This window comes from Zalophus californianus, chromosome 6, assembly GCF_009762305.2.
Source record: "Zalophus californianus isolate mZalCal1 chromosome 6, mZalCal1.pri.v2, whole genome shotgun sequence".
In the NCBI taxonomy this organism is placed as follows: Eukaryota; Metazoa; Chordata; class Mammalia; order Carnivora; family Otariidae; genus Zalophus; species Zalophus californianus.
Window position 1 is genome coordinate 126,507,111 of NC_045600.1, and position 144,179 is coordinate 126,651,289.

The window sequence follows — 144,179 nt, forward strand, 5'->3', positions numbered from 1 at the left end:
GAACCATTTCCATGGTTGATCTGAGTTCTTGAATTTATTCAAGTTCTTCTGATCAGAAATACCATAAAGGCTTACCACAGTTCAGGTTTTATTCTAGTCCATAAAATACATAATTTGTGAGCCAGAAATGAGGATGAAGGCAACTCATATATTTGAGCAACTCCAGAGCATCCCACAATGAGTTGAGAACATGGGTGTTTGGTGGGAGAGAAGCATGAGCATAGATTTTAGAGGACCACTAAACAATTCTTAGGTTTTAGAATTTTACTACTGAAGTACATATTTTTTTTTGTTTCAAGTTTTTATTTAAATTCTAGTTAGTTAACATACAGCACAATATTGGTTTCAGGAGTAGAATTGAGTGATTATCACCTACGTACAACACCCGGTGCTCATCACAAGTGGCCTCCTTCATCCCCATCACCCATTTAGCCCATTCCCTGTGTGCCTCCTCTCCAGCAACCCTCAGTTTGTTCTCTGTAGTTGAGAGTCTCTTATGGGTTGTCTTCCTTTTTTTTTCTTCCTTCCCCTATGTTCATCTGTTTTGTTTCCTAAATTCCACATTGAATGAAATCATATGGTATTTGTCTTTCTCTGACTGACTTATTTTGCTTAGCATAATACACTCTAGCTCCATCCACGTCATTGCAAATGACAAAGTTTCATTCTTTTGGATGGCTGAGTAATATTCCGTTGTGTATATATATATATACCACATCTGAAGTGCATAATTATCTGGGACGCTGAGAAATGAACAATATCAGCCTGTTTCGGGCTCCGACAAAGAACAAAAGGTAAGAACAGTCAGGTTCACACTTGAACAGCATCACATCAACTGCCTGCAGTAAAATGGTGCTTTTCAAGTACCATTCTTTACATATGGCAGAGCAAGCCAAGAAGTCACACAGTGGTCTGAGCACATCCCAGAAAATACAGGCATCAGCAAAACAGTTTGTAAGTGGCCGGAGGACACAGCGGAAAGAGAAAGGGAGGAAGAAAACAAAAAGCAAAAAGATAGGACTTTTTAAAGGTTGCAAACACACAGAGAATGTTCACATACTTGTTAAATAATTGAAGACCTTGCTCTTGATCTTCAGTCTCACGGGCATCGCTGGGTTCAGACAGAGTGCCAACCCTTGCTTTGTCTTCTGCAGTGGATGCATCTTGGAAGATCCTGTGGGTTTGTTCTGCATTATAACATAAACAGGCATCATGGTTATGGCAAGAAGCTCACCTACTTCTTGCTGCCTTTCTTGTCGTCCCTAAAGTTATATGTTGCTAGGGATTTGGCTATTCTCAATTGTCTACAAAAGGATGATTTTTCAGTTCCTACTTCACATTTTTCTAACCAAACATCCATTAGTTCATTGAGAAAATGGTTCATTACAAGTCATTCAAAATAAACAATTGCTTGTTTTGGCTAGGAATGGAGTGGCCATTTTTCCAAAAGTGCATGTTGGTATTTTTCTGGTTATGAGGGTTGCAGTAAGTACCCCCCTTCTTTGCAATAGATAAAAATGGGTTTCATGGAAAGAACGAAAGAAGGAAAAAGAGAAAGCAAAATCCCTTTCAAATGTAGTATCTTCCTGAACTACTGGCCAATGACTTCCCCACCTTGGGTTTGGGTTTGGGTTTGGATCTGGTTTCTCTTGGGTTTGGGAACCAGAGTCACAGGGAGTTTCTACTGACTTTTAACACTCACCAGTAAAGCTCATTTTCTTCCTCTCCAGGACTCCACCATGGACCATGATATCTGCCTTAGTTTGGGGCAGCACCTTCTCCACACACCTAGTTCTAAACCTCTGAGACTCATGAGCCTCTTCACCCCACCTCGCAACAGTCACAAGGGGTGATGTTCCCTAGCAAAAGGCTGATGGCACCTTGATTAAAACCTTCTGGGGGACCCTTTGTCATCCAAGTCCATCCCATCAACCTGTTGGCCCACCCCTGCCCTGCACCGCCCCTCACCCTCACGTACACCCCCTCTGTCATGCCCCTTTCCTCCTTGAGCTTCTGGAAGGCAGCCCCCATCCTCCCATCCACATGTGCCCAGTCCTGGGTCCTGAACCTGCGAGGTGCAGACTTGTCATGATCTATGCTGTCACATTGAATCACATTGTGGTGGAAAGGCTCATCCCAAGAGACAGGCTATGGGAAAGGGTGGCTTTGGCATGGCTCTCCCTGATGTCTCCTTGTATGCTCCACATTTAAATTGTCCATCCAGCTAGAGATCTTGCCTCCTCCCAATGGGACAGAGGTGGGAACAAGAGAAATGCAGTGGCCACCTTAAGGGGTGGGAATTGCCGCGGGGATGAAGCTCTTGCCCCGGTGTGGTGGCTTCTCCCCTGTAATCAGGGACGTTGGGCATTCTTTCCATCACTGATGGCACAAGTAACCTGTTGTAACAACCTATGTTGTCCACGAACAGTATTAAAATGTGGATATAAAACCTGAAACACTATCATGCTCCTGGGTCCCGTGAACTGGTACCATGGAGTGAAATGCAATAACCTTTTGCCTCTACCTTTATGCTGGTTAGATCATTTTGACTTCCATGGAGCTCTCTAAAGCACAACTGCTAATCTGGAGCCTTCCAGCTTGGTCACTCCGGGATACATTCATTTAATAGGATGTATTTTTAATGATGGCAGCTGGCTCTTTTTGTACTGTAAGAGCTGCAAGGCTTCCTTGGTGCTTACACAAGCTGAACTCTATCCCCGCACAGTGAGAGGAAGTGGATTTCCTTCTGAAGGTGCATGCCATTATAGCTCATCATAAAGCAGCCCCTTCTGGAGCACCCACAAAGGAGGAGCGCCATGGAGCACAGATGGATCACCCAATGCTGGAGGGAAGCAAGCCTTTACTTAAAAGCCTGGAATTATTACCTAGGGAATCACCTACAAAGGTCAGTCTCAAACTCAAAATGCTGCCCATGGATCTGATGTGCAAGTGGCAAAAGATCTGGAATATTTTAGAATTTTGTTAAAAAAATAATCTAAAACATAATCTCTCTGGCTACATTTTGACGATGTTAGTGCTATATGTATATCTATTTTTTACAATTTTAACTTTTTATTAAGATTTTATTTTTAAGTAATCTCTACACCCAGCTTGGGGTTGGAACTCACAACTCTGAGATCAAGACTTGCATGCTCTACCAAGTGAACCATCCAGGCACCCCTACAATTTTTAATTTTTAAGTAGTTTTAGGCTCATATAAAAGTTGCACAGAAAGTTCCCTTGTACCCTTCACTCAGTTTCCCCCCACAGATAGCATGTTACATAACCCTAGTATGTAAATCAAAACCAGGAAATTGATATTGGTGCAATACTAAACTATAGATTGATTCAGACTGTACTGGGTTTTACATGCACTCACTTTGTGTGTGTGTGTGTGTGTGTGTGTGTGTGTGTGTGTGTGTGTGTGTGTGTGTGTGTGGTTGTTGTATAGTTCCATAACATTTTATCATTGGTATAGATTTGTGCAAACACCAGCACAATCAGGTGATTTTTTTTAAATGAAATATTTCTTTTTTTTAATTTATTCTTTTTTTTTAAGATTTTATTTATTTATTTGAGAGAGAGAATGAGAGAGAGAAAGCACGAGAGGGAAGAGGGTCAGAGGGAGAAGCAGACTCCCCGCTGAGCAGGGAGCCCGATGCGGGACTCGATTCCGGGACTCCAGGATCATGACCTGAGCCGAAGGCAGTCGCCCAACCAACTGAGCCATCCAGGTGCCCTAAATGAAATATTTCTATTCTATTTTTACTTATAAACATTTCAAACACGCAGAAAAGTATAAAAAATGATATAAGAGATATCCATGTTTCTAACTCTGGATTTAACAGGTGATAACGTTTTGACACATACACTTCACAATCTGTTAAAGAATTAAAATATTGAAGATGCAGCTAACGCCACCTGATCCCTTCCCTCTCCCTCTTCCTTCTCAGCCAAGGTTATTTCTTTATCAGCAAAATTAACTGTCAAATCCAGGAAACAAACCTCACTCTGTAATTGTCCCTTACCTAAAAAGTGAGATGATTACTATGATAAATATTCAGGCTATTTTTGACTTACCAGAATTTTAAGTTACATTGTAAAAAATATTCGTCAAAGTTTTTTAAAATGTATTATAGATATTTAATAGAAATAAAGAATTTGGCAATAAAAACAAAGTTTTGCAGTAATCTTGTTTATCATAGTACTCTATGAAGTTGTATGGAATTAATAAGTGCATAGATGAATACTCCTCTGACAAACATGTTACATCACAGGCTGTAAGAATGTATTACATGACAGCCTAAAATTGTGTATAAATAAAAAACCATGTCTAAATATTCATTTTCACCAACTTGACTTTTTCAGTGGATGGGCCGTTTTACTGAAGATTATGGGGGCTGTGGTAGGGGTGAGGTTACAATGAGACTATGACTGACAACAACTACCTTAATAACCAAGGATAATTTTTCCATTAAGACAAATCTTAAAATACATGTAATACACGTCCAGTTGTGACCCTGATGGTTCAGGCTTGAGGAAGTGTTGCAGACCACAACAAACACTGCTTCGTCCTGCCCTACAATTCTTAAAGAGGTGAATGAGTATCCCCACACACGCAGGCCACAGCATCACAGAGAGGGGTCGTTTTCTCTTGCCTCTGCCCTCATGACTCCCACCACTGCCCCAGAACACCTGCTGCCCCCCAAACCCTCCTCTTGTGCCCAGCTCTGCGTGGCTTTTCTCACCCACGCTCACCTTTCCCTCTCCTATTCTTCGTTCCTTTTTCTATGGCCCAACCCAAACCCTCTCTTAGGAGAAAGGGTCCTTTCTCTTTCAACGTTAGGAGGTAGGGAAATTGAGAAAGGCAATTACAGGGTTCTCTTTGGAAGGCTAGGAGAAGAAAAATAGCTAAGAAGATCACTGTGCTAGTTTTAAAAACATAACAGCTTTGGGGCACCTGGGTGGCTCAGGCTTAGTCAGTTAAGTATCTGCCCTTGGCTCAGGTCATGATCCCAGGGTCATGGGATTGAGCCCCGCAATTGGGTTCTTCGCTTATTGTGGAGCCTGCTTCTCCCTCTCCGTCTCCCTCTGCCTGCAGCTCCCCTTGCTTGTGCTCTCTCTCTGTCAAATAAATAAATTTTTAAAAATCTTAAAAAAATAAAATAGCTTTATTAAGCTATAGTGCACATATCATAAAATTCACCTTCCAAAGTAATACAATTTGGTGGTTTTTAGTGTTTTCATAGATGCGCTCAACCACTAATTTCACAACATTTTCACTGCCCCCCTAAAAAAGTACCCTGTACCCCAGAGCAGTCATTGTGCATTCCCTCTAGTTCCAGCCCCTGGCAACCACTCATCTACTCCTGTCTACAGATTTATCTATTCTGGACATTTCAATGGAAGGAATCGTAACAGTATGTGGCCTTTTGTGACTGGCTTCTTTATCTTAACAAAAGATATTCAAGGTTCATCCGAGTTGTATTGTAGCATTGTATCCCTTTTTAGGGCAGAATAATATTCCACTTAGGAATATACCACATTCTGTTTATGCATTTATCAGTTGACCAACATTTGTGTTGTTTCTACTTTGGGGGCTATTTTAAGTAATGCCATTATGAACATTATTTTTTTTTAATTGATAAACTTTTAAAAAAGATTTTATTTATTTATTTGAGAGAGAAAGAGAGCAAGAGAGGGAGCGGGAGAAGCAGACTCCCTGCTGAGCGTGGAGCTTGACGTGGGGCTTGATCACAGGACCAGGAGATCATGACCTGAGCTGAAGTCAGACACTTAACCGAATGAACCACCCAGGAGCTCCGCCGTTATGAACATTCTTACACAGGTTTCTGTGTGGGTATATATTTTCATTTCTCTTGGGTTTATACCTAGGAGTGGAATTGCTGGGTCATATGACAACATTTGGAGGAACTATGATTATTTCCGTGCGTTCACCTATAGAATGAAAGTTCAGTCCAGCTTCCTTAACTTACTACTCTTTCCTGCCTCGTACTTCGAAGTCCTCATTAAAACAAGAAAGGTGCATATTTTTCTATTAGTCAGCTGAAATCATCCCCCAGGTTGTTTGCGGGTTACATCAGGTCTTACTTGGCATCACAAAAATTTACTTCCATATCATGAGATTTGAGAGAGAAGCATCGGAATTTTTAATCAAATGCTATGTTGAAGCTCACTATCACATCGTGAGGGTGGGGTGCCAGAGATTCTGCTTAGACTATCCTTAAGCTCACTACTTTCCAGAGCAAACTATGTTCTTACCTTGGTAATAAAGGAAAAAGCAGGTGAGCAGGTAAGGACAGAATTCCTCCAGGTGAGAGCAGAAAGCACAGAAAGCCTTTGGACCTTTGGAGCAAAGCTTCAGAAAAAAAGACTCCACTCTCTTCCAGGAGCAATCCCAGGAGAGGATCTCGCTGTGCTCCCTCAAGGAGAACACGCCATCATACACCAAATGCAGGAGCACCTGGCTCACGTTGAAATCCCTCAGTATCCTCTCTCTGTAACTCATCAGTATTTCTGAGAGCTGCTTGTTTCTCGCCTCCTTTTCTCTCTGTGCTGTTGACTCGCAGTAATAGAACCACGAGCTGGCCCCTCCCTCCCCCATCCTATATAGAGCGGGTGAAATGTCTCCCACCGGGGCCTGGGTGCTCGGCGGCCCCCGCAGGCAACGTCCGCACTGCATGGACATCTGGAGGCAGACTCACCTACTGTCTGGCATTATTATAGATCTGCGGGGAGAGGGAAGGCCTCGGATTAATCCCGCATGCTGACCCGCGTGGCCCTAAGAGGATTGTACTGCACTGATTAGCCCCTTGCAGCCGTTAACTTTAAAAGATGAAGAAACAGTCTGGCTACCGCCTGTTCCATTGAAATTCTTCCTCTGGGCCCCAGGTGATCATTTCCCCCTTGAACTCCCCCAAATGGTTGTTTTTAATGTTATGAACGTAACACGCTCACCATCTAATTGCATGGTCTCATCACGATGTTGGAAGGGGTTTCAGGAACCCTGCGCTCATCTCTTCCCGCCCCCCCCGCCCCCAGTCTGGGGGTAGACTTCGCCTTGCAGTAAAACTATAGATGGTAGAGCAAAGTAGCCAAAGCCAGTGGTTGTTTAACGGTGTTTCAGTTTTATTCAACTATCTACTGAGTGCTATTTCTTCCTGGCATGGTTCTCTTCCTCCTAAGAAATTCAAACACTTCTATGTGATCACTTGGTTAAATGATTCAATCTTATGAATAACCCCTCTCCTCTGATCTGACCCTGGTGTCCACTTAATGAAGCCAGATTAGAAGAAGGGATTATTGCTGGCTCAGGGGAGGCCTCTGACATCAGTGATGCCTCACTGCAGATTCCACAGATATAATTCAATTGCTCCAAGCGAGCCTTCGTGTTTCCACCTGCCCGGAACCTCCCAGGCCCCGGAGTGACCGACCCTGGAGTGTCCCTGGCTGGGTCTGCAGGTGACCAATTCTTTGCTTGCCCATACTCTCTCTCCATCTGTGCATGGGAGTGAATTATGGCATTGGGGTCCTTCTCCTACCTGTATCATATGTGTCTTCCCTCTAAAAGTCACCCTAAAATCACCCCAGATAAAGAGGAATGATTTAAAGAAGCCCAAAGGTCTCTTACATTTTTCCACTTAGGAAATTGATGAAAAGATCAGTGGTTATTGTGATATTCAGTTTGGTTTATAGAAGCAATTAGATATTTTTCTATAGAAGCTGGGTGGAAGATTTATTTTTCAGAAATCAAAACTCCCTTGGAGTGATGTGATTGTGGTAACCACAGGAGAAGGCTTTTCCTGGCTTTGCTTCTGACCTCTTGTGTGACTTTGGGAAGCCCGCGTGCTTGTGTGACTTTCACATGCAAGCCGACCAACCCTGAGCACCTCTTTTATCAGAGGCTCACATTTCAGGCCACCATCCACCAGCCCTAATCACCCCTGGCCAGGGGCCAGATGACTAGGGACAGCTCCTATGTCCTAGAACCCCCCGAAAGTATGCAAACTAGCCACTCCTCAGCCTGCTTCCCCTGAATCGCCCAGGATTTTCCTGCAGAAATCACAATAAAGGCTGTCTCATATTTTCCTCCCACTCCTTCCACCTCCTGACCTACCCCGGTGCTTCCCCGTGTGGCCCTGCCTGGTGTGACACGCCCCTTCCACTTGGGATCGGTAACAAATGATCTTTTCTTTCTTTCTTGTTAAGATTTTATTTATTTGACAGAGAAAGAGTGAGAGCACAAGCAGGGGGAGCAGCAGGCTGAGGGAGAAGCAGACTCCCCCACTGAGCAAGGACCCCGATGTGGGGCTCGATCCCAGGACACTGGGATCATGACCTGGGCAGAAGGCAGATGCTTAGCCAACTGAGCCACCCACGCGCCCCACAAATTATCTTTTCATCGGTGGTGGTCTCTTGATCTGTTGGCTTCAATATACCTGAATAACAATGAACTCTACATTTTAAGACATCCATTGAAAGTACAAATCTGGGACTGGGCTGGGACAATATCACAAAGTGCTCTGAGCCCCATGAAGAACGGGGAAAGGCGGTGACAGAACCCAGCAACTTCTTCACTACCAACACTTAAGGTAAATGTGCCCCACGTTGAAGCTTGGGAGGGAAAGAGTGCCATCTTGTGGTGTGTTGTGGTCTCTCAGGGCATTTCTTCTTTCTTTTTAAGACTTTTTTTTTAAAAGCAGTTTTAGGTTATAGCAAAGTTGAACAGAAAGTACACAGTTCTCATCCCCCCTGACCCCCCCACCCACCCACCCACACACAGCCTCCCCACTGTCAACATATTCCACCAGTGGTGCATTTGTTACACTTATGAACCTGCATTGATACATTATCATCACCCACAATCCATAGTTTAGGGTTCACCCTGGGTGTTGTATATTTCATGGGTTTGGACAAATGTATAATGACACACATCCATCATTACAGCATCATACAGAATAGTTGCACTGCCATAAAAATCCCCTGTGATCCACCTATTCATCGCTGTTCCCCACCCCCAACGTCTGGCATGCACTGAGCTTTTTACTGGCTCCAACTGTCTTTATTTGGATGCCCACTTTGGCTGGTGCGTGATATAGAATAATGACGTGTAAGACAGCAAACTACCCTGGAGAGGAGGTGCAGATGGAGATTTAAAAAAAAAGTCAAGTAGACAAATAAAATAATTACAATATAGCTGGAAAAGAAGTTGAGGGAAAATGAGGGTAGGGTCTACCTTAAATAAAAAGCAGAGGAGGCACATAAGCTAAAACTGCCAGGATGACCAGAAGGCAGATATTACCGTGGAAAGAAGATGCTCCCAGGACGCGTAAAATTTCAGTGTCAGGAAAAAGTGAGGGCTCCGTGAACCAGTGGATGGGGCTGTAGGATGGGGGTCATGGGATAATATTGCGGAGGCCATCAGGAGCTCAGTCTTGCTTGTCTGCTAGGTCCTGATGAGAAATTTGGGTTTTCCTCTGTTCGCAAAAGGAAGCTCCTGAAGGCTTTACCCAGGGGAGGGATATCATCTGATGGATGGGTTCAGAAGCTGCTAACATTTTACCTTTTGCTTTGTCACTTGCTCTCTTTCTTTCTATAATATTTTTTTGTGAACTATTTGGACATTAAATTACATATATCCCTGTGACCTTTTACCTCTGAATAACATCAGCTTGTTTTTACTAAGATTGGAGATGTTCTCTTACATAGCTTCGGAACAATCATCAACTTCATAAATTCACATTAACATAGTATCACATTAGATATTTTGTCTATACACAATTCCTTTTCCAATTTTGTCTGGTTGATCTAATAATGCCCTCGATAGCTTTTTTAACAATCCCACCCCCGGTCCAACTTGAGGTTTTAAAATTTATTTTTTAAGTTATTTTTTAATTGAGGTGTAATTGACCTACAGTATATGGTTTCAGGTGTACAACATAAAGCTTCAGTATTTGTATGTCTTACAAAATGATCACTACAATAAATTTAGTTAACATCCATCCCCATACATAGTTACATTTTTTTCTTGTGAGAACTTTTAAGATCTACTCTCTTAGCAATTTACAAATATACAATACAGTGTTATTAACTACAGTTGCTATGTTGTACATTACATCCCCATGACTGATTTATTTTATAAATGAAAGCTTGTACCTTTTGACCCCGTTCGCCCCAAGACTGTTCTTAAAACAACCATATTTGCCCAGTTACTTGAGATACCACCTTGATCATCTACTATTTTTTTTTTTTTTGTATGAAGTTTGGTCTACTTTTGGACTTTCTTTTCTATTCTTTAGATATATCTGTCGATTCACGCACCAGTTCCATATTCTTCATGTTAGAGCCTTTGTAGTATGTTTTAATATCTGGCAGGGCTAGATATAGCTCCTTATAGCTCTTTCTCTTCATTGTTTTCCTAGTTATTCTTTTGTGTTTATTTTTTCATGTGAATGTTAGAATTGGCTTTTCTAGTTTCCTGAAAATGGTCACTGGAATTTTTATTGGGGTCACATTAGATTTATAAATAAACTGAGGGTGGGCTGACATATAAGGATATCGAGAAAGCCTAACCAAGAACAAGGATGTTTTCCCATTGGCTCAAGTCTCCTGTGACTTTCAGAAGTGTTTTAGGCTTTTCTTCATGTAAGTTTTAAGTACAGGCATAACTTATTTATTGCAATTTGCTTTTTTAAAAAAAGTATTTATTTATTTGACAGAGAGAAAGAGCACAAGTCGGGGGGAGAGGCAGAGGGAGAGGGAGAAGCAGGCTCCCTGTTGAGCAGGGAGCCTGATGTGGGACTCGATCCCAGGACCCTGGGATCATGGAGCCACCCAGGTACCCCTCTAGCTTTTTCATTATCATTATATTTGTTATGCTGACCTGTGATCAGTGATTTTTGATGTTACTATGACGGCAAACTTAACTGATAAATGTTGTGTGTGTTCTGACTGCCCCACCAACAAACTGTCCCCCTGTCTCTGTCCCTCTCCTCCGGCCTCCCTGTGCCATGAGACACAGCGACATTGAAATTAGGCCAATGAATAATTTTAATTAACTCCAAGTATTCAAGTGACAGGAAGTGTTCATTGAAGCAGCAAACTTGATTGTTGTCTTATTTTAAGAAATTGCCACAGCCACCCCAACCTTCAGCTACCACCACCCTGACCAGCCAGCATCCATCAATGTCACGGCAAAGTCCTCCATCAGCAAAAAGGTGATGACTCATTGAGAGGTCTGATGACAGTTAGCATTTTTCAGAAATAAAGTGTTTTTAAATTAAGGTGTGTACCTTATTTTTTATTAAACATAACGTTATTGCATACTAAATAAGCTATAGTATAAACATAAGTATTATATGTGCTGGGAAACCAAAAAATTTGGCTCGCTTTATTGGAATATTCTTTCCATTGGAGCAGCCTGGAACTGTACCTGCAATATCTCCGAGATACGCCTACATTCCTTGCTGCCTTATTTCTAATATTTTCTCTTTATTGCTCTAACCCTAAATGGGATTCTCCTATTCATTGTGCCTTCTGACTGGATATTACTTGTGTGTGTGAATACTATTGATTTTTGCACATTAAGTTTATGCTTCTTTTTTTTTTTTTTTTTTTAAGAGAGAGAAAAAGAGCCTGCCAGCAGGGGGTGGGGGTGGGAGGGGCAGAGAGAGAGGATCTTATGCAGCTTCATGCCCAACACAGGGCTCTATCTCACAACCCTGAGATCATGACATGAGCTGAAATCAAGAGTCTGGCGCTTAACCGACTGAGCCACTCAAGCACCCAGTTTTATACCCTTTTATCTGGATAAATTCTTTTTGATTTTGTGTTGGCTTTACAATTGATTATTTAGAATTTTCAAGGTGTATTATCATGTCATCTTGAACAGAGATAACTTTTCTTTCTCCCTTCTTTTTCTTTCTTTTTTTTTTTTTTAAGATTTTATCTATTTATTTGACAGAGACACAGCGAGAGAGGAAACACAAACAGGGGGAATGGAGAGGGAGAAGCAGGCTTCCCATGGAGGAGGGAGCCTGATGTGGGGCTCGATCCCAGGACCCTGGGATCATGACCTGAGCCGAAGGCAGACGCTTAATGACTGAGCCACTCAGGTGCTCCTCTCCCTTATTTTTCTGTTGTTTTCTCAGCCAGATTCCATCTACTTGTACCTCCATAGCAATATTAAATGATAGTGGAGTGAGTCGGCATCCATGTCTGGTTTGTGACTTTGGGGCAAATACCTCTGGGTCTCCCTCTTAAGTTAGAACTTAAGTAAAACTGTGGTTTTATGATTGAGGTATATATATTCATGTTAAAAAATATACACCCATTTCTGCTTTTTCACAAGCTTTTATTTATTTATTTTTTTAAAAGATTTTATTTATTTATTTGAGAGAGAGAATGAGAGAGAGAGGGTACATGAGAGGGGGGAAGGTCAGAGGGAGAAGCGGACTCCCTGCTGAGCAGGGAGCCCGATGCGGCACTCGATCCTGGGACTCCAGGATCATGACCTGAGCTGAAGGCAGTCGCTTAACCAACTGAGCCACCCAGGCGCCCTTCACAAGCTTTTATTAAGAATGGGTGCTGCATTCTGTCAAAAGCCCTTCCGGCATCTATGGAGTAATTATATGGTTTTTCTTTTTAGGCTAATGTGATGAATTACATTAATATATTTTCCATTATCAAATCATCATTGTATTCCTGGCCTAAACCCCACTTGATCACGACATACTGTTTTCTTTATATAGCGTGGAACCCTGTTCATTTTCATTAACATTGTATTTAAGATTTTTGCATCAGCATTCATAAGTGATGTTGATAAATTTTCTTTTTTAGTGCTCTATCTTTATCAGGTGTAGGTATGTTATACTGGCTTCATAAACAGTGTAAACATTTTTCTTTATTTTCCATGCTCTGTGACAATTTATTAGCACTGAGACTCTATGATCTTTAATGGTTTGATTGAGTTCCCCTGAAAATCATCCGGGCCTGATGCTTTTCATGGGGTAGTTCTTTGATATAACTTTACTTCTTCTATGGAAACTGGTATGTCTAAGGTTTCTATTTCTGCTGGGGTAAACTTTATATGCTTAAGAAATTATCCATTTCCTTCTGTTTTCCAAGTTTATTTGTAGGGATATAGAAAGTAGTGTCTTATAATTTATTAAATTCCTTATTATCAATAGTTATTTTCTCTGTATCTTTTCTCATCTTGCATGTTTATGCTTTTTTTCCTTTTTTCTTTGATTTTGGAAGTCGGTGCTTGTCCACTTTATTTTTCAGGGTTTGGGATCTTGGTTTACTAATCTGAATGAAGGATTTTCTGTTCTCTATCTCATGAATTTCTTCTTTTTTCTTTATTATTTTATGTGCTTCCTGCCTTCCTTTATTTTGTTATTTTTTTAGGTTTTGAAATGAGAATTTATTTATTTTCATTGTTTTTTTTAAAAGATTTATTTATTTATTTTGAAAGCGAGAGAGAGAGAGAGAGAGAGAGAGAGAGACAGAGAGACAGAGACAGAGACAGAGACAGAGAGTAGGGGGAGGGGCAAAGGGAGAGTGAGAGTCTTCTTTTTTTAAAATTTTTTGTTATGTTAATCACCATACATTACATCATTAGTTTTTGATGTAGTGTTCCATGGTTCATTGTTTGTGCATAACACCCAGTGCTCCACGCAGAACGTGCCCTCTTTAATACCCATCACAAGGCTAACCCATCCCCCCACCCCCCTCCCCTCTAGAACCCTCAGTTTGTTTTTCAGAGTCTATCATCTCTCATGGTTTGTCTCCCCCTCCGATTTACTCCCCTTTATTCTTCCCCTCCTGCTATCTTCTTCTTTTTTTTCTTAACATATATTGCATTATTTGTTTCAGAAGTACAGATCTGTGACTCAACAGTCTTGCACAATTCACAGCGCTCACCATAGCACATACCCTCCCCAATGTCTATCACCCAGCCACCCCATCCCTCCCACCCCCCCACCACTCCGGAGAGGGAGAGTCTTAAACAGACTCCATGCTGAGTGTGCAGAGCCAGACTCAGGGCTCAATCTCAGGACCCTGAGATCACAACCTGAACCAAAACCTTGAGTCAGTGGCTTAAGCCACTGTGTCACCCATGTGCTCCTTCATTGTTTTGTTTTTATTGACACAGATATTAGGGTTATGAATTTTTCTTTCACCATTGCTTTAAATGTATCCTGTAGATTCTTATGTGTATTTTCATTATCATTATTTTATTTTATTTTTTTAAAGATTTTATTTATTTATTTGACAGAGAGAGACACAGCAAGAGAGGGAACACAAGCAGGGGGAGTGGGAGAGGAAGAAGCTGGCTTCCCGCTGAGCAGGGAGCCCGATGTGGGGCTCGATCCCAGGACCCTAGGATCATGACCTGAGCTGAAGGCAGATGCTTAACTACTGAGCCACCCAGGCACCCCTCATTATCATTATTTTAAAGAAATTCTGTGATTTCTTTGTTTTTTCTTCTTTTACGAAAGAGTTGTTTAATAGAAGTCATTTCATTTCCATGTGGAAGGGCTTTTTAAAAAGTTGTTTCATTTCTAATTTCCAATTCCATTGCATTGGGATCCAAGAGTGGTGCATGTATATTTCTAGTTTATTGAAGTTACTGAGGTTTTCTTTAGCTGCTGGTATAAGATTAATCTTTGTGAAGAATGTGTGTGTGCTTAAGTAGCTTTTGATATATATGTTAACCTTTTTATTATATTTTGGGAGGGTCTTTTACATTCTTACGTTTGTATGTGTATACTCGACCTGTCTTGAATGAATAGTGTGTAAAATTTTCCTATTATTAGTGTGTTTGATCTCTTTCTCCTTGCAATTCCTGAAGTTTATATTTTATGTAGTGCTGTGTAGTTTGCCTCATATATATTTATAATTGCTATATTGTCATTGCAGAATGTGACTTTTTTTTAAAGATTTTATTTATTTATTTGACGGAGAGAGACACAGTGAGAGAGGAACACAAGCAGGGGGAGTGGGAGAGGGAGAAGCAGGCTTCCCTCTGAACAGCAAGCCCAATGCAGGACCTGATCCCAGGACCCTGGGATCATGACCTGAGCTGAAGGCAGACGCTTAATGACTGAATGTGCTATTTTTCACATTATAAAGTGTCCTTTGTCTCACTGAATGCTTTTTGGCTTGCTTCTTTAGTATAAATATGTTCTAAATATTGCATGGGGCATACTTACACCCCCAATTATTATTTATCTGAAATTCAAATTTAACTGTGCATCATATATTTTATCTACAATGCTAAATACAGACAAGTCCTAGAAATAAGGATCATTGCCAGTACCCAGACTGTGCAAACTAAATATCAGTTCTCACTAAAAGCAACTAGGCATGGCATCTTGGGGCATGACAGATCCTGCGTGTACAGATGAGTCTAGAATATTTTATCATACCAGAAAGAAAGGCAGCAATGAAATGTCTCAGGAGTCAGTTTGAAGAGGCTTCTACTCCACAAGAGTGCAGAGACATCTATAAACCAGGCTCAAGTTTTTTCCTCCTCAGTGAACTGGTGATATAGAATTCCCCATGAGGCCATAGGAGCTCTGGCCCTATGGGTGATTGTGCAACTAACTTGTGCCTTTAGAATCTGTTTGAGCTTGACCTTATGTGTACCTCTTTATTGATCATAGAGTGCTACTATACATGCCTAAATTTAGGGCTTGGTGGGTCAGACAACACCTAGTTCATGATGGACAGCTTAGGTAGCTTGGTAACTTGATGGTCCATGATCAAGAAATCAGTCTCCAGGGGCACCTGGGTGGCTCAGTCGTTAAGCGTCTGTCTTTGGCTCAGGTCATGATCCCAGGGTCCTGGGATCCAGCCCAGGGTTGGGCTCCCTGCTCAGCGGGAAGGGCCTGTTTCTCCCTCTCTCACTCCCTCTGCTTGTGTTCCTTCTCTCTCTTTGTCTCTCTTTGTCAAATAAATAAATAAAATCTTAAAAAAAAAAAAAGGAAAATAAAGAAATCAGTCTCCACTGTGGTCCAGGAGCAAACCAGAGTTGCTTCTCAGAAATAAAAAAATGGCATGTTTTTTTCCCCACTCCTAAAGGACTATGACTGTGATTCCTTTATAAGTTCCATCAAAGGTTACATATATTACTCTTACCTATAATGGACACTTCAAGCACCATCAAATCTGTTGCATCATTGTGGTCCATGGGTAAAAGAGCTTGCATAGCAGCTTGACCTATTTAGAGCCTTCTGCTCTCACTCCTACTCAAAACTGTAGTCTTTTGAGTGACACAGTAATTGGGTCAGAGTAACATACATGCTCAAATGAGGTGTATGTTGTCTCCAAAATCCAAAAAGGACCCCTAGGCATTGTGCCTCTTAGTGAGACAAGTCAAGATTCAGCAACTTCTCTTTCACTCTGGAAATGACATCTCTAGATGCCCTGACCTACTGGGCCCTTAAAAGTTTCACTGAATGGCAGTCTCCTGCAATTTTTAATTTTAGGATTTATTTTCCTCCCAAATCTTTCATGTGCCTTCTCAAGGTGACTGTAGTATAGTTGACCCTTGAACAACACAGGCTTGAAATGCATAGGTCCACTTATATGTGGATCTTTTATTTTTTTATTTTTTAAAATTTATTATTATTTTTTAAACATTTTATTTATTTATTTGACACAGAGAGAGGGAGATAGTGAGAGAGAGAGAGCACAAGCGGGGGAGCGGCAGGCAGGCAGAGGGAGAGGGAGAAGCAGGCTCCCTGCTGAGCAAGGAGCCCGATGCAGGACTTGATCCCAGGACCCTGGGATCACGACCTGAGCCGAAGGCAGCCGCTTAACCGACTGAGCCACCCAGGCGCCCCATATGTGGATTTTTAAAAAAATAAATACAGTAGAGTACTGAAAATGTATTTTCTCTTCCTTATGATTTTCTTAACATTTTCTTTTTTCTAGGTTACTTTATTGTAAGAATATAGCACATAATACATATAATATACAGAATATGTGTTAATTGACTTAACATTATTGGTAAGGCTTCCGGTCAACTCAAGACTTCTATTATTCATAGTTAAGTTTTTGGGGAGTCAAAAGTTATATGCAGATTTTTGACCATACAGGGCATAGGTGTCCCTAACCCCCCGTATTGTTTAAGGGTCAACTGTGTTTGTTATTTCCCGCTCACCAAGTAGAATCAGCGGGGTATTATTCACGATAGGACATTGGCGTGATGTCTTTGAAATGGAGCAGCAATCAAAGTCCTTGTGGACTAGATTATGACGTAAAGCTAGAGAGTCCTAGGGTGAAACGATGAATGTATTGCTTGTCTTGGCAACTGAATGAAAACTGCTTTTGAGGGCCTTTAACTAATAGGCATAAAGTAAAAGCATTAGCCAGATCAATAGCTGCATATAAGGTGCCAGAGATGATGCTGATTTACTCCACCAATGAGAGCATATCTGGAAGAGCAGCTGCTACTAGAGTTGCCATCTAATTAAATCTATGACAATCCACTGTAATTCTTCATCCATTTGCCTTCCCTATAGGCCAAATAGGGGAGATAAATGGAGGTGTGGTGAGAATCACCACGCTGCATCTTTCAAGTCATTGAGGGTGGCAGTAATCTCTGCAATTCCTCCAGGACTATAGTATTGCTTTTGGTTTACTATTTTCCATGGTCGAGAAAGTTCTAGTGCCTTCCACTTGGTCTTTCCTACCAGAATAGGAAAGTGGTTCCCTTTCTGGGGTGAGGGAACCACTGTGGATATTCTGCCAGTTGCTGAATATGTCTGTTCAAATCCTGCTTTCTGAAACTGGGGAAATAACCGCAGTAAACTGAGGAGCTCACTATCAGGTAAATCCTAGCCCGAACCTGGAAACAACCCAAATGTCCAACAACAGATAAATGGATAAACAAATTGTGGTATAGCCATATAATGGAATATTACCAGGGATGGGTGAGGGAATGAACAACAGATACACCCAAAGACATGGATAGATCTCAAAATTATGCTGAATGAAAGGAGCCAAAAAAACAGTACATGGTATATGATTCTGTTTATAGAAAACTCTAGAAAATGCAAACTAATCTGTAGCGACAGACAGCAGATCACTGGTCGCCTGAGGATTGTAGGTGGAGGCTAAAGAGAGACAAATTACAAGGGAGCCTGAGAAAACTTCGGGGGCTGGGGAGGGGGCTATGCCGGGCCATAGCATTTGACAATACATGAGTCATGGCAGAATGGGAGGAGCAAAAACCAGATGGCAGCAGGTTGAGAAGTGACTGGGAACAGTGAGTCAGTATAACTCTGTCCAGAAGCTTACCAGGGAAGGGAATAATACAGTGGTTTCAGTGCCATACGTAATGGAACTTCCTCCTGGGAGCTGTTTGTGATTCCAGTTAGCTTACTCCAACTAGATGCCCCCCTCAGCCCCTGGAATGCGGATCTGCTCCCAGAGTGGCATTCATTCGCCTCTCTACCTTTCTAATAACTGCCAGCCTTTATTTTCAAAGCAATTGCTCTCTAACTTCATCAGTCTAACTAAGCTCTCCCATTTTGGAATTCTGAGGGCATTTATTATCTCTTTCTCATCATAGGACGTGTTCAATTCAATTTCACCAATGTTGAAAGGCACCATAGTGTTAAGCACATAGACGCTGGCATCAGATTATCTGAGTCTGAATCTCAACTCTGTCATGCAGTGGCTGTGTGACCCTGGTCAAGTTGCTTAGCCTCTCTGTGCTTCAGTTTATCCATTAATTTACCAGACATAATAAGAGTACTTTTTGCTATAAGTATTATAGTAGTATTTATAAAGAGCTTAAACCAGCGTTTGCCACATTCTAAACCCTAAGAATGTTAATAAAAATCACTTTGTGTTCCTATTACAGGAAGGTTCATGCTCACAGTTACGTGGTATACAGGGATGTCTGCGGCATTTGCCTTAACCTGGAGTGAGGAGCTAGCAATTGCCCGTCAGCTTTAAATTTTCTTAGAGATCTTCTGTGCCTTGGCCCAGCGGCCTCTGCACTTGGTCAGCTTTGGCATGAAAGCCAAAGATGGTGGACTCTCAATAGTCACTTCTCAGAACCTAGCTGCAAGTTGGAAGGATGGTGACTGCTAGAATTCACGAGAGGAAAGACAGAGCCACGCTGGGAAGGGAGATGTTAATAACCTTCCCAAGATTTTGGACACTTTGCATTTCAACCACCTCATGGTGATATTCATGGCTAGCCCTGAAGGCACGGTCTGCCTATTCAGGCCCCACGCCACTCTCCACGCCCTGACCACCGCGCGTGCGGGTACCCAACCCCAGCAGCGTGCCCAGCCTCAGCCCCACCCCTGCAGTCACCGCCCCCCCGCCTCCCCCTCACCCCGCCGCCCCGAGGCTCCAGAGTATAGTCCCCGCCCTGCAGTGTGCCTCCTCTGCCCTTCTCTGTTGCCCCGCCTCTCCTCCTCGCCCCGCCTCCCCGCGGTTTCTATGGTCCCAGCTTGCGGTGAGCCCCGCCCCTCCTCTCCTCGTCGCCCCCTCTCCCCGTCAGTCCACCTCCCTGCGGCTCCTATAGTCCCCGCCCCGCAGTGAGCCCCGCCCCTCTCTCCTCGTCGCCCCGCCTGTCCACGACGCCCCGCCTATAGCCCGGCCGCCGCCGGTGCCTCCAGCGCAGCGGCTGCTACCTGAGTGGCGTCGGTGGCCTGGGGAGCCGGCCGCCATGGCGGCGGAGGCCCTGGCGGCCGAGGCCGTGGCTTCACGCCTGGAGCGGCAGGAGGAGGACATCCGCTGGCTGTGGGCGGAGGTCCAGCGCCTGAGGGACGAGCAACTGAACGCGCCCGACCGCGGCCAGGCCGAGGGGCCGTGCCTGACGCGGGAGGTGGCGCAGCTCCGGGCGGAGAACCGCGACCTGCGCCACCGCCTCTACCGCCTGCGGCTGTGCCTCGCCGAGGAGCTGAGACAGCAGGCGCCGCTGGAGAGCGCGGCGCGGGCGGCGGCGGCGCAGGAGGAGGCCCGGCGCGCGGCTGCCGGCGCGCAGGTAACGGGGCGGCAGGCTCGCTGCGGGGAACGGGGGCGGGTGCGACTAGAGCCCCGGGCGGGCGGCGCCGCGAGCTGCGTGGTGCACGGGTGGCGGTGGTCCCGCCGGAAGGACGGGTGCGGCCGCGGCGCGCTGCTCTGTGCACCTGCTACGGCCTGGGGAACCAGTGAGGCGCCTGGACATCCCTCGGAGCCCTGTCTTTCCAGCAGTCGCCAGACTGACTTAACGGTGTCATTTCTCAGCTCTCCCAGTAAATTGCCACATATTTTCTTCAGTAGCAGAAATAGCATTTTCCTTTGTTTGAAAAAAAATGCTGGCGTGTTTAAAACTCACTCTTCTTTTCTTATCAGGAAGACCAACAGCTACGTAAGTAAACTCAGCCATTTCGTCTAATGAATGGCTGGTTCTGAGCTGTTTACGACAGGTGGTTTTTGGGGTTTTTTTTGTTGTTGTTCACTCGTTGAAATCTGTATATTTAGCGTTATTATTAGAGTGTTTTAATATTTTGGGCCATTGAAGGACAGGTTATCGTCGTGTAACATAATACATTTTATGAAGTTTAAAAGATTTCACAGACTGTGGGGTGTTCTTGAGTTCTTTACCAAGGGTAACTGTGGTGCACTGGCAACATCTTCCTAAAATAGTGTATTTACAGTGCGGAGGCAGCTACACAACCATTTTCCAGTGACATTATGTTTAAAGTTTAGGGGAAAAAACTTTAGAGAGCAAAATATGTTAAATGTACTTAGCAAGAGTGTGTGAAAATGCACAGACAGGAAGGACGGAACCCCAGAAAGTGAGTTGCCCATCTAGAGTTTTAGGTGGTGGTCAGGGAAGCCCAGCCTCCAACGTGGGACACTTGCTGATTGCTCGCTCCTCTGTTGTGTTCCTCTTTCTTGTCATTGGTATGAGTTATTTATAACTTACCTTTATTTCTCAGCCTCCTTCCAGTCAAACCCAAGAAAAGAACACTAAAGCAAAGGAGGATAGCAGGCCTGAGAGCGAGGTGAGTTGTTGCTATGGAACTAATGTAAAATACTACCTGTAATTTAAATATGTTGATACAGTTAATAGCCCAGATTTTAAATTAAAACATAATTACTAATTAAATTATGACACTAGTAGTATATTCAAAACCTTGCAAGCCTTAGCTACAAGATGTCTTAACTTTGAGCTGAGCTAGCCACACAGCTATCTTTAAGTGCTTCTTTGTCTATTTAAGTTGAGATAGCAGGGCTTTACTTTTGTGTTAAGGAAATTAGCTACCATATCAATCATGAAAACAAACCAGAGTAGGTTTTGAGGATAAACACTTGGCAGGAGCAAAGAAGGAAAACCTGGCTGCGGAGTAATCAGTCTGGTTGAGATCAAACAGGAAAGACAACAGAGAATGAAGTAGGATGGTATATGGGTAGGTGCTGAATTGTGCAACTGTGCATAGACGAGTGTTAAACATATGGTGGAGGGAGATATGGTAGTTAGAAGAGGTGGGCTTTGAGCTGGACCCTAAGACCTAAGAAGGGGGTGGGAAGTGACTGGCAGGAGAGTTGGAAATGACCTGGGGTGTGCAGAGAATGGGGTGAGCCTTACTGCAGGGTGAACACGTAGAAAAAAGTGGGCTGTGTATGTTAACCTTCTTGTATTCTAATGACTTTCAGGTGACAGATCAACCAGATTTTGTGAAGGAAAGATTGAAGCTGTTTGAAATATTGAAGCAAGACCATCAGCTCTTATTTGTCGTTGCTGACGAAAAGGGGAATACAAGCAGTGTGATCACAGTGAGAGTGGCTGGTGGGAAAACCGTGGAAGGGGAAGTCTGGAAAACAACACCTTATCAAGTGGCTGCTGAAATTAGGTAAAACCATAGTTTGGAGAAGATATTCATTATGTAGTATTGTGCCAGAGCTTGGTGACAGTGTGTTCCCTGGGAACTGCAAAAATATTTTTTTTTTCTTACTTGAATAAATTAAGTGTCATTAATTTTTTCCTCTGGCTTAAATAGGGCATTTAAATAAGTAGTTGAATACCAGAATAAAATCTCTTCTTTAAAATGTCCATATTTTAAAGTTCTTTTTTTTTTCTTTAAGATTTTATTTATTTATTTGACAGAGAGAGAGAGTACAAACAGGGGAAGCAGCAAGGAGCAGGAGAAGCAGGCTCTCGCTGAGCAGAGAGCCTGATGTGGGGCTCGATCCCAGGATCCTGAGATTATGACCCGAGCCAAAGGCAGACTCTTAACCAACTGAGTTATCCAGGTGCGCCCCCCCCCCCCATGAAAAATATATAGTAGAGAAAAATGTATAATCCTTGACAGGTCACTTTACATTGACTTTGTTCATCATCAGAGTATTTCCATGAGATTTTACTGATCCTTTGCTGGACTTGACTCCAAGTCAAGTCATCATCCCACCAGTAAATAACCATGGGTGGTTCTTCGAACCACGTTGGACAGATCCCTGAAGGTTTTCAGGCCTGTTTCTTTTAATCTCTGGAATAATATTGCTTTTCCCATTTACCTAATGAGGTTGTAAAAATTAAATAAAATAACTGCATATGAAAAATACTCTGAAAATTAAAGTGCCTCTAGAAATGTACAAAGTGACTTATTATAGATTGAAGGTGTATGTGTTAGAGCTATTATCAACCCTGGAATAAATACTTTGACTTTCCCTAGAAGTTAGATACATTAGTGAAGTTATGTTATTTTGACCAATGTTAATTCCTAGCAGTAAGTGTAATTCCTTGGAAGCTATAGCTCAAGACTGCCATGTAAATAAACTTTTACTATTTAAAAAGCAAGCTTTTTCAACAGTTGAAATCTTCAGATTTCCTTGGAAAACTATGATTAAAATTATATATATATTTTCCCACCCCATCATGTCTTGCACTCTAACAGCCTCTCCTAGCTATTCCCACGTTTTCCAGGAGAGAGATGGTTAGATGTGCTCAGGAGAAAACAGGCTTTGAGGCAAAAATAAGTTTCTGTTTCTTCACGGCGAGTCAGTTTGCATGTTGGCGTAGTAGAGACTGGTTCTGCACGGAAGAATCCTGTTTGAACTTGGGAAGCAAAGTTACTGGATTATAGGACAGCTTCTTCATTGTACCCTTAATAATCTGCATTTCCACAGGGTACCAGCTTACAAATCGTACAATCAAATTTCATGATAGTGGGATTGTAGGAGCGTCTAAAAAGTAAAGTTAGCCCAAACCAAAAGACAAGCAAAGCAGGCATATCAGGCAAACCTGTTAGGAAGAGAGCCGGGATCATAGTACTTCAAGACACCAGAATTCAGAGCTTAAATCATCAAATGGGAGGCTTATTTCAAAAATAGACAAACAGTGTAATCCGCAATGACTATTTGTCACAGAACTTTAGGAGTTAATTGATGTAGCATCAGATCAGAAATACAAAATTAAAGACACTCAGGAGTGGTAGGCTTTAACCTCTCTTTGGTTAGTACTGGGTTTGGACCCATCACATAGGCAAACATTAGGGTTATATGCGTCTGAATAATAACACTGTGAGGGGGACTTAGTGGTTGCTCACCAGTCTCTGTGGTCTACAGACAGAGATCTCTCAGCACCTGTGGTTGTGTTTTTGGCTTCTCAGAACCTTAATTACATGTGGAAATACAGTTCACATATTCTGTAGGTAAAATGAAATCTGTTATGAACTCAGTAATCATTAAATGACAGCAAGGCAAAACAAAGTAAAACTTGAAAATTACAAAAAAAAACTCTTCAAAATAACTCAGGTGAAAGGAAATAAAAACCACAGGATTTTTAAAAAAATTTTTTTATTGTTATGTTAATCACCATATATTACATAATTTGTTTTGGTGTAGTGTTCCATGATTCATTGTTTGTTCATAACACCCAGGGCTCCATGCAGAATGTGCCCTCTTTAATACCCATCACCAGGCTAACCCATCCCCCTACCCTCCTCCCCTCTAGAACCCTCAGTTTGTTTTTCAGAGTCCATCATCTCTCCTGGTTCGTCTCCCCCTCTGACTTACTCCCCTTCATTCTTCCTCTCCTGCTATCTTCTTTTTCTTTTTTCTTAAAATATGTTGCGTTATTTGTTTCAGAAGTACAGATCAAAACCACAGGATTTTTAGGAAGTACTTTAATGAGGAGAATGTATATCAGAAATCTGTGGAATAGGGCCAAAGTAGTGATCAGAAACAGATTTGTAGTGTCAAAGGCTTTTCTAATAAGAAAGAAGAAGAAACAGACTAAGAATTCAACAAAGACAGTTAAAAAAAGAAGGGAGCTCTAAGGCGAATTAGAGAGGGGCACCTGTGTGGCGCAGTTGGTGGGACGACAGGCTCTTGATCTCAGCTCAGGTCTTGATCTCAGGGTTGTGAGTGGGGTTCTGTGTTGGGCTCCTACTTAAAAAAAAAAGTGAATTAGGGAATAGTATTAACTGGAAAACTGTCTGAATAAGGGTTCAGTGAGGTGGCTGGATATAAAATAAATGAGAAATTAATAGTTTTATTAAATTATACTGCCTATTCTCTTGGGTTACTGAGAATTGATTGCATAGATGATGATTCCTGTTCTGGGGGAGTCTAAGCATACCATGTAACGTGGAAATCATTAAGGAAAAGATGGACAAATTCAAACGGCACACAAAATAAAACGCTTAAGAAAAATGGCTATGTGTAAAAATGACACATAAAACGGGAAATGACAGATGTAAAAAAAATGTACCATATAAAACAAATGATTGCTCTCCAAGTGTTTTTCAAATTAATAGGAAAAAGATGAAAACTTCAGGAGAGGAACAGATTATCTTAGAAGTATAAATGAAAATTATTATGTGTTCTCTATTTGTCCAAGGTTTATGCATAGCAGTTAACATTGATACAGTCTTGGGGAAATGGCATTGCTGGAGGGTGGATAAATAGGTCCGGTCTCTTTCAAACTTTTAAAGCCTTAAAAACATGCAAACCCTAACCTTGGACCCAGTAATTCTATACATAGCCATTTATCCTAAGGAAATACCCCCGTAGAGGGGCGCCTGGGTGGCTCAGTTGGTTAAGCATCTGCCTTTGGCTCAGGTCATGATCCCAGGGTCCTGGGTTTGAGCCCCGTGTGGGGCTCCCTGCTCAGTGGGGAGTCTGCTTCTCCCTCTCCCTCTGCAGCTTCCCCCTGCTTGTACGTGCATGCCCTCTATGTCAAATAAATAAATAAATAAATAAATAAATAAATAAATAAATAAATAAAATCTTTAAAAAAAGAAAAGACCCCTGTAGAAAAATGGGGCAAAGGACAGTTCATAGTAGTTCATGAAAGAATTGTTCGCAGAGTGTGGTTCCCAAACCAACAGCATGAGCATTACCTGGGAACTTAGGAGAGAGCAAATTCTTGGGCCCTGCTCCATACCTCTTGAATAATTAGTCTCTGTTTGTAAGCCCCTCCAGGAGTTTCTGATGCAAGTTCAAGTTTGAGAACCACTGAGTTAGGCTAAACTGCTGTCGCAAGAGATCTCCCCCAAAGACCATTGCTTGAATAAGGTAGACCTCACGTTTTCTCATATGGCAGTCCAGAGATGACCAGTCCAGGCTAGTGGACATCCCTGGTCCATGCAGTCATTTATGGACCTGGGCTCCTTCTGTTTTGTTGATCTGCCATCTCCTAGGTCACAGTTCGTCCATGTTGAGGGGTGGAAGCTGAGTTCATGGACTCACGGACTTGCTTGCAGGCAGGGGGAAGACAGCTGAGGAACAATAATGCTTTGAGGGCCAGACCCCACAATGGCACACTCTAATTTCCTCTTCTATCCTATTAGCTCACCTTGAGTCACCTGGCCACCCCTAGCAGTAAGAGAGAATGGAAATGTCGCTTTTGCTGGCCAGCCACATGTCCAGCTAAAGCATTCTCCCCGTGGAAGAGGGAAAGCATGGTTTAGGGGACAACGTCGGCCACAGTGTGTCCCTGTGAAATCCAGAAATCTGTGAGAGCCCTTTTTCATCATCCCGCACACTTGGTCCCTCCCCAGGCGAGACAGCTCTGGGTCCCAATAGCTGAAAGCTTGGGATTTCCAAGTGATGTACAGAACACCCCGTTAGGCTGGCCCCTTACACTGTAGCAACAAATAAGCTGATAGGGCTGCCCACCCCACATGTGTATATATACGGTGGTGGAATACACACGAGGCCAACACGATAGAAGTGTATTTGGAAAAAAGAGGAAGGAGCAGTAGGGCATCCAGTAGTGGACAGAAGCCATCAGATTCTGCTGGCAGCGATCGGGAGGCCCACAGCCTGGCAGCGGGCAGTGCTTGGGTCAGCCTGTCTGGCCACCCTTTGTTTTCTGGTCCACAGTCCCCCGGAGGCCCTGGTTTTGCTCTTGGGGAGGTTCCTAGTTGTCCATCATCTAGACAATTCCATCATCTAAGAATTCTAGAGAGAGACTTCTCACCCCTTTTTGTCCTGGCTTTTGTGCTTGGCTCATTCCTCTGTCCCTCAGTTGAATGGCCTGAGGTCATATGAAACACAGGCTGTGGGAGGGCAGCACCCTTACTCTGATCCCTGCAGTGGGCCTGGCCCCTATTGTCAGTCTTGACGTTGGCCTTCGAGAAGAGCTGTCCGTGCCTGCCCCTCCTGCTGTTGGGGACAAATGACTGTTTCTCCGATCTTGCACAGCCTCACATTTCTGGACTCTTAGTTTGGATTACAGGCCACAGGCAGAGCCTCTCTTGGCAAAGTCCTGTCCCTTCCATCTCTGCCTCCAAACCAGATAATTCTCACCCGGGCTGAGCTGGGTCTGGTGGTATTTTGCAAAAGCTGCAGTATCCATCCAGCGTTTACCAACATTCTGCCTTTTTATGCCTGCTTCCTTATGTGCTACAAGCATTGTAAGCGCATTGGTTTGCTTTAAGGCTTTACCAAATATGATCTCAACTATTTAATCACGTATCAGTATTTGATACTTATCAAATACCAAATGATGCCACGACAAGGGGTGTTGGCCACATCTTGCTGCCCATTTGCTAAGCCAGTGCGACGTGTTTTGGTTTTGTTACTCACCTCCAGGTCCTTACTTTTTTGTATTAGTTAAGATACAGGCTAAGCTGCTGCAACAAAAAATTCAGTAGCATAAATATGATCGGAGTCTCTCTCCGGTAGCCGTCTGGAGGTGCGAGGGGCCACCTTGGCAGGACAGCACTCTTTTCCATAAGTCATCTGGAGACCTGAATTCCTTCCGTTTGGTTGCGGGACCATCTGTATGTATGTCCAGTGTTGCGCTTGTCTGCATGGTTGGGGGGAACAGCGCGCGTTCGCTCTGGTGTGCAGGAAGTGGGGAAGGGATGGGGAAGGGCTCTCCGTTGTCTTAAGGCTGAGATGCAGAAGTGCTACAGGCCACTTCTGCTGGTATCCATTGCTTCCAAACCTAGTCACACGGCCACATCTGGCTGCAAGGAAGGCTGCAAACTCCTGCACAAGAAGGAGAGAATGGATTTGAAGAACCCTTAGCAGTCTTCACAGCCAGTAAAAATGAAAATTAAATTCTACTTCGTTAATAACAGTAGCTAGCATTTATTAAGAAGTTTTTATTGTGAGTATGCCTTATTTAATCCTTAGAATATATGGATGAGGAAGGTCCTATAAATCCCCATTTTAACATATGAGAGAGCCAAGGCTTAGAGTAAATTGTTCAGTGTTCAAACCCAGAGCAGGTGCTCTTAACCACAGCACTGTACCAATGCTCAAGTTACTCACAGAAATGCAAGTTAAAACATCATATTGGAAAGAGGACATGGTTTCATAGTACCTGACATTATGAGGGGAAAGAGAAAAGGTATTCTTGCACCTTTCCTGGTCGGGAAATTTGGCAGTATATTCCAACAGAGGTCATTAAAGCATATTTCCCTTGACCCAGCAGTTTTACTTCTTGAATTTTTCCAGAGAAAATGATTGGGCACTAAGATGTGTGTTCAAGAATGTTCACTGCAATATTACTTGTCCCAAAACAAAACAAAGAAAAAAAAAACCCACAAAGAAATAACCAAAATGCCCAGCCACAGAGGGTTCAGTAAGCAAGTCTTGTTTCTTCTGCAACTAATTACTAGCATGTTTTTCAAGTCTGTCTATTGTCAGGGAAAACGTGCGACTTACAAAGTTTAAAAAGTACGTTACCAGATAACATATACAGAATGGTACTATTATTAGATTTTTATTGTAGTGTATATATTTATCAAAAAATATGGAAGGACATACAACAAAATGTTAACAAGTAATCCCTTGGTGGTGTGATTGAGGTTTTTTTTTCTTCTTCTTTGCTTTTCTGTGCTTTCCAGGTTCTTAATGCGTTATTTTTGTCAATAATTTTCAAACAACAATAAATGTGTGGGGGGGGCAGAGAGAGAGAGAGAGAGAGAAGGAGGGGTGGATGTAGAAAAAGACTAGAAAGACATGTACTAAAATGCTAGGAGTAGTTATTTTCAGGGTGGTAAGATTTAGATGTGATTTTTATTTTATTCTTCGTGTTTTCTCTGTTTTCCAAGTGTGGTGGTGGTGGTTGTTGTTTACAGTGGATGTATACTACTTTTGTATCTAAAATAAATGTTATGAAATAAAAAAAATCTGTTCTATTAGTTTACATTTGTACTTTCTATTCACTTAAAAAAAAAACCCTGGAAACTATTCTAATCTTTTGTTTTAATGAATCATTGTAGTGTGTGATAAGGTTAACTCCCAAGTGACTTTTCTCTTTCTAGTCCAGAGCTGGCTGAAAGCATGGTTGTAGCCAAAGTAAATGGTGAATTATGGGACTTGGACCGTCCATTGGAAGGGGATTCCACTCTAGAGCTGCTTACGTTTGATAATGAGGAAGCTCAAGCTGTAAGTATTTAAAAACCAATCAATGAAACTTTGAGTAATTATATTGTAAACAATATTATGTACAAAGACACATATTAAAGTCAAGAATGATGAGTTTTGTAACCTTCTGAGACTTAACATTTGTTTATTGGTGCTTAGTATTTATGAGTTTCTATGGAATGAATATGTACAAATATATATCAGCTTTTAAAGAAGCCCCTATTTATCATTTTTTAAAATAATTATTTCTTTAAGCTATAATGCTTTATTATAAAATCAATGTATATTCCAAGTGAATTTTAATAGATTCTTAAAAATCAGTCTACTTTATAATATAATATGTGTAGGAGAATTGGAAAACATTATCAAAACTCAGATATCTTTTAAATAGTTATTAATGTAATATTCTGGAAAATAGATACCAGATTTTTATGTAGGTCTCTGATATGCACCGTTACCTTAACTTTGCAGTTTTCCTTTCATGTGGCCCACTGTCCACCTAAAACCTAACCTGTGATTAGTTTAGGCTACATTAATCTTGAAACCTAGGCTAAATTTCTTGATTTATTAACCCAAACTTATAAGAAGCATATTATAATTACTTTTCTGTGTGAAATATGTGAGGTATAACAATTCAGTAGCTAAATAATACAATATTAATAAAATCACATTTAAAAGTGATTCGGAAAGAGCAATTTTTAGAAGAAATACATAGCATATATGTATTATTTAGTTTTTCTCATGAGTTGTTAACAGCTGTCACTTAACTTCATCCCAGATTTCATCCCTAGACTTTAAAATTTTATAAATTCCTTCAGTCAACTGACCAGCATCTAAGGCCCTGGAGTCACGTAAAGACACTATAGGGCTGTAGTGGACAAAGCATGGAGACTCCCGCTTCCAAAAGTTTTAAGAGTTTACATCCAGTGGGAGGAGGTAGTAAACAAGAAAACAAACAACTAGAGGTTTCAGATAGTGTCAGTTTCTGGAGAAAGTCCAGTCGGGGCTGGAACCAAGAGCCACCATGATAGCTGGTGGAGCAATTAGTTTTGATCCTCAACTAAGGGCCCAGATCCTGCCTGAAAGCCTTGCACTTTCCCACACTGGCAGGCTCTTGGTTTATCTGCAGGTGTCGCTCCTGAGACTCTTTTTACATAGTTGGCTGTTGAACTTCTTCAATCTGCCAGGTACTAGGGTGGTAGGGGATGGACGAACTACCAACTTTAATGTTCCATGGAGATGTGGGCATCTTTGGGGTTCTTCTCTCCTTGCATTCAGTGACCTCATGAAAAAGAAAACATTTGTTCTCATGGGAAATCTTTCTAGAGTGCCGAACCAGCAGGCCCCTCTGCTTGCCATGCTCATAACATGGTATCTGACGTCGGATTGTAGGGTTTCCATAAATATGTGTGGTTGTTGATGAAAATGATAATAGGCAAAAACATTTACCAGAAGTTTATTTACCATTTACCAAGTGACCCTGGCCCCTTGAGTCCCCAGTTACCCTAGCACACGTGTATGTTTTAATCCCTATTTTACAGATGAGGCAACCAGAGCTCAGGATGGTGAAGTAACTTTTCCAAGATCTTGATGCTTCTTTTAATGTAATTTTGTAACAAAGATTTTTTTGTTGTTGTTGTTCCTGGAATTTATTTTCCTGTTGCTATAAACATAATAAGATACTGAACATAAACCAACTTATGAATATTTAGCACATATCCATGAAAAAGAAACCCTATAGAAAAATGAATCTTGAAAACCCAGATCTAAAGAAATGAGAAATTAATGCTTTTTTAAAAGCATTTTTTGCTTTATGGAAAATTTCAAGACTCCTTTATATTGTAAAAGATGATTCTATTTATAAGAATAGTTAGAGCATAATGTAACATACAGAAGAAACACCCTCTGCCCTCTAGATAAGTTCATATAGAAAATGACAGGAAGAATATTCACATAAAGCTGATAAATATACACAACAGAAACAAGGGGCATTTTATAAAATGATACAGCTTGCAATTTTAAAACATATCTAATGGTATTTCCTTTTGTGAGCGTATTGTCTACTAAAAGAATATATGTAGGTAGATATTATTCTACTTTAAATCTTTGGGGGAAGTCCCAGGGAAACCAGTGATGTGCAGCTATGATTTCATGCTCAAGAAAACACAAGGTACTTGGTGGTACTTAGAAGTGTGAACCAGAAAAGCAGATTTACATAAGAACCAAAGCTGCTAGTTCTGTGCTTTTAGTGCAGCTCAGGGGTCTCTTCCAGTACATCAGGGCATGAGTCGGGCTTCACTCCCCATTTCAGTGGCCACCTCCCCCCATCCTCTGGATTCTCTCATTTACAATGAACCACGCCCTTCTTTTAAGGTCCTTTATGGTGCCACTGCTTTTCTGGTTTCATTCCCACCATCGATTGTTCTCAGTCTCCTTTGCTGGCTTTTTCTTCTTCATCTGCCCGCAGAGTGAAGAATTCCTCGGTGCTCAGTCATGGCACCGTCTGTCTTTAGATTCCCGTTCCAAGCGTTTCTATTAACTATCCGCTGTCAGTTCATCTGTCTGTGGCTAGACACGTCTCAGTCTTGTGTACGCTGTTGGCCATGCACTATCTCCATCCAGAGATCGTACAGGAATCCTGAGTATGTCCACAGCGGAACTCTTGATTTTAGCCCCATCTGAGTGTACACCTCCATGACATGCCTAATTGCTCAACCTAGAGTCTCAGAGGTTGTGTATGATTACAGCCTGCCCTCCCAGCTCCAGTCTCGAATTAATTCGTAAGCCATTACTTTCCCGAGGTATCTTGAATCTGCCCACTTCTCCGCATTTCCACTGCCACTGTCCAAGAGTCCACGATGGTGTTATTATGGCACAACCCAAGAAACTGCCCACCTGCTGTCCTGTTCCCCTAAAATCCATTCTTGTACTGCTACCAAACGGTGTTTTAAAAGGTAAATTGAAAATTTTTCTGTTTAAAGCCCTTCACTGCATCTCACTGCATTTGGAATAAAACTCAGCTTCCCTCCTCTCCCGGCCCAAGGCCTGCATGGCTGCTCACCTTTTCTTTTCTCTGCAGCCTTTCTCAGGCTACCCTGCTTTCCCCCTTCCATGTTCCTGACTCTCTGTGAAGGTGGAGCCTTCACTGTCACTCTTCATTCCAGTGCCCTGTTCATCTCCTTTTAAATCTTCTTCTGGTCTTGTGATTATGCACTTACTAGTTTGTTTATGCCCGTCTCTCTCACGCTGCGCTGCAAACTGCAGGAGGCTGGTGACTCCTTTTTGTTCACTGTATCCCCAACACCTAACACAGAGTTTGGCTCAACAAATATCTAGGGGTGGACAGAGCACCAAAGAAGAGACTTGGGTTCATGTCGGCAGTTAGTCTGCCCTCCTGGCATCATCCGAAGCAAAGGGACCGACCCTCTGGGGCCGTTTGCAGATCCTATCCCAGCCTAACGCTGCCGGTTGGGATTGCCCATAGCCTGCTCAGCCAGCCAACCTCCCTCTGTTCCGATTGATTTTATTTGTCAAACGGCTTTCTCATTGTAACATTTCCTATTTGATAAGGGAAGGAAAATGCTGCCAGGGGACTCTGGCGTTGTCTTGCTTCTTTGGCACCTATATTTATTTGGTGACTTTGGTTAGTTTTAGTTTATCCGTAAACCACTGATTCCTTGGGAATTCAAAACCAGATTCAAAACCCAACTTTCCGACCTTGTAGACCTGAGGAGCGGCCCTTGGACGGTGGTAAATTAACTCATGTGTGTGCTGGCCGGGGCTCTCAGGCCACATTCCCAGGCCCCACACTCGTCGCCCTCCAGAGCCATCTTGTCAAAAGCTGTTCAACCTGCGGGGACTGCCGTGTAGACGCAAACTACTTTGGCCCTCTGTGTTCAGCTTCGAGGCTGTCCCTGGAGAGAAAGGAAGGAAGCCAGTGTCTGTCACCCTTGGCTTTCCTCCACTCTGGGCTGAGCTGGGCTGCCGCGCGACTCCTCTGCTCAGCCTTCCAAGCGGATGGTTGAGGCTTCGACAGACAACCTCTCTGCGAGTGAAGATGGACATGGAAGGCTGTGGTTTTGGAGCTGTGCTTTAGCTGCGACTCAAGACAGCAGTTTACACTAGAACCCAGCTTATGGCCCTGGTGTAATTGCCAGGAGCGCTCAGAAAGTGTTCTCTTCGACGTGGGCATTGAAGCGTTTCTTTTCAAATTGATGTTGCTCTGTGTCTTAGCATTTGTCCCCTTAAAGGTGATCCACTTGCTTCCTTGTGTGATTGGACTAACAGTTTCCCATGCCGTAATTTCGATAGCCACTGGCCTCTGTGTTCCACACAGGTGTACTGGCACTCCAGTGCTCACATCCTTGGGGAGGCCATGGAGCTTTACTACGGAGGCCACCTGTGCTATGGTCCACCCATTGAAAATGGATTTTATTATGACATGTTCATTGGAGACAGGTAATACTGCTGCATAGTCACTTCTGAAGGCATGCGTTTATAATGATTACATATTAATTTAGTGAATGTGTATATGTTCTATAACTTGAGCATAGATTGGCTATGTTTGAAAATTATTCTTTTATGAGTTTAGATTCCAGAGGAACTTCTCGAACTTTCTTTCTTGTCCTCAGAAGGAAGTGATAATACTATTTATCTCACATGAGACCTGCTAGAGCCTAGTACTGAATTAAGAACAGAATCTCAAATTTAATCCCCAGAGAGTGGCTGGTTCAGTTCTGCTCCATGAATAATGAAGGGTGCTATCCACCTTGGCCAGACATCCCATGCAGATAAGTACCATGCAGAGTAGGGGACAGAGGCTTCACATTCTGTAGATCTGTGCTTGAAATCATTAGCAACAGGCCCAGCCCCAGCCCACCACCTGTATTCCCCATAGCTCTTAAGGACTAGTTGCCAAAGCTGAAACCTGAGGGTCCTTCCAATTCCTGTCCCTCCCTCAATCCAGTTCTTCCAGTCCTATCTCCTAAATAGTTCTCCCATCCTCCCTTCTTCCTCTGTGCTTCTGCCTGAATTAGACCCATAACATCTCTTGCTGGATGACTTTGGTACATTTTGTCCTTACCTGTCACTACTGCACTGCTCAAATGGTCTCCCTAACTGAGCACCCAGTACTCTATAGCTCCTGTGTACAGCCTTGTCCATCTTCATCTCCTGTTCCCACCACCCCAAGATTTGTTCAACAAGATTTTTGACTGAGCTTGGTGCTGGTGATTCAGCAGTGAACAGAGTATGGTCTGTTCCGTGGAGCTAACAGTCTGGTTAGCTTAGACAATAAACAAACGAACAGCCACTTACCAGGTGGTGATGAGTGGTATGGAGGAAAAGAAGCCAGGTGTGGAGAGGTGTGTGCCATGACAGGTGGTCAGGAAAGGGTAAAGTGATGCTGAAGCAGGGACCAGAATGGAGGAAGGGAGCAAATGCTGAGGCTGTTGTGTGTGTGTGTGGGGGTGTTTATGGACCTTTGGGGGTACAACATTCTAGGCCTCTGGGACCTCCCTGGTGTGGGCCTGTGCCTGTGTTGTTTGAGGAAAGGCAAGGAAGCCAGCGTGGGTGGAAGGGAGTGAGGGAAAACCAGAGAGCAGCTGAAAGAGGTCAGCTGATGGCTCACGGAGGAGGCCCATTCCCTGCAAGTACCAGACTGGATGCTGCAGTTCACACCCACAGATCTTTCTCCCAACCCGATTCCACAGTAACTGAGGGCGGGGATTTGTGAGCACTTACTACATCTCTTTTGAACAAAAATGTAGGTGTGTGAAGTATAAGGTTGACTGCATGAAGAACAGGTCTAAAGGAGCTTAGTCTAACCGGGGAAGATTCTAATGGGGCTTTTCAAATTATACACCTCATTGCAGAGAAGAATTGCAGGCAAGTCATTTCCTCTGTTGGGGCCTCAGGATTCTTCTTTGAGAAGTGAGATTGTCTGCCTTGCATGTGGACGTATGACTTTCTGAAGTCCTGGTACAATAAAACACGAAATCCTCAGTGTCAGTGACAAGGGTCCACAGAAAGGACATTGCAGGAAGGCTGAGAAATCTGAGTTGACTCTCACTTGCTCTTCTTTTTAGAGCAGTGTCCAGCACAGAACTGTCAGCCCTGGAGAGCATCTGTAAGACTATCATAAAAGAAAAGCAACCTTTCGAAAGACTGGAAGTCAGCAAGGAAGTGCTCCTCGAAATGTTTAAGGTAATTTCAGGAAACTCTTTAGAATAAGAAAATCTTTTGCCAGGAATATTAAAAATGATTAATTGACATAGCTTTTTTTTTTAAACAAATAGTTGAGTGTTGCTTGCCACATTGTTCCAATCAGTTTGGCAGCCTACTGTGAGGTTGTCACTAGTCACCCAATGTGATATGTCCTTACTATGTCCTGAAAATTTTAATGCAGTTATATGTAGGTGAAGGACCAGGTGATAATTTTCATGTGTGTGTCTATAAATCTGATTAATTTTGAGTATTGTTAATATTTTGACTAATAAATTCAATAATACTTCTACTTTCTCTTTATATTGTTTTGACCAACGTATGTAAATATATTCTTAATTTTTATTTAGCGCGCGCGTGCGCACGTGCGCACATGTGAGCGGGGGTGGGGCAGGGGGAGGGGAGGGGCAGAGGCAGAGAGAGAGAATCTTAAGCAGATTCCACATCCGGCCCAGTGTGGAGCCTGACTCAGGGCTCGATCTCACGACCCGAAGATCATGACTGGAGCTGAAATCAAGAGTTGGATGCTTAACAGACTGAAACACCCAGGCGCCCCCTGATTTTATTTTTTAAATCATATCAAAGAAAGCACGTAATTTGAACATAGAATATTGTTGAATTAAAAAATAGGTTTGGGCTTGGTAAAGTTGCAGGTACTTGTGTGTGTGTGTGTGTGTGTGTGTGTGTATGTCTGTGTATGTGTACATGTATGTGTGTGTGGTAAAATACACAAAATAGAAAAATTTATTAACCATTTTTAAGTGTACAGTTCTGTGGCATTTTGTACATTCATATTGTGCAACCATCACCACCATCCATCTCCAGAGCTTTTTCCTCTTCCCCACCTGGAACCCCAACCAAGTAAACACTAACTCCCCATTCCCACTTCCCCTTTTTCTGCCTGTACAAATTTGACTACTCTAAGAACCATATAAGTGGAATCATACATTTTTTTGTCCTTTTGTGACCTCCTTATTTCACTAGCGTAATGTCCCCAAGGTTTGTCCATGTTGTAGCATATGTCAGAATTTCCTTCCTTTTTAAGGCTGAATAATATTCCGTTGTATGTATAGACCACATTTTGTTTATTCATTCATCTATTGGTGGACACTTGGGTTGTTTCCACCTTTTGACTATTGTGAAAAGTGTCGCTGTGAGCATGGCTGTAGAAATATCTGTTCTAGTCCCTGCTTTCAATTCCTCGGGGTATATACCCATAAGCTGCTGGATCATATGGAAATTCTCTGTTTTGTCAACTGCCAGACTGTTCGCCAACGCAGCTGCACCATTTTACATTCCCACCAGCAGTGCATGAGGGTTCCAATTTCTCCACGTCCTCGCCAACACTTGTAGTTTTCTGTTTTGTTGATAGTAGCCATCCTAACGTGTGTGAGGTGGTATCTCATTGTGCTTTTGACTTGCATTTCCCTAATGACGAGTGATGTTAAGCATATTTTCATGGACTTATTGGCCAGTTGTATGTCTTATTTGGAGAAATGTCTATTCCAGTCTTTTGCCCATTTTGTAATTGGGTTGTTTGTTTTTTGTTGTTGAATTATAAGAGTTCTTCATATATTCTGGATATTAATCCTGTATCAGATATGTGATTTGCAATTATTTTCTTCTATTCTGTGGGTTGCCTTTTTGCAGCCACTCTTAAGAACTAAACTTAATCAAATCTCTTTGAAGAAAAATGATTTGATTTGAACATATAAGTATGAAACAGTTAAATCATACAAATCTATTTTTTTTCTCTCAACAACTATCCCCTTTAAATAGTTATTTAATAAAAAGTACCTGGCACCAAGGCAGTAGTGATGAAAGCAGGAAAGAAAAGAGAAGTGTCTGCTGAGTTTTTAATGTAACGATAGGATCATTTACTATAAACTTTGTTTTTGTTTTATGCAAATTAATAATGCAGCTATGTCCTCAAATTTTATTTATTTCATGTTAATGAAATAAATGAAATAGTTAAAATTGGAATCTTCAGACCTAAATGTGAGACCTGAAACCATAAAAATCCTGGAGAGCACAGGCAGTATCCTCTTTGACAGAGGCTGTGGCAGCTTCTTACTAGCTATGTCTCTGGAGGCAGCAGATATAAAAGCAAAAATAAACTATTGGGACTACCTCAGAATAAAAAGCTTCTGCACAGCAATGGAAATAATCAACAAAATAAAAGGCAACCTACTGAGTGGGAGAAGGGATTTGCAAATAACATATCTGATAAAAGGTTAGTATCCAAAATATAAAAAGAACTTATCAAACAACACTCTCCCGAAAAGAGTAATCCAATTAAAAAACAGGCAGAAGACATGGATAGACATTTTTCCAAAGAAGACATTCAGATGGACAACAGACACATGAAAAGATGCTCGTCATCACTCATCACCAGGGAAATACAAATCAAAACCGCAATGATATATCACCTCACACCTGTTAGAATGGCTAAAATCAACAACCTGAGAAATAACAGGTGTTGGCAAGGATGCGGAGAAAGGGGAACCCTCTTGCACTGTTGGTGGGAATGCAAACTGGTGTAGCCATTCTGGAGAACAGTATGGAGGTGCCTCAAAAAGTTAGAATACCCTATGATCCAGTAATCACACCACTAGGGATTTACCCAAAGAACACAAAAATACTAATTCAAAGGCATACTTGCACCCCAATGTTTGTAGCAGCATTATCTACGGTAGCCAAAGTATGGAAACAACCGAAGTATCCATCAACTGATGAATGGATAAAGAAGAGGTGGTATAATCTACAATGGAGTATTATTCAGCCATAGAAAGAATGAAATGTTTGGGCGCCTGGGTGGCTCAGATGGTTAAGCGTCTGCCTTCGGCTCAGGTCATGATCCCAGGGTCCTGGGATCGAGTCCTGCATTGGGCTCCCTCCTCCTTGGGAGCCTGCTTCTCTCTCTCTCTCTCTCTCTCTCTCTGTCTCTCATGAATAAATAAATAAATTCTTTAAAAAAAAAAAAAGAATGAAATGTTTCCTACCAAGACATGGATTGAGCTAGAGAGTATAATGCTAAACAAAATAAGAGAAAGACAAATACATGATTTCACTCATATGTGAAATTTAAGAAACAAATGAGCAAAGAGAAAATAAAAGAGAGTGAGAGAAAGAGAGAGGCAAGCCAAGAAACAGACTCTTAACTATAAAGAACAAACTGAGGGTTACCAGGGGGGAGGTGGGTGGGGGGAGGGGTGAAATAGGTGATGAGCACCGGGTGAGGTACGGGCGTGTTGAATCACTGTATTGTACACCTGAAACCTAATATTACACTGTATGTTAACTAACTGGAGTTTAAATAAAAAAAGAAATACATTCTGAAAATGAGATGAAAAAAATCATAGTCTTCTAGAACAGTGCTGTTCAATAAAAATATAATGTGATAATGATGTACTGTATGTTGGCTAATTGAATTTAAATAAAAAAATTTCGAAAAATAAAATTTCGAAAAATAAAAATACAATGTGATCCACGAATCTCAGCCCCATATGTAATCTTAAATTTTCTGGTAGCCACGTTTTAAAAGTAAAAGAATGGTGGAATGAATTTTTATAACATTTTATTTAACCCATTATATCAAAAATATCACTTCAACATGTAACCAACATAAAAATAATTAATGAGCTATTTTACATTCTGTCTTTCACAGTATGTCTCTGAAATCCCGTGTGTTTTGCACTTAAGCTCATCTCATTTCAGACTGGTTCCATTGCAAGTGCTCAGTAGCCACTCGGGTTCATGGTTCCTGGTTTAGACACTACAGCGCTACACTGTGAACTCGGGTATTCCCCGAGTCTCAGCACCTAGAACATAGTAGACACCCATTCAGTGTTTGTTGAAAAAAGTAAAAGTTTTTTTCTCCATTTAAACATTTTATATAATAATATGTAAATATATTTTTCTTTGTAGTACAATAAATTTAAATGCCGCATCCTGAATGAGAAAATTAACACTCCAACTACGACGGTTTACAGGTAACGTGTGTGTAAATTTTAAGCCCTGCTCCGTGGTAAACTTGAAGGTATTAGAAGTAGAAGCAGTTGGTCTTTGGGTGGGTGGCGTATTTTATAAATTTGCATAGTTGATATACTACTTTAGTTTGGGACTCCGAAATGTTATCAGCAAAGGGAACTTATTCCCCTCTTCATTTGTATTTATCAGGCTGGTGCTAAAACCTGAATTTTTGTTTTCCGGACGTTAGCTGTGACAGCATCTTTCCCCATGTGGGTGAGACTGTTTGCCCAGTGCCTTACGTTTTAGTGGGGGCTGTTAGGGAAGGGAATTTTATTCTATCCTCCCACATTCTTGTTGATGTGGCAGCGGGAGTTGCTCTATGTCATCTGCCTCCTACAGTGATTTTCTGCCTCTTACTATACTCCCCATTTCCGGGAGTCCAGGAGCATTAACTTTCATGCGTTAGTCAGATATTCATCATGAAACACAATTAAAGACAACCTTGGGGAACCAAAGGCAAGTCAAATGGTAGGAAGAGGCAAGTGAAGTCAGTACCACTGTGACTTAGTTCTGTTCCTTTAACATCTGAGCCCTTTTTTTTTTTTCGTGCGTCTTTTAAGCTGCCTGACGGGTAATTGCTGTTCCCCATGTCTGTGTGTTCTGACTGCGTCTGTGACCTTCACGGTCCCACCTTAGAAGATCTGCTGTCTGTGTATTTGAAATCACAAATACCCTCCGCAAGGGCATTTACTTTCCACAGTCAAGTACTTATGATTCTGGGGTTTAATGGTGCTGTAAGTAAAGTCATCTCCCCTCTAAGCAAAGCTATGCACAGGTTATTTCTTTAAAGATTTTATTTATTTATTTGAGAGAGAGAATGAGAGACAGAGAGCACGAGAGGGAAGAGGGTCAGAGAGAAGCAGACTCCCTGCTGAGCAGGGAGCCCGATGTGGGACTCGATCCTGGGACTCCAGGATCATGACCTGAGCTGAAGGCAGTCGCTTAACCAACTGAGCCACCCAGGCGCCCCTGCACAGGTTATTTCTTATGTTACAATATGAACTCGTTGCCCTTTGACATTGAAGCGGGATAGATACTGTGCTTACCTTATTTTTGCCATTCGCCAATGACCAGACAAGGTTTTATTATTCATTACCTGTAATTCAAGTAATTGTTAGTATATGCATTTTAAAACTTAAAAATACATGAGGAAATAAAAAAGGTATGCTGTTTTAAAATTCTGGCTTCTAATACTTGAGCCTTTGTGGTTATTTTTTTTTTCTTAAGATTTTATTTATTTATTTGACAGAGACACAGGTCAACAATGACGCTTCTTATTCTGTCAGTTTAATTTTTGGAAAATGAATTGCTTTTCGTTCTATAGGGTTGTTCAAAGATCAGTGTATTGAAGTCTTTCATGCTAATTAGGCATTCCTTCCACTCCTTTGAGCGTTGATTTACCACTTCCATCTTGGACAGAGAACAGTAAAGCCTGGTCATTTGAAGAAATGATATTTTCATCTTTTTTTTTTTAAGATTTTATTTATTTATTTGACAGAGAGAGACACAGCGAGAGAGGGAACACAGGCAGGGGGAGTGGGAGAGGGAGAAGCAGGCTTCCGGCAGAGCAGGGAGCCGGATGCGGGTCTTGATCCCAGGACCCCGGGACCATGACCTGACTGAGCCGAAGGCAGACGCTTAACGACGGAGCCACCCAGGCGCCCCAGTATTTTCATCTTTGAAGCTTATTTCACTTTGGTGAATAAACCGGTCCCTTTATGTATTCATTGTAATTTTTAACTTTTTAACCAGTGAACTTCAAAAATACTTAAAATTGGTTGGAAGAGTTAAGGAAACTTACTTTCTTTACTAAATTTTCCTTAAATTAGTTGATGTTAAGGACCTTCCCTCCAACCAGTGTCATTAGTATTTTAACTTTTTAAATGTTTCTGTACTTGATAAAAAGTCTGTGCTTATTAAGGTTTGGGGGTCCATGTTTGTTAGAGGTGCAAGTGAATCCCCAGCAACAGTATCATGTGTTTGTTTTGTTTTGTGTTTTAGAGAGAGAGAGAGTGAGAGCATCCACAGACAGTGGGGAGGGGACAGAGGGAGAGAGAGAATCTTAAGTAGGTTCCATGCCCAGCACACGATGCGGGGCTCGATCCTAGGACCCTGAGATCATGACCTGATTGAAGGCAGACGCTTAATCGACTGAGCCACCCAGGCGCCTCCAGACCTGATTTTTTAGAGCAGGTTTAGGTCCATAGCAAAATTGAGAAGGTACAATGATTTCTTCCGTACCCCCTACCCCACACATGCACAGCCTCCCCCACCTATCTACAGCCCCCGTAGACTGGCACATTAGTTACAACTGATGGATCTACACTGACACATCATAGTCACATAGAGTCCAGAGTTTGCATTATGGTTCACTCTTGTTGGGGTACATTCTATGGGTTTGGTGAAGTTTATTTTTAATGTAAGGTATGAAGTTAGTGCATTTTGTATAAATTGGAGGTCATTTTGGTTTTGAAAGTTAGTGTAGAGCAGGGGAATGGCTTTTTGATTTTATGAAAGTGGAAGGTTTTTAAGAGCCTTGGGATATGACAGTGAAAAGTGATGTCTTTATGTACAGTTATTTTCAGAAGATTCTGTAACTTTTGAATTTGAACAAAGGAGGGAAGACTGGGATCTAAGGCTAGATAGATTGCCTCTTCATCCTAAATTAAAAATTAATTTAAATTATTTTAAGTTGGCCCCAAATCAAAAGTTGACCTAAGATGTACAAATAAGTGAGATCCTTCACTTAAAACATATGAAAACATGGTTTGTAACGAATGGTCCAAAATGCTATAACTGTATCTGGGCATGTCTGAAATATTTCATTATAGGTGCGGTCCGCTAATTGACCTTTGCAAAGGCCCGCATGTAAGACACACTGGAAAAATTAAAACCATAAAAATTTTCAAGGTAAGGATTTTTTTTTTAATACAGCAGACTTAAGATGACCCAGATAATGAGTAATTTCAATCACATCTTTTATCATCCGAACATCACAGTATTGTAAAATACTTCATTATTTGATTTTTACAAAAACTTCTAAAAATACTGTAATTTTTTAGATTTTTTGATAATTAGGACTTTACATGTAGTTTTGTTTATTATCTAAACTCACTACACATGTGACAATGCCTTTCTTTCTCATATGCTATGTTAACATGTTCTGGGTATCATGGTTTTCTCGAATCACCCTAATGTGAACAAGAACACTTGACTGGGATCTTCACGTCCCCGATCCTGCTTCCTCTGCTGCTCCTCCCGTCAGTGGTGCAGTTACTCTTGGCCCTGCTGCCTTCCCCTACCTCACTTTCCTTTCCCACAATCCATACAGCAGACTACATCGTTTTCTGATGAATTCCGGCAGGGCGGGTTTAATTAGAATCAATTTTAAAGTCTTTCCAGTGCTACCGAAAGTCATCTTTAAGTAAAGCTATGTTGATGATGTAGCAGAAAATTGTGCACATATTTAAGAGCGGTTTTATTTATCACCAAATGTTTGGTGTGTTGACCCAAATCTTGTTTGGTGCTTAGAATTCCTCAACATATTGGGAGGGCAATCCCGAGATGGAAACACTGCAGAGGGTCTATGGGATATCCTTCCCTGATAACAAGATGATGAAGACCTGGGAAAAGTTCCAAGAGGAAGCCAAGAACCGAGATCACAGGAAGATTGGAAAGGTACGCCGTGCGTCCTAATCACCAGCAGGATGGGGACGTTCTTTGGCCTATGATCAAATTGTTTGGTATTTCTTCTGCTCATGTCCGGTCTTCTGTTTTGCTGGCACTCGGAGTTTGCTGTTGCGTTCTTGCATGCTAATCCCCAAGTGTCCTCTCACCTCTTTCCTTCCCGTGTCTTTTATTAAGTTTAGAAATCACACCATTCTCTCATTCTTACCATGATATAAAAATAATGTTTTAAAAAATTGTATGTACTTAATAACATACTTTGTGTTTGGGAAACAGAGCAGAAAGAATGAACTAGATGGAAATTGTAACTGAGCCATTCCTAGCATATCACATGCATACAGTAAATATTGATCTATGGCAGTGAGATTTGAGATGCACTTATTGTTTTAATCTAGGAACAAGAACTATTCTTTTTCCATGATCTGAGTCCTGGAAGCTGCTTTTTTCTTCCCAGAGGAGCCTTCATTTATAATACACTTATGGATTTCATACGAGTAAGTTTACTTTTAAAATGTTTTTCTTATTCAGCCCCATTTTACTATTTTCTCTCATAATAAAATGGCCAAGCGTTTTCATTAGCTTTAGTTTATGAATATTAATAATAATTTTTTATTAATTAATTAATAAGAATATTAACTAATATTAATAAGAATTTTGTACCTAAAAGAGAAATACTGGATTGTGCTTCAGAAAAAATTGAGATAAATTCTATATTCCCTAAATAAAATGCATCCTTGGGATTTCCGTAAGTGCAACTATTGTCCATATACATTTCTAGAGCATGAACAGTACAGAGATAAGCATTAGATTAAGTGTGGAACTCTCTGTGAAGGAGAAGAAAGGAGGAAGTGCCCTCTCTGGTACACAATGCTAAATGATGAAGTGTGGTTGCTCAAAATGTGGTCCCTGGTCCCCCTCCATTGACTCCCAGGTGACTTGGCAGCTCCATCCGGAGCGAAGGGTAAAGGCAATTGTGTAAAATACCTTCTTGTAATAAAGGTCATAGATTAGAAAGTCTTCATCGCTTCTCGGCCTTTTGGCTAAGATCAAGTGTAGATTAGAAAGTCTTTAGTTTACGTCATTTGAACTATAGATACTGTCCAGAGATGATCCATGTGGACGATTAGGATTATGTTTCCTTTTTTGTGTTTTTTGTCTTTCCTGTAACTAATAATTACCTAAAATTTTCATATACTCAGTTTTATATCACTGACTTATTTAATTCTTATCACTTACTCATCCTCAAATTTTTCCTCAAAACTGCAAAACTCCTTACAGTGTATTCTTATGATTCAGGTAATGTCTCAGTAATTTTAAAAATGTGGTCCTCTTGTTCTAGAATTAACTTGCTACAAGGATTCTTGCCAACTGATGTCTTAGGACTTGTTTTATTCATCATTCTAGCTACTCCCTTCATGTGTCTGCTATGTTGATTCTCTTTTCTGATACTGTATCTTCCTCTTCCTTATCCCTCTCATCTGGGGAAGCACTTTCTTCAGTAACTTCCTGAGAAAAGGTTAATGGCGTGAGCTGGTTTTTCTCTGTCTACCTCACCAGTCTCATTTCCCTTCCTTCTCTTGTGCTGTGTCCCTGGAGGCTAAGCTCTTTGGACTCTACCACCTGGGCTACCTATTTTCCAGTAGGGATTGACCAGTGTGAAGCCCTGGTAGGCCAGAGGGCCTTGAAGAATCACTGAAGATTATCTGAGACTTCAGCAGGTGGTGATGACCATGACGCTGCTGTTTTGGATGGGCTATGCTGGAAAATCAACACAGCCCCTGGCGCCTTGAACTCTCAAGGTTGGAGATCGAGTTTTGGAGAATAAATAGAAAGCCTCTGTGGTGGCCTAAAAGGAATCTCTTTATCTTTATAGATGCAAGACCCACATGGCTGATGATTAGGCCTGATTTATATGGCCTGATTTGTACGGGCTGCAGAATTATAAAGGTATTTAAATTCACAACCCCAGTGGTCTCTTATGCTAAGGTAAGGGCACCTGTGGGAAAGAGTGGGTTCCTGAATTTTGGAATAAGAATTTTTGGCAGACACAGATGAGGCAGAAGACTTTGAACTCCCAGATGCCTTTGTCTGAAGAAATTGGCCTTTCCATGCAAACAAAACAAAAATAAAAAACATTCAGGAACTTTACCTGTTTTTCCTCTTGATTTTCTGTTATATGATCTTGCCTTTTCCCATATTTAGTAATTTTTTATTATATCTAAATATTGTATATAAAAAGAACTTCAGAGGCTATAGATAACTTCATCTCCCACTAGAGCATTTACCCCCTGCCAAGACTGAAGACTAATTGCTCAGTCCAGTTAAAGATTGAGCTGAGGGACGCCTGGGTGGCTCAGTCAGTTAAGCGTCTACTTTCTGCTCAGGTCATGATCCTGGGATCCTGGGATCGAGTCCCGCATCAGGCTCCCTGCTTAGCGGGGAGCCTGCTTCTCCCTCTGCCTGCCTCTCCCCCTGCTTGTGCTCTCTCTCTCTCTCTTTCTCCCTCTCCCTCTCTCTCTCTCTGACAAATAATTAAATAAAATCTTTAAAAAAAATAAAGATTGAGCTGAGTTAGGGCAGGGTCTCCATTTTGATAAGACATAGTCTCCCTCTTCTTCATCCATATTTCTAGGGCATGACCCTGTGGGGTTTCCAGTTGATAGGCTGGTCTCTTCAGCTCCAAAAGACTGGAGGAGAGTCAGTTCTGCTCTTCGAATGTGTTCTGCAGAGCAAAAGACTATTCCAAATCTCATCCAATTACTGTATTGGCTCAACATCTAATAATATGTCATCTGAATCTGCAGGTCTAGGTGCAGAAGCGGCTCCTCAGGTGCAAAGTACAGATCACCAAGTGCAGTTCTGCTCCTCATAAGATCTGTGAGCTAAAGGGGCAAGTTATCTGTGGGCCATCTCCCCCCACAACATTATAAAATAATGATAGAGAAATAGGATGCAGTGTGTACTGCCATTCAAAAAGGGGTGGGGGAAGGTAGTAGTCACTGATCTGTAGAAATCCTGACAACCTACTTGTTCTTTCTCCCTGGTCAGAAAATGTACTTTGGTTAGGGCTTTTGTCTCTGCATGGGTTGTGGTTCTGCCCTTTGAATCATCCTTCCTTTACCATGAGAAATAGCCCATGTAGCCTTCTGAGTAGCTTTCTCAATATTCTCAATCTGTTTCTTTCAGTAGGAGTTTGGGGTTCCAAGGCCTCATTTCATTTTGTGCTGTCTCTGTCCCTTTTAGTTTAAGCCAGTACAATTCCTTGAAAAGCTTCATGGGGTCTTTTATATACATTTATAATCAACACTTGGGTGAAAATCACACCTTCGTCTCTTTATGAGCCAGATCATTCTCTACCTAAGCCCGTCTGTGAAGCTGATGTGAGCAGTACACTTAAGATTCTTAAAAGCCTTAATGTTTGGGGCGCCTGCATGGCTCAGTTGGTTAAGTGTGTGACTTTTGGTTTTGGCTCAAGTCATGATCTCATAAAGAGACTGCTTCGGATTCTCACTCCCTCTCCCTCCAGCTCATGTGCACACTTTCTCTCTCAAAAAATAAATAAAATCTTAAAAAAAAAACCTTAATGTTTAGCTAGAGGGTCTACCAAGCACACTCTTAAGACTCTCAGAAGCCCTACCAGCTACTTGCGTAGATCATTCTGAGGTCTTCACAAGTGGTATACAGCCATACCCTAAAGAGCTTTACCCTAGGCCATGCTTTATGGGTGGGTGGTAACCTGTGTCTTTTCTTTGTGCTGAAGTCATTCTTACCTTGTGAGTCTGAGGATGCAATAGTTTTATTTATGAAACTAGCAGGTCCTGGCATTTTGATATTTCCTCTCAAAAACTTAATAGTACCCTGTTTAGTTTATATCTCTTTTGTATTTTGTCATAGGCAGCCATAAGAAGTCAGCTGTCCCTTTCTTCTCTCTGCCTAGACATATCCCTAGCTACAGTCCATGAATTCTCTGAGTACCCTTTCTGTTTTTCATCACCTCAGGTGATAGTGTTACCACCGTACTGGCACCACATAACAAGAGTCCCCTTTTCTTCATCCTCCAGTATATTTTCCTCACCGTCCTTCCAAGTCCTCGCAGATAGTCTCTAGCCTTCTAGCTCCCGCCCACCACCTGGCCCCAAAGCAGCACCCACATCCAGTGCAAATTCTGGTTGTCTGTTGCAGCATAACAGAGTGTCCTGAAGCTTAGTTGCTTAAAATGGCTATTTTTTTGGATTATTATCTCTAATGGTCTATGCATTAGGCTTATCCAGGTGGTTCTTACATTGAGTTCCTTATATGACCTCATTCAGATGGAGGCCAATGCCAGAGTTGCTGACTGAAGTTTAAGTTACATTTGTTAAAATGCATAAATCTGAAGCTCAAGAAATTTCCACATGTGTGTACGTCTGTACAACCACCACCCAAATCAAGACATAGAGCAGTTCCATCCTTCTTTAAAATATTTTATTTATTTACTTATTTGAGAGAGAGAGCAGAGTGAGGAACAGGGAGAGGGACAAGCAGACTCCCTGCTGAGTGTGGAGCCCAACACGGGGCTCGATCCCACAACCCTGCGATCATGACCTGAGCCAAAATCAAGAGTTGGATGCTTAACTGACGGAGCCACAGGCATCCCTAGGACAGTTCCATACTTTCATAAGGTCCTCTTGTATCTTCCCAGTCAATACCTGCCTCCCCTCTTCTCACCTGAGATGATCTTGCTGATTTCTATTAAGCATAGATCAATTGTGCCTAGTCTTAAACTTCATGTAAATGGACTCATACAGTATTAGCTATTGTGTTTCTGGCTTCTTTTGTTCAACTTAATGTCTGAGACTCATCCATGTTTTATGTATAATTTTTTTTCTATTGTTCGATGTATTTCATTTTGTGACTGTAGAACAGGGTATTTATTTGTTCTCCTGTAGGTGTACATTTACATTTATGTTGTTTCCACTTTGGAGCTATTATACATGAAGCTGGTACAAACATTTTTGTACATGTCTTTTGGTGGGCACAAGTACTCGCTTCTCTTGGGCATATACCTAGGAATGGAATTGCTAGGTCGTAGGATGGTAATGACTAACTTAAGAAAATACTGCATAGTTTTTATGTGGTTGATCCATATAATGTTCCTTCCAGAAATGTATGAACATTCCAGTTACTCTGCATCCTCTTCAACATTCGGTATTATCAGTTTGCCATTCGGGCAGGTACCATGGTATTATTCTGCATTTCCCTGATGAATAATGATGTGACAACCTTTCCATATGTTTGTTGGTCATTTGGATATCCTCTTTTGTGAAGTTCCTGTTTAAGTATTTTTCCCATTTTAAAAAACTGAGTTGTCTTTTTATGATTGCTTTTTAGGGGCTCTTTCTTTATTCTGGTATGAGTCATTTGCTAAATGTATATATTGTGAGTGCATTTTTTCAAGCTGCAGCTTATTGATTCACTTTCTTAATGATGCCTTTTAACCAATAGTTCTCATGTTTAACAAAGTCGGGTTTATTATTTTTTTCTTTTCTGTTTAGGGTTTTTCATGCCCTCTTTAGGAAATCTTTGCCAATTTCAAAGTCATGAAAATATTCTTCTTTGTCCTATTCTAGAAGCTTGATTGTATTTGTTTTTAGATTCAATGTCATGATCTATCTTGAATTCACTTTTAGGTTTTGTGGAATAGAGGGGTCATGGTTGATTTTTATCCACAGGTTATCCAGTAGCTTCAGTACCATTTATTACTGCAGTAGAATCTTTGTCCCAACCATTATATATTTCTGGATATTTATTCTGTTCTTTTGGTCCCTTTGTTGTCTGTCCTTGCATTAACACCACACTGCTTTGATTATTGTAACTTACTATAACTATGTATTGTCTTAATATCGGTAGTTTAAGTTTTAAAATTTTATTCTTATTCAGGACTATTTTGGCTATTTTAGATTCTTTGTATTTCCATATAAATTTTATATCATGGTTTTCATTTCCTAAAAAATAACTGCTGGGATTTTGATTGGAATTGCATTCATTCTATAGATTAATTTGCAGATAATTGACACCTTAACCACATTGAGTTTCTAATCTATGAACATTGGAAATTTTGTCGGTTCATTTAGTTCTTTCTTTTCCCTTGGCAGTATTTTGTAACTTCTATTTTAGAGGTCTTGCACATCTTTCATCAGGTTTGTCCCAAGACATTTAATTTTTTTGAGTGGAAATGGTGGAGAAACACAGACAAAGGTGCCCAACGCGCCTCGGTGGCTCAGTTGGTTGGGCCTCTGCCTTTGGCTGAGGTCATGATCCTGGGGTCCTGGGATCAAGCCCCTTGTCGGGCTCCCTGCTCAGCGGGGAATCTGCTTCTCCCTCTTTCCCTCCCCCTGCTCGTATGAGTGCATGCTCTCTCTCTCTCTCTCTCAGATAAATAGATAAAATCTTAAAAAAAAAAAAAGTTACCCAACATCATTAGTCATCAAAGAAATGAAAATTAGAGGCACCTGGGTGGCTCAGTCAGCTAAGCATCCAACTCTTGATTTTGGCTCAGGTCATGATCTCAGGGTTGTGAGATCGAGCCCCGCATTGGGTTCTGCACTGGGTGTGGAGCCTGCTTAAGATTCTCCCTCTACCCCCACCGCTGCTTTCTCTCTCTGTCTCTCAAAAAAAAGAAAAATTTGAAAATTAAAGCTGCAGTAAGCTACATGTCCACTAGAATATCCCCCCATAGTAAAACAACAACAACAACCAACCTGAAAATACCAGAGATTGGCAAGAATGTGAAAATTCTAACTCCCATTGGTGGGAATGCAAAATGGTACTGCTACTTTGTAAAACAGTTTGGGCAGTTTCTTACACAGTTCCAGTCCTAGTTTTTTACCCAAGAAAAATAAAAACATGCCCATACAGAGACTTGTATTGGAATGTCCACAGAAACTTTATTTATATTAGCAAAACTGCACAAAGTAAGCTATAAACATAATAACATTTCCCGTCATAGAGCATACTTTAAAATCATTCCCAAACACATGAAATGCTAACATGATTAGCAGTATTATCCAGAGTGGATTAAAAGTCCATTGATTATTATCTCCTGAGCCAAGCTTTAAAATAGTCTCTAGTCAAAACAAACAAGCAAACACAAAAAATTCTTCAATTTTTAGGTCCTTGGTTAATCTGAATATATAGAGGCATCTGACATAGCCACAGAATAGTTACTGCCATTTGTAATGATCTATAATTTTGTTAAAACTTTCTAATTTAGTAAAAATGAGGGATAGGTAAAGCAGCTTACTGAATGGCTGAGACCCAGCTATCCACAACTGGACTGAAAAGATGCTCTGCCGAAGAGTAACAATGGCATCCCTTTAAGTGATATGAAACGAGTGTTGTTCATAATTTTAAAACATTATGTTTTATACTTTTTTTAATTGTAAGAAAAAGTTTTTTTACTTCATTAAAATATGCTGGTCTAGATCTGTGCCAGATACCCTTAAATGATTAACAAATGGTAAGAACCTAAGAAACCAGCAACAGAGATCATCTGATCAATATCTTGAAGGAAGAAAAGTTTAAATAAAATAAGAACTTTGGTTGAAAGACTGTTTTCCTGTCCTGAGTGATTGAGTTAGGAAAGCTGTTGATAGGTAGGGAGGAAGAGAAACCAGCTTATGGCTTTATAGATACCCGCCACTTAATGTGTTATATATTAAAATTCTCAGCTTCATTTCTGTTTAAAACTAAACAAATCAAAACTAAATTTGAGTGCAACATAACATTCATGCTTATTGAGTTATAAAGTGATTCTACCTCTTAAGTAATAGAAAAATACCTGCTGTTTATCTAGAATGTAGAAGGATTTTGGAATTTGTAGTTATAGAAAGTTTATATATACATAATATTATATGTGATATATATTATACATATAGTTTCAGTTACTAATTTTCAAAAGAATTAACAGATTATGTACTATATACTATTATATAGTATAAAATAAAGATACTTAATGTGAAAATGAGACTGAGAGTACATTAATCTTTCTTTCATGATCCAGAACACCTCACCTAAAACTGAGGGCACATTAACCACAAACTAATATGAGGTGTAATCCCAAATTAAGAAATATTCACTCCTAGTGTTACTTTGCATGGAATTGTGATCTGTCTTGCCACATTTTAACATTAAATATGTTTATCTTAAAGGAGGAATATCACCAACATAACTTCACAGAAGTGCTCTCTCCCAACATGTACAACAGCAGACTCTGGGAAACCTCAGGTCACTGGCAGCATTATAGTGAGAACATGTTTACCTTTGATATTGAAAAGGACACGTTCGCCCTTAAGCCCATGAACTGTCCAGGGCACTGGTGAGTATTAAAAGTGAAGCAGATCTTTGCATAAGAGCACATAGCACACTTCATCACAGTCAGCTTTGAATATTACTAGTTTGCTTTTTTGGAGTTAAGGGATTCCTTTAATCTGAGGAGTGGTGGCTACCAGTTATCTTTACCAAGTTATTTCATTCTGGAGAGTACATTTACTCTTTAAGATATGTTTGATCTTGGGCAGGTGTAGAATGTTAACTGGAAACCATTTAGTTTTTGTGCCTCTTTGAGATAGAATTATATATCAATTTTATAAATTATTATATTTGTTTCTGTAATAGTAATACACATCAAATACACATATTTGCAGAACATTTAGTTATTATATACTGTTTGGGTTGATTAAAACAAGACCAGTGAAGTCATAATCAGTGGGTTACTGGATTTCATTGATTCTAAGATAACTTCCCACCCACTCCCATTTCAACATCCCTGAAATCAGAATGCATCATATTATCAGGGGCCTCTTAGCATTATGTCATAACTTAATGGTTATTTCCTTTCTAGTGGTACGTAATATAGTGATACATCTTACAGTGTTGTCTTAGATTCTTTGAATGAATGTAATTATCATAAAGCTGGCATGCAAATTCAACCTTGTAAGACAAGCATATTTCACAATAGGATGTGAACAGACATGAGTATCCACCAAAAAATTTCCCAAGTATTGTGGTTTTGTATCATCAGCATACATAGTTTCAAGTACATTGGCCTTAGAAGGTAACTATAAAACCTTAAAACAAACTGAAGAAATCTTTTTGCCCTTTAAAGACTAAAAGAAATTCAACTTTACAATGACAGCATATAAAAAATATATACTTAATTTTGTGAAAACTGGTGTGTAAACATCTGTTTGCTCTCTTTTTAAACAGAAGGTAGAACTAACCTAGAGTCTTGCATTCTGTGAAATACTGTTAACTTTTTAACTCAGTTTCCTATTAGGTACCATTTGAAGCTATAGCCTATGATTTCAACTATAGTTATAAGTAAGCCTGAATGAAGGTAGGGAATGGAATTTTGATCTTCATACCTTGGAATAAGGAAGTAGGATCACAGTGGCTTAGTGGTGTTGGGGTGAGAGCCAGGAGTGGTTTTTTTTTTTTTTTTTTTCCAGAAGAGAGGTCTTTTACTCAACAGGGAACACTTGTTGAGTGCTTATGGCGTTGGTGCTAGGAATGCAGAGGTGATTAAGACACCGTCCATTTCCTTAGGGAGCTCACGAGCAGAGTGGGACAGAAGCAGATATATCGACAATCAGTTATGAAAAAGTAAGTTCAGTGTCAAATTAGTGGCATGTTCCAGGTGATCTTAGAGCCTGAGGAGAGACTGCCTAGCCTCATCTAGGGAAGTGTCCAGGGGGCCTTCACTTAAGAAGTAGCCTTTGAAATGAATTGTACACAGTAAGTAGAAATTCACTGGGTGAAAAAGAATAAGGAACAGAATTTCTGGAAGAGATAACAGACAGGGTTCTTTCTCAGAGTGCTGCAGTGATATAAATTCAAGGTTCAAAAATTCCTAGAAGTTTTTTTTTTTTTTTTTTTTTTTGAGGGAGAGTGAGCATGGGGAGGGGCAGAGGGAGAGGGAGAGAGAATCTTAAGCCCCGATGTTGGGGCTCAGTCTCACGACCCTGAGATCATGACCTGAGCTGAAATCAAGAGTTGGATGCTTAACCAACTGAGCCACCCAGGTGTCCTTGAGGAATTTTAACTGTAACTTACTAATATTTAGATAATTACTTAATCTTTTCTCTGCTAAGTAAAAGCCGTGTGTTGTTGCATCTTTTCTAGTCTAATGTTTGCTCATCGTCCACGATCATGGAGGGAAATGCCTATCAGATTCGCTGATTTTGGAGTTCTTCATAGGAATGAATTATCAGGAACTTTAAGTGGTTTGACTCGAGTTAGGCGCTTCCAGCAGGATGATGCCCATATCTTCTGCACAGTAGAGCAGGTAAACGGTAATACTGGGTGAAACATGGTTGACATAAATTCAGTGTGTTGCCTTAGACACATCTCTTAGTTTCAGAGTCGCTATAAAATAAGATGTCTGTTCTCATCTCTGAGGTCTCCTTCAGCTCTAACATTTTTGATCCTCTAATTTGGGTAATAGATCAGTAATTTCTTGTCATGAAATGTATTATCTTTTTCCATCAAGTTTCTTCCAGTTTTATTAACTTAAATACATTAAGTGGAATATTTTAAGGGACTTGGTAGAATTTTGGTTTTTCTGTTTGTTTGTTTTTCAATATTGCCTAGAAGTGAGAGCTTACTTTTTCAGGTTTTCATGTCAGTTCAAATAAAAATTGCCATGAAATAGTACGCCATCAAATGATTTGACCTAACTGACACTTAAAGAACACTTCAACCAATAACAGCAGAGAATGCATTCTTTGAAAGTGCACACAGAACATTTACCAAAATAGACCATATTCTGGGACTAAAGGAATTCTCAATAAATTTAAAGGGTTCAACTCATACAAAATACGTTCTCTGGCTACAGTGGAATTAAAAGTCGAAATCAGTAACAGAAAGCTATCTGGAAAATCCCCAAATATTTGGAAAGTAAATAACACGCTTCTAAATAATCCATGGATCAAAGAAGAAATCAAAGGGGAAATTAGAAAATATTATATATCAAATGAAATGAAAGGAAATACATCAAAATTTATGGGACACCATTAAAATGATACTTTGAGGGACATTTATAGCACTAAATGCCTATATCAGAAAAGAAAAATGGTTTCAAATCAGTAACCTCAGCTTTCACTTAATAGACTAGAAAAAAATACTAAATTACATCAGAAGTAAGCAGAAGAAAGAAAACAACAGCAGAAATCAATGAAATAGAAAAGAAAAACAATACAAACTTTCGGTAAAAAGCAAAGTCTGGTTCTCTGAGAAGATCAATAAAGTATAAACTTTCAGTCAGACTGATCAGAGAAAAAGAGAAGATACAAATTAAAAATACTAGAAATGAGAGACATGACATTACTTCAGATTCTATAAATAGTAAAAGAATAATAAGGCAATATTATGAACGATTTTATGCCAGTAAATTTGTCAACTTAGATAAAACGGACAAATTCTTTGAAAGACAAACTACCAAACTTCGCTCAAGAAGAAATAGATAATCTGAGTACCCTTTGTCTATTAAAGAAATTGAATTGGTAGTGAACAGGCTTTGCACAGAGAAAACTCCAAGCCATGATGGAATCCTTGTTGAATTCTACCAAGCACTGAAAGAAAAAATAATACCAATTCTTCATATCCTTGCCAGGCATTAACAAGGACCTCCCACACACTTCATAGTGCCACTGGAGACAATGTGGGCTTAGACTTCCACCATCATCTGGCAGTAACAAGGTGCCTGTTCTAGTCCCTGTTTTGAGTGCTGTCAGAGGAGGTCTAGTGGAGAGACAGGACTTTTACTACCACCCCACAGTAATGAGGTCATGCATTCAATGTGGTCAGTAATGGCCACATGAGGAGCAGTAACAAGATACTCCTACCTCTCCCTGGCAACGTGTTATCAGAGGAAACCTAGTGGGGAGCCATAAATCCCACTGTCACTATCAGTAATGAGGGGTTCCTACTTTTTCATGCGTCCTCAGTAGAAAACCTAGACCATCTATTCCTACTTTGCAGTAACCAGGAAGTACTTCACCCTCCCTGTTGGAGCAGAGTCTGTGGGAGCCAGCTAAAACAGAGGTTTAAATAAAATTAAAGGTCTTAAACTATCCAAATTTTAAATTTTATAAATCAAGAGTTGTTCATGCCAAGAATTAGGAAAATCTCAACTTAATGAGAAAGGACAGTCTACACTAATGTGGAGATGACAAGGATATTGCATTACCTGACTAAGATTTTAAAGAAGCCATCATAAGAATGTCTTACCAAGCAATTACAAATACACTTGAAAACAAATGAAAAAATAGCCTCAAGAAAGAAATAGAAAATCTCAGGAAATAAATAAAAGAGGGGTGCCTGGGTGGCTCTGTTGGTTAAGTGGCCAACTCTTGGTTCTGGCTCAGGTCATGATCTTGGGATCCTGGTATCCAGCCTCCATCTCACATGCTGGGTGTGGAGCCTGCTTGAGGATTCCCTCCCTCTACCCCTTCCCCTGCTCTCTTTCTCTCTCTCAAATAAGTTTTTTTTTTTTAAAGAAATAAAAGTTATAAAGAAGAACCAAATGGAAGTCTTAGAACTGAAAAATATAACAACTGAAATAAAATAGTGGATGGATTCATGAGTAGAATGGAGGGGACAAAGAACAGAATCAGTGAACTTCAAGGCAACAATAGAAATGACCCAGCTTGAACAACAAAGAGAAGAGACTGAAAGAATAATGAACACAACTTCAGAGACCAATGGGACTAAAACAAAATGTGTAATATTTATGTCACCAGAGTTCTGGAAGAAGAGGGGAATAAGGGTGGAGGTGAAAAGTATTCAAAGACATATGGCTGAAAACTTGCCAAATTTGGCAAAAGACCTAAGTCTACAGATTCAAGAAGCTGAGAAAACTCTAAAAAGGATAAGGCCAAAGAAATCTACACCAAGATAAAGCATAACCAAACTTCTGAAAACTAATGACAAAATTTTTGAAAGCAGTGAGAAAGAAATCAACATTATCTTTAAGAAAAGATGTTTTGTTTTGTTTGCATAAGAGATTTCTCATCAAAAACCGTGGATGTCAGAAGGAAGTGAACAACACTTTCCAAATGCTGCAAGAACTGTCAATTCAGAATTCTATATACAGAAAAAATATTCTTCAGGGATGAAGGGTAAATCAAGACATTAAGCCTACCTTAAAACAATGGCTATTGGAAGTTCTTTAAACAGAAAGGAAATGATAAAAGAAAGAGTCTTGGAACATGAAGAAGGAAGAAGGAAAAATTGTAAAAGTAAAACAATTTCCTTTTCCTTTTGAGTTTTCTGAATTATGCTTGATGGTTGAAGCAAAAATTATAACACTGTCTGATATGGTTCTGAGCATATGTAAGAGGAAATGTGTAAGAAAATTATACTATAAATTGAGTAAAGGAGGTAAGGTTTCTCTACTTGAACTGGCAAAATGATGACATCAGTAGGCTATTATGTAATACCTAGGGAAACCACTGGAAAAAAGATACACAGCTATATGCTTAAAAATAGATAAAATGGAATTCTAAAAAATATTAAGCCAAGGGAAGGCAGGAAAAAGAAAACAGAAATGAATAATAAGACAATACAAGAAGGAAACAATAAAAACAACAAAAAAGACAAACTGAAATCCTAACATATGTTAAATGTAGATGGTTAAAATAATCAATTAAAATGGAAATATATCAAAATGTATGGGGCACAGCAAAAGCAGTGCTAAAAAGTAAACAACACTAAATGCATATATTATAAAAGAAGAAAAGTCTCAAGTCAATATCTAGGCTCCCACCTCAAGACCTAGAAAAAAAGAAGGGTAAAATAAACCCAAAATAACAAGGAAGGAAGCAATAAAGACCAGAGCAGAAATCAATGAAATTGAGGACAGAAAAATAATGGAAAAAATTAATGAGACAAAAAACTGGTTCTTTGAAAAGATTAAGAAATTGGCAACTTCCTTCAAGACTAACAAAGAAAAAAGTTGGGAAGACACAAATTACCAGTATCAGGAATCAATAGGGGATATCCCTAAAGACCTTGAAGACACCAAAAGCATAAAAAATGAATATAATGAACAACAGTACATAAATTAGTTTGATAACTTAGTTGAAATGTACTAACTACCTGAAAAGCACAAACTACCACAATCACCTGATAGGAAATACATCATTTGAAAAGCCCTATCACTATTAAGGAAATGAATATGTAATTTAAAAACTCCCCAAAAAGAAAACTCCAGGCTCAGATTTTTTTCACTGAAGAATTCTATTGAACATTTAAAGAATTAGTACCAATTCTGTACACTCTGTTCTGAAATAGAAGAGAACACTTCCTAGTTCATTTTATGAGGCTAGTATTAACTGATACTAAAACCAGACAGAACTACAGACCAGTATCCCACATGGATACAGATGCAAAAGTCCTTAACATGATATTAGCAAGTAGAATTCAACAATATATTAAAATAATTACACATCATTAGCAATTGAGGTTTAGCCTTCAGGGATAAGAGGCTGATTCAGTGTCAGAAAATTTGTCAGTGTAATCCACCATATGACAGGCCCATTCGTGGGAATGTAAAATGGTACAGTCACTTTCAAAAACATTTGGGCAGATTCTTAAAAACTTAAACACACACCTACCATATGACCCAGTCATCTTACTCCTTTTTTTTCCCCCAAGAGAAAAAGAAAGCACACGTCCATACAAAGACTTGAACACAAACGTTCATTGCAGTTTTATTTGAAATAGCCAAAATATAGAAACAACCCTAAAGCCCAATAACAGATAGATGTAAAAAGTAACTGTGATACATCCATTCAATGGAAAACAGTTCAACAATAGGAAGGAATGGTCTATTGACACATATAACACGAGTTTATCTCAAAATAATTATGCTGAGTGAAAAAAGCCAGCCAAAAATAGAGCATGTGCTGCGTGATTCCAGATAAAAATTCTGAAAAAGTCAAACTGATCCATAGTGACAGAATGCAGATCCTTGCCTGTCCCCCTGCCCCTTCCTAAAGGGCTCTAGTTTTGTTAGCCCTTTTCTGTTTGCATTTAAAGGTGCCATCCTTTCCCCCCACCTTCCTTTCCCCCACCGTGAGGGGATCTCGCTGCACTCTCTGGAACCTCACTTATGTTCTAGGCTCAGCTGCCAGTCTCACCTGCATCTCAGCTCTCCTTCCTGAGCTCCAGATCTCAACCTCACAGGGCCTGGTAGACCTTCAGTTTCTGCCTCCCACACCACTGTCTCTGCCTTCCCTGTTCACTTTTTCAGGGGATGCACCAACATCCTCTCCAGTGCCCAGGCCAGGAGTCCAGGTGCCTGTTACTCTTCACTGCTCATGTCCAGTTAATCACAAGCCTTACTGAAAGCTCTTCCTAAATGTATTATCCGTTCCTGAATAATTTTGTTCATTCCTGGATTTCCAGCATCCAGCACAAATTCCCTGCATTCCAGCTACTTCTCTCTGGTTCAAACCACCATCACCTCACTCCTAAATGACTCTACCGGCTTCCCAATGGGCCCGCCTTCTAGTCTTGCCAATCCATTTCCCGTACTTGAACAGATTGGACTGTGTTAGTCTCTTGCTGAAGAACCCTTCGTTGGTTTCCCATTGCTCTCAGGCTAAAAAGTACAGACATTATACTAGCTTTGAAGACCCTTCATTTTCCCTGTCCCCTGCCTGCCACTAGCCTGATCACCTACCACCCTTCTGTGCCCTCTTCCCTGTCATACGCAGCTCGGCCCCATGGCAGCTTCCTGTGGCCCCCCTGCCCTAGCCTGCTCCTCTGTCCTCTGGGTCCATACACTTCAGTATTTCCTCTGCTCCAGAAGCTGTGCCCTAGCTTTCCACGGAGATACACACACACACACACACACACACACACACACACACACACACACACACACACACACACACACACACACACACAAAACATCTTTATCCATTCATTTGTCGATGGACATCTTGGCTCTTTCCATAGTTTGGCTATTGTAGACATTGCTGCTATAAACATCAGGGTGCACATACCCCTTTGGATCCCTACATTTGTATCTTTGGGGTAAATACCCAGTAGTGCAATTGCTGGATCGTAGGGTAGCTCTATTTTCAAGTTTTTGAGGAACCTCCATACTGTTTTCTGGAGTGGCTGCACCAGCTTGCATGCCCACCAACAGTGTAGGTGGGTTCTCCTTTCTCCACATCCCCGCCAACATCTGTCATTTCCTGACTTCTTAATTTTAGCCATTCTGACTGGTGTGAGGTGGTATCTCATTGAGGTTTTGATTTGGATTTCCCTGATGCCGAACGATGTTGAGCACTTTTTCATGTGTCTGTTGGCTGTTCCGATTTCTTTGGAAAAATGTCTGTTCATGTCTTCTGCCCATTTCTTTATTGATCATTTGTTCTTTGGGTGTTGAGTTTCATAAGTTGTTTATAGATTTTGGATACTAGCCCTTTATCTGATATGTCATTTGCAAATATCTTCTCCCATTCTGTCGGTTGTCTTTTGGTTTTGTGGACTGTTTCTTTTGCTGTGCAAAAGCTTTTTATATTGATGAAATCCCAATAGTTCATTTTTGCCCTTGCTTCCCTTGCCTTTGGCGATGTTTCTAGGAAGAAGTTGCTGTGGCTGAGATCGAAGAGGTTGCTGCCTGTGTTCTCCTTTAGGATTTGGATGGACTCCTGTCTCACATTTAGGTCTTTGAACCATTTTGAGTCTACTCTTGTGTGTGGTGTAAGGAAATGGTCCAGTTTCATTCTTGTGCCTGTGGCTGTCCAGTTTTCCCAACACCATTTGTTGAAGAGACTGTCTTTTTTCCATTGGACATTCTTCCCTGCTTTGTCGAAGATTAGTTGACCATAGAGTTGAGGGTCCATTTCTGGGCTCTCGATTCTGTTCCATTGATCTATGTGTCTGTTTTTGTGCCAGTACCATACTGTTTTGATGATGACAGCTTTGTCATAGAGCTGGAAGTCCGGAATTGTGATGCCACCAGCTCTGCTTTTCTTTTTCAACATTCCTCTGGCTATTCGGGGTCTTTTCTGGTTCCATACAAATTTTAGGATTCTTTGTTCCATTTCTTTGAAAAAAGTGGATGGTCTTTTGATGGGGATTGCATTGAATGTGTAGATTGCTCTAGGTAGCATTGACATCTTCACAATATTCGTTCTTCCAATCCGTGAGCATGGAACGTTTTTCCATTTCTTTGTGTCTTCCTCAATTTCTTTCATGAGTATTCTATAGTTTTCTGGGTACAGATTCTTTGCCTCTTTGGTTAGATTTATTCCTAGGTATCTTACGGTTTTGGGTGCAATTGTAAATGGGATCGACTCCTTAATTTCTTTTTCTTCTGTCTTGTTGGTGTATAGGAATGCCACTGATTTCTGTGGATTGATTTTATATCCTGCCACTTTACTGAATTCCTGTATGAGTTCTAGCAGTTTTGGGGTGGAGTTTTTTGGGTTTTCCACATAAAGTATCATATCATCTGCAAAGAGTGAGAGTTTGACTTCTTCTTTGCCGATTCAGATGCCTTTGATTTCTTTTTGTTGTCTGATTGCTGTGGCTAGGACTTCTAATACTATGTTGAATAGCAGTGGTGATAGTGGACATCCCTGCCGCGTTCCTGACCTTAGGGGGAAAACTCTCAGTTTTTCCCCATTGAGAATGATATTCGCTGTGGGTTTTTCATAGATGGCTTTTATGATATTGAGGTATGTATCTTCTATCCCTATACTCTGAAGAGTTTTCATAAAGAAAGGATGCTGTACTTTGTCAAATGCTTTTTCTGCATCTATTGAGAGGATCATATGGTTCTTGTTCTTTCTTTTATTAATGTATTGTATCACATTGATTGATTGATTTGTGGATGTTGAACCAACCTTGCAGTCTAGGGATAATTCCCACTTGGTCGTGGTGAATAATCCTTTTAATGTACTGTTGGATCCTATTGGCTAGTATTTTGGTAAGAATTTTTGCATCCATGTTCATCAAGGATATTAGTCTGTAATTCTCCTTTTTGATAGGTTCTTTGTCTGGTTTTGGGATCAAGGTAATGGTGGCCTCCTAAAACGAGTTTGGAAGTTTTCCTTCCATTTCTATTTTTTGGAACAGTTTCAGGAGAATAGGTATTAATTCTTCATGAAATGTTTGGTAGAATTTCCCTGGGAGGCCATCTGGCCCTGGGCTTTTGTTTGTTGGGAGATTTTTTATTACTGCTTCAATTCTTTAGTGGTTATAGGTCTGTTCAGGTTTTCTATTTCTTCCTGGTTCAGTTTTGGTAGTTGATACATCTCCAGGAATGCATCCCTTTCTTCCAGATTATCTAATTTGCTGGCATAGAGTTGCTCATAATATGTTCATAGAATTGTTTGTATTTCTCTGGTGTTGGTTGTGATCTCTCCTCTTTCGTTCATGATTTTGTTGATTTGGGTCATTTCTCTTTTCTTTTTGATAAGTATGGCCAGGGGTTTATCAATCTTGTTAATTCTTTAAAATTAACAAGATTGTTTCATTGATCTGTTCTACTCTTCTTTCGGTTTCTATTTCATTGATTTTTGCTCTGATCTTTATTATTTCTCTTCTGCTGGGTTTAGGCTTTATTTGCTGTTCTTTCTCCAGCTCCTTTAGGTGTAGGGTCAGGTTGTGTATTTGAGACCTTTCTTGTTTCTTGAGAAAGGCTTGTAGTGCTATATACTTTCCTCTTAGGACTGCCTTGGCTGCATCCCAAAGATTTTGAACAGTTGTTTCCATTTTCATTTGTTTTCCATGAATTTTTTAATTCTTCTTTAATTTCCTGGTTGACCCATTCATTCCTTAGTAGGATGCTCTTTAGCCTCCATGTATTTGAGTTCTTTCCAATTTTCCTCTTGTGATTGAGTTCTAGTTTCAGAGCATTGTGGTCTGAAAATATGCAGGGAATGATCTCAGTCTTTTGGTGCCGGTTGAGACCTGATTTGTGACCTAGGATGTGATCTGTTCTGGAGAATATTCCATGGACACTAGAGAAGAATGTGTATTCTGTTGCTTTGGGATGGAATGTTCTGAATATATCTGTGAAGTTCATTTGGTCCAGTATGTCATTTAAAGTCTTTATTTCCTTGTTGATCTTTTGCTTAGATGATCTGTCCATTTCAGTCAGGGGGGTGTTAAAGTCCCCCACTATTATTGTATTGTTGTCGATGTGTTTCTTTGCTTTTGTTATTAATTGGCTTATATAAGTGGCTGCTCCCATGTTAAGGGCATAGATATTTACAATTGTTAGATCTTCTTGTTGGATAGACCCTTTAAGTAGGATATAATGTCCCTCATCTCTTATTATAGTCTTTAGTTTAAAATCTAATTTGTCTGATACAAGGATTGCCACCCCAGCTTTCTTTTGGTGTCCATGAGCATGGTAAATGGTTTTCCACCCCCACACTTTCAACCTGGGGGTGTCTTTGGGTCTAAAATGAGTCTCTTACAGACAGCGTATCGATGGGTCTTGTTTTTTTATCCAGTCTGATAGCCTGTGTCTTTTGATTGGGGCATTTAGCCCATTACATTCAGGGTAACTATTGAAAGATATGAATTTAGTGCTATTTTGTTGCCTTTGAGGTGACTGTTACTGTATATTGTTTGTGTTCCTTTCTGGTCTGTGTTACTTTTAGGCTCTCTCTTTGCTTAGAGGACCCCTTTCAATATTTTTTGTAGGACTGGTTTCGTGTTTGCAAATTCCTTTAGTTTTTGTTTGTCCTGGAAGCTTTTTATCTCTCCTTCAATTTTCAATGACAGCCTAGCTGGATATAGTATTCTTGGCTGCATATTTTTCTCGTTTAGTGGTCTGAAGATATCATGCCAGTCCTTTCTGGCCTGCCAGGTCTCTGTGGATAGGTCTGTTGTCAGTATAATGTTTCTACCATTGTAGGTTACAGATCTCTTCTCTCGAGCTGCTTTCAGGATTTTCTCTTTGAGACTTTAAATTTTACTATTAGATGTCGAGGTGTTGACCTATTTTTATTGTTTTTGAGGGGGGTTTTCTGTGCCTCCTGGATTTTGATGCCTGTTTCCTTCCCCAAATTAGGGAAATTCTCTGCTATAATTTGCTCCAATATACCTTCTGCCCCTCTCTCTCTTTCTTCTTCTTCCGGGATCCCAATTATTCTAATATTGTTTTATTTTATGATATCACTTACCTCTCGAATTCTGCCCTTGTGATCCAGTAGTTTATCTATCTCTCTTTTTCTCAGCTTCTTTATTTTCCATCATTTGGCCTTCTATATCGCTAATTCTCTCTTCTACCTCATTTATCCTAGCAATTAGAGGCTCCATTTTTGATTCACCTCATTAATAGCCTTTTTGATTTTGACTTGGTTAGATTTTAGTTCTTTTATTTCTCCAGAAAGGGTTTCTCTAATATCTTCCATGCTTTTTTCAAGCCCAGCTTGTATCTTTATTTTTTTTTAAAGATTTTATTTATTTGAGAGAAAGAGAGAATGAGAGAGAGAGAGCACGAGAGGGAAGAGGGTCAGAGGGAGAAGCAGACTCCCTGCTGAGCAAGGAGCCCGATGTGGGACTCGATCCCGGGACTCCAGGACCATGACCTGAGCCGAAGGCAGTCGCTTAACCAACTGAGCCACCCAGGCGCCCCCAGCTTGTATCTTTAAAATCATCATTCTGAACTCTAGTTCCAACATCTTACTAATGTCCGTATTGATTAGGTCTCTGGCAGATGGTACTGCCTCTTGTTCTTTTTTTTTTTTGAGGTGATTTTTTCCGTCTTGTCATTTTGTCCAGAGGAGAATAGATGAATGAGAGAACAAAATGCTAACAGGGTAACAACGACCCCAGAAAAATATACACTAAACAAATCAGAAGAGACCTGAAACTGGGGGAAAAGAAAGGGAAAGGAAGAAAAAACAAAAAGATAAAAAACAAACAAAAAAACAGAATATGATCAAATATGATCAGGCTGGTGCATAGATCAGTGCCACACACTAGATTTCGGGTGTATTTTGGTCTGTTAGAAGAAAGTGCCTCCCAAAATTTTAAAGAAAGAAAAACATATATGTACAACAATAAGGGTAAATATGATGAAGGGATGGAATATGACTGTAAAGATGAAAATTATAAAAGATTTTGTAAAAGGAATTGATAAGAAGTTGGTTGAAAAAAGAAGGAAGAGGCTTTAAAAAAAAGAGAGAATGTGATCAGGGAGGAGACTAGAACAAAGCCATACACTAGAGATTTAGGGTATATTTTGGTCTGTTAGCGGAAACTGTATCCCAAAATTTTAAAAGAGAGAATAACTTACATATATATGTATACCAAAAATAAAGTTAACTACTATGAAGGGATAGAATATGACTCTAAAAATGAAAAATAAAAAAAGATTTTTTAAAAAAGGATTGATTAAATGTTGGTTGAAAAAGGGAAAAAGAAAAATTCAAAAAAAAGAGAAAAAGAAAAAGAAAGTTAAAAAAAATTAACTTTGAAAGACTAAAGAATCATGGGAAAAAAGCCATGAATTCTATGTGCAGCATTCCCCTAGCTTTGGAGTTTCTGCCGTTCTCACTGATTGGTAAACTTGGTCTTGGCTGGCTGTTCTTGCTGATCTTCTGGGGGAGGGACCTGTTGCCATGGTCCCCAAATGTCTTTGCTAGAGGCGGAATTACCCCGCCCTTGCTGGGTCAGGGCTAAGTAATCTGCTCGGGTTTGCTCTCGGGAGCTTTTGTTCCCTGCAAGCTTTCTGTACAGCCTTGGAGGATGAGAGTGAAATGGCAGCCTCCCAATCTCTGCCCCAGAGGAGCCAAGAACTCGGGGCCCTACTCCTCAGTGCGCCCCCAGAGAAAAGCAGTCAGTCACTCTTGTCTCCCCAGTCTCCGGCCGCACTCAGTGCTCACCTAGCCTGTGACGGAGCATTTCTGTCTTTGGCACCCAACCCCGTTTGGAGTCCCCAAACCCAGCAGATCCCTGTGGTGCGCTCCTGTGCCGCTCCTCCCGGGGGAGGAAGGGGAGTCTCCTGGATCTGCCGCTTGTTGGGTCCCTGCTGGAGGAGCAGTGGCCCGACTGTGCCGCGGATCAGTTTACGGTTTATGGCAACCCCGAGCTGAGAGCCCACTCCTCGGCTCCGTGTCTGCAGCCGGCTTCCCCGCTCCGACACCTGGGAGCTCTGCCGCACTCAGGCACCCCCAGTCTTTCTGTGATCCCGAGGGTCCTGAGACCACACTGTCCCCGAGAGGGTTCCACCCCCCGCTTAGCCACTGGAGTGATGTCCCTCAGCGGAGCTGACTTCTAAAAGTTCTGATTTTGTGCTCTGATGCTCTATCACTTGCCAGTAGCGGCTGACGGAGGCCCCCTCCCCCGCTGTCTATCTTCCCAAATATCGCCTCGGATTCACTTCTCCGCATGTCCTACCTTCCAGAAAGTGGTCGCTTTTCTGTTCAGAGAGTTGCTGCTATTCTTTTCTTCGATCTCCTGTTAAGTTTGTAGGTATTCAGAATGGTTTGATCCCTATGTAGCTGAATTCCTGGCACCAGATGAAATTTAGGTCTCCTACTCCTCCGCCATCTTGTTTCTCCAAACCGTACTTTATTTCTTAATTTATTTCGGTGTTAACTCTTTAGAATATTTCATTTGCTCTCATTTCAGATTGAAGAAGAAATAAACGGCTGTTTGCAGTTTTTGCAATCTGTTTACTCAACATTTGGCTTCTCCTTTCAATTAAATTTGTCAACAAGACCTGAAAACTTCCTAGGAGAGGTTGAGCTATGGGATGAAGCTGAAAAGGTATGGGGAGACAAAGTGCATCCCTTCCTTTCTGTGAGTGTGGAAACCACCCGAGTGACTGTAGTTACTTTGCATGAGGAGGATGCCATGCTTTGCAATAGAAAGGTTTAAATTGGAAGTTATGGGATAAATACAGAGATTATAGAATGTGGTTGTCCAGTTTTCTTTGTAACAGTGATAAGAACAATACATTTGTTTCAAATAGTTTCAAGTTTATAGCAGGTTTTTATTTATACTCTTTCAGTGTCAGTCACTAATAACCAATTTCATAAGTTTTTAAAGGAATCCTCTGATTTGCAGGCACTCTTGGTGTGTGTGCAGCTTATTTTAAACTGTTGCCTGTTGAGCCAACTTAGTGTGATTCATAGATGTAGACGCACACACCCGTTGCTTGAATCCTCTCCACAGTCACAGCCTCTGGTGCTATCCCTTATCTAGAGGCACCCAGAGACTCACATGTCACATCTCAGCTTTGGAGAACAAGATTAAGGAGCTCATGATGCTTCTCTGTCTCTCTCTCTTTTTTTTTCCTTCTTACTAAACATGAAAAGAGTCCAGTACATTTCCTGTGTCAGTTTTTATTTGAAATGAGGATGGTGGTATGGCCAGACACCCTTGAATGCCTAAACCCTGACCTGCCTGTTGATCCATCTCTTCATAGAATACTCACAGACGCTGATCACACAGATCATTAAGGAACTAAGAATCAGAGGAACACTGTATTGATAGTGTTAGTTAGTTTTCTGTTCGGTACTGAGGCAGGCAGAGACTTGGTAGAAGCAGTTTAGGCTTGAGATCTAATTAGGGCCTTCTCCTCCCCACTGTCCCATACCCATCCTAAATGCACCTTCTTCCGTATCTGTTTCATAGAGGAAGAAAGTCAAATTAGCCTGCCCCTGCTTAGCCACATGGAGATAGGAAGAGGAAAAGAGGGCACAAAGCTTGACTCTGGAACACCTTTTGCCTATTTTCAAAAAGGTTAGCTCCATGAGTGAATTATAGAATAAGCATTAAGGTCTGAAATGGTGATGATGATGACAATGATTGTGATAACACCTAAGGTTATGGTGGGCTTAAGTGGAATAATTTATGTGAGGAATTTGTCGTAGTGTCAGGCACATGTAAGTGTTCAGTAAATGTTAGGTGTTGGTATTATTAATTGTAGTAGTATTATCACTATTATCACTCCATACATGGAGTGCAGGGGGCCAAAAAGTGGGTGGACCAAGTGTGGGCCTGGCACGGGGAGAATGGGCTGGGCTGTCCCACCATCTTTTTGCTGTCTTTTAGTTCACTGTTCCTTTAGAAGTTGGGAATCCTTCCACTCTGGGGGAATTTATCCCATGGTGTCTACCCCTGATCTGGGAATCAGTGAGATGAATATATATATATTTTTTGTCTTCAGATGTCTCTGAAATGGTTTGAAAGAGACAGTAGTTAAGTCAGCTCCAAGGCCACATTGTTCCTGGGTCATCAATTCACCATTACCTTATTTCTTATCTCAGATTGTGTGTAGTTATGGAACCCAGCAGAACTCACTGGACAGCTATGCAGTGTAACCATCAGATGACAGCTTGTCCAAATAACCAAAATGTCAGGAGCAAAAAAATACCCTAGATTTGAATGATGTGAGTTCTGTTTTCTGTTAAGTTTCATCAAGAAATCTGTGACATAAAGAAAATCTACTTTTTCTTGTGAAAATTAAAATCCAAAAGAAATAGTTTCATGTTCTATATGTTCAATTTTTTAACTTAACCTAAGCTCAGCTATAGGGTTCCCACTCAGATAAATGTGAAGGGAGTCTGGGCTGCTGCTTCAGCAGACCTGATCTGGCCTCTGCCCCTGGAATCTATGTAAATCCACCTGCTCCTTGGAGCTGGAATAACCCCTCTCCAAATCTCTCGTGCATCCCACTTTTCCGGCATTCCATTGAGCCATTGAGATCCCTAAGAACATTCCAAGCCCGCACCCACAAAATTCCAAGCAAATTGATATATTTAGACCCCAGCCTGTACCACAGCATAGACCCACGGTGCTCTTGGGAGCCAGAGACTTGGTTTACCTGGAAAAGAAGGATAGCCAGCCAGAAGGGGAGAAAAGGAGATCTTGATTTCTCCTCTACCAGGGTGCAGGCAGTGTCCACAGATGTGAATTACAGTGGTTCAGTCTCCCCTCAGACATACATTTCCTCCCATACCTTGCATAAACTGAAAGCTTTCTTAGCTTTGGTTGTTCCTATTAGGCCGTCTTGATTACTGTGTCCTCAGAGGCCCAGTGAGTATCAGTGCCCTCTACTTTATGCTTTTCCCCCAAAACTGGCCCTTTTTTGGCTTTTTAATTCCTGGGAGCCCCCCTCAATTCTCCCCATCACTTAGTTCCCTCTTGCAGCAGGTCCTCGTTTTCTCTAGGAATATATTCCAGTATCTATTCTCCTTGCAGAAGCAGAGTAAGGCAGAGGCTAGCCTCCCAACCTATGAAATGAGTCTGTGGTGGTGACCTTCTCTAGTCCTAGGTAGAACACAAGCTGCTCTAGCAGGGTCAGGCCCATGAGGGAGCCTCCTGGGATCTCAGCCAAGACCAGCCAGCACCTGACGCACTCTAACTGAGATCCTAGAAAATCCTGCCAGGACCCCATGAGTCAGCTTTCTTGATGACTCTGCCTTTGGACCCCCAGCCGCCACCACTGCTTTGACTTCCCTGTCAGCAGTTTACTCCCAAATGTCAACCCCCTCATAGGCACCGATATATTGAGGTGATGACAGGACTTTGGATGCTGGTATGGCAGTATTCTGGCCAGGGACTTAGGAATGCACAGGTGCTTCCCAAGGAAGCTATATCCATAGGACATAGCCAGAAGACTTAGACACTTCTTATTAATACTTATACCCAATCACCAGCAGTTCTGAGGGTTTTCACTACAGTCTGAAATCAAAGAATTTATGTGGCTTAGGCTGAAGATCAAAATGGGCCTCCTGCTCCCACCCACTATAAATCATAAAGGACACCCCTCCCTAGCTACATGTACAGAGGTATAGAAAAGCAAGAGACAGTGGCAAGGCCCTTCCCCTTGACCTTACCCACCTAAACACAGAGTGGATGGGGGAACACAGGGTGGATAAAGGATAAAGATCAAAGTTTCATACCTTTTAATGAGTGGAGGCATCACCCACTAAGTTGGGAAGTGTGTAGGCGAAGGGGGCCTGCATTGGCTTCCCTAAACACTTGCCTGGAATTCACTGGGACAGTTTAGTACATTGTCTTTTAATTTTTCCAGTTATAATGTGTATGAGAGCACGTACCATCTTAATCACCTTTATGTAGCCCCTGCTCAGTAATTTATTGGATATAAAACATGCCCAATAAATATATGTTAAGCTAAAATAGAATATAATTAAGATTTGTAATAACTTACTTTTTTGAGCTATGTGGCAAAAAATAAGAGTACAGTGACGTATAAGTTTTAAATGTTCTCTTCTTTAAAAAAAATAGCAACTACAGAACAGCTTGGTGGAATTTGGAAAACCATGGAAGATGAACCCAGGAGATGGAGCATTTTATGGCCCTAAAGTAAGTAGACTATATGCCTCAAAAAGAGTAAAAATTTAAAGGAAAAATAAAAGCTGTCTTTAAGCAAATATCATTTAATTTATAGATTGATATAAAAATCAAGGATGCTATTGGCCGATACCATCAATGTGCTACAATTCAGCTGGACTTCCAACTACCTATTAGATTTAATCTTACATATGTTAGGTGAGTAATTGAATGTGACAAATAAAGTAGTACTAATATGCCAATCATTTGTCATTTGAACATTCGCAGTACAAAAATAAACATCAATACATGGACTAGTAAATGTCTATTACTATATGTGTGACATACTCATATATTTTTTATATATTCAAGTTTTTACTTAAATTCCAGTTAGTTCACATACAATGTAATATCAGTTTCAGGTGTACAATATGGTGATCAACACTGCCATACAACACCCAGTGCTCATCACACATGCACTCCTTAATCCACATCACCTACTTCACCCATCCTCCCACGCCCTCCCTTCTGGTAACCATCGGTTTGTTCTCTATAGTTAAGACTCTGTTTGTTGGTTTGTCTCTCTTTCTTCCCTCCCCCCTTTGCTTGTTAGTTTTGTTTCTTAAATTTCACATAGGGTTGAGTTCCACATATGGATGTCTCTCTCTGATTGACTTATTTCGCTTAGCATAATACTCTCTGGCTCCATCCATGTTATTGCAAATGGCAAGATTTCGTTCTTTTTTATGGATGAGTAATATTACATTGTTTATATTATATATACAACTTCTTTTTAAAAATTATTTATTTATTTATTTGAGAGAGAGAGAGAGAGAACACAAGCAGGGAGAGGGACAGAGGGAGAAGCAGACTCCCCACTGAACAGGGAGCCCGACATGGGGCTTGATTCCAGGACCCTGGGATCATGACCTGAGCCGAAGGCAGACACTTAACCAACTGAGCCACCCAGGCACCCCTGTACTACTTCTTCATCCATTCGTTGATGAGTGGACACTTGGGCTGTTTCCTCAGTTTGGCTATTGTAGATAATGCTGCTGTAAACATCAGGGTGCATGTACCCCTTTGAATTAGTATTTTTGTATTCTTTGGGTAAATACCTAGTAGGTCACTTGCTGAATCATAGTGTAGTTCTATTTTTAACTTTTTGAGGAACCTCCATACTGTTTTCTACAGCCGCGGTACCAGTTTGCATTCCCACCAGCAGGACTAGAGGGTTCCTCTTTCTTCATATCCTCTCCAATACCTGTTGTTTCTTGTTGTTTTAGCCATTCTGACAGGTGTGAGGTAGTTTTGATTTGCATTTGATTTCATTGTAGTTTTGATTAGCATTTCCTTGATGGTGAGTGATGTTGAGCATCTTTTCAGGTGTCTGTTGGCCACCTGGATGCCTTCCTTGGAAAAATGTCTATTCATGTCTTCTACCCATTTTTTAATTGGATTACTTGTTTTATTGTGTGTTGATTTGTATAGTTCTTTATGTATTTTGGAGGCTAACCCTTTTTTAGATATGTCATTTGTAAATATCTTCTCCCATTCAGTAGGTTGCCTTTTAGTTTTGTTTCCTTCACTGTGCAGAAGCTTTTTATTTTGATTTAGTCCAATAGTATATTTTTGCTTTTGTTTCCCTTGCCTCAAAAGACATATCTAGAAAGAAGTTGCTATGGCCATTGTCAAAGAAGTTACTGCCTATGTTCTCTTCCGGGATTTTTATGGTTTCAGGTCTCACATGTAGGTCTTTAATCCATTTTGAATTTATTTTTGTATATAGTGTAAGAAAGTGGTCCAGTTTCATTTTTTTGCGTATAGCTGTCCAGTTTTCCCAACACCATTTGTTGAAGAGACTGTCGTTTCCTCATTGGATGTTATTTCCTGCTTTGTTGAAGATTAATTGACCATATAATTGTAGGTTCATTTCAGGATTTTCAGTTCTTTTCTGTTGATCCTGTGTGTCTGATTTTGTGCCAGTACCATACTGTTTTGATTACTCCAGCTTTGTAATATAACTTGAAGTCCAGAATTGTGGTGCCTCCACCTTTGCTTTTCTTTTTCAAGACTGCTTTGGCTATTTGGGGTCTTTTGTGGTTCCATACAAATTTTAGGATTGTTTGTTCTAGCTATGAAAAATGCTGTTGCTATTTTGATATGGATTGCATTAAATGTGCAGATTGCTTTGGGTAGTATGGACATTTTAACAATATTTGTTCTTCCAATCCATGAGCATGAAATGTCTTTCCATTTCTTTGTGTCATCTGTAATTTCTTTCATCAGTGTTTTATGGTTTTCAGAGTACAGGTCTTTCACCTCTTTGGTTAGGTTCATTCTTGGGTATCTTATTGTTTTTGATTCAGTTGTAAATGGGATTGATTCCTTAATTTCTTTTTCTGCTGTTTCATGATTAGTGTGTAGAAATGCAACAGATTTCTGTACATTGCCTTTATATCCTGTGACGTTGCTGAATTCATGTGTTAGTTCTAGCAGTTTTCTGGTGGAGTCTGTGGGATTTTCTATATAGAGTATCATGTTATCTGCAGATTGTGAAAGTTCTACTTCTTCCTTGCTAATTTGGATGCCTTTTATTTCTTTTTGTTGTGTGATTGCTGTGGCTAGGACTTCCAGTACTATGTTGAATAAAAGTGGTGAGAGTGGACATCCCTGTCTTGTTCCTGATGGTAAAGGAAACACTCTCAGTTTTTCCCCCACTGAGGATGATATTAGCTGTGGGTTTTTCATATATGGCCTTTATGCTGTTTCCTCTAAACCTACTTTGTTGAGGGTTTTTATCATGAATGGGTGTTGTACTTTGTAAAATGCTTTTTCTATATCTATTGAAATGATTATATGGTTCATATCCTTTCATTAATGTGATGTATCATGTTGATTGATTTGCAGATATTGAACCACTCTTGCAACTCAGGAATAAATTCCACTTGATCGTGGTGAATGGTTTTTTAATGTATTGTTGGACTCAATTTGCAAATATTTTGTTGAGGATTTTTGCATTTATGTTCACCAGAGATATTAGCCTGTAGTTCTTTTTTTTGGTGGTGTCTTATCTGGGTTTGTTATCAGAGTTTTGCTGGCCTCATGGAATGAATTTGGAATTTTTCCTTCCTTTTATATTTTTTGGAATAGTTTGAGAAGAATAGGTATTAACTCTTCTTTAAATGTTTGGTAGAATTCTCTGTGAAGCCATCTAGTACTGGACTTGTGTTTGTTGGGAGTTTTTCATTACTCATTCCATTTCTTTGCTGGTTATCAATCTGCTCAAGTTTTCTATTTCTTCGTGTTTCAGTTTTGGTAATTTAGAAATAGAAACATATGTTTCTAGAAATTTATGCATTTCTCCGAGGTTGTCCAACTTGTTGGCATGTAGTTTTTCATAATATTCTCTTATAATTTGTTGTATTTCTGTGGTGTTGGTTGATATTTCTCCTCTCTCATTTGTGATTTTACTTATTTGGGTCCTTTCTCTTTTTGATAAATCTGACTAGAGGTTTATTAATTTTATGAATTTTTTCAAAAAATCAGCTCCTGGTTTCATTGATCTGTTCTATTGTTTTAGTTTCTATATCATTTATTTCTGCTCTAATCTTTATTATTTCCTTCCTTCTGCTGGCTTTAGGTTTCGTCTGTTTTTCTTTTTCCAGCTCCGTTAAGTGTAAGGTTAGATTGTTCATTTGAGATTTTTCTTACTTCTTGAGGTAGTACTGTATTACTATAAACATCCCTCTTAGGACCACTTTGTTGCATCCCAAAGGTTTTGGACCCCTGTGTTTACATTTGTTTCCGTGTATTTTTCAATTTCTTTTTTTATTTCCTGGTTGGCCCATTTATTTTTCAGTAGCCTATTATTCAACTTCCATGTATTTGTGGTCTTTCCAGATTTTTTCTTGTGGCTGAGTTCTAGTTCCACAGCATTGTGATCAGAAAAGGTGCATGGTATGACTTCGATCTTCTTATTTGTTGAGTCCTGTTTTGTGGCCTAATATGTGATCTGTTCTGGAGAATGTTCCATGTGCGCTTGAAAAGAATGTGTATTCTGCTGTTTTAGCATGGAATGTTCTGAATTTATCTCTTAAGTCCATTTGATACAGTGAGTCATTCAAAGCCATTGTTTCCTTCTTCTGCTTAGATGTCCATACATTGATGTAAGTGAAGTGTTAAAATTCCATAATATTATTGTGTTATTATCAATGAGTTCCTTTATGTTTGTTATTAATTATTTTACATATTTGGGTGCTCCTATGTTGGGTGCATAACTATTTACAATTGTTATATCTTCTTGTTGGATTGTCCCCTTTATGACTATATAGTGTCCTTCTTTGCCTCTTGTTACAGTCTTGTTTTAAAGTCTAGTTTGTCTAATGTAAGTATTGATTGTTACCCTGGCTTTCTTTTAACATCTATTTGCATGATAAATGTTTCTTCATTCTCTCACTTTCAATCTGCAGATGTTTTTAGGTTTAAAATGAGTCTCTTGTAGGCAGCATTTGATGGTTCTTCTTCCTTTTTTTTTAATCCATTCTGACACCCTGTGTCTTTTGATTGGAACATTTAGTCCATTTACATTCAAAGTAATTATTGATACGTATTTATTGCCATTTTATTGCTTGCTTTGTGGTTGTTTCTGGAGATTTTCTCTGATCCTTTCTTTTGTCTTTCATGTTTTGCTGATTTTGTTTAGTGATATATTTGGATTTCTTTGTCTTTATTCTTTGCATGTTTGTTAGTGGTTTTTGATATATGGTTACCATTAGGTTGGTATATAACCTCTTCTGCATATAGCGGTCTGTATTAAGTTGATGGTTGTTTAAGTTTGAACCCATTCTTCTCCTCTTCTCCCCATGTTTTAGGTGTATGTTATTATATTTTACATCCTTTTTTGGTGAATTCTTTGACTGATTTTTTACAGAAATATTCATTTTTACCACGTCTGTGTTTCCTACCTTTATACTGTCACTTTTGGTCTCTCTTTTCCACTCAAAGTGCCCCCTTTAATATTTCTTGCAGGGCTGGTTTAATGGTCACGAACTCCTTCAGTTCTTGTTTGTGAAACTTTTTATCTCTCCTTCTATTCTGAGTGATAGTCTTGCTGGATAGAGTATTCTTTGCTGCAGATTTTTCCTATTTAGCACTTTCAAAGTATCATGTCACTATCCTGTGGCTTGCAAAGTTTCTGTTGAAAAATCTTCTGCTAGCCTTATGGGTTTTCTCTGGTGAGTTATTGACTTCTTTTGTCTTGCTCTTTTTTTTTTTTTTTTTAAAGATTTATTTATTTGAGAGAGCGAGAATGAGAGAGAGAGTACATGAGAGGGGAGAGGGTCAGAGGGAGAAGCAGGCTCCTCGCCGAGCAGGGAGCCCGATGCGGGACTCGATCCCGGGACTCCAGGATCATGACCTGAGCCGAAGGCAGTCGCCTAACCAACCGAGCCACCCAGGCGCCCTTGTCTTGCTCTTTTTAAGATTTTTTGTTTATCACTCTACTTTGCAAATTTAACTACAGTATATCTTGATGTGGGCCTGCTTTTGTTGATTTTGATGGGAGTTCTCTGTGCCTCCTGGATCTGGATGCCTGTTTCCTTTCCCAGATTAGGGTAGTTTTCAGCTATGATTTTCTGAAATACAGTTTTTGCCCCCTTTTCTCTCTCTTCTGGGACTCCTATAATATGAATGTTACATTTGATGGAGTCACTGAGAACCCCAAGCCTATTGTTGTTTTGCATAATTCTTTGTCTCTTTTGTTCAGCTTAATTACTTTCTATTACTTTGTCTTATAGGTCATTAATTTGTTCCTCTACCTCTTCCAGCCTGCTGTTCATTGCATCACGTGTTTTCTTTTTTTTTTTAATGTTTTTATTTATTTCTTTATTCATGAGAGTCAGAGAGAGAGAGAGAGAGAGAGAGAGAAAGGCAGAGGCAGAGGGAGAAGCAGGCTCCCTGCCTAGCAGGGAGCCCGATGCGGGACTCGATCCCAGGACCCTGGGATCATGACCTGAGCCGAAGGCAGACGCTTAACCATCTGAGCCACCCAGGCGCCTGCATCAAGTGTTTTCTTAATCTCGTTTATTACATACTTCATCTCTGTGTGATTCTTTTTAAATTCTTATCTCTGTGGTAAGAATCTCACTGATGTCTTCCATTCTTTTCTCAATTCCAGTGAGTATCATTATGATCATTACTTTAAATTCTCATCAGGCATGTTACTTACATCTGTTTCACTTAGATCTCTGGTCGTGGCCTTATTTTGTTCATTCATTTGATATAAGTTCCTCTGTCGTCTCATTTTGTCTACATCTCTGCCTGCTTCTGTGTGTTAGAAAATCTAGTTATGTCTTCTACTCCTGAAAGTAATGGCCTTATGAAGAAGAGGTCTTGTAGTGCCCAGGCCTGGCACTTTAGGGAGTGTCTCCATTGTGTGCTGTGTGCTCTGCTCTTGTGTTCTGGCTATTCTTTCCTTCAAGCTGGCCATCTGCAGAGGCTCTCCTTGCCTGATGTGGGCAGTGTTTGGTCCCTGGGCTGAGTGTGGTGAGTTTTAACTAGGAATGTGCTGGTCTGCTTCTGAAATGAGACATGTCATCACCTCCACTAGAACTGAGGCCCTGTAGAACTCTCTGATAGGGAGATGTGTTGTGGGCAGGGGTTTGTAGTCTTCTGGGGGAGAGGCCCACTGCACTGGGACTGAGGTAAGTGTGACTGAGAAGGGCAGTTCCATTGGAGTGCGGGGGTGGGGAGGTGGGATTTGGTGTGAGCAAGTTAGGCGGCCAGTGTCCACACTGCGCTGCTTCCCAAAGGTGGCTCTGTTTATCCTGAAGGCTGGGGGAGGGAAATGACGCTGGCTAGCGCCTTTGTTCCTGGAAAGGCCTGTCCGTGAATGCTTCCTCTCAGGGACTCACTCCAAGAAGAGCAAATATTCTCCCCACTGTGTGCCCCAGGTACTCTTCAGATTGCTTTTTCCATGCTGTCTGCCCCCCGGGTTGTTTCCCTGCCTTCTCTCTAGGACTAGGGCAGTGCCCTCTAGGCTCTATCCCAGCCAAGCTTGCTGATTCTAAAATTCTAGGCTTAAAGCCCCACTAGTTGCAAGAACTCATGAAATTCAGTCCCTCTATTTTCTAAGCCAATGGCTATGGGGAAACATTCTCCTTGTGTGTTCCCCTGTGTGCTCCTCTCTCTCTTGCCTTTCAACACGACCATGGCTCCCTCCACACCACAGCAGCCAGGATCCTTTTCTCCCCTAAACCATGTCTCTGCACTCCCTACCTTCTTTGATGTGTCTTCTTCTCTCCCTTTAGTTGTGGAGTTTGTTCTTTCAGTCTTCAGTTGAATGTTTTTGATTTCTGGGGTATTTAGGATGATTTGATAGTTAGCTAGCTGTATTCGTGGGATGAGGCAAGCCTAAGGTCCTCTTACTTTACCACTATCTTCCTGTCCCCAGTTCCCAATATACTCATATATTTATGTACCTGCTTATAATCTATTTGGGGATCAACGAGAATTTTCTGACTACATGATCTAGTGGGGGAAGGAAGATAAATAAGTATAAGATTAGAGATATGAACAAAGTACTTTAAAACAATCAAAGCTGCTTACTCCCTGACGTGAGGAGGGATGACTTTATAAAGAGTGAACATTGTGTCTGTATCTTGAGGGTGAGGTATTTGCCAGGGAGAGCAGAGTAAAAGGGCAATATTGTCACTGCACACCAACAGCTTTTTAAAAAAATAATTCTTAATATACAGTAAAGTTTCATATGTGTGTGGCGTGTGTATGTGTATGTACAGTTCTATGAATTTTCACACCCATGTAGAGTTGTGTGCCACCACCAAATTATGATTCCATCATTCCAGCAAACTCCTGTGCTCCTCCCCTGTCGTCATATTCTCCTCCCATCCCTTGCCCTTAGCAATCACGAATATGTTGTCCGTCCCTATAATTTTGCCTTTTACAGAATGCTATATATATGGAATGATATAGTATAAAACGTTTTGAGACTGGCTTTTTTCACTCAGCATAATGTCTTAGAGATTCATCCATGCTTTTGCCTGTATCAGTAATTTGTTCCTTTTACTGTTGACTAGTATGCTGTTATATGGATGCACCACAATTTGTTTTTCCACTCACTCATAAAAAGGCATTTGGTTCATTTCCAGTTTTGGGTGATTATGAGTAGAGCTGCTATAAACACTAATGTATAGGCTTTTGAGTGAATGTAAGTTGTCATTTCTCTGGGGTATAGACCTAGGAATGGGGCATATGGTAAGTGTATGTTTAACTTATAAGAAACTGACACACTATTTTCCAGTGTGGCTGTGCCATTTTGCATTCTCACTAGCAATATATGAGAATTCCAGGTGTTCTATATTCTTGCCAGCCCTTGGTTTTCTCAGGATTTGTTTGTTTCTTTTTTTTTTTAAGCCATTTTAATAGGGGTGTAGTAGTATTTCCTCTTGGTTTAATTTTGTATTTCTCTAGTAGCTAATGATGTTAACATCTTTTCATATATTTATATGCCATTCATATATTCTCTTTGATTAAGTGTCTGTTCAAGTCTTTTGCTCATTTTTAAATTGGGTTGTTTACTTACTGTTGAGTTTTGAGAGTTCTTTATATAATTCAAGCCCTTTGATAGATACGTGATTTGCAAACAGTTTTTCCTTATCTATAGCTGTTGTTTTTTCATTTTTTACAGTGAAAGTCTTAACTCTTCCTTCAATATTGAGTTTTTAATTTCAATGAATTCTAATTTGTAAATTTTTTCTTTTATGGATCATGCTTTTGGCATCATGTCTACAAACACTTTGCCTAAGCACAAGGTTTTCCTTTATGCTTTATTTTAAAAGTATTCTAATATTAAGTTTTACCTTTGGATCTAAGATCCACTTTGAGCTCGTGTTTGTGTAAGATGTGATGTTTAAGTCACAGTTCATTGTTTGCATCTAGATGTCTAATTGTTCTAACACCATTTTTGTAAAAACTGTTCTTTCTCCACTGACTTGCCTTTGGGCCTTTGTCAAAAATCAACCGGACACATTTGTGTGGTCCTATTTTTAGATTTTCAATTCTGTTCCACTGATTCATTGATTATCCCTTTATTAATACCATACTGATTCAATTACTGTAGCTTGATATTGTTTTAAAATTAGATAATGTGAATCTTTTATTCTTTTTCAGAGTTGTTTTGGCTTTTCCAACTCTTGCTTTCAATAGATCTATTAAAAAAAGAAACAACAAAAAACAAAACAAACAAAAAACCCTAGTGAGAATTTTGATTGGAATTGCATTAAATCTGAAGATCAGTTTAGAAGTGACTTTATTGAATCTTTCAATCTATGAACTTCTTTGATTTCTTTCATCAGTTTTTATAGATTTCATCATACAAGTCCTATGCATATCTTATTAGATTTATACCTAAGTATTTCATTTGGGTGGAGCAGTTGTAGATGGTATATTGTATTCTTAATTTTGGCACCTGTGTGTTCATTGGGAAATACAGATGATTTTTGTATGTTGATCTTGTTTGCTGAACTTACATATTCTAGGAGTTTGGGCAGGCTTTTGTTTGTTTGTTTTTGTTTTTTATTTTTTTTGGCAGAATTCCTGGGATTTTTCTATGTAGACAGTCATGCCATCTGCAAATAGAGACAGTTTTACCCTTCCTTTCTCATCTGTATGCTTTTTATTGCCTTCTCTTGCCTCATGGCAGTGGCTAGAACTTTCAGCTCTAGGTTGAATAGAGGGATGAGGGTGGAGATGCTCACCTTCTTCCCAATCTTAGGAGAAAAGCATATAGTTGTTTCACCTTTAAGTACAATTGTTAGGTGTAGGACTTTGTAGGTGCTCTTTATCAAATTAAGGGAGTCTTCCTCTACTTCTAGTTTTCTGAGAGTTTTTATCATAAATGGATTTTTAAAAAAGATTTTATTTATTTATTTGAGAGAAAGAGAGAGAACGCAAGCAGGGTAAGTGTTAGAGGAAGAGGGAGAAGCAGGCTCCCCACTGAGCAGGAAACCTGATATTGGTCTTGATCCGACCCTGGGATCATGACGTGAGCCAAAGGCAGACACTTAACTGACTGGGCCATCCAGGCACCCCCCAGAATTGATTTTGAATTTTGTCAAATTCCTTTTCTGTATCAATTGATACGTGACTTTTCTTTTTTAGCCCATTCATATGGTGGATTACATTGATTTAGAATGTTGAACCAGCTTTGCATTGCTGGAATAAATTCCACTTGCTCATGGTGTATTGTTTTTATATATTACTGGATTGAGCTCCTAATAGTTTGCATGTATGTTCATATGGGATATTGGTCTGTGGTTTTCTTTTCTTGCACTATCTTTCACTGGTGTTGGTATTTGAGTAATGCTGGCCTCACAAAATGAATTAGGAAGTAGTCCACTGTCTTCTATTTTCTGGAAGATATTATGTAGAATTGGTTATTTCTTTTTCAAATGTTTGGTAGAATATACCATTAAAACCATCCACTGCTGGAGGTTTTCTTTGGGAAGGTTTTTAATTATGAGTTCATTTTCATTGAGATAGAAGATGTTTATGTTACCTCTTTCTTTTTGGTTAAATTGAAATAGATTGTGCTTTGCAAGGAATTGATTCATTTCATTTAAATTGTTGAATTTATATGCAGAGAGTGTTCATAATATTACACATATTATGCTTTTAATTTCTGTGAGACCTGTAGTGATATCTTCTCTTTCATTCATAATTTAGTAATATATCCATCTTTGTTCTCTTCTTTGTCAATTTTTCTAGAGGTTCATCAATTTTACTGACCTTTTCAGAGAACTGACTTTTAATTTCATTGATTTTTCTCTATTATGTTTTTAATTTAATTGATGCCTGCTCTTTATTATTTTCTTCCTTTTGCTTGTTTGGGGTTTTCCTATCCTTTTACCTTTACCTTTAATCTTTAAGTTCACTGACTCTTTTCTGTCATCGCCTTTGCTGCCACGTCCATCTAGTGAATTTTGTTCATTCCCATCATTGTATTTTTTTAGTTTTACAGTTTCTTTCCTGAGACTTTTATCTTTCTAGTCCTTTCAAGTGTGTTCACCTTCACTTGGAGTATGCTTATAATAGCTGTTTTGTAGTCTTCAGTAATTCCACCATCTTTGTCATCTCACTGTTGGAATCTGTTGTCTTTTCCCCTTACCTGTTGAGATTTACCTGGTGATTGATATGCCACGTAGCTTTGGATTGCATGCCAGACAGATGCTGGGTTTGTTTAAATCATAAAGAGAGTGTTGATTTTTTTTTTTTTTTTTTTTTTTTTTAGCAGTCGATTTGAAGGGTTAATTAAGTTCAGGCCTTAATTTCCAACATGCCTTCTGGGGGCTGTGGTTCCAACGTGAGTTCAATTTTCAAAGCCCTTGGTAGCGCTCTTCAGATGTGTCCTGTGTGTGTGCCACCTAGTGGCCAAGTCCCATACAGGGTTCAGTTCTCAAGCCTGGTGTATGCTCTTCAGGGTCAGACCTATGCATTTGCAGGTCAGAGGTGAGGCCGGGTGCGTTCATACACTACTTTATGGGATAGCTCTGTTGTACTCCCTGTGTCTGATTTCCCTGGCACTTTTGATTCCCTAGGGTACCTTTTTACAGTCCTATGGCCAGAAAGCTGGGGCTTTAGCTCCCCCTCTTCTCCATGCTCTTTCTGTGACTATATCTGTCCTAGAAACCAAGCATCAGGAGGTGAGAGAGAGAGAGAAAAAAAAAAAAAACTGTGATTTATCCCTGACATGTAGGACCATAGCTCTTCTGGTCAGAGAGAAGGATCCCCTTTCTTAGAGTTTTAAGTGCTAGTTTAGTCCCTGGCCTCTGTGGGAATGCCTGGGGGCTGGACAGAAGAGAACAGAAAAAAAAAAAAGAAACCCTAGGATTTCCTCAACCCCTACTCTTTCTGAAATTTAGGAGTTATTTATTCTGACTCCTGACCAGGAAATGAGGATTTCTCTTGAAGCTGCTTCTGGTGTATACTTCTTGGTTTGGGCCTGCCTTTTAGTCCAGACCATCAGGCCACACAATTCTGAAAGACAGAGTTACAGGAAACTAACTACTGGTTTGATGGTACTTCAAATTCTGGTCTCCTTTAGCAATCCACCTGTCACCATTTACTTTTCAGAGTTCTCGGGTGGCTGTTTCATGCCTTCTCTCCAGGGTGTATGTTTGTATTCAGTGAGAGAACTAGGCTGGAGCAGAGCATGCTTACTCCGTTTTGCCTGGAACCAGCATCCTGATCTGAGTTAGACAAAATGACAACATCCCTTTAAACTCTACTCTTATCAGCATGTCTAAGTTTTGGATATAGTGTTGATTAGATAATGTGCTGAGTTGTCTTTTTTTTTTTTAAAGATTTTATTTGCTTATTCATGAGAGACAGAGAGAGAGATAGAGAGGCAAAGGCAGAGGGAGAAGCAGACTCCCCGCAGAGCAGGGAGCCCGATGCAGACTTGATCCCAGGACCCTGGGATCATGACCTGAACCAAAGGCAGACGCTTAACCAACTGAACCACCCACGTGCCCTGACTTGTCTTTCATTCAACATTAATAAAGACAAAAAAGGAAAAATTATTGGCATGTTTGAAATCCAGTAATTTTAATAGAATATTTTCCTAATAAGATTGTTTTTTTAAAAAAGATTTTATTTATTTTTGCGCGAGAGAGAGAGTGTGCATGAGTGGGAGAGGGAGGGGCAGAGGGAGAAGCAGACTCTCCACCGAAAAGGGAGCCCAGTGTGGGACTCGATCCCAGGACCCTGGGATCATGACCTGAGCCAAAGGCAGACACTTAACTGGCTGAGCCACCCAGACGACGTTCCTAATAAGATTCTTTTTTTTTTAAAGATTTTATTTATTTATATGACAGAGAGAGGGACATAGCAAGAGAAGGAACACAAGCAGGGGGAGTAGGAGGAGGAGAAGCAGGCTTCCGGCCGAGCAGGGAGCCCAATGTGGGGCTCAATCCCAGACCCTGGGACCATGACCTGAGCCGAAGGCAGCCGCTTAACAACCGAGCCATCCAGGCACCCCACTAATAAAATTCTTATAATAAATGAACAACCACCATTTTCCCAGTATGATTTTATGGATTGATCTCAATTTGTGTCCAAGCTTCGAAAAATCTTTTATTTTGTATTCTTCATCTTGTGTTTTGATTACTAGTTATAGAGCTACACTAAGAGTTATAAGTTAAAGAGCTGAAGGAATAGTCGAAGTGTTACATATTGAGAGTTACATCAACACATGAAAATAATAAAAATGCTTAGGAGAATGAGGGAGAAAACACAGACCTTTCAAAAATAAATTTGGACCTTTTAGGAAAGATGGTATCTTAAGTTCATGTCTACAAAACCCATCTTTTCCCAGGAACCTACTAAAATGAACAAAAAGAATGAAGAGTGATGGCACTTTGTTAATGCTGAAATGACCCAACTTGTTCAACAAAATTTGAGCATTAATGGGCATTCAAGGAGGATGTGGAGGAGAAGCAGATCAGCTAAGGCAATCTCCATCCTCTATTCATCCGTCTATCAGTTTGTCCATCCATCATCCGTTCCTCTTTCCATCTGTCCGTCCGTCCGTCCATCCATCCATCCATCCATCCATCCATCCATCCATCCTAGGTGTTGGGTAGAAAACAGAGTAGGAGAGCAAGAGTGGAGGCAGTGGTCTGGAGACCAGGTCAGAGATGATGACAATTAGAATAAGGTGGTAGTAACAGAGATTTTTTTTTTAAAGAGATACTTGGGGTATATTTTGAAGGTAGAACCAGTGTGATTTGTTCATAGCTTAGATATGAAGGGAAAAGGAGAGAAGAGCATCAAGGTCATCGTCATGATCAAATAAGGTTTTTTCTAAGAAAGCAGGGCTAGTTCAGCATGAAAAAGTATATTATTGTCATTCATTACATTCAACAGTGCTGAAATTCAATCAACAAAATTTAACATCCATACTCGTGAGATGAACAGAAAGAAATTTCCTTACTATTATAAAGAATATTTATTAGAAAATAACAAGAACACCTCAACTTTTTTGGAAAGAAGGGGATTATGCCTACTGTTTATACTGTTACTTAGAATTGTTCTGGGAGTACAAATATTTGAAGCAAAAAGATAAAATTGTTATTATTTGTAGATGTTAAGATGTCTTGAAATCTACCAGAATCAAATGGAGAAAAATGGCAACTAATGATAAAGTTAAGTAAGGTCAAAATGCAGAAATCAATTTGCTTTCATATATATTAGCAATAACCTGCTAGGAAATGCAGTGGGGAAAAAACATTTCAGCAACAATACTAAAGTAAAATACCTAGGAGTAAACTTAACAAGAATTATAAATGTATAATATTTATATGGAATATATGCCATAAAATTTTATCAAAAACTATAAAAAAAGCATTGTTTATTTTGTGCATATGTTTTTTTTAATTTAAATTTTGTTATTTAACATACAGTGCAGTATTGGTTTCAGGAGTAGAATTCAGTGATTCATCACTTACATCAACACAGAGTGCTCAACATGACAAGTGCCCTCTTTAATACCTATCGCCCATCTAGCCCATCCCCCACCCTCCTCCCTCCATCAACCCTCAGTTTGTTTTCTCTCATTAAGAGTCACTTATGGCTTGTTTCCCTCTCTCCCTTTTTTTCTTTCCCCATTCCCATATGTTCATCTGTTTCTTTCTTGTATTCAGCCATCAAAAGGAATGAAATCCTGCCATTTGCAATAATGTGGATGGAGCTAGAGTGTATTATGCTAAGTGAAGTAAGTCAGTCAGGGAAAGACAAATATATAATCTCACTCATATGTGGAATTTAAGAAAAAGAATTGTTTAAATGAAAATTCATACCACACTCTTGGAATGGGAAGAATCAATATTGGGAAGATATTAATTCTCTTCAGATTTAACTATAAATCTAATATAATGCCAACAGAATCTACTGGGATTATTTTTGGGGATGCTGGCATTAATTCTAATGTTTATCTGAATGTATAGATGTGTACATATAGGTTTTGTCACTATTTGCCCTTCTTAAGGCTAGACCTGATTTTAGTTCTTTTGATAGAAATGATGGGACAGAAATTTCTGGTACCTGGGGCCCTATGAAAGAATCATCCTGCTTCTCTTTCATTCCCTATACAAAAACAATGTTATGTAACATTCAGGAGTATACCATACTGGTTATTTTGTAGAATGAATTATTTTTTCGTATATCTGAGCAGGACTGGACTCAGCTACCTACCCCCACCCCAGAGCTTTCTGTGGGATCTAGATAGGATTTGGCCTGCAGTCAGGTTGTAATGGCTCTTAGCAGAAATGATTGGCAATGATGATATCCAATTTTAATGTTTGAAGTGAATTTAATGAATGGATTTCTCTGTTTTTATTTGTTTGTTTGCCTTATATGTATGTAGTTTAGTAGTAGCTAGCTAATATAATTTTTAGATACAAATGTCTCATAAGAAATTTGTAAGCATAGCATATAACATTTATTGCAATAATGTGAAATTTATGTTTCTGAGAAAATTATGCACAGATCTTGGGGTGACTCACTTCATTACAATTAACAGTCATAATTTGTTTTTTCCATCTTTTTTTGGAAGGGAAGGAGGGAATCATTAAGTGTAAGGTACATGTCATCAAAGTTTCATGTCTATTTAAGGAATTTGACCAGTGGACTTTAGGAACAAATATCAGGAACATTTTCATGAGGCTTACAATGGGAGCAGTGGGTAGTGTCAGGAATGGGTTGCATTCAGATCAAATAAAATTAGCTGTGAGTTGACATTTGGGTGAAGCTGAGAGAGGGTTATGTGGGAGTTCATTATACTAGTCTCTTTACTTTTCTATATGTTTCATGTTCTCTAATAAAACATTTTAAAAATAAAAGAACAGAAATTAGCAAACAGAGCCGTCTTTGTTTTAAGAAAACAAGAGAGTCCCAAAACCAAAGAAATAAGGTTCATAGGAGAGATATCCAAAAATACTCATTTAAATCTGTAATCAAAGCACTATGAGAAGAACCCAAGGCACTCTGCTCTGCCCCCACCTCTTCAGATTTAGAGATTGCTGAAGATCTTAGAAGCAGAGAGTACCGATGGCCACTTCCCTGACTGCCCTACTGTGGGATGACCTGAACCTGGTCCACACCAGTTGCTGCCAGGTGCCTGGACCATGGTGAACCTGTGTTCCCTTGGACTCATGCTGACTCCCATGGAAGGGGCTCCTGTAAAGTCTCAGGGAAACCAAAGAGTTTAGTACTTCATTCTAAACTCCTTAGGGCTTCTTCTTTAAGGAGTCTTCCCTCACCACTGGTGGTCCCAGCATTACACAGCTACACAGTGTGTGTTGCTCGTTGGTTTTCTAAGAAACTCAGTGGTAGTAAAACCCCCAATGAAAGCAATGATGGGAGGAAGGGGAATATGACTGAGGAGGGGTACATGAGAGGTTTTTAAAGTACTGGTAATATTGTATTTCTTAACACAATTTTAAAAAATTATTCTGGAAAGTAGACATAGGGATGTCTGGGTGGCTCAGTCAGTTAAGTGTCTGCCTTCGGCTCAGGTCATGATCCCAGGGTCCTGGGACTGAGCCCTCCATCGGGCTCCCTGCTCCACAGGAAGTCTGCTTCTCCCTCGCCCACTCCCCCTGCTTGTGTGCCTGCTCTCACTATCTCTCTCTCTCTGTCAAATAAATAAAGAAAATCTTAAAAAAAAAGAAAGTAGATATAAATGTTTTAGAGAGTCTTCACCACAAATTGTACATGTTAAATTTTTAAAATAAAAAATAGTGCTATATATGAATGAAGCAATACCGTCCAGATATAGACTTATGTGAGGATATAGTACATGGGAAATGAGACATTTCAAACCTGTGGGGAAGGGGTAGGTTCAATAAGTGACATTGGGACAATTGGCTGGGCTGTCCATTTGGAGGGAAAATGTGAAATTCTAGATTGCATACTAGATACAAAAATTAGTTATAGCTGGATAAACTATTTTTATAAAAATTCATTAGAGTAGTACTGACATGATACTACCTAGAGAAAACCCTAAAGACCACCAAAACATTACTAGAACTGAAAAATGAATTCAGTAAGGTCACAGGATACGATATCAATGTACAGAAATCTGTTGCCTTTCTGTGCATCAATAATGAAGCAGCAGAAAGAGAAATTAAGAAGACAATTCCGTCTATAGTTACACCAAAAATAATAAAATACCTAGGAATAAACTTAACAAAGAAGGTGAAACACCTGTACTCTGAAAACTATGAAACATTGATGAAAGAAATTGAAGGCAACACAAACAAATGGAAAGACATATCATGCTCATGGAGTGGAAGAACAAATGTTAAAATGTCCATATTACCCAAGGCAATCTGCACACTGAATGCAATCCCTATCAAAATACCAGCAGCATTTTTCACAGAGCTAGAACAAACAATCCTAAAATTTGTATGGAACCACAAAAGACGCTGAATAGCCAAAGCAATCTTGAAAAATAAAAACAAAGCTGAAGGCATCACAAATCCAGATTTTAAGTTATATTACAAAGCTGGAGTAATCAGAACAGTATGGTATTGGCACAAAAATAGACACACAGATCAGTGGAACAGAATAGAAATCCCAGAAATAAACCCACAATTACATGGTCAATTGATCTTTGACAAAGGAGGCAAAGATATGCAATGGGAAAAGGACAGTCTCTTCAACAAATGGTGTTGAGAAAACTGGACGGCTACCTGCCAAAGAATGAAATTGGACCACTTTCTTACACCATACAGAAATATAAACTCCAAATCACTTAAGGACCTAAATGTGAGACATGAAACTCTAAAAATCCTAGGAGAGAACACAGGCAGTAGTTTTTCTGACATTGGTCATAACAACATCTTTCTAGATATGTCTTCCAAGGCAAGGAAAACAAAAGCAAAAATGATCTATTGGGACTACATCAAAATAAAAAGTTTTTTCATAGTGAAGGAAACAATCAACAAAACTAAAAGACAAGCTACTGACTGGGAGAAGATATTTGCAAATGACACATCCAATAAAGGGTTAGTATCCAAAATATATAAAGAACTTATACAACTCAATACAAAAAAACACAAATAATCCAATTAAAAATGGGCAGACATGAACAGACATTTCTCCAAAGAAGCCATCCATATGGCCAACAGACACCTGAAAAGATGCTAAATATCACTCACCATTAGGGAAATGCAAATCAAAATCACAATGAGGTGTCACCTCACACCTGTCAGAATGGCTAAAATCAACAAACGATGGGGATGTGGAGAAAGGGGACACTCCTCCACTGTTGGTAGGAATGCAAACTGGTGCAGCCACTCTGGAAGGCAGTATGGAGGTCCTCAAAAAATTAAAAATAGGACTATCCTTTGATCCAGTAAGTGTGCTACTGGGTATTTACCCAAAGAATACAAAAACACTAATTCGAAAGGTTATATGCACCCCTATGTTTATTGCAGAATTACTTGCAATAGCCAAACTATGGAAGCAGCCCAGTTGTCCATCAATAGATGAATGGATGAAGAAGATGTGGTATATATATTACAATGGAATATTACTCAGCCATAAAAGGGAATGAGAGCTTGCCATTTGCAACAACCTGGATATAGCTGGAGAGTATAATGCTAAGCAAAATAAGCCAGTCAGAGAAAGACAAATACCATATGATTTCACTCATATGTGGAAACAAAACAAATGAACAAAGGAAGAAAAAGAGACAAACCAAAAAACAGACTCTTAATTATTAGAGAACAAACAGATGGTTACCAGAGGGGTGGTGGGTGGGGGGATGGGTGAACAGGTGAAGGGGATTAAGAGTACACTTGTCATGATGAGCACTGAGTAATATATGGAATTATTGAATCACTATATTGTAAGCCTGAAACTAATATAACACTGTATGTTAACTACACTGGAATTTTTAAAAATCCAAAGTAGTAGAAGAAAATATATTGAATATCTCTATTATGTTGGAGAAGGTTCTTTCTCTATATAACATTACTGTTAAAACTCATAAAGAAAAAGACAGCTTTGGGTGCCTGGGTGGCTCAGTTGGTTAAGCATCTGCCTTCAGCTCAGGTCATGATCTTGGGGTACTGGGATCGAGCCCCACATGGGACTCCCTGTTTGGTGGGAAGTCTGTTTCTCCCTCTCTCTGTCGTTTCCCTCCACTCTGCTCATGCTCTCTCTTGCTGTCGTTCTCTCTCTCTCTCTAATAAATAAATAAAAATGAAAAAAAAAAAGACAGCCTTGACTTGTCCAAAATTAAAAATTTATGATAGAAAAGATAGTACCAAAACAGGCAAAGGACAAGTAAATAAATGTGCTTGGAAGAAGTATTTTCAATTTCCCACATTAGAAAAGGAGTTAATTTTCTTAATATGTCTTTATATATTTGTTTACTGTATATATATGTGTGTGTGTGTATACTATATATAGACACTTTCTTACTATATGTTTAAAAATTAATTACCCCCACATTCCCAATAGACAATGGACAAGAGACACAGTAGGCAACTGAAGAAAAATCAGAAATATAAGCAATCATTAAACATGTAAAACGACATTCAGCTTAACTAATTACAGCAGTACAAGTTTTTTTTAAATTTCATTTTCTATCTTTATAACTCACAAAACAATTCATCCCATGATTCATCTTTAGTGTTTATGAGAAAATGAGAATTTAAAAATCTATTTTTTTAAGATTTATTTATTTTAGAGACAGAGAGAGTGCGGGGGTGGGGGCAGCAGAAGGACAGGGAGAGAGAATCTCAAGCAGGCTTCCCGCTGAGCACAGTGCCTGACCTGGGGCTCCATTCCCAACACCCCGAGATCATCAACTGAGCCGAAACCAAGAGTCAGTTCCTCAACTGACTGCACCACTCAGGTACCCCGAGAAAATGAGAATTTAGAAACAAATCCATTTTCTTTATTTCTTCAGTGTCTGACAGTTGTTCCACATAGTACTGGCAAAGTAAGCCATAGTTCAAAATAAAGTTAATTTTTAAAAAATTATGATTTGCAAGATTGCCCATCAGTATTAGTAAACTGATCGCAGCCAATAGTTTAGAATCAAAGATAATCAGTACACTTACAGTAGAAATAGTGTTCTAATATTTCCTTGCTTTTTGCTACATATTTCATTTTCCCTTGGTTTGTATTATTATTTCTAATACATAGCACATTATATGCTTAAAGATGATTTATAAGGAATCTTGTTTTTCCTAGTTCAGGAAAATAACTTTTAAATAGAAGGCAAGAAGATAAAGTTATTACTGAATCTTAAGAGAATACATAAATATATAATTTTCATTTTTTAGTAAGGATGGAGATGATAAGAGGAACCCTGTGATCATTCATCGAGCCATTTTGGGGTCAGTGGAAAGAATGATAGCCATCCTCTCAGAAAACTATGGGGGGAAATGGTAAGTGATAATGGAAAAGAAAAGCTGTATGTCTATCATTTTGAACATTTTGAACAAGATAGGATTACTGCGAAAAAATTGGTAGCTCTTGCCTTATAATTAGCAAGTATCCAAATAGCAAGTAATCAATTCTTGTTGAATCTGCCAGGTCAGGAAACCAAAACAAAGAAGACAAAAGCAGCACAACCTAAAACTATCATTTACCTTTTGGGGAATGCGGTAGAATTGAAGAGTTATCTTTTTACCTATTTCAAGTCCTTTAAAGATCTAGTTGCATCTGGTGACCCTGTGAGTACGGTTCAACCCCTTGCTGAACAGCCATCCCTCCTTCAACCCTTGTTTTCACCTCCTGGGGGTGCCCAGTCGTCATGGGGAGAAAAACACATGAACCTGGTTCACAAATGGCTCTGAACAATACTTTGGCAAACCTAATGCGGACAGCTACAGTACCACTTAGGGGAGAAGTGTGGAAGGGAAATGCCCCCGAGTGCAGGAATTTGAGTACATCTCATAGTCCTCTTCCCTTAGAAGGAAAAATGACCAGACAGACGGAGTTACAGCCATGCCTGGGCTCTGGTGACTGCTTTGGCCACAAGGTCAGAGACCTGGAAGTAATTAGATTGGAAAATAGATGACAAGTAGATATGAGGGGGAGGAACATGGATCATCACTCAGAATGGGCCATGAAGGTGACGTCACCCACCCCAAACCCTCACTTTTGGGTGTTTTTAAAGATTCAAATACAGGAGGACCCATTCTGTGGTTACCATCAGCTTCATTCTTCCCCCAGTGGCTGCTCCGTGGTTCACGAACAAAGTGGCCACTCGGGGTTACGGGCTCAACAACATGGGCCTCCCCAAGTTCCTTCTGGCTATGCCTCTTCTGAGGCCTCAGTCTGCCATCAGTAGGGTTCAGTCGTGGTCCCTCCTATGGAACCATAATCCTGGGGAACAGTCAGCTTTCTGGGTCTTTCTCATCATGCAAGGGCCAGTGACTTGTCCTCACTGGAGAAGATATCAGTTCTGGAATTTGCTTAGCTCTTCCTTCCTCCCATGCATCTGTCAACAGCACCGTGTAAATACTTACTGAGCTTCAATGGTCGGAAACACGATAATGCTTCTGACCATGGAAGTAATTTTTTTTTTTTTTTTTTTAGCAAAAGAAGGAAGGTGCTGAGCTGACATTGTGGGATTTGCTAGTATTACTGTGCCCCCAGAAGCAACCGGCCTTACTGGCAGTCAAGACATCAGGTGGCAGATGATCCATCTTGTGATGGCACATCCAATGGAGGTGGAAATGCTGCAGCCCAGCAATCACATGTGACATCTTTGTCTCCCATCTCATTTTGAAGAAATTGACTGAGATCTGCTCATGCAGTTTGTTCTGATTTAGTTCTGTGCTGCTGTCGCTGGGTACAGTCCCTGCAGCTCCCATTGTTGACCCTGGGGTGCTCCCATTGTTGACCCAAAGGTCTCCCCCAGAGCTCCATGTCTCCGCACCACCCCTGCCAGAATTGATTCTATGTAGTACCTCCCCCAGGTGCTACTCTGTCCCAAATCCGTGCACCATGCTTGTACATGCCAGATCATGTGCCTGCACTCGAACATGTCTAGGGCAGCTGGGGAAAGCAAATTTCTCAGCAGGCACTACAAGGTGGGAAATTCCCCCAGCAGAGGGTCTTTAAGACGTCCTGGGTAGCTAGAGTCTGTGTACATCCCTGAAGTTTTATTTGTGATCTTAGAGAAATGTACTTAGGTATCATGGGGTGTCCAAGTTGTTAAAACTTACACAGATAAGCCAAAAGAACATGCACGCTACCTAAGTATGAGTTAACACATTGACATCTCTTTCTGGTTGATTCTGTTTTAAATAGTTTAATGTAGGTAAGAGATGGTGGTGTCTCGCCCGAGAGTGGTGGCAGTGAATGTGCTAGAAAAACTAAAAAGAACTAGTGGAATCAGGAGATGGAGTGGGAGACAGGAGATGGTGCTGTGCACTCAATGGGCTGTCCCTCACCGTGCAGACTTAGGGCACAGGCTGTGCAATCCATTGACCCAGAGTTCAGACACCTGCCAGAGTTTTGGTGGACACCTCCCCAAGAGCTCAAAATAGAAATTGTTAAAATGTGGCTCCCCTGGGGATGGGGTGAGGACAGAGCTCAAAAGGAAATGCTTACTTTTCACTTTATCCACTGTATTCCTATGTTTTATTATACATTTTATTACTTCTATCATATGCGTTATTTTGCTTTTGTAATTTAAGAATAAATATCTAAATGTTCATAAGGTGCCGCCAGGTAGTAGTTCCCACGGCATTTCATTTCACCTTTCAGACAAAGTACTGATGAAGAAATATTTCCCACATTAAACATTGCTTATACCCAACTTCCCATCTTTTTTTTTTAATTTCATTTTGAGATAATTGTACATTCACATGTAGTGGTAAGAAATCATCGAGAAAGGTCCAGCATACCCTTCACTCACTTTTCCTCAATGGCAGCATCTTACAAAACTCTATACAATATCATGACCAGAAAATTTTTGATACAATCCGCCAACCTTATTTAGGTGTCACCAGTTCACATGCACTCGTGTGTATGTGTGTGTTGAGTTCTATAAAATTTGATCACCTGTGTACCCACCATCAGTTAAGATAGAGGACAGTTCTGTTACTTATGAGGACTCCTTGTGCTACCATTTTATTGTCACACACCTCCTACCCCACCCCCATCATCCTCCTCTGACAGCCACTCATCTGTTCTCCATCTCCATAATTTTGTCATTTCAAGAATGTTACATAAATGGAATCACACGGTGTGTAATTGTGCGGGATTGGCTTTAATCACTCGGAATTCCACTGAGATCCGTCCAACTCGTTTCAAGTCTCAGTGGTCGGTCCCCTTTTATTGCTGATAGTGTTCCATGGTGTGGATGCACGAGTTTGATCATTCATCCATTGAAAGACATTTGGAGTGTTTCCAGTTTGGGGCTATTATAAATAAAGCTGCTATGAACATTAGTGGGAAGGTTTCTGTGTGAACATGTTTTCGTTTCTCTGGGGTAAATACCCAGGAATGCAATTGCCCAGTGGTGTGACCCAGCAGCTGACCTGTTCTTCCCTCCCTTTCCTCCCATAATTCCCAGCTTCCTCTTTTGTCTGCCCTGTTGCTTTTTAGCTCTCAATATGGTTTGGTTTACTTCCACACCACTCTGCTGAATCTGCTTTCTTGTGAAGTCTTACTTTAAAAAAATCTTCGGCTATATTTTAAATCACATAATACATGATCATCATCAGATTCTGAAAATACATATTTTATATATTTTTCAGGCCTTTCTGGCTCTCTCCTCGTCAGGTAATGGTCATCCCTGTGGGGCCAACTTGTGAAAAATACGCACTTCAGGTAAAATCAGAGATAGAAAAGTACCTAATAATCTCGGCATGTCATCTGTGAAGGTTATTGACTTGGAATGTTATTTGTGCCTTAAAATATTGCATAACTAATATGTTACTTTAGCAACCCATATTTTCAGTAATTGAGAGTAACATCTGAGTCACGTCTGTGTAGCTGGATCAGAACTATTTTATTTCTTAATGTTTTTGAGAAATGGGGATTTTAAAACATCTCATACTTAACAAGTTACTCTTTTCCACATGGCTCTATTTGGAAGAATACTTGTCTATTGCTGTATAACAGATAACTCCAAAACTCAGCAACCTGAGACCACAAGCATTTATTATGTCACAGTGTCTGCGAGTCAGAATCTGGGAGCAGCAAGGCTGGGTGCTGCTGGCTCAGGGCCCCTCAAAAGCCTCTGATTGCGCCGCCGGCTACGGCTGCCTTCTGTGGGCTCACTCACTTCGTTGTTGGAGGCCTCAGTTCTGTACCCCGTGCACTTTTTCAGAGGTTCCCTGAATATCCCTCCCAACGTGGCAGCTGGTTTCCCCAGAGGGAGTGATGTTAAAGACATGGAAGCTGTAGTCTTCTAGCTTCATCTCAGAAGTGACTTGCCATCACTTCTGCCCTCCTCTGTGGTCGCCTAGAGCCACCTGGTACGATGTGGAGGAGACGACACAAGGTGTGAATACCCTGTGGGTCATCTCAGAGGCTGGCTACCATAAATATCGTCATAATGAAAGTGTTTTGTTTTCTTGTAGGTGTCCAGTACATTTTTTGAAGAAGGGTTCATGGCCGACGTTGACTTAGATCATAGCTGTACACTAAATAAGAAAATACGAAATGCGCAGCTGGCTCAGTATAATTTTATTTTGGGTAACTTAAGTTTACATTTTCTCAAATGCTTGTTTTTTTTTTTTCACTTTAATTCCAAAAACTGGTCTATCTGAATATCTGAAATATAGTACAAACTACATGAGTATGGTATAACTATGTGAGTGGTGAATGGTGTAACTACATGAATATGGTATAGCTGTGTGATTATGACAGTTTATTACCTGTACACAAAGAACAGTCCATGGTGTTCCTGGTTAGTTGTTCTTAAATACTCTTTGTTATTTGCTAGAAGAAGAGTTATAAAACCTCACGTGAATCCTGTGGGTTAGTATCACTAGCAGTATTCAATATCTCAAACCAACAAGGAAAAAAATGTGAAAATGATTTCATCGGTAGAATTATGCTCTTTATGTTTCAGTCATGTGACAGGCCTCAAATATTCTCCCTTGCTTTTCTGATTTATTATTAATCTTCGGGATTAAATTAATCAGTGGGAAAGATGCCAACTTTAAGGTGATCAAAAGAAAAGAATTTAAGTGAAAAAGTGTCCTTAAGACATATGAGTACTTGGATGCAGTATCTAAAATTTTGACTTTAAAATGATTCAGAAATCAAGAGAAGCTGATCCTGGATGCCTCCAGGCATGATATTGTTATCTCCAGTAAGTTGAATGATTCTGTAGGAGGTAAAATAAATATGCATAGGGTTGTCCTATCCGCATTTTGTCATTGAAAGTATTTGACTGTGTAGTAGATACTGTGATGTTTCAATCAGGCTCCTTCTGGTGACAGAACTCTCACATTGACTTAGATAAAGATGGAATTTATTGGAAGGGTAATGGAGTATCTCCTGACACAGAAGGTAGAATTAAATTAGAAGAGTATTAGAAGAGTAACTGGAGCAAGCTGCTCAACCCTTATCAGGACTGTTTCTCCTCATTTCTAGCTCCTACTTTGCTCTGGTTCTTTGTGCTTCTCTTGAATATCTACTTTATTCCCCTTACCTGGTGACCAATTTCTTCCTTCCACATGGCAAGAAACAAGCCTGCAGATTGCTGCATCATCCCACATAAGGGGCACTAGAGAGAAACTTTCTACCTACATTCCAGAAAATTTTGATTGGTTGGGCATGGGTCTGGTGCCTACCCATATTGCCATATGGAGTCAGGGGTCTGTCATACCCATATGCCATATGCCATATGGAGTCAGGGAGATCTTTCTCCCTGCTCCAGTTTGTGCCCCAAGACTACAATATGTGTTTGTGCAAGTGGACAGTAAGGAAGAGGGGATTAGAAGTCATTCCTTCTCTCAAGAAACTTACTATCAGAGGATGACTTCATGGCCATTAGACTGATAATAAGTGATTAATACTGAAGAAGAACTCAATAACACATGTGTCATATGACTATTGACTTAATATTTAGTAAATCGTTTATTTAAGATATGTTTATTACCCTTTCTTTTCCACAGTGGTTGGAGAAAAGGAAAAGACAAATAATGCTGTAAATGTTCGAACAAGAGACAACAGAATTCATGGAGAGATTTCTGTAACTTCTGCCATTGATAAGTTGAAGAATCTCAAGAAATCGCGTACACTGAATGCTGAGGAAGACTTTTGAAGTTCTTCCTTGTACTTGCTTCTATGTAGCCTTGTTTTGACCCCTAAAAATGCATTTTTCTTTATCGCTAGTACTTCTAAGAACTTTTGACTCACTGATGGGCACAGTGAGAAAGGAGACAATGAGTAGCTGATATAAAAAGTTTAGTTCATTAATGTGTCTGAAGAGAACACGAGGACAAGCTTGGGAGATTTTTAATTTCCCAAATGCCTTGAAAGACTTAAGGGGGAAATGTTATTTATTGAAAGAGGGAAGTACTACGATTTGAAGATTTGGAGAGGTTATTGCTGAGATTGTGGTTTTCAAAAGATAGACCTCAAATTAAAACCTGCAAAGCTTTTCTCAATATAAGGGGAAAATCTTATTTTCTAGGACAATACATCTCAGGTATTTTTATGATTGTTTTACTAAAGTTCACACTGAAATGTTATCTCCAAAATTGGAATCGTCGCTTAATTTGTTTTAACTAACCAACAGCCACAAAAGAAGCGACTAGTACTAAATACTGGATTATTGACAAAGGACTCGGGACCTCAGATTCAGTATTGTGGAATCTACTGTTGTTTGCAGTGTAGGTTAGGAGTTGCTGTTTTAATGCTTCTAATTGACAACTGTTCATCTGTAGAAAAAAATAAATTCCTAAATAAAAGACAACACACAGTGTTTCCAGTATTTCAGCTATGGGCTTATACCATAGTAAGCTGCTCCCCTAGAGTTAAATTACTTTTTTCATGAGATGACATTCTACTGATTTACAGACTCTGTTAACCTTAAAAATAAAACTGTCCGTTATTTTACCAGCAAAAATGGATTCATTTGGGAATAGCAGATAATTTTAATTTGACATGTGTAAGCTATCACAAAACCACAGACAAGTCTGGAGAACAAAGGAGAGGGGGCTGCTTTTTTATAAAGGGGGCAGGAGGGAGTTTGGAAGGGCTGTTATAAACAAAAAGTCCACTGGCGTAAACTGGGAGTTGAAGTGTAGCGGCTTTTCATTGGCTGGATTGTGACAGTTTCTTGTTGGCTGGACCGTCCCCAGGCAAAGAGAAAATCTTCTTTTTGCCGGGGTAATAAAGTATAGGTTCTTCCTGTTGGGAATGCAAGGTGCCTCTCTTGGAGTACAATTCTGTAGTCCTAATTTAGGAGTGGTAGGGCATGAGAGCTCCCCCTTCTGGCCTCCTGGCTCCATCTTAAATGAGGTTTCCTTTATTCAGTTTCACAATTCAAATGGTTTCTGATTTTAACTGAGAGGAATGCCTTACTGCTCAGAACCGAGTTGGTTTATAGCTTTACGCCAGTAGAGAATTTAGCTACCAATCAAGAAGTATTTATTGGGTGTTATCTGGCTAGATACTGTGGAATTCAAAATAAATTTAAGACATGCTCTCTTTTCTCAACACCTTTATTATTTAGCATCCTGAACAGTTAGTAAACAAAACTGTATTATAGATCAGACCTATATAGTACTAAGAGGTGCAAATTGTGTGATGTAATTTTTAAGGAAATATTTATTGGGGCCTTATTGTGTGCCAGGCACCAGTCGGTATATTCTTTTCATTCATCAAAACTGCTAGTGAAGGAGTGGGGAGTCAGAAGGCCCCCAAAAGAATCTTGTGGCAGGTGGGTGGGAAGGAGGAATGCAAGTCAACAACACAGGAGAAAGTATGCTGTGACAAAAATAGGTGCAGTCTGCCATCTGAGCACACAGGGAGCCGGAGGCCCCGGGGTGCAGCTCCCTTCCCCAAGGCTGGCCTTCTCCAGGGAGGGACCCATGCTTTGGACCCCCCTTTCACATCCCCGGGTTCTTGTCCCAGTACTTCTGGACCTGAATACTTGCCAGGTATATTTACTGCCCTCTCCCAATCTCAAAGGAACTTTCTGGAAGTGTCTTTTTTTTAAAGAGTTGGCTAGAGGTGAACCCAAAGCTGACCACAGAGAGATGCTAGCTGGGCACTGATCAGGTCAGCAACGCAGGAAATGGTGGCGTCCTTTGGGGCTGCCTGTCACACCTTGGCGTGGGGTCTCACTTCCCCTACTGGGTGTGTGCCACAGTTTCTTCATTTGCAAATAAGTACCTTTTCGGTATGCAATCAAATACGTCATCAACACCTTCGCAGAGTACCGAGCAGTTTTTAACCTCTAAACATGCATATCCATCCACATAGAGATGATGGCCAACTTCCCCAATCTGCCCGCCTCTGATTGCAGCCACTTCAGGTGTGAATTTCGGTCCCGGTGACCCTTCCCAGTCGCTAGCCATGGAAGGAGAAGTGAGCGCCTCGTCCGTGGGGAACTCTGGGGAACCAAACAGCCTCACAGGGTCGCGGCCACCCCACGTCCACCCCAGCTGCCGGGAGGGCGGCCCGCGAGGCTCTGGAGAACCCACGCGGAGCCGGCCGCGCGCCTGCGCCCTGGGCTCCCCGAGGACGCGCCTGCACACGCCCCTACGGCGCGCGCCGGGGCCCCGCCCCTTTGCCTAGTCCCGCCTCGCGGCCCGGATGTGCGCGCGCCGGCGACATGGCGGCCTCGGCGGTCATGCTGCAGGCCCTGTGCCGCTTCTGCCGGGTGCTGCTCTTCCTCTTCCAGTTCTACATCTTGTCCGGCGGGGGTGAGTTAAAGGCCAGAGTCCACGCGGGGTCGGGCTGAGCGGTAGCGAGGCCCCCGGGAGCTGCGGGAAGCGTCCGCGCTAGGCCCGCGGGCGGAGGGCGGAGACTGAGTGCGGGGCGCGGGGCAGCAGGTCGCTGCAGCCGGGTCTGGGGGTCCTGACCGCCCGCTCCGCGGCCGTCCCTCCGCTCAAGAACCCCAGAGCCTCGGAGCTCGGCTGATGAGCCCTGGAACGGGGGACCGAGGGTTGGGGTCTCGGCCGGGGAAGCGGACCTGGAACCCGAGACCACGCTTTGTTCCCTAGTTGCCTATCGATCCACATTGGTGTCGACCCCTTTGGCGTTTCTTTGTTTAGTTTTCTGGGCAGTCAAGCTGTGAGGTTTTCATGAGCATTTATTGGCCTGGTGTGGACCTTGCGTCTTAACCACACAAACCAAGGTTTTCATATCCCAGGATAACATGTTTCTCTAATTGTAGGATCCTTAAATTTAGAGCAGTCGCAGCCGCTGGCTCAGTCAATAAAGGATCCGGGCCCAACACGTACTTTCACAGTAGTTCCCAGGGCAGCAGGTACTAGACATTTTCTATTCTAGTAAATCTGTATATTTATATCTAGTGGTTTCTTTCTTCTTAGATAAAATAACTTTACAATTTTTTTTGAAATTTTTATTGTATTTTAGGTTATGTGAACTAAAGACAGATACTGTGAACTAAAGACAGATACACAGATGTTTTTCTGTAGACTGTCTTGATATTGCAGTACCAGTTCCAGCCTCATCTCTTTTTCCAGTTCCACATTCCTCATTTCTATCTCTTTATTATTTTTCCGCCTCGTTCATCAAGATCACCTTCAACCAGTGCTTCTTTCCCTTCAGAAATTTTCTTTTTCTTCTTAAGCCCCATTCCTGATGTTGGACATTAGAGGCTCCTCCCAGGGCTGTGTGAAATGGAAGGATCACAGACAGATTAAGACTTGGACACTAGGTCTGGTTGAGCTTCTGGGAGCTTGAGCATATTATTCACCCCTTCAGCATCACTTTACTCATCTTTTAGGTGAAGTTAGCCTGGCCCTCTAAAGTCATTTTGGCTTTGTGATTTCTAAGTGTCCAACTTCCAGCCACAAGAGTAATCAGAATAAAAGAAAAGAAAAGTAGAATTGACTACATAATCCAGGGACTTTAAGTAGGATCAGTTTTAAATGAGTCTTAGTGTGTTTCGCTAAACAGAACCTTTGTCTCTATAGTTCATCCCTTTAAAGTTCCATTATTTCAATGAATTGAAACTGGCAGAGGTATTTTACTGATTGTTATTTGGTTGTTAAGACTACTACAAGACAGGAGCATACTTGAATTTAAAACACAAATTTTAGAGAAAGCACAAGAATTTTTTATTCCTTTGGATGTTTTTGAAAGCGTCTCTTCCTCCCCCAAGTATACTTGCAAATGATCCTCTCTTAATTGATAAAAACATATTGTACTCCTGGGAAGGTTGGCTGGGAAAAAAAATTATAACCCACCAAACAAGTTATTAATATATGGAGAACTCTGTTGAACTTTGGTAGTATAAAACTGTAAGTGGTACTAGCAAATTAGGGCTTTTTGAAGTACCAGTGTGGAATAATGACGGAGAACATTTTCTAAAGTTGGTACCCTGTTGTACTGATTGATTCAGTTGGAGGGTCAGTGTCGTAATTACCAAATCAGTGAATTCAGATGAAAAGAATATTGGATTAGAAACAGAGATTTGGGTCGTGGTTCCAGTTTTGTCACTCTGTGATCATGAACAAATCTTACCCTCTCCAAGTCTTAATTTTTCATCTTGTTACAGAGTAGATTTTTTTGAGGCCCAAACTTACACCTAGCTTTGTGTATACATTGTATGTACATAAGTACCTTTGAGTTTCATGCTCATTTGGGGGGCAGTAATTAAATTCTTTTTACTTAGCTGTTGAACTCTTGGACCAGGTCACACAGCTTGGTGGCAGCCCTTTGCTTTAATTGCAGGTGTCTCTGATTCCAGCCCTGACATTTTCCATTCCAGTGCAGCATTTCATCACTGGCAATAGTGTCCCTTACCCTGCAGGAAATTGTTTTCTTCTGTGATGCTGATCAGTATTATATGAGAATAAGCATCTCTCTTATTTTTCACAGAAAGTACTGATATCCCACCTTATGTGATGAAGTGTCCAAGTAATGGTTTGTGTAGCAGACTTCCTGCAGACTGTGTAGAATGCAAGACAAATTTCTCCTGTGTCTATGGCAAGCCTGTCACCTTTGACTGCACAGTCAAACCTTCCGTCACCTGTGTTGTAAGTACTGCAACTTACTAATTTTAAATGAACTCACTGTAAACCTCAAGTTCTAAGTACAGTTTAGACTTGACTGTGGGGGAAATCCTGAAAGAAAGTGCTCTGCATTCCGCAAGTCATATTTTAGGAACAAAGACAATATGATCAGAAGACTGAAACTTTCCTTTCCAAGTGAGGTTTGGTTGCCAGGGTACAGATGGCAATTTCTTGACAAACGAAATTGGAGCAACTATCAGACTCCTAACAGAAAGTCAGAAATAGAAAAGGCTCATGTGCACTGTTGCCTATTAGAAAACACCCTATTACAGTCATCACACCTATATCCCATCTCCTGATATTTTGACAGACAGGAAGAGGCCTAGGAAGGCTTTCATAGTTGGGTGTTCCATAGAGTGCTCTAGGGATACCTGCTTCCAAGCTGCTTGACTCTGGCTGCCATTAGAATCACTTCTGGAGCCAGCCCCTGGCCTGCTAAATGCGAACAGGGCAGGGAGACTCAGGTATCTGCATTTTTTAACAACTGGACCAGGTTAAAATTATTACACACTCCCTTGTTTGGGGCTACTCTCTGGGTGAGAGGAAGAGTAGAAAGGAATAATGAAGTAGTGTTTTAGTCTTGGCCCTGCCATAGCTAGCTGGGTGACTTACTAATCTGTCTCTTGTCAAATGAGGGAAATGAGCAGATGGGCCCAGAACAGCTTTTTCTAAAGTGTTTCCGTGGAACCCTACTTTTGGGAAATGGTTGAAGAGGAAGAAACAGATTCTATATCGTGTCCTCTCTTGCAGATCGCTTTTGACTTGGCAGTCCTAGCATTTCTGTCACTTGAACAGGGTACCTTGCCCCTTCAGTCTTTGGAACTTGGTCTGTGGAGGGCTAGACTGGAAAGTTTCTTACACCCTTGCACTCTTTCTGTAATTTTCCTGATGAAGTCTAGTATCAGAGAGGGAGCAGGGAAGGCTTCTCTTCAAAGGGGAAATAAGATTTTGTGCTGTCAGTGTCTCAACTTAGTTTTCATAAAACTTAAGTATTGCCGTTTTATATCTTGTATCAGCACACCAGAAAATTGAGTGTAGGTGCCAGATGGTGTTCGTGACTGCCCTTGAATTATTAGTCTTTGTTGCTTAATCTTAAATACTGTATTCTCCCTAATTACCTAATGGGGAAACTTAATAATTTGAAGGCTTTTAAAAATGTTCTCCCCACCTGAAAGTAACATAACATTGGGTATCAGCTGTACTCCAACGTAAAAATAAAAAATGTTATCTCATAGGTCTGACAGTGAGTAGGTACTTCGTGAAAAATGGGAGAACTCTGACCTCCGGGGGAACTCTTCCAGAATTAGCCTCCTTTGTGGTTTGCCTCAGCAGCTTTGATGTTCACTCCCAGCACTGGTTACTGGGTGAGACAGGATTCTCAGTTTCTTCCTTCTTTAGATGTTTCCAAAATAAACTGTTTCATTTAGTAGGAAATAGCAGAAGATAGGAAAAATAACAAAGGTAGAGAGAAGTTACAAAGCTTAAGGGAAGTTTCTGGACTCCTCGGTCATGGTGCCTGGTGCCGTGCTCAGCCCCTGGCTGAGATGTGTCCTGGGCGGGACTTTTTTCTCTCCTCCTCCTCCAGGAGCTTTCACATCACCTGCCTCCTCTCCTGGCCAGTGGCCCTGAGTCCTGTCAAATCACAGGTGCCCCGTCCTCAGGTATAGGACTTGGAAGTCTGCCCCAAGAGAGTGTGGTCTGTTCTTGAAAGTGGAGAGCAGTAAAAACATGAATGGACTGCCTGCAGACATGGGTCCTGGGACTGCTGTTGCCTGGTGAGCCAGGGCAATTCGCGTGTGTTTATTTATTTTACGAAGATCTGTAGGGTCTCTTCTTGGTAAATAAGTTACCATTTCAGGAAGGAATCATCCACCACCGTCCCCGTGTAAGCGTGCCGATGCTTATTTTCTCTCATCTGCACGTGCATGCACTCAGGTGCCTCCCTGCCCCCTCTTATTTTGAACTTAACTGGCCAAAAAATGAACTCTTCTAGTCCTTCTCCAGACATGCTGAATTAAGAACTACCAGGCTAAGGGAATCTCACCTGGATTCTTTTATAGAAATAAATGTAAAAACCCTGCATCCCCTGCCATGTCCTATCACTCCTGCTCCACTTGATGTCCGCTGGAAGTGTGCTTGTCAGAAATGTTTTGCGTTCCTTGGAGAAGCTATCAGACTGCTAGTGTATCTGAAGCAGGTGTAATTTCTTCCAATGGGTTCTGGGTTCTTAGTAATGACAGCTGTTTCACAGAAGGAAAGGTAACATCTTTTTACTATATATAAGCTTTTGAGGGAGTCTATACCTCTCCAGAGAGAAGATGGATTCAGTCAGTGCTGGGATGCCCGGGTTGCTCTGGGGATAAAAGTGGAATCCCTCTCTTGTCCCAAATAAATTCAGAGAGATCAGAAATTTAATATAATAAAATGAAGCCACAAATTAAGCAAAGAAAGCTTGATTGTTATGCTATAATCTCAAAAGTAGGAAATATTTTTCTAAATATGAAATAAAACTTAGAAGCCGTAAAAGAATTGACACATTCGACTGCTAAAAATGACCTAAAAAAGCATAAAGGCAAAAGATCAGTGGCAAACTAGGAAAAAGTATTTCTCACACCTGTGACAACTAATGCACTAATATCTATAATATATAAAGATTTCCTAAAAGCCAAGGAGAAAAACATGACAGTGCTATAGAAAAATGGTATGAGGACATAAGTAGATGGTTCACAGGAAAGGAAGTACGGATGGGCTTTCAGCATATGAAGAAATGTTCAATTTTTCTCATAATTAAAGAAATGTAAATGGATGTATTTTTAAACCTATCAGGCTGGCAAATAAAAAAGCTTGGTAACACTCCGAGTGCATGAGGACATAAGGGACCCTCTGTCTTGTTAGTGGGTGGGCAGATTGGTCAGCCTCTTGTAGGCAATTGTCACATCTGTGAATCTTAAAGATGTATATATCTTTTGACCCAGCAATTCCACATCTAGGAATTTATCTTACAGATACTGTACGTGGATGCAAATAAATATGCCTAAGGATATTCTTAGCTGCTTGTTACCCGGGCAGAAGATTTAAAACGAGCTTAATGTCCAGGAGAGAACTGTTTATGATTCAGTATGAAATGAAATAAGTAGCAGCTAGTAAAAAGAACTAGGCAGCTCTCAAGATACTTAACTGATAGCTACAGAATTCAGTGAAAAGTGAATATCAGTGGGAAAGTTAAATTTAAAAAAAGAAATATATCTGACATAAACGCACTGATGCATAGAATAGATTCCCTGGAAGGCCAGAGGCTAAGCAGGGCTTGGTGCTGGGGAGGGCAGTGGCTGCTGATGGTTAGACAGGACCAGCTTCCCCCTCGCTCCTGTCTCGTCTGGGAATCTGTACCACATTCGCGGACTGCGTTGTTTAAAAAACAATTGATAAGAAGCGTGCATTATCAGTGCATCACTAGAGATACACAGATGTTTCAGACACTATTGCCTAAATCAAATGGTGCCTTCCCCAGTTTGGGATGTCATTCATAAACCGCAGTTTTGCATTGATCAAAAAAATTAGTAAATTTATACTTCCAGAGATGATTTTAAATCATTTAAAAATGATTTTGAAAACTCTCTATTACATTATAATGTCAACTGGGGAAAAAAGGATACAAAATGCTTTCGGTATAATTGCACTTACATAAATCTGTATTATAGGAATTAAAAATGAAAGATTAAAAGTAGTTCTCTCTGGAGAGGTTACCAGTTTTTTTCCTGTAATTTCCAAAGGGGCAGCACACAGCATGTGCTACTCTTCCAAGAGAAAACAAAATAATGGTTTTTTTAAATTGAAGTGAAAAAAATCTACAGTCTTAAAAGCTTAGCGCCAACAATGAACACTTGGCTGAATCTCAACATGTGGCTCTTTCAAAGTTGAGAGTGATTTTCTGGGGCGACCCGTTGGTTGATTATACTGGGTGGAGGTGTGAGCAGCAGTCACAGCCCGGAGGTCCTGGGCTCCGGTGGAGATACTTGGGAGGATTTGAGACTCGGCAGCCAGTCCATGTGTTGTACTTCTAGGAGCGTGAGACTGGGGTTGGGGACTGTGGGTCCTGCGCATAACTTGCAGCTCAGTGACCTTGAACACATGTAGTCATCTGTGCTTCCAGCTCCCTGTGGCTCTGTGGCTTGATAAAATACATTTTCCCTTTCGTATTATAAAAGTACCCATGCTCAATTATGAAAAATTTAGCCAAGTGAAAGTGGTAAAATAATCTTACCATCCTGGAATAACCTTTGTTATTTTGATGTAAATTTATGTAGGTTTTTTTCCTTAGGCATATATATTTTTGGGTGTATATTTTTATGACGAAAGGCTCATACTGTGTACGTTTATTTTGCGTACGTACTGGTTTGGTACCTATTTTCCTCCCACTTTCTGCTAGTATTATTCACAAGGCCTTTAGTAGGAGTTTTGTGCCTTGTATTTTTATTGACATATTAACAAACTATTATGATTGATTCATTCTCTGTCCTTTGGCGTACAGGATCAAGACTTCAAATCCCAAAAGAACTTTATCATCAACATGACTTGCAGGTTTTGCTGGCAGCTTCCAGAAACCGATTATGAGTGTTCCAATTCCACCAGCTGCATGACGGTGTCCTGCCCCAGGCAGCGTTACACTGCCAATTGCACCGTGCGGGACCACATTCATTGCTTGGGTGAGTTGGAGTTCAAGGAAATTCGTGAGCAAAATACTTTTCTTTAAGCTTACATATGGAACTTTAATTAGCAGTTTGAGAGTTAAATTTACATTATTTATTTAAAGAGTTTATTTATTTATTGGATAGAGAGAGCACAATCAGGGTGAGGGGCAGAGGGAAAAACGGGCTGCCAGTGTGGGACTTGATCCCAGGACCCCGGGATCACGACCTGAGCCGAAGGCAGACGCTTAACTGAGCCACCCCGGTGTCCCTATTTATTTATTTATTTATTTTTAAGATTTTTATTTATTTGAGAGAAGGGGAGAGTGAGTGGGGAGGGGCAGAGGCGGAAGGAGAAAGAATCTGAAGCTGACTGCACTGAGCATGGAGCCTGATGCAGGGCTCATTCCCACCACCGTGAGATCACAGCCTGAGCCGAAACCAAGAGTCAGGCGCTTAACTGACTGAGCCATACAGGCACCCTAAATTTAAATTGTTTAATCAGAAACATTTATTAGCACTTTCTAGTTACAGCAAGCCTCATTAATAAACTCAGTGGTGACAGATGGTAGCTACGCTTGTGGCCGGCATAGCATAACATAGTTGTTGAATTACTTCCTGTGTTGTTCACCTGAAACTAATGTAACATTGTGTGTCCACTGAAAGATAAAAAAATAAACTCAGTGAACTAAAAAAAAAAAAAAACACCCAGAAAATGTGCAATTCTCTTATCTTTTAAAAATGTAGGATATGATAACACAAGAAACAAGGTGTAAGATATAAAGCATAATGTACAGTAATAACGTTTTACCCAAATTTCCGACTAAAACAGTCGGATGCCATGACAGCTAACTGAGTGCTTTTCCTGCACCTGCTTGCCCTAGCTTCTCTCGAGAGCTAACCACCCTTAGATGAATTTTCTTATCATCCCACTTGCTTTTCTTTACATTTTGTGTCCTTGTATCACATGTAAAAATAAGATAGAGTATGATACATTATTCAGTAGTGCTTGTTTTAGACTTACCTAAAATAATAGTCTTTTTATGGTCTTATCCTTCCTCTTTTCCTCTCAACATTGTGGCTCTAAGATGATCCATGTGTCTTATTTACTTATTTTTTTTTTTACTTCTGTATAATAATCCACTGTAAGATTGTATCATAGTTTCTCTGTTCTGTGTATTTGGATTATTTACAGTTTTTTGCCCTTATAGGTTGTGCTGGTATTAGAGTTTTTGCACATACCTCCTGGTTGCATGTGTGCAGGCCTATACTCTCTAGCATGTATTATTTTCCAAAATGCTTTTAACAGTTTACATTCCCACCATTGATACGTAACTGATCTTGATGCACATGCTCTCCAATACTTACTATTCATAAATGTTGTCTTTTTCTTGAAGATTTCTGGGAATTCTTTTATATTTTGGATAATAACCTTTTGGTGTCCCTAAAACCCTTTCCCAGATTTTAACTACCCCTCCCCCCACTTTTGGGGGTATCTTTTGGATAGAGCTTGACTTTTTTTTAATACAACTCATAGCCCTTTTATTTCCTATATTTTCTTCTAGAAGTTGGAAGTTTGGCCTTTCACACATAGGTCTGTAATCCACCTGGAATTGGTTTTGGTATATGGTGTGAAGTAGATTCAGGTTTACTTTTTATCCCACATGGATAGCCAGTTGTCTCTGGACTCTTCCAGGCCAGTCTGTGTGTGCCCTGCATCCCATAGGAGGCGTTTCTGTGTGCCTGGGCTGGGCTCTCTCTCCTTTTCCCGTTGCTTGATTTATCTGTTTGATAAATAAGACCACACTGTCTTATTTGCCCTAAACTTCACCTAAGTCTTGTTAGCTTCACATACTTAGAGCTGTAACCCTTACTTAACTGATTTAAACATTAAATGTATGTTTGTAGATGGTAAGGGCTTTCTTTTTACTAGTCACTGTAGCAAACTTTATCGTAGAGAGAGTTGACTTTTAGATTTTAAATGACAAGGCCACTAGTCTCTGTGTAAGAATACTTTTATACCCCTGTTTCTATGTAGAGTGTTTTCCCTTTTTTTCAGGTAACCGCACTTTTCCAAAGATGCTGTATTGCAACTGGACCGGAGGTTATAAGTGGTCTACTGCTCTGGCCCTGAGGTAAGCTTGGCTACTAGTAAGTAAAGGATGCCATTCAGATTTCGTTGGGATCAGTGGAATCTTCCATACATTGAGCTCAGCTGAGTTCCTCCTTCACTTAGATTCTTTCACATGTGTTAGGAAGGCCCTAGGAAATGTAGCCGCAGGGAGTTATTTAGATGATCAGAACAGGACCTTCGTGGACGTTAATGGCAGGGTGTTTGCTTTTCTCCCAAGATATCTGCACATCCTTAGAGATGCCTTACTGAGTTATTATTATAGATCATTAGAACCAGTCAGGGTTTTCCATCCTGAGTGTATGTGAGTCAGTAAAATGGTATACACTGTTTAAAATAGATAGGTTTATGATTTGTAGTTTTTAGTAACTTCCTCCTTTATTATAAAAACTAACATATACTCCATACTAAAAACTGGAAAAATTGAGATAAAATAAAACATTAAAAATCACCTCTAATTCCACCATCCAGAGATAATTATGGACTTACAATTTTAACATGAGAATGTTAATGCTTGAATTTGTTAAGACTTTTAAACAGTTTGGGGGAAAAAACTACCAATTCTTACTCCCAGAGGGAAGGGTAGGTGTGATGCTGATTATTCACTAATTAAAAAGTTGGGGCATCTACAGTTGAAGGTTTGGCGCTAGAGCCCGAGACCCTGTGGCCTGTAGCGTGACATGTCAGGGGTTTCTCGCCTTCGTCGAGGTTGAAATTCAGGCCAAATTGTTCTTTGCTGTGGGGCCAGCAGGGCGGTTAGCAGCATCTCTGGACTCTACTAACTAGATGCCGGTAGCACTCCACGGTGTGATAATCAAAAATGTCTTTAGAGACTGCCAAGTTGCTCCTTGTTGAGGAGCACTGCTTTAGGGTTTGGGCTGGGGAGGGACAGAGCAGAGCCTGCCTGGCGGGAAGGCCCAACTGGAGAGTAAAGAATAGTCCAAGGTAGAAAATTTGATACAACAAAAATGAGATTTGATAACTCGCCATCGTCTTTGTCAGCAGTGGTTCAAATGAAAATGAACGATGGACTTTTTTTTTTTTTTTAACTTTTTATTTTGGAATAACTTGAGACTTACAGAAAAGTTTTGGAGATTGTTCCTGGACACCTGTCACCCACCTCCCCCTTGATTGTTCACATCTTAAGTTACTGTGGTGCATTTTACAACTTGACTTTTAAAAAGTAAGCATCATTTTCTTTTCAGAGCTCAACATAGTTTCTTTCAGAATATTCACTGAGTGGGATAATATCGGGGGTTTGCTTCCAAGTACTCTGGCATGGGGGCAGGGCGGGTACAGATGCTGCAGGACTGGCCACATGCTGATCAGTGGTGGAGCTGGGTCGGGGGTACTGTTGTCTTCAACTTTCTTTTATATGTTTGGAAATGTTCCTTAATCTTAAAAGAAGTACAATGAGAAGTTGTCTGAATATTGTTAGGTCTTGGAATTTGAAGGAACCTTAAGAGTCATTTGTTCTTAACACTCCATTTTTGGAGATGCGTGGCAGAGTTCAGACGACTTGATCTGGGGCAGTCTCGTGACCCCACCTCCTGACTCCATGTTCGTGTCCTTTCTGTTGGACTGGCTCCCTGCTTTGTTCTCCCACATGTGCCATTTTCAAGACTAAAAAGCAATGAGATGGATTACTTTTCTTTGAAAGAGGAACCATTAGATTTCAGCACAGCTAAAAATTGTTTGTTTACCTTTGACATTTAAACAGTCTTCTTGCCTGTGATTATTTGGTGTCGTGAATTTGGGAAGTAGGCATTTGTGTCCTCACAAAGGATTGTGGTCGTTTGAGGCCCTTTCACACGTGTGACTTCATGCCAGTATTGAGCCACAGCTGGCTGTGGATGGAGGGTGGCTGATGGACTCGCACCCTGTAACCCGTTTGCTCTTGCAGCGTCACCCTCGGTGGATTTGGAGCCGACCGTTTCTACCTGGGCCAGTGGCGGGAAGGCCTTGGCAAGCTCTTCAGCTTCGGCGGCCTGGGGATATGGACGCTGATAGACGTCCTGCTGATTGGCGTTGGCTACGTGGGACCGGCAGATGGCTCTTTGTACATTTAGCTGTGGTTATGTGCTTCAGAGAGGAGCAGTGCTTAGGAGTCTCTTTGCCCGTAGGAATTGATGTGCTGTGAGTAATGTATTTGTATGTTTTTAATGTACAGCATCTGTACTTTGCCTGCCTTGATGAAGGTAAAATTAAAAAATAAATAAAATAAATACCAAACCATGTTTATCTGGAATTTGTTTTTATCTGCCTGAACTTTATTTTTTTCTGTGAAAAAATGTAAACTTACTCATCGCTCCTTGGCCTTTTGGCTAAGATCAAGTGTAAAAAATATGAACTTCCTTAAACTAGAACAGAAGCTGCAGTGATTGAAAATCTGCATAATTCCTATGACTTTAGTTTTAGATTAAGTCAGTTTGTCACTTGGATCTCCAGCCTTGAAAAGATTTTCAGTTATGTTTGCAGAAAGTGGAACGTGTTTGTATTCTTTTTTTTTTTTAAAGATTTTATTTATTTATTTATTAGACAGCAAGAGAGGGAACACAAGCAGGGGGAGTGGGAGAGGGAGAAGCAGGCTTCCTGCTGAGCAGGGAGCCCGATGTGGGGCTCGATCCCAGGACCCTGGGATCATGACCTGAGCCAAAGGCAGACGCTTAACGACTGAGCCACCCAGGCGCCCCTATTCTTTAGCTAAATAAAGTTCTCTACCTAACCTTCCCTCTGTACATTTTGCAGTGTACTATCTCAGTAGGCTGGTCTTTATATATGACGCTTGAAGTAAACTGCACAACTTTTGTGTGTAGTTGCTCTGGTTTGAATTTTGTTAGTAACATATTTGCAAGAGTACTGGAAAATTAATAAAACTACAGGTTCCTTTAAGAAGTACATAGATCTGTTTTCTGTATTAGGATGGAATCGAGTAATCATAACTCTTACTGGGGTAAAATCCTTATTTTTCAGAGCCTTACTCCATTTCAACATATATTCATAATTGGCTGGTTCATTGACACACAGTGGAAGTGTTAAACAGTGTGTTTCAGTGTGAGAAATGTTTTCAAGTCTTTACAAATCTGTTGTAGGCCCTTTCGTGGAAAGAAAGACCATTATTTCAAATTAAGAGTATCTGAGTATTACTTTTTAAACATCTGTGTTAATAGCTAGAAGGCTTAACCAGCCTATCAGATCCAGAAGCTATATTTCTCAGCATGTTCCCATAAATCTCATGGAAAGAAAAGGCATCTTTTCTTCACAAGATTATTAATTATAGTTTACCTGTAAACTACAGGGGAATTGAACCACTTTGGTGTAGTAACCTGCCAGTTAAGAAGGCCTGAAGCTCAGAATCTCTTCTGCAGGTGAGATTTCTCGTTCTAGTTGAGTAACAGTTCCAGCCCTGGTCACTAGGTGGTACGTTTCCATTATATTTCTAGAAGCTGCTGAGGTTAACTGGTTCTTTCCTAGGAACATGAGCAGAGGCACAGGGCATGGGCAGTGCTTCAGATGGGAGTAGCCTAGTTTGCATGGACCTTTCTTTTCCAGGGCAAACACACGTTCTCGTCTGTCATGGGTACACGAGACTCTGGCTTGAGTTGATATTTCTTTAGTAGGCTTCTGTTCCTACAAGGAAACGGCTCCTTTGCTAACTATATAAAAATTTCCCCTGAATCTCCTCCGTAATTAGCTCTACGCAGAAGAGACTCGCCAACATTGCCCTGTTGAGCTAGCCCATGAGGAGCCGGGGAAGTGATGGGAATCACCGGCTGCACTCAGTGCCCTTGGAGGAAGTAGGAAGCTCCTGCTTTGCCAGTTGAGCATCTTTATGGCTTCGGGGCCTGAGCTCAGTCATGAAGTTCCAGTGTTTGAAAGGTTCAGAATCCGTGAAAGGAGACGTGTAAATGAAATTGCTCTAATTCCTGAGACACTTTTAGAAGGGGATAGTCTTGGGGACCTAAAAACTATAAGCAAATCAGAGATGCTTCCTATCCAGGATTTGGTGGAGCTGATGACCTCCGCGACAAGAGAACTAGCAGGAAAAGGAAAAGATTTCCAAATGCAGTTTAAACAAATTTGTGAATGATGAGCTCATACATGGCCCCTTAAAAAAAAGACCTAATAAAACTAGACTTCCCAAGGGCACCAGAGAGGGTGGGTGTGATCTCTAGAAAATTCCATGGGCCTCTGCTGGCAGCAAAAAAGTCATGTTTGGGTCTGACCTTCAGGCTCTAGGCCTGCGTGCTGTGAGCTCTGACTAGGGACTGCTAAGTCCCTATCAGGTAGGACTGTGTCAGTCATCACCCTCTATTGACGGTTCTCTGGAAATTCAGAATTTATCACAGCAGCATGCCATGTGTCACTACTTTGTCCTAGGAATCTCCGCCTTACTTTGGCAGGGCTCTTCCACTTGCCTTAGTAATTATGCCTGGGCAGGTGCCGTGTCACTTATTTCTGTCTCCCCCATTGTCCAGAGCACAATGTCTTGCCCACCGTGGCTCTGATTTTTTGCTGGCTGAGTTAATGCCATTGCTGTCTTAGAGGTACTGGAGGACTTGAGGTCTTCCAGGGAGTGTAGCTGAGGTGGTTGCTGGGAGGCGACGTGCAGCAACTGGCTTTGAGTAAATACTGGCTGTAGCACCGTGTTAATCTGGTTTCTGCAAATTGCTGAGGAACAGCTCTGGTTTCTGGTGCTTGTAAAAAGAGATTTCTTTTAAACATCTTAATATTTCAAGATCTTAAACTGTCTTCTCTTTGCCACAAGTCTTTAATACTTTCTGCCAGAATTGCATTTATTTTTGGCATATCACCAGCTAAGGAATTTGCAAATGATTTTAACTCCTCCCGCAAGCGAAGAGTGGAAAACAAGCTGTATCTGATGCAGCTTTTCAAATACAACATCAGGACCTTAAAAATGAAGGCAGATTCCTTCCCTTCTGCTCTGAAGCTTCCTTTCTGGCCGTACTATATCTGCTGGAAGGGTCACAGAATGTTGGAGCGTATGTAAGTTAATTTGTAACCTAGATGAATTTGGTATAAATCTTTCAATTTGGAGTATTGACATTGTCTTTTACAAACACACTTTTATGCAAAATAAGGAAGCTTTGATTGAGACACTTGGACGTAATTTACTAAGTAGGAGGTTCCATGACAGCAGGGCTCTGGTGCTGTGCTGTAGCCCCCTTTGAGGTCCCTACCTGGCACACAGTAGGTGCACAGTGACTTTGCTCAAAGAGATTCCCTATTATTGAATAGGGAATCTCCAGAAGTAAGCTAAAGCTCTAAAAGTATTGCTAAGAATGTCTGGATAAAGTGGCTTACAACAGCTCCCTTTCAAAAAATGCCTGATGACACAAACACGATATAGTAATACTGGCACTTCCTTCCTGCAAAAAACAAACAGAAAGAACTCATCAGCAAGCAAGGAAAAAGACAACCAAATGTCAAGAATGTCAAAAAATGGTCAGAGAAGAGAAAAATTTTGCTCAGGTGTGCCAGGCTACTCCTGCAAATGGTCCTGGTGAATCCGCAAAATCCAGCACCTGAGGGCGCCTGGGTGGCTCAGTTGGTTAAGCGACTGCCTTCGGCTCAGGTCATTACCTGGAGTCCTGGGATCGAGTCCCGCATCGGGCTCCCTGCTCAGCAGTGAGTCTGCTTCTCCCTCGGACCCTCCCCCCTCTCATGCTCTCTCTCTCTATCTCATTCTCTCTCTCAAATAAATAAAATCTTAAAAAAAAAAAAAATCCAGCAACTGACTCGCAAGTGGAACAGACTGGTCCGGGGAAGGGGCATGTCCTTATCCTTCCCCGGTTACTGCAGCGGGGAGTGGAAGGGGCTGCTGGGAACACAGGGGAGGGGGCTTCTGGACCACCAGCACTGATTCTCTGATGGATATGGGGGTCCCACACTAAACCAGAGAAAGGCTCCAAAGCCCAAGGTGACCTCCGTGGGTCATGAAATGCACTTCCTAGTGAGGGGAAGAGAAACATGTTGAAAATTTCAGTCAAGAGACCAGAGACTAGGTATTCAAGGAAAGGTAGTTCCAGCTGAGCTTTCCCGGCCTTCCCTCTGGCTGTCAGGCCACACAACATTGAATAGAACACAAAATAGGACTTCCAAACGGGGCTCAGAGAAGAAAAATAGGGGAATTTATTCACATGATAACATGAAGTTGCCCACATTACACAAGAACACAAGAAATGACACATGACTTTATACCCACTTGGATGACTATAATCAAAAAGACAATCAGGGCGCCTGGGTGGCTCAGTTGGATCAGTATCTGCCTTTGGCTCAGATCATGATCTCAGGGTCCTGGGATCGAGCCCCATGTCAGGCTCCCTGCTCAGCGGGGAGTCTGCTTCTCCCTCTGCCTGCCTCTCACCCTGTTTGTGCACTTAGACTCTCTCTCTCTCTCTCTCTCTCTCTCTGTGTGTGTGTCAAAATCTTTTTTTAAAAAAAAGACAATGATAGGTATCGGTGAGGAGGTGGAGAAATTGGAACCCTCTTACACTGCTGATGGGAATGTAAAATGATTGCAGCCACTTTGGAAAACAGTTGAGAAGATCTTAAATTTTTAAAACAGTTACCATGTGACTCAGCAGTTCTCCTGGATATATATGCCCAAGAAAAATGAAAACATGTGCCCATACAAAAACTTGTTCATAGCAGCATTATTTTTAATAGTCAAAAAGTGGGAACAACCCAAGTATCCATCAACTGAAGAATAATGCATACACAAATGTGGTATATCCATACAGTGGAATATTAGTCATAAAAAGAATGAAGTGTTGATACATGCTATAACATGGATAAACCTCAAAAACACTGTGCTAGTGAAAAAAGCAGGTGAACTTTATGATATACAAATTATATCTCAAGAAAACTGTTTTAAAAAAGAAATGGCAACTGCCTGGAGTGTATATCCGGGATGTGAATTTGCCTCCCATAGCTGCCTTCACTGCTTCACACAAAATTGCTTCTGATCAAAGAACTCTTTTCACAGCAAAAGAAAAGGGGCAGCCAGTGTGAGTTTATCCTGAGAAAGGGAAAAATGTAGTAACCAGTACTACATCTGGTAGCCAGGCTGTGATTTTAACCTCTAGATAGTAAAAAAACAAAACAAACAAACAAAACAAAATACAAGCAGCACTCCCCCACTTTTTTCTAGTTTCTTAAGGTAGAAGTTTGGGCCATTGATAGAAGACATTTCTCATTTCCTAAAAGAAGTATTTAATGGTGTGAATTTCCCCCTAAACTTTAGGTACATCTCACAAATTCTGTTGTGTCCAATTAGAAGTGTTTTGTAAGTCTTCATTTGGCTTCTCTTTGACCCAAGGGTTATTTTTTAAATTTTATTTATTTATTTTTTTAGGGAGAGCATGAGCAGGGGAGGGGCAGAGGGAGAGAGAATCTCGAGCGGGCTCCCTGCCTGGGGCAGAACTGGGTGTGGAGCTAATCTCACGGCCCCGAGATCATGACCTGAGCTAAAATCAGAGTTGGATGCTCAACCAAATGAGCCATCCAGGCACCCTGACCCAAGGATTATCTTTAAATATGTCATTTAATTTCCAAATATATGGGCATTTTCAAGATACAGTTTTGTAATTTCTAGTTGAATTTCACTGTGGTCAGAGACTAAAATTTGTATTTTAATTATTTTAAATTTGTTGGTTTGGTTTTGGCTCAAAATATCATCTGTCGCCTGATGTCATATACTCACTTGAAAAGAATGTGTATTCTGTTGCTCCAGGTAATTTGTTTTATTAATGTCAATTAGGTCAAGTTGGTTGATAGTGTTTTTCAGGATTTCTACATACTTGCCAATATTCTATCTACTTATTCTATCAATTATTGACAGAGGAGTATTGTGGTCTCCAACTATAACGGTGGATTGATGTATTTCTCACTTCAGTTCTATCAATTGTTGCTCTGTTGTTAGGCATACATATTTAGGATTGTGATGACTTCTCTTTTTTAGTTGTAAAATGTATGTAACACAAAATTTACCATTTTAACCATCTTATGTGTATAATTTGGTGGGATTAAGTAAGTTCATATTGTTGTACAACCATCATTACCATCCATCTCTAGAAGTTTTTCATCTTCCCAAACTGAAACTCTTCCCCCATTAAACACCTCCTTATTCTCCCTCCCCCAGCCCCTGGCAACCACCACTCTACTTTCTGTCGCCATGAATTTGATGACCCTAGGTACCTCATATAAATGGAACTAGACAATATTTGTTTTTTTGTGTGTCACTTAACATAATGTCTTTGAGGCTTATCTATATTATAGCATGTGTCAAACTTGTATTCCTTTGTAAATCTGAATAAGATCCCATTATTTGTATATACCACATTTTGTTTATCCATTTATCTGTTGATAGAAATTTGGGTTGTTTCTACCTTTTGGCTATTGTGAATAATGCTGTTATGAACATGGTTGTAAAAGTATCTGTTTGAGTCCCTGCTTTCAGTTACTCTGGGTAGTCCCAGAGTGGGTTGCTGGATCATGTGGTAATTCTGTTTAATTTTTTGAGGAACCTGTGATGTCTTCTTGATGAATTGACCCTTTTATTATCATGAAATGACCCTGGTCACATGCCTTGTTCTGAAGTCTACTTTGTCTGATATTAGTATAAACACCTCCCCTTTTATTTTATTAGTGTTTGTCTGAAATCTTTTTTCATCCTTTTACTTTTGTAACCTGCCTGTGTTTTCATATTTAAACTGATTTTCTTTTAGACAGTATATATTTGGTCTTGTTTTTTCCCGTAATCTGACAATCTCTTCTGTTTAATTGGGGGAGTTTAGACCATTTACACTTAACATCACTAGCGATATGGTTGGATTTAAATCTGCCATTGTGTTAGTTATTTTCTATTTGTTCCATCCATTCTTTTTACTCTTTTCCTGCTTACTTTTAGAATTGTTGAATTTTTAAAAATTATTTTCAGCCATTTTTCTTCAAAAATTTTTTCAGCCCTATACTCTTTCTCCACTTCTTCTGAGACTCTAATGGTACAAATGTTAGATTTTACTATTTTATTGTCCCCTAGGTTCCTGTTCTTTTTTTTTAGTATTTATTACTATTTATTTATTTATTTTTTGTATTTTTTTTATTTGAGAGAGAGAGAGAAGCAAAAGAGAGAGAGCACGAGCAGAGGGGAAGGGCAGAGGGAGAAGCAGACTCCCCACTGAGCAGGGAGCCTGATGTAGAACTTGATCCCAGGACCCTGGGATCATGACCTGGAGCGAAGGCAGACACTTAACCGACTGAGCCACCCAGGTGCCTGTCACTGTTCTTTTTAAAAAAAATTTTAGTCTGTCTTCTCAGGTTGTTCATAATGGAAATTTCTACTAATCTCTTTTTGAATTCACTAATTCTTTCCTCATTCATCTCCAATCTACTACTGAGACTGTCCAGTGAGTTTTTAGTTTAAAATATTGAAGTTTTTGTTACATTGTTCCTCTTTGGTTCTTTTTTATATCTTTCATTTATTTGCTGAGATTTTCTATTTTTTATTTGTTTTCAGAGTGTTTGTAATTGAAGCATTTTTATTATTTTATTATTGCTGCTTTAAAATTCCTGTCAGATAATTTCAAATCTGAGTTATCTCAGTGTTGGCATTTTAGATTATCTTTTCTCACTCAAGTTGTGATTGCCCTCGTTATTATATAACAAGTGATTTTTTATTGTATCTTGGGCATTTGGGGTATTATGTTGTGAGACCTGTTTGATTTTTTTCTTTCTTTCTTTTTTTTTTAAACCCTTCTGTTTAGGTTGGTGTGCATGTTCAGCTCCCTGCTGGGCTTCATTGACTTCTCCCTGACAGAAGCGGACCACTGATTCACATTGCCTTGTTGCAGATGGGGGTAAGCTAATCACAGGAGTCCTTGAAGAAACAAGCTGCTATGATATGAACATATTTGGAGGGCCACATGGCAGGGAACTGTAGACAGCTGTAGGAGCTGAGGGTCTCAGTCCTACAATTGCAAGGAATTGAATTCTTCCAACAACGATGTGAGCTTGGAAGAAGACCCTAAGATCCAGAAGGGGACACAGCCCCACTGGCTCTTGGATTGCAGCTTGGTGAGACCCTGAAGCAGAGAAGCCAGGTAAGCCATCCCAGACTCCTGATCCCCATGTGTTGTTCCAAGCTTCCCAGTCTCTGGTGATTAGTTATATAGCAGCAGAAAACTAATACACACTTCCTGTTGCTCTGTTTCATTCCTAATATTCCAGGTTTCCTTCTGTTATCATTTTCTGTCTGAAGAACTTCCTTTAGCTTTTTTTGTGTGTGTGCGCAGGTCTTCTGATGAAATTTTTCTTTAATTTTTCTCATATGAGGATACTTTTATTTCACCTTTATCTCAGAAAGATAGTTTTGCTGAATACAGAATTCTGGGTGACAATTTTTTCTTTCAGCACTTGGAAAATGTTATAACACTTCCTTCTGGCCTTCATGATTTTTTTTTTGTTTGTTTTTTTAGAGACAAAGAGTGTGTGTGGGAGTGAGGGGGAGGGCAGAGGGTGAGGGAGAGCAAGAATCTTAAGCAGGCTCCACGCTCAGTGTGGAGCTGGACACGGGGCTTGATCTCATGACCTTAGATCATGATCTGAGCCAAAACCAAGAGTCAGATGCTGAACTGACTGAGCCACCCAGGTGCCCCTGGCCTTCATAATTTCTGATGAGAAATGTGGTGTCATTTAAATATTTTACTGCTGCAGGTAATACTTTTTTTTTCTGGCTGCTTTCAAGATTTTTTCTTTGTCTTTAGTTTTGAGAAATTTGATTATGATATACCTAGGCATAGATTTCTTTGAGTTTATCCTATTTGGGGTTTGCTTAAGTTCTTGAATCTATAAGTTTGTCTTTTGCCAAATTTGGGAAATTTTCAGTCATTATTTAAGTATTTGTTCAACACCACATTCTTCTCTTACTGAGTTTCTGATGACTTGGATGTTAGATTTTTTTTGGTTACTGTCCCACATGTTTCTAAGATTCTATTCATTTTAAAAATCGATTATCTGTTCAGATTAGATAATGTCTATTATTCTATCTTCACGTTCATTGATTCCTTCTAATGTCATCTCCATCTGCTATTCAGCCCATTCAGTGAGCTTTAAAATTTTGCTTACCTTATTTTTTAGTTCTCAGTGTTTTATTGGGTTCTTCTTAAGTCTTCTTTTTCTTTGCTTAAGGTTTGTATTTTTTTTCTTTTCTCCCCCAGAGTTCTAGTACTTGCTTTTGGGAACATTTTTGTGGTAGCTCCTTTAAAATCCTTGTCCCATAATTATAGCACCTGTATCATCCTGTTGTTCATGTTTGTTGATTGTCTTTCCCCATTCAAGTTGAGATTTTCCTGGTCTTAGTATGATGAGTAATTGTGGGTAACAAGGACATTTTGAGTGTTGTTACAGAGATTCTGGTTTCTATTTAAATATTTCTCAGCAGGCCGTCAACCTGTTTAGGTTCAGAGTGCATGTTCTGGCATACTTTTGTGGGCTGTGGTTCAAATGCCAATTTAGTTTGCTGTGTTATTCTGGTCTGCTCAGCTTGTATGCCGCTCAGAGGCCAATCTGAAATACGAGCAGATTTGATATTAAGTGAAGTTCTCCAATCTCTTGATGTTTTGATTCTGGTTGGTCATGCATTGACTGCTTTGGGGTCTGCTCGGGATATCATACACAGATGTAAAGTGTCCCTGTCTCCAGTTTTGTTTTGTTTTTTTTCTGTAACCGCCCTACCCCCTTGCTCACTTTCTGATTTGGAGGGGAAGGGTGCTGCCTCCCTGTTGCTGTTTGCTTAGCACACAGGGGAATAGTTATAGTCCCTGCAACTGATACACCAGTGGGTGGTGGAGGAGCACCACCTTTTGCTGACATTTGCTTAGTGCAGGACAGAGATGGTAGACAGGGATCCCTCCATAGTCTCTGCAGTGCCAGGAATGGAGGAGGAGGGGTACCACCTCTGCTCATGTTAGTGTAGGACCCCAAATCCCAGGGTGGAGGAGGTGGATCTCCTCATTAGTGCAGGGCAGGCATGGTCAACAGGTCTCCGCGTGTGGTCCCCGTTGCCATCCACCCAATGGGAGGAGGGAGGCTGCCTCCTCATTAGTGTAGGGCAGGGATGGTTGACAGCCCTGACTCCAGTCCCTGCCGCTAAAGGTTGGGTAGGGGTGGTGTAGCTTTTAGTGAGGAGTTCCATCTGAAGTAGAGTGGGTTCCATCTTGTAGGACTCCCCTTTGTCAAAGCTTTTGGCCAGAGAGAACAAATTTTCTTTGGAGCTTTTGGGTTTTTTGGTCTGGGTCTGTTGACATTTCTGGGTTGTGGGTGTCTCTAGCGCTCAGACAAGGGTATATAGGAGGCTAAACACACACACACACACACACACACACACACACACACACACGCACACATACACACGCACGCACGCACGCACGCGCACAAAAAAACCCAAGGAAATCTCTGCCTGGTTGTTCCTCAAGGTCTCTGGTCAGCCCAACTTCTCATTTCCATCTCTTAGAGTTTCTGATGGTTGTTTTATGTATTTTGTTCAGAGTTTTGGTTGCAAATAGTGGGAGGAATTAGGTGAAGTGAGATTACTCATTTTGTCTGGAACCAGAAGCTGTGAATTTATCTTTTACTGCGATTAAAAATAATGCTCTTCATTCCTGTGTAAATCCAAGTTCCACCTGCTATCATACTACATGTAATAAAGAGTAAGACTCCACTTCTGATGTTGGACCATTCACAGCTTGCGAGGCCCACTCCTCCTTCCCTTTTGCCCCACATCTGGGGCAAAAGCCATTAAGAAAGCTGATAAGAAAACCTGAACATTCCTTCTGGTGGTGCCCACAGGAAGTTCAAACCACACAAACCCCAGCCCGAGTGCCTGAACCCTTTCCTCAGCCCTACCCTAAGCCACAGCATAAGCCAAAGTCACTGGCCCCACTTGGCTCTTGCCATTTGGACTGGCTTGTGCCTGCCCTTCTCTCCTCAGGAAATCCCATGAATAAGAAACCTTTCCATATCTTCTTGGTGTAAATGGCATTATCAGTCTCAACATCTCAACTATTCCAGGACGGGGGTGGGGGGTGGGGGTTGGGGAAGGCTCATCCTGCCCTGCTTGGGGTGACTATCAAGCACTCCTTCTGCCTCAAGAAGTTCCTTTAACAGTTTTTATGATACAAGCCTGCTGTCAATGAATTCTCTCAGTTTTTGTTTGTTTGAAAATGTGTTTTACCTTAATTTCTAAAGATATTTTCACTGAGTATAGAATTCTGAGTTGACAGGCTTTTTTTTTTTTTTTTCCTTTCAGCACTTTTAAAGATGCCATTCCATTGTCTTCTGGTTTGCATAGTTTCTGATCAGAAGTGTTCTGTAGCTCTTTGGTCTTCTGTGTGTAACTTCCCGCTTTTCTCTGACTGCCTTCAACCTTTCTTCTTCAGCTTTGAGCAGTTGGACAATGATGTGTATAGGTGTGTGTGTGGGCGGCGGGGGGGGCGGGTTGGTGGGGTTGGTGTTTTTTTTTTCTTTCTCTTCCTCTTTCTTTTTGCTGTTTATTTTGCTTGGAGTTCTCTGAATTCTTCAATCTGTAGTTGAATGTCTATTATTATTTTGGGGGGGAATATTCTTGACTATTATCTTCTAATATTTCTTCTCTTCACAGTATCTTAAAATTCTTCTCCATCTGCGACTTTAATTACATGTGTGTTAGACCATCTGATGATGTTCTCCCCACAGCTCTTGAATGCTCTGATTTGTTTTCACCACTTTTTTCTCCTTGTGTTTCAGTTCACAGCATTTCTATTGACCTATCTTCAAGTTTGTTGATTTTTCCAAGGCTATATTCATTTTACTTATGCACTGGTCACAAGAATTCTTCATCTATGATATCACATACTCTATTTCTAGCATTGCTGTTTCACTCCTTGTTATAGCTGGCATCTCTCTGGTGAAATTCACCATCTGTTCATGTTTGTTTCCCCCATTTCCACTGATGCATTAACATATTACTTATAGTTATTTTTAAATCCCTGTCTAATAGTTCCAACCACCTGGGTCATCAAATCGATTTCTGCTGATTGCTTTATCTCTAGATTGTTTTCGCTCACTTTTTTTAAAATTGTAATTTTTAATTATATGCCAGACATTGTGTGTAGAAGAACAGTATAGACTGATGTAAATTGCATTGACACCTGCAAATGAGCATGCCTCTTCTGTCTGGATTTTAGTATTCAAGGTTCAGTGCATCCAGATAGGAGTTGAACCTGAACCAGGTTTGGGTTTTGTTGTTGCTATTTCTACCTGTGTAGCAGCTGACAGTTTCAATTTCTCCAAATGTGGGATGCTTTTACCTGAGCTGATAGTGGGGACTGGGGCACCAGATGGTTTCTCTCAGTGTTTCTGATAATCTCTTCACCTTTCAGCCTTTCCTTTCATACCTGTGCCTCTGAGAATCTCCTTCTGTACTCTTGTCTCTCCATCAGGGGTTGTGCTGTGACTTGTTTCTCAACACTAGGCCTCTGGTGAGAGGGGCCACTCTCTTATCCTGGTCCAGCCTCACTCTGAGACAGATTGTAAACCTCAGTGTGGGGCTTTTTCAGCATTCCTGCCCAACCTTCCCATGGCAACTCAGTTCTGCCTTGTCTCTAAATTCTGCTTTTTAATGGGAGTTTCCTGACCCTCCCCCATCACTGGTAACAGGCCTCTGCTTGTACTGGTGTCAGATCCTAGGCCCAAAATGATTTCTTGCCTTTCCCTTCCACCATAGCCATGGGTTTTTCCCTGTGTTCTTGGGGCAAGAGGTTTCCTACCTGTCTCCCAGAGGCAAATGGGGTTTGCTTCTAGTCTTTCTTGGAAAGCAATGGATTTTCACCTGCGGCCCTCCCTCTGTGTCTCTGGCTCTTGCTTCATAGGAGGGATGGATCCGGGGAAGGGGCAAGGCCTTGTGCCTATTCTCCAACAGCAGCTTGCCTCTTCCTGCATCCTCACATGCCTGTCACTCCCCAGACCTCTGCTCTGTTCGTAATATTTCTCTTGAGAACAAGTGGGTGCCGACTCGCCTAAGTCTGGATTCCTCAGCCTTTCCAAACTTACATCCAGGCCCACACCTGGCTTTTAATGATTTGCTAAAATGTTACCTAATGTCTTCATGCCTCCTGATGGCCACGCTTCTCCTGTGCTTGACCAAAGGGGAAACAGGTTGTGCACTGCATTTCCCCTTGCAGGAGGGTCTGCTCCTTCTTTGGAATTCAGCTTATTTGGTTCCCTTATAACCTTACATCTCTGATAGACTCAAGAAAAATTGGGTACTCCTAATTGTAAACTATCCAGATTTTCTCATTGTTCCTTGCAGCTTTCTACATCCTATGTGGAAGCAGAAATTAGATGTTTTAAGTTAAAATTACTAACTCATTCTAATTTGTCCTCAGTCATCTATCAAGAACATTTCATGAACTTCTTATTCAATTATATCCTTCTATTTTATAAAATGACTTTAAAAGAGTTTCCCATATTTAAAAGCTGAAGAGTTTCCCATATTTAAAAGCCATATTTAAAAGCTAAAAGCTGTGAATGACCTGCTTTTATTCTAATATTGTAACCAGGGTCATTAATGAATATCCCAGTTAAACTCTTTCCCTTTGAAAAACTTTGAGTCAACCACAAAACCAATGGGTGAATTTTTTTTCTCTTTCCTTTGGAAGTTCTTGAATTGTCTACTTTTAAATTTATATAAGCTCTCTATAACCAATTAGGATAGCATCTCTTGTGGATTTTAAGAGACCTTACAACCTAGTTTATTTTTCTTTTGTGTTAAGTTTGTTTGCCTGAGTGGTTAGTTCTGGAGTGTGCACATAATGACAGAACATTTTTGTGATTCTTTAATGTTCGAATAGCTATGGCTGTGTAACAATTGCCTCAGAGCTTAAAGGTATAAAACAATCACTTACTTTCACAGATACCGTGGATCAGAGATTTGGACACAGCACAGCAGAATGATGTGTTCTGTCCCATGATTCCTGGGGACTGCAGCTGGGAGCCTCCAAGAATGGGGCCAGAACCATCTGACGGCTCATTCTTCACCTGCCCGGTGCTTCCCCTCCATGTGGACCCCTCCATGTGGTCTCTGCATGGGTCTGTTTGGGCACCCTTTACAGCATGGTGGTTGGCTACACAAAAGTTGAATTGCCTCTTCTAGCCCAGCTCCAGAAGTCATTGCGACGTGACTTCTACCCCAGTCTAGCCATTAAATCAGTTACAAAGGCCATTCAAGCTCAAGGGGAATGGACATGAACTCCATCTCCTATTGAGGGAGTAGGTAGACTCAGGAAAAGCATAGGAAACTAGGAATACTGTAGTAGACGTTTTTAGAAAATACAATCTATTGCAATTAATTTCCAAAGTTTTTCATGAGATGGAACAAAAGAAGGAAGAGGGGGTGGAAAAGAAGAGGAGAGGGAAGAGGCTGTCGTCTCCCTTGGAGCCCCTTCAGAATACCTCAGAACTTTTTTTTTTTTAGACATAGAGGTCTTTTTTTTAATTTTAATTTTTTTATTTTTCAAGATTTTTATTCATTTATTTGACAGAGAGAGACACAGCGAGAGAGGGAACACAAGCAGGGGGAGTGGGAGAGGGAGAAGCAGGCTTCCCGCCGAGCAGGGAGCCTGATGCGGGGCTCGATCCCAGGACCCTGGGATCATGACCTGAGCCAAAGGCAGACGCCTAACGACTGAGCCACCCAGGCACCCCTACCTCAGAACTTTTGAGTTGCTGTTTCTTTGTGGCTAGGGTGGAATGATTAACTGCCAGCTACTCTTCTGTTTGCAATATTGACAAGTGTCTCTGTTGGCAGAGTTCCTATTTGTGTTTTTAAGGATTTGTCAGCCTTGTGTGCAAAATTTTAGGGTCATGCCAACTAGCTTCTCCCATGCAAGGCTTTCCATCTCCTGGCCCAACCACAAATGGACTGGCCGGGGGAGGTCAGAAAAGCCTGGGGTGTGTGTACCAGGCGTGAGTCTGAATTCATCACTGAAGTTTTTCCTTTCTCACCTGGGATTTGGGAAATCTTCTAGGTAGACAGTTCTAGAATTTGAATTGAGTTTAGAGGTCCCCTCATGTCAAGTAAAAGAATGTAAGCTGTTGGATATTCAGGATTATCTTTTTTTTCTACTTGTTTTCAGATGCCAATCAAAATAGCAATCCTGTCTATGTCAAAAGTTACCCAAAGTGGCCACTGTGACTTCAGATTGTCCTTAAGGAAATAATGGCATTTGTATGAGTAAGACTTGTAATGTGGAGATATGGAATAAACAGGTATTTGGCCTGGTTGGGGCACAGATTCAGACTAAGGTGATCCCTCAAGAATTGTGGTGGTTGGTAGAATGATGTGTATGCAATCTAATGGCTCCAGAACATGGCCCAGAGCCAGCTGTCCTCAACTGTGCAGCCAAGAACCCTCCTGTGATCTATGTGCTTGTCCACGTCTTGAGTGCTGTTCATCTATAAGAAGACGTCTGTAGAGCAAGGGCAGACGTAGCCGTGGAGCTGGCTTGAGGAGGGACTTATTCAATCCACATCTGCCCTGTCCTTGTAGACAACCCCTTACAGACAAACAACACTTAATTCCCTCAAGGTCTTAGTGAAATATTTGGAGCTCAGACTGACACTCACCTTGCTGTCACAGGCAGGATGTGGCCTCAGACAGAAGGTGACTCAAGGGGTGTGCATGCAATCACTACGTCAAGGACCTGGTCTGCAGGACTGAGGGTCTTGACTGAATCATGCTGGGCCCTCCACCTGTCGCAGCCCACTAACCTAAGACCACCAGGGTCACATCAATGGCCAAAAAAGGTAAGCTTTATTAGCTGGCTGCAGCAAGGGAGAAACTTCACTCCTGAAGCCTCTCAACCCTCAGTGTTTCTGACTTCACTGGATTGCTGTAATTTCCCACATACGGCACAGAACTTCTGGTTGTGCGCACACTCCATCGCTGTGCACTGGAGGACAAATGAGCCTTTGCTTCCTTGGGCTCTCCCAGCGTCAGCCTCGCTGCTCCTTCGGAGGTGCAGCACAACCCTCTTCTGAGCTGTGAGCTGTGGACACACCACCCCTCTCCTTTGTTCCCCAGCCCTAGCTGCAGTGCTGCACAGGCTGGCTGGTCACGTCACCACTATCTGGGCACCCGTATTTACTCTTTATCCTTCCACCGTCCAGCTCCTATGTTGGCCTCCTTTGGATTGACGCACCAAGTGTAGTTTCTGGATGTTTTGTTTTGGGGCCGAACCCTGACAAACACAACTCCTTAAGAAGGAACACGCGTCCTTTCTGCCTGCTCTTTTTTTCCTCTTTCTTCTGGCTGGGACAGGGATGCAATGACTGTCGTGACAGAGCCACACACCGAGGAAGGCAGAGCAGAAAGACAGAAGGTCCCTGAGGACATAGCGGAGCCTCCACCCCACCTCTGCCTTCATTTCCATGAGGGAGAAACAAAATGCTCTCTCGTTTACACCACGGTCTGGTCCCAGCAGCCAAGTGCTGTTCCTCAGTGACCTGCCCCTGTAGGACCTGATACAGCGTCTAATGCAACCAGAACAGCCGAGGTCTGGGCTACATAAGGGAGGAAATTGCTTGAAGAAGTAAATAATTCAGCTAATTTTTTGTGTAATAATCATGAAAACCTTTTGAAAGTAGATGATGAAACTGGAGATTTATAAAACCTTTGCTGGTCTGTGACACTCAGGAGGGAGGCAGGCAAGGGCCAGTGGGCCCGCTGTCCCTGCGCCCCTCTCTACTGAACCAGAGTACAAGTGATGTGGCAGAACTGGTCAGGCGGTGGGGCTTGATGAGGAGGCAGGCAGCAAAGTTGCGGAAAGCTTGGGCTGCAGAGCTCTTGAATACTTCAGTGTGGTCTTTGCTCGAGGCCTCCATTTCTTCATCTGTAAAATGGGGGTATTATTAGTTGCTACCTCATTGAGTTGATGTGGACACCAGATGAGACAATCTATATGAAACAGTCAGCATAATGCATGACCGCTACATTTGATATTTATAAACCACGCTAATTTACAGACAAGAAGATTGCAAACTTTGGTTTACTTTTACTATTATTTACTATTATCAGTCGCAGTGACTTGTGACTGTTCTCACAGCGTGCTCGCACGACAGTCACCATGAGTGAAGGTTTAGCCTTTAGTTGGTGATGGTGGGCAGAGGGTCCAAGCTCAGGGTGACAGGTGGTTGCCACCTCAAATCCTCCATGGAACGTGGTGGGGTAAAAGCCAACCAGTAACAACAAGACCGGATGGTCTTGAGTGCTGTGGTGTATAAACTGCCAGAGCTTGCAGATCGGCCCCAGGGGTCACTCCCAACACCCTGGGGTTATGAGATGGGTGCGTGTGCCTGCCTCCCTGCACCCCAGCTCCAGCTTCTCTGTCCCCTCGGCAAAGTCTGGACAGATGGCAGTGCAATCCATTATGTGTCAGCTCAGCCCAAGCATTTCAATTGATTATGATGATGTTAACCTCGGTCATTTTGCTATAATTGATCCCCGTGGGCCTTTGTCAATTGCTTCAGCCACATGGTAGATGCAAGGCAAAAAGATGCGGTGACCTGGAGCCCTTTCCTCTGGGGCCAAGAAGCCGTCCTGATCACAGCCCACAGAATGACCCATCTCCCACAGGCAGCCCCGAGGTACCCGAGGAAGATTAAATGGTGGTCAGAATACTTCGGTTAAGGATAACAGTGTTTCTGATAAAATGCTAATTTGTAAGTTTGAGTGATTACAGGGGTAACCCAAGTTATCTGGAAAAATTAGATTTCGTTGTTTCCTGCCAGGGCTGAATTAATGAGATGTCACTGCTGTGCACACGCTCTTTTATCAAGATCTCCTTTATGATGTATAATCCAAGGTTGACAGACCTACAGCGCCCAGAGCCATTCATCCTCCAATTAACACATTTGTCAGTGTTTCTACAAATCATGCATCTTCTGATACAGGATAAGGGGCCCTCGCTCCATCCTGTGTCATCACCAAATACACACACATACACACACACACACACACACACGCACACTCGTACACTCACACACACTACACATCACGCCTCACCGTGGTTGTAAGTTAGATTTTATTTTGCCCACCTAGTGGCGACCGACCAGATCCACCTGTTGTACACTTGTAAATGTTTGTTTTCCAAGATCCCGCCCCACCCACCATTTGGACGATGACAATGGCATGCGTTTAGAAAGCCGCAGGGATTGTATGAAGGGCAGGGAACATGAAGGGACGTGGGGAGTGTGGGTAGGGAGTGGAGACCAGCTTCCTGATGGGAATGAGACGCTACTGGTCCTCCCTGAGTGACTTAACCCTGACTTTGAGTTGTAGCTCCCCTGTCCCGCATGGGATGCTCGGTCCAGGACCCCCATATGACTGGGGGCACCTGGCCGGGCTGCTTGCAGTACGTTCAAATGCTAAATGATGACGTTTGGCACACGTCTGTTTAACATCTGGCTTCCCAATGCAATGCCTGCCTTGTGCTGCCTGCTTGGAGATTGGAACATAATCCTGGTGAACAAGCCAAAGTGGACGAGAAAAGGGTACTTCTGGTGACTCGTCTGTTCCGCATACGTTAATTTGCGTAATAATTGATCTCTAGCTATGAAGCTAATTTTGTCCCCAAGGCCCCTTTGCGAATCTCTGTCCGGTGGTCCCAGTGGAGATCGGAGGCTGGGAGATGTGGAGTCACTTGCTCTGCGAGTGGCAGAGCCCCCGAGGCCTCACCCTTTGCCCTCCTGCCTCTGTAGGTGGCATTGTCAAGTCCTCTCCACGTCAAGGGGGGTGGTTTCCCACCACGAGACCCCCCCCCCAGGCCAACTCCACCCGTTCAGCTCTGCAGGGCCAGTATGTGGCCCAACCCTTCTTCCATGGTTCTTGCCCCAGAAGGTGATGACCCTCCCAAGCCCCCCGGGGGTCGTGTCCCCTGCCTTCACTGCACTGCCCTGGTGGCGTGTCTGTTTGGTGGCCTCCTCAGGACTGCTCTGGCAGCCAGAGCCCTGCCCCACAGGTGGCATCAGGGACCGAATGGCTGATGGATTCTACTGACATTACGTGGACCCCGGGGGGGTCTGAGCTAGGTGGGGGGAAGCCAGACTCAGGGCTTGGGGAAGGCTGAGTTACCCCGGGCTGGGTCTTGGGGTGCTGGGTGGGTAGGGAAGGTTTTCAGGAAGTTGGAAGCTTAGGAGGTGCAGGAACAGGAAATGCCACGTTCAGGGTGTGACAGAGGGCACACCTCTGCTGTGAGGGTTCTACCCAAAGACCAGATAGCTCCTTGCCTTCCCAGACTCTGGTGAGACAGTACTTAAGGTCTCATATGACTGGGGTCCACACCGTGGGCATCGGGTGCAATTAAGCTCTCTCAGAAGGTGTTTGTGACACTGTGGGGACCAAGGCCAGGCTGAGGGTTGTAAGCCCAGGTGAGCCATGACCCGAGGCCCCAAAGGACCCAGGGGCCACAGGGCTGCCTATCCCCTCCAAATGTCCCTCCCTCGACATCAACCATATCCTCTGCTTCCTCCACCACTGCCCCATTGTGGCCGCCCTGGACTTGCCTTCTCCCCGAGGGGTCTCTTACACTTCGCAGGTCACCCTTCGCCCTAAAACCCCTCCTGGCTCTCAGGAGAAAGTTCAGACTTCCGGACGGAGCCAGTGCGCTCTGCTGCCGGTCCCTCCCGCCCTCTCAGGAGTCTCAGTGGCCTGCATGTTCTGCCTCTGCCTGGGCCCCGCTCCCCGGTCAGCTCCGCTCTAACTGCAAGTGGTCGCACCTGGGGCCCCTGCCTGAGTGTCCAGATGTACCCACCCGCCAGGACCTTCCTCCGTGAAGTCAGTCATGTGTTACTGATGTGGTGGCCCGAGGGCTGCTGTCTCCCCGCTACCTCTGCGCACCCACCCCCCCAGTTCTCCAGCGGATTCCCAGTGACTGCCACCACGCCCTGCTCACAGCAGGTGCTCAGTTGACGTGGGATGGCTGCAGAAGGCTGGGGGCATGGGGGGGACACTTCCAGCTGACTGTGGCCCTTCTCTAGCTGTCACCGTGGTGTCCACACAGTGAGTGAGCACAACGTGGCCACAGCAGCGTCACCTGCCTTCTAGAGTGGATGACGCTCTCGCCATGGTCATGATCAGGAGGGTCTGGGTGTACCTTGGAGCAGTGAGAAGGGTGAGACGGAGGAAAGGGCAGAAAGGGTGGCTCTGGAATCCCGCAGCATTTCCCAAGCCTGGGGGCCTGGTGTCCCGCTACGGGACCTCAGGGTGACTTCTTTCTGGGGAGCTCAGTTCAGCCTGTTGGCAGCCCTGAAGCCCAGGACCATGGGATTGGAGAGGACGTTTCCACCCCCGGGTCTGCCTGCCTGGACGGTGTCCTGGACCACGTGTGGGATCTCACAGCCAGGTCTCTGCTGGGGATAGGAACCAGCTCTACAGAAGAGCATCCCTTGGTGGATGTTCTCCACGTTTCCTCGCCTGAGCCAGGTGGGGCGGGCCCAGCACTGTTCTGCTTTAGGCTTTGTTAATTCACTGCCTTGCTGTTGCCACATTCAGATGAAAACCTCCCGAGTTTCCGAGACTCCACGTGTCAGAACCAGCTGTGTGTCCCGAGAGTTGAAAATTCCCTCCCAGTGGAATGGTGGGGGGGGGGGCAGATTGTTGAGAAAGCAGGGCCCCGGGCATGGCTGGGACCTCGGGGAGTCCAGGGTCTCTTTCGTCAGGGGAGAGTTGGCTCTGAGCCGATTCCAAGCACCCCCCGGCCTGCTCTTCTCCTCTGAACCCCATCCCACACCGAGCACATACACTTGGCATCGCACCTACCTCCCGCTCTCCAAGGCATCAACTTGACATTGCCTTATGGTGGCGCCGCCCCAGTTGGTGGCTCAAGCAGTTGGTTCCAAACACTAATGCTGATCTGGCTGCTGCCTTGGGGCCAGGCCCAACTCTCCCCACCCCCAGGACCTTAGCCTAATGGGAGAAGGCTGTGGATTCCCGGTGTCCTCATTACTACCTGGAGATACTGGGCAAGAGATGCTCCTCTGCAGGTGTCCTCCTCTCTCAAACGTACCTTGGGGCTGAGAAATAAGCAAGGTGACTCGTGCTGTCACGCACAAACGTTGCAAACGCTCTTTGCCAGGGTGCGGGACAGGATGGAGCCTGGCACCGTGGAGGGCAGACAGGTCAGTGAGGACGGAGGCTATTGGCAAAAGGACACGTCTCCAGCTATGTGTGGGGACGGTGGCGATGGTCGGGACAGGGAGACAGCTCTCAGGTGGACCCCGTCCCCACCTGCCTGCTTTGGGCTCTGTGCCTCCTAGGCCTTGTGCTTGCTTTGGACCCCCATGGGGCCAAATCCTTCATCATGGCTCCCTGGGCCAGGGGGGTGCTCACAGTGCCTTGTGAGCCAGCACCATGCTCTCCACCCTCCAGCTTGTGCCCTTGGGGACATCTGGGTGTGAGCCCGGGCACCAGCCCAGCCAGGGTTTCAAGGGGCCTCACCTCACCTCGTCGCTGCAGGGCCTTCGCCTCCCAGGCTCTGGGCTCCCCCAGGGGGCACGGGGCAGCCCTCGCCTGGTAGCCAGATCTTGCCCCACACTTAACCTCCCAGTCACAGCCTGCCATGTGCAGGAGCAGCTCCGCCAGGGGCACGGCGACCTCTGCACCCAGAACCAAAGCCCCTGCAAGCACGGCCAGCCTCGGTGAGGGCTCACTGACTGACACTGTGCTCCCCAGGACCGTCTTCACCTTGACCTCCAAAGGCATGTGTGGTGCCCCTGAGCTTGAGGCTCATGTTTTGTTCAGCTGGCCCAATATTTTACCCACATTTAAATATTGGAAGAGTTAAGATAAAACCTGGATTTTCAGTGCCGCCTCCCTCACCCCCCCCCACTCATCGCTGCACACCTCAGCCCTATATGATTCAGTTTTGTATCCGTCCGCCCACACCCCTACACCCCTAATCCCTGGGTCCCCACTGGTTACATCCCTGCACCTGCTTTCCTCAACACGGCTTCTCTCCTCCTTCCATCTCTCAAACCTGCATCCTGTATCCCTTTGCCCCACGTCTCTGCAGCCCTGTATTCTGCCTCCCAGCGCGGTTCACACTGTCACCCCTCACCCCTGCTTCCCCGTGAGCCCCGCCATCCCTCCATCCCCTCCTCCCTGCATCCTTGTATTTCTGCACCTCTCACCCCTGGATGCCTCCATTTCTGCCTCCCTCCGTCTTACACCCCTACCTTCCCCCTCTTCCTCCTCCTCTTCTTTGGGCTTCTCCTCCGCCACTCATTAGGCTGTTTTCAGCCCCTCAGTGGAGGACACAGGCATCGGTATCCAATCTGACAGATGCTCAAAGCCATCTCTTTCTTTCCCCGGGTGCTTTTAGGCATTCTTTGGGGACCGCTTTCCTGCATCCTATGGCATACATAACCTCCTGCTGGTGTCCCCGTCCCTGCGGGTCATTTCTTGAGCAAAGCCTGCTCAAGACGGCCTGAACTCAGACGCGTTCTGCATTGTCTCCGTTGTCCTGCTAAGGTGGACAAGCAGGCTGTCCGCATTGTAGCCCTTCCGCCGGCCAGCTTCCCTCCTGCAGGAGGGCCAAGGTGAAGGCCGGGTGCCCCAATTCCAGGTCCCCTCTGCGAGCTTCCTGAGTCCTTCTCCATGCTCTGCTCCCTGTCCTGGGGGCCAGGAGCCTCAGAGCCTCTACTCTGGGCTTGCGGTGGGGCAAGAATGTCAACCCCTCCTCCACTCCCCACAGTGGGAGCAGGGACAACATCACAGAGCTCCTGCCAAACTGTCCCCAAAGCTCTCTAACCAGAAACCCTCTTTCTCAGCCTCCCTGATCAAACAGCCTTCTAGAAGGGCTCAAAGTGGTTTGGGGACCTCTTGGCAAGTCTGCCTGGAAAGGGTAGCCCCCTTTAGGGTCTGACACTCACAGGCCACCTGCTGAGGTGTATGGCTCAGCATCCTTAGGATGTGGGGCACTCAGCTCTTCTGGCTCTCAGTGTGGTGGCTTCAGCGGGGACCACATCATGTGCTGCTAGACAACCCATACCTCTTTCCTGAGTCTCATTTCTGAAACAGGATGGGTCTTAGAGACCATGCACTGGCACGTTCCCAGTGCGCTCTGTGTTTTCGTGGCTGGGTCGGTCTCCACTGCACTGTTCTGCTTTACTTACCCAGCCCCCAGCCCCCGACGGAATGTGCTTTTGCCGTCACAACTCACAGGGATGAGAATCCTGTGCCTCCACCTTTGTGCACAGGTGTGAAGAGACCTGTAGGAGACAGTCCTGGGGGTGGGTCCTTATTTTACTTACACCCCCAAGTTACCGTAGTCCACATCCACGTCACTGGGCGGAGCTGGTGAGTTGGTGACCCTTGGTGGCCCAATTCCCCGGCCGTCTGCAGGAGAGTCCTGTGAAACAGAGAGACGCTCACTAATTTGGCTGAAATCAGGTTGGACCAGGCCCGTCTCAGGAGTCGGAAGAAGGCTATCAGGGAGAAATGCAAAGGATGGTAAAGGATGATGCAGTCGCCTGGGCCAACCTGGCTGAGTCCGAGTCACAGAGGAAGTCCTGCTCCTGGGAAGGGGGAAGTGGGGAGGGGTAATTAGCATATGGTGCTGCCTTCACAGAGCCCTGCTTCTGCTCCCCCGGCTCTTGCAACCCTGTTTGTGTGGGAATGGTCCCAGATTCCCAATGCTAGATAATTTCGGAGAGCGTGGAAGGGAAACCCTGCACCTGGGGCCTAGAGCCCTGATGGGTGGCTCCCCCGAGACATAGCACTCAGGGGCCCAGTCTTGTGGGGACCGGTTGCCGGGAGCAGAGCATTTGTGGGGACATCTACGTCTTCCACTGATACCGGGGCCCTTCCGGCACTGATATTTCTGGGCATCCTCTTGCGTTCCTACAATGCCCAGGAGTAAGTGTGCCCCCCTGCCCTTTTGTCCCCTCCCCCCGACCCCTGTGCCCTGCAGGAGTGTCTCTCCCTGAGCACTGCTGTGCCCTCTGTGGCCGAGGGGTGCATGGTGGTGTGGATGGCTGCCCTTCACTCTCGTGCTCTGCTGGGTGGCTCCCCAGCCATATTGCTCATGCTCACACCTCTCCGTAGGCTGTCTGGTGCAAAAGCCCTTTCGGTTTTCCTCCCCTAGTGACCTGGCTGTCTGGATAGATGTGACTGGCCAAGCCTGACATCTCTGTCCTAGCAGATGCCTCGGTCTTTATGCAAATAGGTAGAGACCCCACTAGCACATATGGCACCTTCAAGGGAATTAGGAACAGGTGTCTCTACTGGGTAGGCTGCCAAACGTGCCCCTTCTGTTGGGCATGGCGGAGCTCCAGGGCTGGGCATCTGTACTTTGGTCCCCTTCATCGGGAGCCCTGGTGTCTGGTGGCCGCGAGCAGGCATGTCTGCTCCTCAGCTGGGATGTGCCGAGAGAGGGACCAGGCTGCACAGGCCCCTCCGGCTGAAGCTTCCAGCTCTTTTGGACATGAGGTGAGGAAGAAGAGGGGCCAGCATCTCTTTAAAGCTGGATCCCTGCTCCAGACACACTTGGGTGGTCTTGGGGCCCATTGGCTGCTGAGGAAGGCTGGAAAGAGCCAGGAACTGCTGGAATGATGTGCACGTCAGGGACACCCACAGGGAGGCCCCGCCAGGCCTGGGAAATACACTGGAAGGGAAGCCAAGAGGGAGCCACCCCAGCCCTGCGGGCTCCGGAGGTGAGAGGGCAACCCCAGCGGGCAGGAGTGGCCGGCCTCTGCCCCGGGGGGTACCCACAGCCCGATGGGTGCACATCCCTAGAAGAGGGAACCAGGGGCCATGCCGAGGCCTCAGTGCTTCTGCCACCAGCCCCTGCAACTGCAGCCCCCAGCCCGGCTTTGGTAATGGGCTTCGGAATTGGGGGAGTGCAGCATGGTCACCCGCATCAGCGACCGGTTATCCAAAGCTCGTCCAACATCAACCACTTTATAGCCACAGATGCTGAGCAAGCTGCCCGAGGCCACGGTGAAGGAGCGGTGAGGGGGGGGGCCCCGCCAGGGGGAAGAGCTGAGTGCCGCTCTGATTGCACAGTGTGTGGGGGTACCATCCCAGACGCTGGTGCCAATGCTGGAAAGCGAGGGATCCGAGGAATCGTTGGGAGATACGACTGAGAAAACCCGGTGATGGATGGCCGTGGGGTGGGAGAGGCCATGTCCGGCTTCTGGCGGGCAGTGAAGGGACGATGCTGCGAGGCTGGGTAGCTCCAGGGTAGGCGTCAAGCGGTGGCTGGGTCTCCAGGTCTGCAGCCTGGGAGCAGTCGGGCTGGACGTACAAGCCAAGGTCCTTGGTGTCTCATGGTGACTGAAGCCATGGGGGTAGCCCGCAGGGTGTATGTATGTGTACTGGTGTATATATTTATTTGTAATTCCATTCTCTCTCTCTCTGTCTCCCTGCCTTTCTCCAGAATAACCTTCTAATCAATGCAACTTGATCCTTCTTTCATTGACCTCTCACTAGTGAGCCCGGGCAAGCAGCGCGTGGGTGCCAGGCTGCTAGGCACACCTCTGAGCTCCGTGACTTGGCAGCACTCTGTATCCGCAGAGGGAGCCGCGGGTCCAGCAGGAGGAGGGAGGGCAGCAGACCGGGCTCCTTGGAAGCGGATCACGCAGCCTGGGCCCTTCCTGCCCATCAGTTGGCACCTTTCTTGGACTAGGTCAGACTTTAGAAGCTGCGAAACGGTGACCTGAAGGAAGGTCTTTGGTTGAGGCACGGAAAGTGAGGGAGCAGGAGGGGCAGGTGGCCGGAGACGAGCAACTAAGAGAAGGGGGGACGGTTAATGGGGGTGGGGGAGCCATCAGGTCAAAGAAAAGAGTCCTTTCTAGGAGAGCCCTTCTGGGACTCGTTTTGAGTTGCCAGAGTAAAATCTCTCTGAGAATGCAACGTGGAGCTTTGCCAAGGCACCGCCGGCTGGACCTGGGGTGCTGGCCCCGAGCAGGAAGGCAAGCGTGCAGACGGGAAGGGCAGGAAAGGAAGAACTGCAGCTGTTGCCCGGGGGCTCTACAGGCTGGACCCTGGGCCGGGGATCTTTCTGGGTCCGCCCTTTGGCCCTTGGGGCACCTGGCATCACCCCAATACAGGTGTGTCCTGGAATTACTATTTAGGATTTCCATTTCTCCCCTTCACTGTGGGGAACGTTGGTCCTCTCTGATATTCCTTATGCCGACCCCCTCCCCAGATTGTTCCCCACTCTGGCGAAGTGCTCCAGAGCAGAGGGGAGCTTCACTTCTTTACTGTGTGGGCTCCAGGCAGCCATCCCAGCCCGGCCTGGCCCTGTGGTGGAGAGCTCTCGGGGCTCCCTGTCAAGCCCCCCACTGCCCCAGAAGACAGCCAGGGAGAGGGTTTTATTTCTGAGGAGGGTCCGTCTCCGCTGGGTTTTGTTACAGAGACTTCGGTCCCTGGGAAAGTGGAAAAGGAAGATCATATGTCTTGCCTGTGTTTTGTTTTCTCTGGATGAAGGCTGAGCTATCTGACAGCGGGTCCTGTGACCAGGGCCCTCGGCCAGTTCCCAGGGATAAAGTTTCCCAGCAGGACCACGCCACCTGTGGATGCTGCTGCAGCTCCCGGAAACTGTGGGGGTCCACGCATTGTCCTGCTGTCAAGGTGGACCCAAAGCGATGCTTTGTCCTGGAGCCGGAAGAAAGCTCAGGCCCACCCTCACAGGTGCACCCTGGGCCTGGCAGTGTGGGCAGCTGGCCCAAGGCCTGCGACCAGCCAGTGGTGAAATCAGAACCAGATCCCTGGCTCTTGGACCCACGTGCCCCACATCAGTGACTGAGTATAAAGTAGGAGCAGCCGTGGTGATGACAACTCTCCGATTCATGGAGAATGGTAGGTCTGACCGCACTGGAAGGGGTAGGGCTGCAGCCTTCCCATTCAGGGCATGGGATGAAGAGCAGTCATGGGTAGGAGCGCAGTCAAGGTCAGGAGCAACGGAGAGGCAAGTGAGCAAGACCTGCAGCTGAGAAACTGCACCTGCTCACACCTCCTCCCACACGGGGCCCACTGCTGGAGGCCACGCGCAGGAGCCACCTTGATCCCTTCTGAGGGGGGAGCCAGTCCCAGCCCCAAGAATGCCCGGCACCCCTGGCCTGTTTCTGGGGCCCTTCATCCCAGGGCTGTGCAGGAATGGGCGTGTACCATTCGACGAGAGCCAACTATGGAATGTGCTGGAAATCTGTGAGCCAGGCATGAAAGACGGATGTTAATAACAATTAATTCTGTGAACTTATGATGAAATATGTTATATTAAAACAAAAAATCGCTTCCTAATTATTTCACTAAATTAATCTTGACTAGTTATTTTATTGACATCTATGCAGCGGAAACACTAGATAATGGTGGCTCTTGGCTGTCTCTTCCCAGCGGCACAGCCTGGGATGTCATGTTGGCCGCCTGAAATTGACTATGGTGGGAATATTTACAGCGTGGAAATTGGAGAACACTACAAATCAGGGCTTGGATCTGCAGCAGTCGGGGTCCAATTAGGACACAGAGGTTAAACAGAGGTGGTGTAGTATACAATTCTTAACTAAACATAAGAGTAACTGGAAGCTATAAGGGAATTCTGTGTGGCGCCCTAGGGCTGAGGAAGCTGCTGGAGTGAGGACAACGTTGTTTAAGGTTCTGACCTTGTCGGAGGTGTGGTTCCAACAGAGATATCAGAGAGATTCTCTAGCTGAGCCAGGCCACAGTCATCAAACGGGGCCGTTAAGTTGGCTACCCAGACAAGAGTTTGCTGGGCAGACAGCAGGCCACCCTCCAGGGTGCAAGCAGGTTGTAAGGTGGTCGGCAAAGGATGGCATGTGCGTGGGGTGGGAATCTGAGTGCCCGCTGGGTCTCAGGGGGTGGAGTGTGGGGGGAGGGTGCAGAGGGAGCTGTCACTCTGGGTGCTCCCCTCTCACCTCCATCTCCTGTCGCCTTCCCCCCTTAGGCAGGCTCTTGGCGGGCGGGGTGGGGGGGCGCTGGTTTCTGTGTTGAGAGGGCTGTAGACAGTCATCACCAAGAAAGGTCTGGTGCTCTGAGACTCCACCAGATGTCCTCACACCCACACAGGACCCTCCCTCCGGCCGTCTTGGAAATTGCTGGAAGCCTCTTTCTCTTGCAGTGGACCTCCAGAACCCTCTACCAAGAAAGGGTAACTCTGTGCTCACTTGAAAGCAGAAATACTTAATGGGCTTCCTTCTTTGTCATAAAGCCTTTATTAAGGGTGCATTCAGAGCCCAGACACAATACATTGATAACTGTGAGTTTCCTATGGCTGCTATAACCAATCACCACAAACTTGGTGGCTTAAAGCAACTCACGTTTATTCTCTTACAGTTCTGGAGGTCAGAGGTCCCAAGAAATCAGTTTCACTGGGCCCCAATCAAAGTGTCAGAAGGGCCACCCTCCTTCTGGAGGCTCTAGGGGAGAATCCATTTCCTCGCCTCTTCCAGCTTCTAGAAGCTGGCTCCCCTTGGTTCATGGCCCCTTCCTCCACCTTCAAAGCCAGCACCTTAGCATTTTCAAGTGTCCCTCTGCTCTGGCTTCACATTGCTTTGTCTTCTTGTCTAAATGTCCCTCTGCACCCCTCTTATGAGGACACAATCCAGGAGAATGTCCTCATCTCAAGATCCTTAACTTAATCACACCTGCTAAGTCCTTTTTGCCATATAAAGTGACATTCACAGGTTTCATGGATCAGAGCCTAGATATCTTCAAGGGCCATCACTTAGCCTCCCACACGGACACACCAATGTATTGTGACCGGCACAAAAAAAAAAAAAATAAGGAAATATTCTTCCAGGATTCGACAACTATTATCTGATTCAGCAAAGAAGCTACTCACAACATTAGCGTATAAGTGAAGCTCTGGTGTTTGTCTTCGTTGGCTCCTTTTTGTGTTACTCCTTAACCTAAATGAAAATAGCAACCTGCTGTTGTGTCGGAAGCACACTTAGTCATCAGACGGGGCTGTAAGTTGGCTACCCAGACAAGAGTTTGGGAAAACTCGGCACAGAAATTCTATGAGAATCAATGGGCTATCTGGAATTTATGATGGAGTGTATTATATGTTTTATTATTGCTTATAAATTATGTGCTACACATTTTTTATATCAGTAAAATTTAGAAATACATGTGTGTATCTCTATATCTAGTACACATACACTTAAATATACATATATTTGACATCTACACGTATACAAATATACATATATTCCTGAGAGCCCGTGGTTAAATATTTATCAGCCCACTACTACTGACTGCCCATTTCCAATAGGAAAGGGAAGGAGGGGAGCCTGAGGCCCCTGCAATGGGGAAGGCACGTCCTTTGCACCCCAGGGTGAAGTTTCCAGCACCCCCACCTACTTTGTAATGAGTCAGTCGCTGATGATGGTTAGCTTCTCCTGCTCACAGAGTGTTGAATGAATCTGAGACAACCATCCCCAAGTGTGACTATATTTCAGTTATTAGGCTTTGAGTTTTCGTATTTATTTTGAAGGCAACCATTGATGATTTTGTGGCTGACTCCTGTGCCAACTTACCACCTCCCCCTAGGTTCCCACCCAGCACAGCCCTGAGGTTCTTGCCTGACTACCTGGACCCTGAGTCTGGCCAGGTGAGTCAGCACTACCTTTCCACCTGTCTCTGTCCATGGGAGTCTCTCCTTGCGGTCTTTATATTTGAAATAACCACTGTAGTTGCCTACCTCCAAGATACCTTTCTTCCCCATCCTGGGTTACAGAAGGAATGTTCTTAACAAATGTTCTACCTTTATCTGCTGGAGGATTATATTTTGAAATATTTGTTATTCTTTCATTTGTTGATCCTGCAGATACATACACATTTAGAAACTGAGTGAGCACCCTAATTTATATTCTGGGACTCTGTGGGTGAGGGAAGAAGCGGCTGTTTGGTATATATTGTAATTTTAGGTTTTAAAACTCCCCTTCTTTTTTTGCATATGTGGTGGGATGTAACATTTAGGAGCAACTGAGAATTCCTGAGGCAGCAGCAACAACAGTAAGACATTCTAAGCTGGAGATTGCCTGTCACAGGGCCCTGGAGGTCATCCCTTGGCACTGCTCCCTCTGAATAAACCAGTTAGAGGATTTGTCCTCTCTTGTCAGAAAACAGTCTGAGAATTGTGAGGGGCGCCTGTGGCCGGAGCCCTTGTGCTCTCCCTTGGGGCGTCTGGGCATGAGTCTCTCTCCCCCATGCTCCTGGGAGTCCTGGAAGTTGGGACCCTGCCTTATTTACCTATCTACACCTGAACCCCCATGGATTTTTGTCATGCAGTAGGTGTAATGGACATTCGGGCCTGGAGATGCTCGTAATATTGTCCATCCCCTCCAGACATTTTCACAGCCCCCTGCATTGTGAGTCCTGACTTCCAAACTGCCCTCCTTTTCCCAGCCTGGTTTGGTGTCTGCCCAGGAGACACCATGTGAGTGTGACCTAGAGGGGGATCTTGAAGCATCAGGCAGGCAGACATCCATGGAGAACATGCCAAGGGCAGCTGAGGTAGCTGTTCCAGAGTCAGTGGCAGTGGGGGCACCAGCCCCAACGTGGTAGAGAAGGGTTGGCATTGTGGTCAGCAAGCCCAGCTCTGTGGTTCTGTGGTTTTGGAAACTCAGGTAGAACTGACTCCTTCAATCTTCCTGATGGTGCTGTGAGGCTTCTCATGCCCATCAATAAATCGCCTCCTGACTAAACCAAACTAAGTGGTTCTGTGGGTGTTCTCAAGCCACAAGAATGGCCCCCACCCAGGCAGATCCAGATTCATGGGGTCCAAAGCTTACATAATTGGGAAGCTTTTTAAAAAAGAACATGAAATAATGCAAACAAAACTAAGTGTGATGTAAAAGGTGAATATTTATTTAATGAGAAAAGAAATCACAAGACGTTACAAATTTTAAACATCAAATACCACAACATTCTGAAAAATGTAATTTTATTTATTTTGGGGGGAGTTTTAAAAAAGATTTTATTTATTTATTTGAGATAGAGTGAGCAAGAGAGAGAGCATGGGTCGGGGAGAGAGGTAGAGGGAGAAGGAGAAGCAGACTCTCCACTGAGCAGGGAGCCTGACACAGGGCTCAATCCCAGATCCTGAGATCATGACCTGAGCCGAAGGCAGATGCTTAGCTGACTGAACCACCCAGGTGCCCCAAATGATGTAATTTTAAAAATTAATTTTCTATCCTAACTTACCCCTAGGTATCTCTTTCCTGCGTTTCTTGATGATAATTTTGTAATGGTATTTTCTATGGAGAAAATTGAAAGATAAATGGAATTTTCTTTTAGCATTGATGATTAAAATTTGATTTCCTTACTGATAGGTTAGAAAAGTTATTTTCAACTTCACAACTTGTCATTACTGAAATGTCTGAATTCAGTAATGTCATCACTGAGTAAAGTTTTGTATTATTTCCAGTCTGGGAAAAATCTTATCAAATTCCCATCATATGTGAGCCTTGAGATTACAAGGCATCTCAAGTTGTCTTGTGCAGTGGCCAATCTGAAATATTCCTTCAACTGATGACATTTGTTATTCAGTTAGTCCCCAGTCTTTTCTTTTAACTTTCCAGGACTCAACACAGTGGGCAATAACCAGGTTAAGATGACTTCCAATAATTTAACTATACACTGAAGTAACTACGAATCATATGAATATAGCACACTGAACTCATTAAGTGTATTCCCCAGTTCACTTCCACTCAACAGTCTGCAGCACCCCAAAATATCTGTAGCCACACCAAAATCACCCAACAAAAGGAGACATGTAATGGAGGGGAAATCAGAGTGGAAAAAAAATCATCATAAGCAATTACAATTCACACCCTTATTCTTGTAAATTTTATAAAATATGCAACCATTTGGGGCACTGTCAGGGCCCCTCCTAGGGACTCAAAAGGACCCATGCAGGTTGGGGGTAGGAGAGTGTCCAGATATGCAGCATGACTGACATCACTCTAATTCTGTCTCAGTTTCCAATAGTAACAGTAATAAACAAACAAATAAATAAATAAATTTGGTTTCAGATTTATATAAAAGTCAAACCACAAAGAAGTGAATTAGTATCCTGAAATCCTTGGTAAACTGTCTGAACATTTCCATGGGCGTCACACAGTTATACTACATCCTAACACTAGAGTAGAATTAGGATAGCTTTTGTTCTGAAAATTCTCCTCAGAACCAAAGCAATATAATGTGGTCTTGGAGATTTGCAAAATTTTTAAAGGTATTCCTCTTTGTACTGTGATAAACCAACTTAAGTTCCTGATCTTGAGTAAATGAAGCAAAATTGACATCTAAAAATGCAAATTGCCCAGGAAAGGCAGCATAGACATACTTCTGCTGTTTCTCTCACTAAGTATAATTAAAACACTGGACATTATATATTGAAACTATATAAGGAGCCTCTGAAAGTTTGAGAGAAGAAGGCAGATGAGCTGGGGACTGCACGACCCAAGAAACAACATGGTGATGAGTTCTCTGGGTTCTCTTTCCACCTCACACCTCCAGGCATGGAGCTAAAGAAACAGGTAACTTAGAAACACTAACAAGTGCAAACAACAAAAGCCTGCTATCTCTAGCCAAAGGACCAGGAAGGGAATGCCTAGTACGACAGAAAACTTTTAGTCAGTAAATGCTGTAGTCCAGCCAAACATTCCAGGATAAATATGACACCACCCCTAGCCATGCCAAGTAGGTGAGCTTAGACTTCCATCCTTGCCAGATTGTAAAGCAAAGAGCTCCAATTTCTCTGATGAAATGGTGTCAGAGAAGGCTATGTAGGGAGCTGGAACTTTAATCCATGCCAAGAAGTTATGAGCACCACACTTCCTGACCTGTGGTGTCAGCAGAAGCCATGTGGGAAACAGTAGTGAAGCATTTCTGCCTCTCCCAGCAAGTCCTAGTAGGGAGCCAGAATTCTCACCCCTGGTCAGCAGTAACAAGGAGTCCTTCCCCTCCTTGGTGCCAATGGAAGCCGAGTGAGGAACCTGGACTTCTAGCCCCACTTGGCAATAACAAGGCAGTGCCTTCTGTTCACCTGCCAGAGCGGTGTCAAAGAAGCCATCTAAAACAGAAGGTTTAAATAATATCCAGAGTCTCATAATATAATACCCAGGTATCCTGGTTTCAACTGAAAATCATTCATTATACTAAGAGCTTGGAAAAATCTCAGCTTGAATGAAAGAGACAATCAGTACATGATAACACTGAGATGACAGAGATATTAGAATTATCTGACAATAATTTTAAAGCAGCCATGATAAAAATGTTTCAATGAGAAATTAGAAATACATTTGAAACAAATGAAAAATGGAAAGTCTCGGGAAAGAAATAACAGATACAAAGAAGAAAATGGGACTTTTAGAACTGAAAAAGTATGGCAATAGAAATAGAAAGCTCAGTGGGTGGGCTCAACAGCAGAATGGAAGGGAAAGAAGAAAGCATCAGTGAACTTGAAGACGGAAGAATAATAACTACCCAATCTATACTACAGAGGAAAAATAGACTGGGGAAAAAATGAGTGGTCTCAGGGATCTGTGGAGCTATGAGATTTAACATTTGGGTCATTGGAGTCCCAGAAGAGGGGAAAAGGGCAGGATTTGAAGAAATAATGGCTGAAAATACCCCAAATTTGGCAAAAGACACAAATGCACAGATTCAAGATATTTATCTTTAAATAGGATGAATCTAATGAAATCCATGCCAAGAGACATCATAATTGAATGTCTGGAAACTAAAGACAAAGTAAAAATCTTGGAAGCAGCTGGAGAAAAGCAACACCCGACCTACAGGAAAGAAAATCAATTCAAATGATAGCAAATTTCCTCTTTAGAGCCATGGAGGCCAGAAGGAAGTGACACCACATTTTCCAAGTGCTGAAAGAAAATAACTTTTAAGCCAGAATTCTATATTCAGAGGAAATATTCTTCAGGAATAAAGGGGGAAATCAAGTCATTCTGAGATGAAGGAAAACTAAGGGAATTTGTTGTCCGCAAGACTATTCTAAGAGAACGGCTAGTGGAAGATCTATTAACAGGAAGAAAATAATAAAAGAAAGCCTCACAAAACATTGGGAAAGAAAATGAATGAGTAAAGATAAGGTTAAATATAACACATTTTGTTTTACCTCTTGCATTTTCTATGTTTGAGAATTGAAATAAAAATTATAACACTTTGAAGAAATTCTAAATGTATGTAGAAAAGTATTTAAGGCAATTATACTATAAACAGTAGAGGGAAAAGGGATGTAAGGGAAGGTAAGATTTCTATGCTTCATGCAAACTGGTAAAATGTTCACATCAGTAGACTGATAAGTTATGCATGTATAATTTACAACCACTAAAGATGCTATACAAAGAGATTCACTCAAAAACACTATGGATGAATAAAACAGAATTCTTTTTTTTAAGATTTTATTTATTCATTTGAGACACAGAGAGACACAGAGAGAGAGAGAGCATGAGCAGGGGGAGAGGCAAAGGGAAAGGGCGAAGCAAGCTCCCCACTGAACCAGGAGCCAGATGTGGGGCTTGATCCCAGGACCCTGGGATCGTGATCTGAGCTGAAGGCAGACGCTTAACCATCTGAGCCACCCAGGTGCCCCATCAAAACAAATTCTAAAAAAAAAATTCAAGTAACCCACAGGAAAGCAGGAAAAAGAAAACAGAAACTAAAAACAGAGATGACAGAAAACAAGGTAAAATGACTAATTTAAACCCTAATATAGCAACAATCATATTAAATGTAAATGATAAACACACATTGATTAAAAGACAGAAATTTGAAGTGTGTTAGAAAACATAACCTAACTATATGTTAACAGAAATTCATTTCAGATATAATTACATAGGTAGGGTAAAAAG

At 42.0% G+C, this 144,179-nt stretch overlaps 2 protein-coding genes across 9 annotated transcripts; both read left to right on the forward strand.

Moving 5' to 3' along the window:
* The first annotated feature begins 19,627 nt into the window (after window positions 1-19,627).
* TARS3 (threonyl-tRNA synthetase 3) lies at window positions 19,628-96,269 on the forward strand. 7 transcript variants are annotated; one of them, XM_027571315.2, is made up of 19 exons: window positions 19,628-20,035; window positions 20,976-21,041; window positions 21,694-21,890; window positions 28,761-28,884; window positions 33,200-33,321; window positions 34,950-35,067; window positions 39,013-39,077; window positions 41,949-42,027; window positions 42,649-42,795; window positions 43,200-43,298; window positions 50,994-51,160; window positions 52,966-53,128; window positions 65,455-65,592; window positions 69,082-69,159; window positions 69,245-69,345; window positions 89,505-89,609; window positions 92,937-93,009; window positions 93,765-93,879; window positions 95,310-96,269. In XM_027571315.2, the coding sequence occupies exons 1-19, from the start codon at window positions 19,718-19,720 to the stop codon at window positions 95,456-95,458; spliced, it is 2,424 nt and encodes an 807-aa protein (XP_027427116.1). In that variant the 5' UTR covers window positions 19,628-19,717; the 3' UTR covers window positions 95,459-96,269. The 7 variants fall into 7 exon arrangements, 5 of the variants coding, with proteins under 5 accessions (XP_027427116.1, XP_027427120.1, XP_027427119.1 ...); XR_003515810.2 differs by lacking the exons at window positions 93,765-93,879; window positions 95,310-96,269 and adding an exon at window positions 89,758-89,897; XR_003515809.2 differs by lacking the exons at window positions 92,937-93,009; window positions 93,765-93,879; window positions 95,310-96,269 and adding exons at window positions 89,758-89,897; window positions 90,766-92,928.
* Window positions 96,270-97,951: 1,682 nt separating this feature from the next.
* Window positions 97,952-109,476, forward strand: TM2D3 (TM2 domain containing 3). Of its 2 annotated transcripts, XM_027570813.1 has the most exons (6): window positions 97,956-98,069; window positions 98,543-98,635; window positions 100,216-100,373; window positions 104,941-105,115; window positions 107,157-107,232; window positions 109,132-109,476. In XM_027570813.1, exons 1-6 carry the CDS (start codon window positions 97,979-97,981, stop codon window positions 109,295-109,297), a joined length of 759 nt encoding a protein of 252 aa, XP_027426614.1. In that variant the 5' UTR covers window positions 97,956-97,978; the 3' UTR covers window positions 109,298-109,476. The 2 variants fall into 2 exon arrangements, with proteins under 2 accessions (XP_027426615.1, XP_027426614.1); XM_027570814.1 differs by lacking the exon at window positions 98,543-98,635 and having other exon boundaries at window positions 97,952-98,069.
* The last annotated feature ends 34,703 nt before the right edge of the window (window positions 109,477-144,179 follow it).

Coding starts and splice junctions, on each gene's coding strand:
- TARS3 (XM_027571315.2), top strand. CDS start 19,718: ATGGCGGCGGAGGCCCTGGCGGCCGAGGCCGTGGCTTCACGCCTGGAG. Junction 43,299..50,993: donor CACTTATGGATTTCATACGA/GTAAGTTTACTT, acceptor TTTATCTTAAAG/GAGGAATATCACCAACATAA. Junction 93,880..95,309: donor TCAGTATAATTTTATTTTGG/GTAACTTAAGTT, acceptor TCTTTTCCACAG/TGGTTGGAGAAAAGGAAAAG.
- TM2D3 (XM_027570813.1), top strand. CDS start 97,979: ATGGCGGCCTCGGCGGTCATGCTGCAGGCCCTGTGCCGCTTCTGCCGG. Junction 98,070..98,542: donor CTACATCTTGTCCGGCGGGG/GTGAGTTAAAGG, acceptor CTCTAATTGTAG/GATCCTTAAATTTAGAGCAG. Junction 105,116..107,156: donor GGACCACATTCATTGCTTGG/GTGAGTTGGAGT, acceptor CCTTTTTTTCAG/GTAACCGCACTTTTCCAAAG.